Source organism: Nomascus leucogenys, chromosome 10, assembly GCF_006542625.1.
Source record: "Nomascus leucogenys isolate Asia chromosome 10, Asia_NLE_v1, whole genome shotgun sequence".
Taxonomy (NCBI): domain Eukaryota; kingdom Metazoa; phylum Chordata; class Mammalia; order Primates; family Hylobatidae; genus Nomascus; species Nomascus leucogenys.
This window is the reverse complement of record NC_044390.1, coordinates 94,262,327-94,406,505: the sequence shown is the minus strand read 5'-3', so window position 1 is coordinate 94,406,505 and position 144,179 is coordinate 94,262,327.

Below are 144,179 nucleotides of genomic sequence, written 5' to 3'. Positions count from 1 at the left end.
AGACCTTGTATACATTTAAAATAGTTTAAGAAATGCTAACAAATACTCCTGTGAGAAGCAAATTGACCAACAAGAATAGTGTTTGAGCACAGTTCTTTTGTTTGTGACCTTAAGACATCCAGTTGAAACGTGTTTTACAAAGTCATTTAGATCAGTTTTTTTCTTCTCCACCCCTTTCTGGAGGGTTAACTGAACTATTCATAATACAAAGATATAGTCTAGCATATCATCTTGCATTTTCCTACAGTTTGATTTTTTAAAATTTACGTACATGAAAATCTACTCTTTATGCTATACAGTCATGTGCATTTTGACAAATACATAGGGTCATCTATTCACCAACACTGTTCCTTAAATACAGCTCCGTCACCTCCAAAACTTTCTTATGATGCCACTTTATAGTCAGCCCATACACGCATCCCAAAACACTGTTTTCCACCTCTGTATCTATATCTTTTCCTTTTCTTTTTCTTTTTCCAGGAAGTCACAAAAATAGCCAAACCATATTATCCTTACAGAGTGGCTATACCATTTTGAATTTCCACCAGTAATGTGTAAATGAGAATCCCAGAAAATCTGCATCCCTGCCATTATCACGTTATATTGTTAAACTTTTTAGCCATTATAATAGCCGTGTAATAGTAGCTCATTGTGCTTGAATTCACATTTATTTAATGACTAATGATATGAAGCATCTTCTTAACCTGATTTATTTGGCATCCATTTCTTTTCTTTGGTGCAGTGTTTGTGCAGTTATTTACCATTTTTTATTTCATTCCTTCCTCTCTTATTTCGAGTCTTTATATATTTTTGATGTAAATATTTTAGCAGATGTCTGAGCTACACATATTTTCTCCCAAGTTTGTGGCCTGTCTCATCATTCTCTGTACAGAGTATTTCACAGAGCAGATAATTTCCATCTTGATGGAGTCTAATTAATCCATTTGTTGTCTTAGATCATGTTTTTGGTTTTGTATCTAAGCAATTATTGCCACCTGAAGTCACAAAGATTTTCTCCAATGTTTCATTCTATAAGTTTTATTGTTTTATGTTTTATAGTTAAGTCTGTGATCCATTTTAAGTTATTTTATCAAAGATATGCATCAGAGTTATTTTTTACATATGAATATCTAATGTTTATAGAACCATTTTTTGAAACTATCGTCTTTTATTCTCCACTAAATTGTTCATGCTACGTTGTTAGAAATCAGGCATCCATTTATCTGAATGTTTATTTCTGGAGTTTCTGTTGGGTTCCATTTATCTATTTGCCACTCTTAACAGTGACACTACACTGTTTTCATTGTTGTACCTTCGTGATAAGTGTTGAAATAAGTTTCTCTAAATGTGTTCTTTTTCAATGTTATTTTTACTGTTTTACATCCTTTCAATTCCTTTCTGAATTTTGAAGTCAGTTTATCAATTTTCTCTAAAACATCTACTTGATGTTTGAATTGGATTGCACTGAATCTATACATCAATTTAGGCATGATTGACATGTTAACAACATTGAATGCTTCTACCCCTGAGCATTACAAGCGTCTGTATGATTTTCATGACAGCTCCCTGCAGCTCATGGACCAGGGGTTATTTCCCACTTCAAGGAGAGGAGGAAATTGATTGGCCCCACCTGGGTCAAGTGTTCATTCCTGGTCCAATCAGCTGTGGCTGCATGGTGGGATCAAAGGCACATTTCATGCCCATGAGTGGCATGAAATTAAGGAATTTAGCTATTCCTTGATTCATCTGAGCAATGTGTCGTTGTAGTCAATGTGCAGGTTTTGCACATCTTTTGTTATATTTAGCCCTAAGTAGTTCATATTTTTGTTGTTGGTATGGTAAATGGTATTTTCAAAAATTGTCTATTTCATGATTATTCATTTTTGTTGATAGTAAATATAATTGGTTTCTGTATACTGACCATGTATCCTGCAGTATTATTTAACCTAATTATTAGTTCTAGTAATGTTTTTATAGATTTCATCACATTTTCTGTATATACCATTATGCCATCTGTGAATAAAAATAGTTTTATGTCTTTCTAAACTATATAACTATTTAAAATTCATGCACTTAATATATATATATTTACTTTTTTACTTACAAATTTAGGCAATATTGCACTGGCCAGAACAGTCAGTAAAATATTGAATAAAAGTAGTAATAATGAACATCATTTGTTGTTTCTGATCTTAGGGTAAAAACATTAATTCTTTCACCATTAAGTATGATGTTATGTGTATGTTTTCATAGATACCCCTTATCAAGTTAAGAAACTTTTCTTCTATTGCAGTTCTTGAGAGCTTTCTCTTAGGGTAGAGGACTGAATTTTCTCAAATGTTTTCTCTACACCTACTGAGAAGGTAATATGTCTTTTTACCCTAATAAGGTGATTTGTGGGTTTTTTGTTTGTTTGTTTGGTTTTTTTTTTTTTTTCTTTTAGATGGAGTCTCTCTCTTTTGCCCAGGCTGGAGTGCAGTGGTGCAATCTCTGCTCACTGCAACCTCTGCCTCCTGGGTTCAAGCGATTCTCCTGCCTCAGCCTCCTGAGTAGCTGGGATTACAGGCGCGTGCCACCATGCCCAGCTAATTTTTTTTGTATTTTTAGTAGAGACGGGGTTTCACCATGTTGACCAGTGGCTCACGCCTGTAATCCCAGCACTTTGGGAGGCGGGTATTATCAGATTCTCTTTTCATCATGTCAACATCTCTACATTTTGCTGCTGTCTAATCAGAAAAAGTCAATGTTGTGGGTCTCTGTGACAATAAACATTTTCATGCTCTTTCTCTCTCTTTAATCTACAAAACCAGAATTTTAGTGAAAGCTATGGTTTATATGGAGACAGAAAAAGAACCGGGGGTTGGTGGGGGGCGGTGGGAAAAAGAACAAATAAAATAAACTCCAAGTGCTTATTAATTTCTGCCTACACTTTCTAGGTGTGTGTTCCCTGTACTCTTTGGTCTGCTGAAGGAATAAGAAAATCCACCTCAGACAAGGCAGTCACCAGCCTTTGCTCCCTGGAGGCTAAACCGACAGATCAAAGAGTCACCACACATGCTAACTGTATTTTTCTATCCAAAGTCAAGTTTGCTGGGTGAGTTTCTGTGACAAATAATCATAATTAATCCCAAGGTAATGAGAGGTGAAGACAGCTGAGCTTCTGGGTTGGGCGGGGACTTGGAGAACTTTTGTGTCTAGCTAAAGGATTGTAAATGCACCAATCAGCACTCTGTGTCTAGCTAAAGGATTGTAAACACACCAATCAGCACTCTGTAAAATGGACCAGTCAGCACTCTGTAAAATGGACCATTCAGCACTCGGTAAAATGGACCAATCAACAGGATGTGGGTGGGGCCAAATCAGGGAATAAAAGCTGGCCACCCGAGCCAGCAGTGGCAACGTGGGTACCTTTTGATGCTGTGGAAGCTTTATTCTTTCCCTCTTCACAATAAATCTTGCTGCTGCTCACTCGCTGCTCACTCTTTGGGTCCACACTACCTTTAAGAGTTGTAACATTCGCTCCAAAGGTCTGCAGCTTCACTCCTGAAGTCATGGAGACCACGAACCCGCCAGAAGGAAGAAACTCTGGACACATCTGAGCATCTGAAGGAACAAACTCCGCACACACCATCTTTAAGAGCTGTAACACTCACCGCGAAAGTCTGCGGCTTCATTCTTGAAGTCAGACGAAGAACCCACCAGAAGGAATACATTCCGGACACATTAACTTGCTAACAGCACACAATGATTAATGACCCCATGTTAAATAACAAATATTTGCATTGTCTATAGAGAGTATAATATGATCACGTAACAGGTAGCTATGAAAGGTAATAGATATGTTTAATTATGTACCTGCAGTAATAATATCACTATGTATATGCACATGAAAACCTCTTGTTGTACATCATAAATAAGTAAATGAAAAAATAACTGTGTGGCTTGTCCAGAGAAGACACTTCATCTTCCCGTGAAAACTCAAATGACTATTTATCTTTGCATCTTTCCTTTTATTATTTTATTGCTGTATTTGTTGTCACTTAATTCATCAAAAATTATACCCTGCAAACGTGAAAAATACACTACTGCAAGATAGTTGATTTTGTAAGATTTACAGATTCGACACAAAATTATTTTAATGTAAAGATTATAGGCATTTCATTGACAAGATTAAAAGTAAAACGTTTTAGAAGACACATGTATTTCCCACTTCTTCCTCCCACTTCTCTCCCCTCTCCTTCTCTCCTTCTCTCCTTTTCTCTCTTCCCATACACTTTGGCATTCAGTTTCTTTTCTGGAGCAAGTAAAAGCATAGATACAGAAAAGACCCAAGGAACAACAATCACTATTATATACAGTTAATTGACCCTTGTGTATTATAAAGCTGCCACCATCTTTAACTTCTGTTTTAGTATTTGAATTTCCTAAAGTCACACATTGTTTCACATTGGAGTGAAACTTTATTTTTCTAAGAGCCACCCTTTTCCTCCCCTGGAAAGTCAAAACTTTCACTAATTCTTGCAGTGACTGCTATCTACTTTCCTAAAGGAAAAAAAAGACTTATGGGGAATGCTGGATCGTAAAGAGACGCTAATGAAATCTCTGAAAAAGAAGGCTACTTGCCACCAATCTGAGGGGTGGGTAAATATGAGACGAGCCATCCTCCAGAATGCGGTAAGGACCACAGTGAGCTGTGTGTCTGGGATGGCAAACATGAGGGTTTTTATACACCCTCATCCCAGGGTTGGTAAAATATAGACTAACCCTGCACATTGGGCTGAAATTTGTACATTTCATATGAATGCATAGAGTATTTCAGAGACAGGTTTTAGCCCTGCTCACATTTCTGCTTTAGACAAGTAGCAGTAAATGTTTCAGAAGTTGAAATGATGTTCTACATATTGTAATGGTGGGGCCCTGTCTGCCCTACAGCAATCTTACAATTTCAGAACTTTTTGTGGATAACAGAGTTAGTGTTTAGCTCACCTCAGGCTGTAGGTTTGTTCTGAAGATGCAATTCAGGGATTATTCTACTTTCAGAAATAAATCTAGTGAATTTGATGTCTGTATGGAATCTGCCTGCCACACTTGTTTAAGTTTCCAATTGTTTTCAGTTAGAAACCTATACCTGGGAAAGAATCCTCCCTTCCTAGAATTTGTTTTCCATTTATAAAGTTGCTCTGAAATGCTATTGGATCTTTAGTGCCATCTCCAACATTAGGGAAACAATGCGTGTCCATCTGGCCTCCATGTGGACAGTTCCACCTTTGCCTCCTTAGCCAGAACTCCAGGTCAACGGCTTTCAGATAATGGGACTCCTGGACGGCTCTGATTTTCCAGCCTTTGTCTCCTCCATCCTATTATCTTAACCTGGTGAGTCCATTTGGATTTTTTCTTCCCCCAAAGCCACTGACCTAGTCGTATAGGAAATCGAAAGAGTTCTAACGAAGTAGTCTTCGACACAGGATGCTGGAACACAGGTTTTCTTTTTAAAATTTCTTTCTAAATTTTTCTTTTTGTTACGAAAAAGAGAAAACGCTTGTGGGATGATGATTACAGGGAGACAGGAAGAGATTTGTTAAAGGATACAAAATTACAGATAGTTAGGAAGAGTAAGTTCTAGTGTTCTATTCCACTATAGGATGACTACAGTTAACAATCTTTTATATCGTTTCAAATAGGTAGAAGGAGGATGTTGAACGTTCCCAACACAAAGAAATGATAAATGGTGGATATGCTAATTACCCTGATCTGATCATTATACATATCAAAACATCACTCATCATATGTACCCATAAATATGTATAATTATTTGTCAATTAAACATACATTAAAATTTAAAAAGAAAACCTGGGTTCCAGCAATATTGAAATGGAATAATTCCATACTATAATAAAAATGTATACTTTCAAATACCAAAACTTCATCACAACCGTGTTTTAATGGAAAGTCTGCCTAAAAGCAGTCCTCTTTCTTGTAATCTTAATACAGAGAGACTACGGGCTAACTTTCAGGTGTGTGCCAGAGATCCACCCCATTTGCACTGACTATTTCTCTGTGACCAATGTGGACTGCAGTGACCATTACCAGAGTTATTGGTTTTAGCCAGCGCGTCTGCTTGTTAAATGACCCCAAAGGATAGATTCTTTAAAGTTTCCCTTTTGATTTTGTAGTGTTCCTCCCATCTACTGTGGGATGTTACTCCCTACTCTTTTTTTCCCCGTCTCAGGCTCCGTACCTTCTCTCTTGTTTCCTATGAACACCTTTTTGCCTGGGAGACCATACAACTTTTAGACTGTAGGCTTCCCGAAGGAAGAGACCTTGTCCATCTTGCTCACCTGGCACCTTGTTAGTACAGCATCAGGGCATTAATTGATTCATACATATTTGTTGAATGAATAACCAAACTTATTGCAATTGCGTTGTAAAATAAGTGTCAATTGGTTCAAGAATTCGAAGAGATTTCCTTTGTTGAAAGTGCAGGGATTTAAGGGATAAACTCAGTGGGTCTACATGGGACTTAAGAAGCTTTAAAATTATCTCTTCAATGTTGCTATTGTGTGGAGGGATGCACTATTGCGCCTCGTCAACACTACTACTTTGTCTCACAGATCTGTCTTCCTACTTCTCTTGGGAAATTTCGCTTTTTCTTCCTCCATCTGTGCAACTCTCTATAGGACTTTATGTCAATATTCAGAAGATCCCCAAACAACTTTTTTTTAATGTTTCATTTTGTAGTCAGACTTCGAGAAACCCTTACAGAAATATAATCACCAGAGGTTCATGATTTTTTGTCTTTTTTTGTTTGTTTTACAGAACTTGATGTTAGTAGCCATTCTCATATTTTAAAAAGTATTATATTGTCTTAGTGGAAACTAGTTACATCTATTAAAATTTCCCCATATAATAGAACTCACTTTTTTCTTACATTTAATTGAATGAAAAATGTTGAAATTGACAAAAACATAAGAACCTGAGTTAAGATTTCATTGTTCACTTTTTCAGAACGTCCATTTTCAGCACAAATATTTTTTGTTAAGAACAAGGCCCTAGAGACAATGGGAAAGTTTCAGGCTTGAAAATTGGCATTAAATTCAGCCAGTGTTACTTTGCCACATTTAGTTGAAAATCTGAGCTAAAATAAAAGAGACGTTATTTCATTCCATTCAATAGGTTTGGGTTTTGTAATAAAAGACACAGCCCTGGGAAATTTTCCTTATTTCTCCTTTTGGTTTAGAGTCATTTAACACTGAATCAGCAGTCTTTCCGGGATAATAAGCCAAGTTCCCAATTACTCACTTTAAAAAACTATCTACACAGCTTCGTTTTGTGTCAAGATCAACTGGTAATTTATTTTAGGCTGTTTATATCTCTCTGGGGAAACTCTTTGCATCTCCAGTAAATTCATTCTCAAAGAGTGTTTGCTTTTTCTGAAATAGCCCTCATTTTTCGGGTATATCCTGTGTTATTTAGACTCTTTGCTCTACCTGGAGTTCAGTCATTCAGCTTTCTACCTGCATGCCGAGGTTTAACGTATCAAGTGCAAACTTTTTTTTAAAAATGAAACATCTCCAGATTTTTCGTTCTAGTTTGCAGTCTATTTTTGGATTTATTTCTCCTTTCTTTTATAATTCAAGTACCATTTCATGGAAATTGAACTTTAATAATGGCTGCTCCTGCATCTATTTACCTTTAGCATGTTTTAGCTGCTCTTTTGCTATTGGAACTGCTTAATACCATAAAATATTTTGTAGACCAGTGAAAAACAAGGCTTGAGAGATTTTGTTTATGCTAAAACAAATTTGATAGGCTATTCAAAAAATTTCTTCTAAAACCCTATCAAATTAGAAGGATATCACAGTAGCACATGGACGTTTTTAGATGATAGCAATTTATAAGTATTCTTCACTCTGATTCTGATTTCTTCCCAGGCATCTGCAGGCTCTTGGTCTGCTTTAAGCTGGAGATTGCAGCAGACGAACGGCAGGAGTGCTGCATGTAAGGAAGATGTTGTGGCTCCTTAGTCAGCAAGCAAGGAGGAAGCTTCAAGCTGGCTTAGTTTGAGTTCCCTCAAAAGCAGAGCCTGAGACAATTACTTGGGGTTATACAGTTTAATTGGGAGCTGACCCCAGAGAATGGAATCAGGAGGAAGGTCAGGAAGGGGGAAGCCAAGAGGGATGTGCACTGTTTACCGCGGTGAGCAAATGCTGGTCTCCGTCTTGATGCGGTGCTTCGGAGCAGTTGCAGGGAGCACTCCTCAGACGTTCTCCCCTTAAAGATAGAAGTCTGGGACGTTGGTCCATGGAATTGCGTTTCCTCTTCGTTGAGAGTTACCTCAAAACTGTTGGCTGCTTGTCATAGTGTGTCCGGAATTGGTGGGTTCTTGGTCTCACTGACTTCAAGAATGAAGCCACGGACCCTCGCGGTGAGTGTTACAGCTCTTAAGGTGGCGCGTCTGGAGTTTGTTCCTTCTGATGTTCGGATGTGTTCGGAGTTTCTTCCTTCTGGTGGGTTCTGGTCTCGCTGGCTCAGGAGTGAAGCCGCAGACCTTCGCGGTGAGTGTTACAGCTCATAAAAGCAGCGTGGACCCAAAGAGTGAGCAGTAGCAAGATTTATTGCAAAGAGCGAAAGAACAAAGCTTCCACAGCGTGGAAGGGGACCCCAGCAGGTTGCCACTGCTGGCTCAGGCAGCCTGCTTTTATTCTCTTATCTGGCCCCACCCACGTCCTGCTGATTGGTAGAGCTGAGTGGTCTGTTTTGACAGGGCGCTGATTGGTGCGTTTACCATCCCTGAGCTAGACATAAAGGTTTTCCAAGGCCGCACCAGAGTAGCTAGATACAGAGTGTCAATTGGTGCATTCACAGACCCTGAGCTAGACACAGGGTGCTGATTGGTGTATTTACAATCCCTGAGCTAGACATAAAGGTTCTCCACATCTCCACCAGACTCAGGAGCCCAGCTGGCTTCACCCAGTGGATCCTGCACCAGGGCTGCAGGTGGAGCTGCCTGCTGGTCCCGCGCTGTGCACTCGCACTCCTCAGCCCTTGGGTGGTCCATGGGACGGGGCGCCCTGGAGCAGGAGGCGGCGCTCGTCGGGGAGGCTCGGGCTGCACAGGAGCCCATGGAGGGGGTGGGAGGCTCAGGCAAGGCAGGCTGCAGGTCCCGAGCCCTGCCCAGCAGGAAGGCAGCTAAGATCCAGTGAGAAATCTAGCCCAGCGCCGGTGAGCTGGCACTGTTGGGGGACCCAGTTCACCTTCCGCAGCCGCTGGCCCGGGTGCTAAGTCCCTCATTGCCCCGGGCTGGCAGGGCCGGCCGGCTGCTCTGAGTGCAGGGCCCACCAAGCCCACGCCCACCCGGAACTCCAGCTGGCCCTCAAGTGCCGCGCACAGCCGCGGTTCCCACTCGCACCTCTCCCTCCACACCTCCCTGCAAGCTGAGGGAGCCGGCTCCGGCCATGGCCAGCCCAGAAAGGGGCTCCCACAGTGCAGCGTTGGGCTGAAGGGCTCCTCAAGTGCCGCCAAAGTGGGAGCCCGGGCAGAGGAGGCGCCGAGAGCTAGCAAGGGCTGTGAGGACTGCCAGCAGGCTGTCACCTCTCAATAGGTAGAATGGTCCCGTCTCCTCCTCAAAGATGTCCACATCTTCATCTCTGGAACCTGTTGCACGTTACCTTACATGGTAAAAGGGATCTGTCTATGTGACTAAAGTTAAGAACGTTCCTCACATCTGTAATCCCAGCACTTTGAGAGGCCGAGGAGGGTGGATCATTTGAGGTCAGGAGTTTGAGACCACCCAGGCCAACATGGTGAAACCCTATCTCTACTAAAAAAAAAAAGTACCAAAAATTAGCCAGGCATAGGGGTGGGCACCGTAATCCCAGCTACTGTGGAGGCTGAGGGAGGAGAATTGCTTGAACCCCAGGAGGTGGAGGTTGCAGTGAGCCCGGATTTTGCCACTGCACGTCAGCCTGGGTGACAGTAAGACTCTGTCTCCAAAAACAAACAAACAAAAAACTTCAAATTGAGAGGTTATCCCTGATTATCTGGGTGGGACGAATCTAATCATATAAATCCCTAAAACTGGAGAAACTTTCTACAATGTAGACAAAGCCGTGACTATAGATGTAAGATACAAGGAGATGCAGCACTGTTCCCTTAGAAGAGAGAAGAGGGCAATGAGCCAGGGAATGCATGTACCTCTGGAAGCTGAAGAAGGAAAAGAAAATGCATCCACCCTGGAGCCTCCAAGAAAGAGTACAACCCTGACGACTCTTTGATTTCGGCCCTGTGAATAGATCCACAGTGGGCTTCTATTCTACAGAACTGCTTCCTTCTGTCTCCTGAGGTGGTGCTGACTTCAGGGGCCAGCTAAAATCCTGCAGATCCATCTCTCAAGACAGTTGATTGGGAAGGCAGGTGCCCTCTCTTTCTGCACAGATAAGCCCAAAGCAGCTTGACCACTCAAAAGCAGATTGGACAGAATTCTGCTTCTCAATCCCACAGCAATAAATGGAAGACACCCCATGATATGGTTTGGCCCTGTGTCCACACCCAAATCTCACCTTGAATTGTAATAATCTCCACTTGTCAAGGGGGAGACCAGATGGAGATAATTGAATCTTGGGGTGGTTTCCACCACGCTGTTCTCATGATAGTAAGTGAGTTCTCACCAGATCTGATGGTTTTATAAGGGACTTCCTCCTTCGCTGGGCACTCATTCTGCCTCCTGCCGCTCTGTAAAGAGGTGTCTTCTGCCATGAAATTGTAAGTTCCCTGAGGCACCCCCAATCATGCAGAACTGTGAGTCAATTAAACCTCTTTTCATTATAAATTACCCAGTCTTGGGTATTTCTTCACAGCAGCATGAGAATAGACTAATACACCCCACTCTAAGGGGGTAATTAAGCACAGCTGCAGAGTCCTTGGGATTGTTAAACTCAGAGATACCTGTGGACACTGGTCCAAAGACTCAGGCGGCCCTTCTCAGAGTCCACTGGTCCCCGTACCATATTTACTCATTGATCCCTGTAACAGTACTCACTCAGAAACTAATATATTTTATGAACTCAATTTTCATTAGGCACAAACCCTTGTCTGTCTTGGAAATGCTGCCCATTTCAAATGAATAGACTATTGAACACTACAGCTTTTGAAAGTAAACATTTAGCCTGGTTGAGAATGAGCAGTTTGGAAAATTGCCTGCTGAGCGATGGTAATACTGTTATGTTTGTTTTCAATAAGGATATTATTTCCAAGGCCTGAAGAATTAATTGGGAATTTATCCAGTGGCTTCTGAACACGAAAAAGGATCTTAAAAGTGCAGTGCTCTTTGATTCAGATATTGCCACTCTAAACTATTTTCTGCCTAGCACTACGGAGCTTTAAGTTACTGAATAACAATGTTTCTCCACAGAAAATATCCTAGCTGTCAACACTCCATCTTCTAAAGAGAAGTGTTGGTTTTAGTGTCACTCTTTTAACAAGGAAGAACTTATTGTCGTCTCTGAGGCTTAAATAATTTGTTTTCCTTTGAGTTCACAAGACTGTCAGATATTTTTGAAGATATTTTCTCATCTCTTGGAAGAAGTTAAAAGCTCCACCTGGGGTGGCATATATGGCCTTCCTCACCATTGAGCACATCCCCAAATTCTCTACATACCATGCAGTGCTCAATTAATAACCTCTTGTGTTGTAAAGAAAGGACTGATGTCTACATATCCCTATTTATTCTAAACCCGCACCAGAAATTTATGGTACCCAAAATTCCCAGAGCTTTCAATTTACCAAGCCAAACATCTGAAGTAAATTTTAATTTTTGACAAGAAAAGTTATTCTAGGTCACATACCACCAACAATCATAAAGTGTAAGCTAACATCTTTTTGCTGAAATAAGCAATGGGAATTCTCCTGTTACTCAAACCCATATTGTTGTTTCTGTAAACGTTGCTTTTCTTTTCCCTAAAATACCTTTAAGGAGTTTCTGGCAATGCTTGCCTTTGGAGAACACCTGTTTTTAGAGAAAAGTGTGTGTGTGTATGTGTGTGTGTGTGTATGTGTGTATGTTTGTGTGGTCAACAAACTGCCATTTTACAAAATCAAATACCTGTCACATTTGAAGGGGAGAGTAATTATGAATTATGGATGATTTGCAAGAAGAGATACAAAATTGACTCCTGGGCCTGTTTCCAAAGTCGGAGTGAATTTATAACTAAATATTGATCGATGATTTATGATGTCTTGAATTTGTCAGCACAGCCCATGAGTGAGGATTTGTTAGGTGAAATAAAGTAAGTTGTAATGAAATAGATTGTGTCTTTATGAAACATTAAAATGCATGAGATACGGTAATTGAAAGGCAAAATTTGAAATCTCCACTTTATGAATACTGTATTTCAAATTGTGCATGTAAACATGCCAAACCCCAAAGCTAAAAGGGCCACTAAACATGATCAGCACCAAACTCAGGATGGTGAGTATCTTAAAGCGAGAGGGAGACAAAAGTATCACAGAGGCTTCAACTGTATTTGTAAGATTTTATTCCTGAAGTCACTCTGGCATACACGGGTGTTGCTACATTATTCTTGCATTTATAATAAAATATAATAAGGGGCCAAGTTGATGGTTCAACAAAACAATATTGAGGTTAAGAACCCTCGTTTTTCAATGTGAAGTGCTAAACTAACATTGTAAAGATGGTGACTACATATATTGAGGCCGCAAGAAGAGTGAAGTTCCAAGAGGCTAAGCAGTGCGTGGGGATTTCTTTGGAGAAAGCTGTCGAAATGTTATAACCCCCATTCCTCCCTGAGCTAGCAAGGGGGGCACTTTACTTTTACCTTAAGCTTGGAGTGAGATGGGCTTTTCCTTAATTTCCATTCTTCAAAATAAAAATCTGAGACAAGAATTCAAATACAAGTTCTTTATGCAGAAAGTGTGTCCCAGAAATATTGGTGGAGACCAGTGAGACAGAAAAGAAAGAGAAGCCAATAAAGGGTGCTTTATTTTTTTTCTTTTTAAATTTGAGATAAAATCCACATATCGTGAAATTCGCTATTTAAAGCACACAATACACTTTTTAAAGTATAGTCACGGGTTTGTGTAACCATCACTGCTATTTAATTCCAGAACATTTCATCACCTTCAAAAGAAACCCTGTACCCATTAACAACCTCTCTCCCTTCTCCTCACCACTCCTGGTACCCACTAATCTGCTTTCTATACCTATGAATGTGCATATTCTGAAAATTTCATATAAATTGAATCACTTTTATTACCAGCATCTTTTGCTTAACATAAGGTTTTCAAGTTTCATCAATGTTATTAATTTTTATGGTTGAATCAGGTTCTACTGTATGGACATACGACCATTTTGTTCCCTGTAGGTTGATGGATATTTGGATTGTTTCCAATATTTGGACAATTTGAGTAATGCTACCATGGACATTGTGTAACAGTATTGTTTAGACATACATTTTCTATTATCTTGGGTAAATACCTAAAGATTTCTGAGTCACCTGGTAACTCCATGTTTAACTTGTTGAGAATCTTCCATTTTTTTCTGAAGTGGCTGTAGCATTTTGTATTTCCATCACCAGTTTTTCCACATTCTCACCAACACTTAATTTCCATCTTTTTAATTATAACCATCTTAATGAATGGGAAATTGTATCTTATTGTGGTTTTGATTTGCATTTCCCTAATGACTAATATTGTTGATCATCTTTCCGTGTGCTCATTGACTATTCGAATAGCTTCTTTAGACAAATGTCTATTCAAAAGATTTGCCTATTTTATAAATGGATCATTTTCTTTGTTTTCTTCAGTTGTCAGATTCCTTTATATATTCTGAATACTAGACTCTTACGAGCTAAATCATTTGCAAATATTTCTCCAATTCTATGAGTTTTCTTTATTTTCTGGATAGTGTCCTTTGATGCACTATTTAAAATTTTTTTGAGGTCTAATTTCTCTCTTTTTTTTCTTTTTTGCTTGTACTTTTGATAGCATAACTAAGAAATTATCAACTAATCCAACACCAGGAAGATTTATGACCATATTGCCTTGTAGAAATTTTATGTCTTGGCCGGGCGTGGTGGATCACGCTTGTATTCCCAGCACTTTGGGAAGCAGAAGCGGACAGATCACCTGAGGTCATGAGTTCGAGACCAGCCTGACCAATATGGAGAAACACTGTCTCCACTAGAAATGCAAAATTAGCCGGGTGTGGTGGTGCATTCCTGTAATCACAGCTACTCAGGAGGCTGAGACAGGAGAATCGCTTGAATCCGGGAGGCAGAGGTTAAGGTGAGCCAAGATTGTACCATTGCACTACAGCCTGGGCAACAAGAGTGGAACTCCATCTCAAAAAAAAAGAAAATTTATGCCTTACATTTAGGTCTTTCATCCATTTTGAGTTAATTTTTGCATGGGTTGTGATGTAAGGTCCAATTTCATTCTTTTGTATTTGGATATCTATGCAACACCACATTTTGAAAAATAAAATTATTTTCTCCACTGACTGGTCTTGATAAAAGGATAAATTCCACAAGAAAACATCACAATCCTGAGATGTATTCACTCACAATATAGCTGTAAAATATATAAAGCAAAAATTGTGAGCACAGGAAACAAAAATGGAGAAATTCATAAATGAACTTAGAAGCTTCAACACCTCACTAAATAATTGATAAGTAATTACTATATTAGACATGAAATCAGCAAGTATAAAGAAATCCAGAAAAACATAACCCAACCTGATCTATTTGAGATTTATAGAACATATCCCCTATTAGCAGAATATGCATTATTTCTAGGCACACATAGGACATTTATCAATGTAGACTATATTCTAGGATATAAAACAAACCTTAAAAAACTAAAATAATTTAGATGATATAAGGTATAATTTCTTATTATTAAATAAGCAAATTAAAATCAGTAACACAATTTTTGGAAAATCACCAAGTATTTGAAAATTAAACAACACACTTCCAAATAACCCATGGATTATAAAAGAAGTCTAATGACACATCCAAAAATATTTTTACTTAAATTAAAATTAAAAGACAACATATCAAAATTTGTAGGAAAGGGATAACACCTTGATAGAAGTTTATATCATTAAATGTACACATTAGAAAAGAAACATTCATGTTCAAATTAATAATCTAACTTTTTCGCAAAAGAAACCAGAAAAATAAGAACAACTTAAGCACATATCTAGGAGAAAAAAGACAATAATAAAGATAGAGACACAAATTAATGAAATTCAAAACAGAACTAAAGAACAAAGTGAACTAGGCAGTTTCCTTAATTGCAGAATGCTTGAACTGTTAGCTTATTAGATATTTTATATTTATTTTATTTGTAATTTATAGATTATCTAAGGCATTTTATTTGCCTTTTTCTTAATGTAAATCAATTTAGTCTCCAAATCCTAAAGTTAAAGTGTATTTAGTGCATATATGAGGGCATATGTGGGTATATAGATGTATATTGAGTCTATTTAACATTGCTGCAGACAGTACCAGTGGCTTTATGTTATCTGTTTGTCAGGTCTCTTCCAATAACACATCAGATCAGCTTAGGTGTAAAAGGTAATTCAGTGCCTCGTGTATTGGAAAGTTCCAGGCAGGCTGGCTCAAACATGGCTTCATCAAGTTTTTTAGCAGTTATCATGAAGCGAACTAGCAATTAACACTCCAAGGTGAACCACTTTAAAAACATCATCTTCATAACAAGCAATCTTACAAAAAAAGAAAGTAAAATTCTCTCTCCCAGGATTCAGATCAATAATTGCCATAAACTGAGTTCACCGTGTAAGAATCCGCATGACAACCCTGAACCACTCACTGATTCCAGAAAGTAGAGTCATCCGATGGGCGAGTCTGAGTGACATGTTCACCACACTATAGGATTTAAGACCAGAGACAGTCTAACAATCTGTATGTAAATTCCAACTCTGTCACTTACTAGCTGTATGATTTTCATTAAGACACTAAATTTACCCATGCCTCTATTTTCTCACCTGTTAAATGAGGTAAACAGTGGAATTCACCACATACGCTTGTTGTGTTAAATGAATTAATATTTTAAAAGAATTTAGAACAATCCCTGGAAGAAGTAAGAGCTATGTGGTTTTTACTAATTAAGGGAGCCACACATTTCACAACTTCACCAGAATCACATGGAGTTGGTAGAAGCAGCACCTAAAAGGAAAAGGTACAGAAAATAATAATTATCCCAACTCTCCTGTTTTATTACTTAAGCATCATAGAAGTTCGAAGATGTAAGGGCTTCATTTTAACAATCGAAGAATGTGAGGTTCAGTAAGTTTAAGCTATTTGCCCAAAACCACAAATTTAACAAGCAGCAGAGCTTGAATCCAAGTAATAAATAAACCAAAATCTGTGTTCCATCTACACTAGACATCCCTAATGACACCTGTGCCCCACAAGACTTTCAGCATAATGGGATTAAGACAAAAGCCCTAATTAAAGCAGCAGCTTGAAATGTGTCTCAGATGTCAACAGAAATGACTCCCTCCCTCCAGAGATACAAGTAAATCTTGTACTACCTGTGAGCACAGATGGATCTTTCCTGTTCACATTGTCCAGGTACAGCAAAAATCCAGTAAGTCTCTGCAGAAGTTTCAGCTTGGAGAAAGCCAGCCTTCCCTGAAGATAGAGATAAACCAATAGAGTCCCAAGGAGTCCATCTTCATTTTGTATGTGGTCCAACATTCCTCTCTAATCCTTTATAAAAACATGGTGGAGGGGAGAGTGAGGGTTAATTTTAATAGTTAACATGACTGGATTAAGGAATATAGAGAGAACTGGTAAAGTATCACTGATGAGTGTGTCTGTGAGGGTGTTTCCAGAGGAGACTGGTTTTTGAGTCAGTGGATCATGTGGGGAATACCCACCCTCAATGTGGGAGAGCATCATTCAAGCAGCTGTGGACTAGGATAAAACAAAAATAGAGAGAAAAGGGTTCCCTCTTGTTCTCTCCTGGAGCTGGGACACTCTTCATCTCCTGAACTTTGGACATTAGAATTCCAGTCTCCCTGGCCTTGAGACTCTGAGACTTACACAAGCAGCCCCCCCAGGTTCTCAGGCCTTTGGACTCAGATTGAGAATTACACCATCAGCTTCCCTGGTTCTGAGTCTTTAGAACTTGGACTGAGCCACGCTACTGTCATCCCAGGGTCTCCGGCTTACAAGTGTCCTGCCACGGGACTTCTCAGCTTCCATAGTCATGTAAGTCAATTTCCTTAATATGTCTCCTCATATATCTTTCTATATCTGTCTATGTATCTACCCTATTGGTTCTGTTTCTCCTTACTAATACAGACGGGCACACAAGAGACTAGAAGATTCTTAAAATATCCTCATCGCTATTTTCTGTACTTCCACACAGAGCGTTGTTTTATTATGGAACTATCATGCAAGTAAAATAAACAGTCAAGGGTCAAAATGCTCTCAATTTATTTAAAATGTATTTAGAAGTATGCCTTTATCATACTGCTCAAAATGGAATTTCTGTAACCAACTGGTAAAATTCTCTTAGAATGAAATTTGAAATTAGCCGCTTCGTATTCTAATTTTGAAAAATCTGAATCCCAGAGGATTCCATGCAAGGTACTAAACGTAGAAATATTTGAAAATTGTACTCAAAAAGAGGCGGGCGGATCACGAGGTCAGGAGTTTGAGACCAGCCTGGCCAACATGGTGAAACTCAGTCTCTACTAAAAATACAAAAATTAGCTGGGTGTGGCAGCAGGTGCCTATAATCTCAGCTACTCAGGAGGCTGTGGCAGGAGAATCATTTGAACCCGGGAGGCGGAGGCTGCAGTGAGCCGAGATCGTACCATTGCACTCCGGCCTGGGCTACAGGGTGAGACTCCATCTTAAAAAAAAAGAAAGAAAAAAAACAGTATTATTACTCATGGCTTAATTATCTCTAATTTGGGTTTGTATGGTCCCAGTTGTGCATATATATGTATGTATATATAATTTCAAGTTGATAATAGTTGGTTAAGGGTTATTATTGTTTAGGATAAAGCACAGCCTGAACCCAAGTCCATACATAAACCAAAACCTGTGTTCCATCTACCACTAAACATCCCTAATGATGCCTGTGCCCCACGAGGTTTTCAGCATAATGGGATTAAGACAAAAGCCCTAATTAAAGCAACAGCTTTAAATGTGACTTAAATGTCAATAAAAACACCTCCCTTCCTCTATAGCTACAAGTAAATCGTGTACTGCCTGTGAGCACAGGTGGAACTTGCCCGTTCACAAGGTATAAAGTCAGAACCTGGTCTTCAGAAAATTAGCAGTGTTCTGTGTCTTCAATCTTGTATTTATTAATTTAGTTCTTTAACTGGCCCAATAGCCAGACGTTGATTACTGAGCTATTGATGTTTGCTGGGTTCATTTTATCAAAGACCAATGGAACCATCTTCTTGAATAATCAAAAAAAAGTACAAAATTCTCAATTTTAATGACCAAACTTTATCAGAAATCCCGTCTGTATGCTGTCTCTTCCGCTTCCCAGAATGCCACGTTTTAACCTGCATCAACAGCTGCCAGGGAAGGTTTAGAGAGTTCCGTGCAGTCAACATGAGGGTTTTTCTCCTGTTCGGCTCACTGTGTGTATATTGAGAACCAACAGCATGAGCTTCTGCCAATCCTGCCATGCTAGAACTCTTCCTCGTTCACTTAAAAAAATTACAAAAGGTAACTCAACTCATGGCAGACATAAAATCTAACCAAGAGACCCGGCTTCCAAGGTGAGGCAGGGTCAGTGTTTTTCTCAGCTTCCCTATAGCCTGTTGAAGGGAAACGCATTTATTTTTTTTCTCAACTGTCACATTGAAGAAAAGTTGGGCTATGCCACAGCTGGATTGGGACCAAATGCATGTCGACAGAGATACAGTCCTTAACTATAAATAAAGCAAGTTCTTCACGATAAGGAAAGTTGAAGCCTTCCTATGTGGTTTCGGCATGTGTCCCTGACCAAATCTCGTGTCGAACTGTAGTCCCCAGTGATGGAGGAGGGGCCTGGTGGGAGGTGACGGCATCATGGGGGTAGATATTCCCCCTTGTTGCTGTTCTTGTGATAGATTTCTCACGAGATCTGGTTGTTTAAAAGTGTGTAGCACCTTCCCCCACCCTCTCTCTCTCTTCCTCCTGCTCCAGCCATGTAAGATGTGCCTGCTTCCCCTTCACCTTCTGCCATGATTGAAAGTTTCCTGAGGTTTCCCAGCCATGCTTTCTGTACAGCCCGTGGAATAATGAACCAACTAAGCCTCTTTCCTTTATAAATTACCCAGTCTCAGGTAGTTATTTATAGCAGTGCGAAAACAGGCTAATATATCATCTGTGTGGTATTTCTCCAGTTGCAAGGGGTAAGCAATAGCAGTGCCTGTCTGTGCAGGAGGGATTGTGGGGAAGAATGCTTTATGACCAGCAATATTGCTTGAATCTGAGATTTTTACTTGCTACTCAGGAGTTTAAAGCCCTCTTCAACACTGACGGATTATCTCACCATCTCCTACCATTAAATCCCCTGCCAGCTAGAATGAAATACGGGTTCTCACAGGAAATGTGCCTTTGTTTGCTTTTAACACTATGTTGTCTATCCCTGTCACCACCCTGTCAGGAATCTCCATTGGTAAATCCCACTTCCCATTCTGATGTCACCAGGAACTGTCTGTGTATTTCAGCTCCTTGACTGCCAGCCTCCATAGCTTTCATGAAGGGATAACGATGTTTGTTTTACCTGGTGTGTAAGTGATGGTTGTTTGTACTTATATCTGGAAACATGAGGCATTCAGGAAGAAATGGTCATAAGAGGGCATTTTCTGTTTTGTCATTTACCCATCCCTAGGATGTTTTTATTATCGAAATATTTCAAGATGATGCATCTCCACATCCTATAACAGTAAGTGAGAAGAGGGGCATGGAGAAGAGACTCTGTTCTTTAAAAAAAAAAATAGCTATGGCCCATAAGAGGCATACATTGTTTTTCCATATCCTACTTGCTAGAACTTAATCATGTGACTATATTTAGCTGCAAGAGAGGCAGGAAAACGCAGTGTTTGTTCTGCATAGCTAGCTCAGACTGAGGACTTTGTTAGTGGAAAAGAGAGAAAATGAAGTTGTATGTGCTGGAGTGGCAGTTGCAACTAGTGACTGTCACAGCTACAGACCATGGGGCGTAGGTGATTCCTCAATAAATATATGCTGAATGAGATTAATAATAATTATTATTATTATTAACATTAATATCTGACTCTGGTAGATATTCTCTGATCATAAATGAATAGAAAACATTTTTCAAACCACCCATTATGATTGCTCACATCTGCTGTACATACAAAAGTGAATTTCATTGCTTAAGAAGTTATTTTGTACATACTGAGAAAGCCAATTTCTGAAATATCTCTTTCAAACATAGCCAAAGGTTTCCAGAGATTAAAGATAGTTTTCCAGATCATAGTTAATAGAACTCAGAAAATTTAACTGTGAGCTTATATGATAGAAATTTCAAAACCATTTCCAATTGCCCTATTATTTTCATACACTATCAGCATGGGCACCACTGTGCCATTCAAGAAGAGATAGAATTTGGGGAACCAGGTGAATAACACTGAACCTCATGATTAGGGATGCTTTTATCAATGATAAAATTGCAAGAAAGCACGAAGCTAAACACGGGAGATTATGCGTAATGGAACAATTGGACCAAATGTGTGCTTTCTTAATGCATGTTTAGATACAAACTCTGTGTCAACTCTCCCATCTTAAAAAAGAACAGGCCAGGCGTGGTGGCTCACGCCTGTAATCCCTGCACTTTGGAAGGCCGAGGCAGGTGGATCACCTGAGGTCAGGAGTTCGAGACCAGCCTGACCAACATAGAGAAAACCCATCTCTACTAAAAATACAAAATTTAGCTGAGCGTGGTGGTGCATGCCCGTAGTCCCAGCTACTGGGAGGCTGAGTCAGGAGACTTGCTTGAACCAGGGAGGCAGAGGTTGAGGTGAGCTGATATCACGCCATTGCACTCCAGCCTGGGCAACAAGAGTGAAACTTCGTCTCAAAAAAAAAAAAAGAACAAAAATATAAAGCCTATGTTTAGCCAATATTTACATTCTCCTAGAGAGTCCTCCTTTTCTCCTTTGAGTATAAATGCCAGTTTTAATTTGCATGCCAAATTAAAATTTATTTCCATGCATTTAGAAAATATCATTAAAATTTTTAAAAGATAAGTGTAAAGAGGATTTTAACATCATTAAACTGTGGAAATAAATTACTACATAGGAATTACTTCTCTGATAAGCACATGATGATATTTAAAATATAAAAATACAAAGTAGCTACTTTGCTTAATCTAATTTACTTTGTAGTTGATCAGATTAATATTTTGATAGTCTGCTTGTTGCTTAAAAGCAAAGCAAACTAATTTGTGCAATCGTTGCCTTGGCGCTGGATTGACAAGTTTTTCCTATTAGTTATCTAGAAATGTGGCTTTCATATATGAACAACTGTGAATAACATTGGTAATCTTGTTAGCATTAAAAATTGGTATAGAATAAGAAATATTTCATTAACTTCTCAAAATATGCATCATTCGGGAAGTAACAGTGATAACGTCAATGCTATTAGTTCTAGAAATGCCATCATAGTATTCTAAACTTGAGTTAAAACTTAATAATACAGTGCTCCTGTTTATCCAGCTGATGGCCCTGACAGGCACTCTCAAGCAATCGTACCACTGTTTGAGGTCAAATGTGCTCTCAGAATCCCTCTCCTTCTCTTGCCCCAGGATGCCACAACAAGGAGATAAGACTATGCAGGGAGCTCACCTGATATGTGCTTCTGATCTCAGACAGTCCTGCACAGATGGCTTGCTCTGTGTTAGACAACTCGGTGTGAAAGCTATAAAATCTGGCCAGGCATAGTGCGGAGCTCACTTAGGCCTAGGAGGTCGAGGCTGCAGTGAGCCCTGACCACGCCACTGTATTCCAGCCTGGCTGACAGACCCCATCTCTAAAAGATAAAATAAAAATTAAAAAGATGTAAAATTTCCCAAATAGGAGGCTCAGAACACGTTAAGGTAAAACAGTTCCTTTAGTATAATTTCTCTTAAAAATGCAATAGTAATATATTTTTATTTAAAAATACCAACAAAAATTATTTGGTGCATTTAATCCCATCATAAACCTACTGTTGCCAGCTTAGAGTCCTTTCTCCCAGTTGGGGTATAGGGGCTAACAAGGTGCAAGCTGTCTGCTGCTATGTAGCTGGTCCTCCTGTGGGAGGGGTCAGCCATGGCCAAGTAAATAACTAAAAAGAATGGTACCAGAGAATATAAACACACACACACAAACACACATGCACACACATATGCCAATACATATGCCATGTGCATGTATATAAACTTTTATAAACTTGCTAATTTTCTGTGACGGTTGTAAACTTTTGGTATCTTATTACCTTCAGATACTTTCAGAAGTAAGGTTGAAGAGAACCTGGGTATCTTTCCAAGTCAAGGTTGATTTTAGAAAGTTGTGTGTAAATTTTTCAAGTGCTGGGCATTCGGCTGGCTAAAATTTTTCTTGCTGTTTTCTAACTTACATCCACGGATGAGGAAACTGAGTCTGTGGGATGATAGCAGCTAAGGACACATTGGAGAGGGTTCTAGTGATTCTCATTCCAACAACTTCTGTGGTTAATGATGGTTATCATACAATATAAACATACAAAAAGATGAAATAGTTTTATAATGTATTGTATGGGAGGTGTTCAACAGCAATCCAATGCTGTGGAAAAGAAACATAAATGCTCAGTTAGAGAAATGTATTTTGAGTATGGAGTGCAAGTGTGCTAAGTTATGCTATTCATTGACTGCATCAATCATCTAGGCACCTCATTTAATTTCTATCAGTCATTCTCACCAGTCTTAATTTCCTTGGAGGAAGAGGCTGTCTTGTTCTTTCTGTGTCAGTCACATCTAAGATAGTGTCTAGTAGGTGGATATGCTACATTAGTAAGGATGGGCTAGGTTATGCCCTTGTAACAAACAGCTCCACAATCTCAGCACCATAAAATATAAACAACATCACAAGAGATTATTTCGTGTTTCTGCCACATATCCAACCTGGGGTTTTTGTTATTTGGAGGGAGGCATCCTTACTGTAGGGACCCACATTGACCAGAGGCTCAATCTCACCATGAGATCCAATGTGTACAGAGTTAGGGAAGAGTAGGGTAGAGAGTCAAGCCCCAGAACTGGTTTGTATGTGTGTTAATTCTCACATTTCATTGGCCAGAGACAGTTTCATGGCCATGAGTAAATATAAAGTGTTTTTAGGCAGCCAGCATTTGCCTCCACAAATAAGTGTGATATCAGCCGCTGCCCTGTTCTAGGAACCATGCTGGGTTCTGGGGAGGAAAGAGGGTGACATGAGCCCCACATAAGAGAAATTTACAGTAATTTGAGTAGTTAACAATCATTATTGGCCAGGCACAGTGGCTCACACCTATAATCCCAGTGCTTTGGGAGGCCGAGGCGAAAGGAGCACTTGAGCCCAGGAGTTCAACACCAGCCTGGGCAATATGGTGTCTCTGTCTCTACAAAAAATACAAAAAGTAATGAAATGGTTTGGCTGTGCCACCCATATCTCATCTTGAATCCCATAATCTGCATGTGTTGTAGGAGGGACCTGGTGGGAGAAAATTGAATCCTGAGGGTGGGTTTTTTCTATGTCATTCTCATGATAGTGAATAAGTCTCATGAGATCTAATGGTTTGATAAAGGGCAGTTCCCCTACACACGGTCTCTTACTTGCCACCATGTAAGATGTAACTTTGATTCTCCTTCACCTTCCACCATGATAGTGAGGCCTCCCCTGCCATGTGGAACTGTGAGTCCATTAAACCTCTTTTTCTTTATAAATTACCCAGTCTTGAGTATGCCTTTATTAGCAGTATGAGAATGAACTAATACAATTATCCAGGTGTGGTGGGTACATTTGTACTCCCAGCTACTTGGGAGACTGAAGCAGGAGAATCACTGCCAGAATTTTGAGGCTACAGCGAGCCATGATTGCAACACTACACTCAAGCCTGGGTGACAGAGCGAGACCCTGTCTCTTGAAAAACATAAAAAATAAAACAGTAATTCTTGAGACAACTTATAGTTACTGCAAAACATTCATCATCCCACAAATATTTGTGAGGGTCACTTTCTACTAATTAGTCATTGGGAATACAGTTGTGTACGAGGGGCAAGATCTCTGCTGATATGGAGCTGATATTCTGTGGGAGTGCTCAACGGGGCATGGGTAAATGAAAAAATAAGATGGCTTCAGAGGGTTAAAAAAAAAAAAAAACCTAGGCAGGTGCAGTTGCTCACCCCTGTAATCCCAGCACCTTGGGAGGCCGAGGTGGGTGGATCACCTGAGGTCAGGTGTTCAAGACCAGCCTGGTCAATGTGGTGAAATCCTGTCTCTACTAAAAATATGAAAATCAGCCAGGTGTGGTGGCTGGCCCCTATAATCCCAGCTACTTGGGAGGCTGAAGCAGGAGAATCGCTTGAACTTGGGAGGCGGAGTTTGCAGTGAACCGAGATTGTGCCATTGCACTCCAGCCTGGGTGACAGAGTAAGAGTCCATCTCAAAAACAAGCAAGCAAACAAACAACAACAACAACAAAAAAACAGGAGACAATAATTGGAGAACTTTACTCCAATTATTTCCATCCCTTTACTCCAATTATGAAGTATGAAGTAAAAAAATCACTTTTTACTTCATAACATCACTTTTGACTTCATAAAGTGAAGTTATGGTGCTGCTTTAATAGAAAGTCTTCCAAGAAGGGCTCTCTGAAGAATGGACATGTAACAGAGACCAGGAGGAGGTAAAAGCCAGATGTGCTAACCTAAAGGAAAAATGATTCCAGAAACAGGGAACAGGAAATGCAAAGGCACTGCCTGGAGTGTTTGAGAAAGGTGAAGAAACCCATTTTTTGGAAGGTGAAAGAGATGAAGATGGATGGAGTAGATTGGAGAGACTGACTATAGTTGATGGTGTTATATGCATTGAGAAACTCATGGGTAGGTTTTTATGCAAGAGAGTGAGGTAATGTAGTTTAAAAAGTCGCCATAAATCCTGTGTGGATAATGGATTGCCAGGACAAGAGTAGACTTGTGGTAAACTTGAGAAGCTACTGTAATAGTCCCAGCATAAGAATAGGTGAGCAAGGAGTAGGGTGATGGAAATTAGGTGGAGAGAGGAGGGCATTTTAGTGGCTGGAATAATAAAACTTGTTCCAGCATTGGATATGAGGATAAGGAAATTGCAAGACTGAAGGATGACACACAGACAAACTAGCAAGTGGCAGAATAAAACTAAAGGGAACTTTAAGACGTGCTGTGGATGCACAGAGGAAGGAGTGTGGAGGAATTCCATGCCACAAAATTCTAAGGACTCCCAGACCTCAGGACTGTGACTGAAGTTGGAAGAATGGCCAGTAGAACGACTGACAAGCCCAGCACAACACAAATGATGTCCCCATTTTGCCCTCAGCAGGCACTAGTCAGAGAAGAGGACAAGGTAGGAAAATCCATGGAGAAAGGATAGAAAGACCCTTGTCCCCTTGGCCACATTGTCAGCTCCTCAGAGGTCTCCTGGCAGGCTGCCCTGTCCTCTCCTCTCTTCTTTGGGCCCCTGGCTCTTCTCGTTCTGCTTAGGATGGATGGCAGTTTGTTTGCAGGCACTAGCTGAGAATCTGCATTAAGAGTCTGGGAGAGATTGTGGGATGAGACTTTAGGAAGTAATGAAGCTCACAGGAGAGATATCAGGGCAGAAGAGTAGAACAAGTTCCAAATAAACACCAACAGCCACCAGAGAGGAGACTTAAATTACTTAGGTGAGACAGGTGGAATGACAGGAGTAGCGACTGTGGTGTCAGCAGAGCAGATCCTTTGGCTGGCTGGAGCAGCTGCACACACAGCTCAGACTGCGAACATGAGCCTGGAGTTACTACATGTTTCTTCTTTTTAAGAGAAACTGAAATATACTTTTTTTTTTTTTTTTTTTTTTTGAGACGGAGTCTCGCTCTGTCACCCAGGCTGGAGTGCAATGCTGCGATCTCGGCTCACTGCAACCTCTGCCTCTGGGGTTCAAGCTATTCTCCTGTCTCAGCCTTGTGGGTAGCTAGGACTACAGGCACGTGCCACCATGCCTGGCTAACGTTTTGTATTTTTAGTAGAGATGGGGTTTCACCGTGTTAGCCAGGATGGTCTCCATCTCCTGACTTCATGATCCACCCGCCTCGGCCTTCCAAAATGCTAGGATTACAGGCGTGAGCCACCACGCCCAGCCTGCAATATACATTTTTAAATGTTAAATACAGGGGTTTTTAAAAAACATTTCTATTTTTATTTTTTAAACTTTTAATTTAGATTCAGATAGTATATATGCAGGTTTGTTACCTGGGTATATTGTGTGATGTCGAGGTCTGGGGTACAAATCTCCTCACTTAGGTAGTGAGCATAGTACCCAATAATAAGTTTTTCAACCTCTACCCGTCTCCCTCCCTCCCCCCAATGTCTATTGTTGCCATCTTTATGTCTGTGTGTACCTAATGCTTAACTCCCACTTATCATTGAGAACATGTGGTATTTGGTTTTCTATTCTTGTGTTAATTTGCTTAGGATCATGGCTTCCAGCTACATCCATGTTGCCACAAGGGACATGATTTCATTCTTTTTTATGGCTGTTTAGTATTCCATGATGTATATGTACATTTTCTTTATCTAATCCACCAATTATGGGCACATAGGTTGATTCCATGTCTTTGCTATTGTGAATAGTGCTGAGATGAACCTACAAACGCATGTGTCTTTTGAGAAAATGATTTATATTATTTTGGGTATATACCCAGTAATGGAATTGCTGAGTTGAATGGTAGTTCTGTTTTTAGTTATGTGAGAAATATCCAAACTACTTTTCACAGTGGCTGAAGTCATTTACATTCCCACCAACAGTCTATAAGCATCCCCTTCCTTTTCTCTGGAGCCTTACCAGCATCAGTTGTTTTTTGACTTTTTAATAATCACCAATTTGACTGGTGTGAGATGGTATCTCATTGTGGTTTTGATTTGCATTTCTCTGATGATTAGTGATGTGGAGCATTTTTTCACATTTGTTATTCACTTGTATATCTTCTTTTGAGAAGTGTCTGTTCGTGTTCTTTGCCCATTTCTAAAAGGGGTTATTTGTTTTTGGCTGTTGATTTTTTAAGTGCCCTCCAAATTCTGGGTATTAGACTTTTGTTGGATGTATAGTTTCAAATATCTTCTCCCAGTCTGCAAGTTCCCTCTTTGCTCCCTTGATGGTTTCTTTTGCGGCACAGAAGCTCATTAGTTTAATTAGGTTCCAGCTGTCAATTTCTGTTTTTGTTTCAATTGCTTTTGAAAGAGTTAGTCATAAATTGTTTCTTAAGGCCAATGCCCAGAGTGTTGTTTCATATGTTTTCTTCTGGGATTCTTATAGCTTCAAGACTTACATCTAAATATTTAATCTATCTTGAGTTAATTTTTGTATATGATGAAGGGTAGGGGTCCAGATTCATTCTTCTGCATATGGCTGGTGAGCTATCCCAGAACTGTTTATTGATTAGGAGTCTTTTCCCCATTGCTTATTTTTGTTGGCTTTATCAAAGATCAGATGGCTACAGGTGTACAGATTTTTTTCTGGGTTCTCTGTTCTATTCCATTGCTCTATGTGTCTATTTTTGTATGAGTACCATGCTGTTTTGAATACTGTAAACTTATAGTATGGTCAGGTAATGTGATGCCTTCAGTTTTGTTCTTTTCTCTTAGAATTGCTTTGGCTCTTCAGGCTCTTGTTTGGTTCCATATGAACTTTAGAATACTTTTTTTTAGTTCTGTGAAAAATGATATTGGTAGTTTGATATGAATAGCATTGAATCTGTACATTGCTTTAAGCAGTATGGCCACTTTAAGGATACTAATTCTTCCCATCCCTGAGCATGGAGGTTTTTCCATTTGTTTGTGTCATCTATAATTTCTTTTAGCAGTGTTTTGTAGTTCTCCCTGTAAAGATTTTTTGTCTTCTTGGTTAGATGTATTCCTAGGGATTTTTTTTTTTGGTGGCTATTGTAAATGAAATTGTGTTGTTGATTTGCCTCTCAGCTTGAATATTATTGGTGTGTAGAAATGCTACTGGCTTTTGTACATTGATTTTATATCCTAAAACTTTACTGAAGTTGTTTATCAGATCCAGGAGGCTTTTGGCAGGATCTCTAGAGTTTCTAGGTGTAGAATCATATTGTCCACAAAAAGAGATAATTTGACTTCTTCTTTTCCTTTTTGGATGCCTTTTGTTTCATTTTCCTCCCTTGTTGCTTTGGCTAGAGCTTCCAGTACTATATTGAATTGGAATAGTGAATGTCAGCATCCTTATCTTGTTCCAGTTCTAAAGGGGAATGCTTCCAGTTTTTGCCCATTCAGTACAATGTTGGTTGTGGGTTTGTCATAGATGGCTCTTAATATTTTGAGGTGAATCTCTTTTAATGCCTAGTTTCTCAAGGGTTTTTATTATGAGACGATATTGGGTTATATCAAAAGTTTTTCTTCATTTATTGAGATGATCATATGGTTTTTGTTTTTAACTCTGTTTATGTGGTGAATCACATTTATTAATTTGCAAATATTGAACCAACCTTGCCTCCCGGGAATGGAGCCTACTTGATCATGGTGAATTAACTTTTTGATGTGCTGTTGGATTCAGTTTGCTAGTATTTTGTTGAGGATTTTTGCATCTAGGTTCATCAGGGATATTGACCTGAAGTTTTCTTTTCTCATTATGTCTTTACCACGATTTGGTATCAAGACGATGCCGGCTTCACAGAAAGTTCGGGAGGAGTCCCTCTCCTCTTTTTTGGAATAATTTCAGAAGATTGGTAGCAGCTCTTTTTCATATGTCCAGTAGAATTTGGCTGTGAATTCATCTATTGTGGGGCTTTCTTTTGGTTGATAGGGCTTTTTAAAAAATTACTGCTTCAATTTTGAAACTCGATATTGGTCTGTTCAGGGTTTCTATGTTTTCCTGATTCAATCTTGGGAGTCTGCATGTTTCCAGGAATTTACCCATTTCCTTTAAATTTTCTATTTTGTATGCATAGAGATGTTCATAATAGTCTCTGAGGCTCTTTTGTATTTCTGTGGGATTGGTTGTAATTTCACCATTTTCATTTCTGATTGTGCTTACTTGGACCTTCTCTCCATTTTTCTTTGTTAATTTAGTTACTGGTTTATCAATCTTGTTTATCCTCAAATTTTGGCTTTCTTGACTCTTTGTAAGGATTTTGGGGGAAATTGGTCCACCTCACTTTAGCACACACACTATTAATATCCGAGAATCCACAGAGTAGTCTCTTTTCTGCAGAAAATGTCATTGTCACCAGGGGATTCTATGGCCTGGCCAATTTGCAATCACTGTCTTGCTATAGTTATTAACTATAGTCCTTTCATTTTCAAAGGCATCCCAGTTTGAATGATAAAGTGTTTGGTCATCTTAATTTTAAAGTTCTTTTACAGTCCACCTTTCTCAATGGATTTAACCTATCACTTGACTAACAGGCTATTCAGACACAGGTAGTCTAATGAATAAGGCTGGGGCAGCTGCCCTTGACTCATGGCCCAGGCTTTGACCTTGAGTAGGGTGGGGTGTGCAAAAGGAAGAGGCATTAGGGCCAGAATGCCTGAAAGCCCTGGGCAGCAGGAGTTTGCTTCTGCAGTGCTCAGAGGGGCTGAACTGCAGGCTTCAGGCTGGACAGGCCACTGGGCTTTAGGTCCGGGAGAGCTGTACAATACAAGGGCCAATATTCACCAAGAGGGTAATGTTTTTAAAAAGAGAACAAAGATCCAGCTTTTCCTTAAAACCTAGCCTGGCCTTCTATTCTCTCGACAAGGTAATTAGCAGTTTCAGGCATCCAGTGTGTGGTTTCTCCTAAGTGCTTAGCCAAGGGTACCTTAGCTGAGCTGGAGACAGGGGGAAGGAGGGAATGTGGGGGGAGGGAGAGAGAGAACATGTACGCATGCCCCTAGAAGTGCAGGCATGCAAGTGCCCTGAGCTCTTTCCGTTACTTGGGGGGTAAGAGCAGCCAATCAAAGCCACAAGCCAGAAATGGAAGCATTAAGCCTTTAATCACTTACTGCCAGGGTATAAGCAAGAGTCTAAAACCAAAGAAAATGCCTGCTCCCTCTGTGTCATTTTCCCCCATGGAACTCCAGAGTAGAGTGCAGGAAGACTACATATCCCTGTTGACGGAGCCCCCCACGAAAGGCTCCTGAAGTGTTATGGACCCTGGGGCCTGGAGAGGAGGAGGAGGTATAGGAGTGGGAAACTGCTGGGCACTGAGTCAGAATGGAAGCATCTCACCATTTCCCTGTCTCTCTGACCCTCATAAGGAGGACCGGGAAGAGGCCTCTGAAGAAGACCTGGGCCCAATGCCTCAGATCGAGACCTAAACATGGAGTCACTCGGGCTGGGAATGGAACCATGAAAGGGCATGGCGAGCCAGGGAGGTCTGAGGACTTGAATGCAGCTCCCTTCAGAGTCTGCAATGCACTAGCTATGCCCTAAAGCTGGTTTGAGGAGAGCAGCTTCCCTCACCCCAGTGAGGCCTAGCAGGGGAAGCCTTTATAATTATCTTGTAATTGTCTGTGGTCAAGGCTTAACCTACTGTTCCAAGTTGTTGTAAGGTAAGGAATCACAACGCCCCCTGTTTAAAACTCTCACTTGATAATGTGGTTATCTACAGCAGCAAGTCTCAACCTGAGGCCATTTGCTCCCCAGGGAACATTTGGCAATACTTGGCAACATTTTTTATTGTCCAAGCTTAGGAGAAGGCATGACTGTCATCTAGTTAGCAGAGGTCAGGGATGCTGTATTCTACAATGCACAGCACAGCTTCCTGCTATAAAGAATTATCCAACCCTAAATAGCAACAGTGCCAAGGTTGAGAAACCCCACCTGTAAGGTATGACCTTATTGAAATGGTAAACAGGCATCTCCAGGTGGAAGGAACTGACAGATTAGCTACTCCAGAATCCTGAATACAGAGATGGAGGCACAAGGAGTGGGGTGACCTCCCTAATGCCCTGTAGACACTTGGTGGTAAGCAGGGTTCAGACCGAAAGGCAGGAGCAGAGAAGTCTTGCAGGCAGCAGTTGAGACTCTTCTCCAACAGTAGAAGAACAGTGTGGCTAGATACAGGTGAGGGGAAGCACACTTGGAGGACTATATTCATGCTGGGGTCAGTGTTACCTCTGCAGATGTGCTGGCTTAGGTGCGCAGCTGGGTGAAATCTGAGAAAGGAGTGATGGCTGTGCTGGGGTGCTGTAAATATTTTTTCAAGATTCTTCCTTGAAAATATAAGCTTCACAAAGATGTCCCACCTGCATGAGGGTAGGGGAGGTGTCCATTCCTGCTGTCCTGGGAAGTATAGGCAAAGCAACTAATTCTGTTCTCATCTTGCCATTACTTTTGCGAACACTAACTTAGGTTCTTCAATATCTCCTGAAGAGGAGAAGATGTGATAAAGTTACTGGGCGATGGGAGATCACATCCTCTTTTCTCATTATTCAGTGTGATCTACGGATCTAAGTTTCCATTAACTTTTTGCATTAGCTACTATCTGCCACCATCTTGCACTGTTTAGAAATTTCGAAATTTCATTTTGGTTTTTGAAAAAAAAAAAAAAGAATTTTGATTATAATGATAGCTCAGGGCCTGACAGGAAAACATTGCACAACTCCACAATGTGGAATCATAATCGGTCCTTACTCATAATTTTCCACAAGTGATCTATTTAGATATACATTTTAAAAAAGGAAATACATTGATTATTTTGCTCATTTGGTTTCTGGTAGATAGTGCTTACATTTTTGATTAAAACTTTCCATGATGAAGGCAGAGAAGGAAATGGACATAGAAGAAAAAAAAAAAAAACAAGAAGGATAAATACTTGTACATTAGCAGTTTTGTTAAAAAGCTGTCCGTAAGGATAAAAAAAAATAAAAGCAGCAGGGGAAAACTTAACAAATATAAATTGCAGCCACCTGCTTGCCTATTTCCAAAGGAAATGATTTTGTGAAGTATAAATCAATTTCTTCGAATAAGCATTGTTGCAGTCTTTGCTGCTCAAGTTTAGCTAGTGTTTCTTACCACTAACCTTGCCCAGCCATGTTCTGTGTGAACAGCAGGAGGTCACCTGCAAGTGGTCAGCTTTCAGGGTCAAAATGTGCCCAGGTGAGACCATTTAAAGTAACAACACCATTGGCCAGATTTAGAGAAAGCTGGAGAATCCATTGTGCTAACGGATTATTGATTTCAATCCAGCGGCACATTTATAAGTTGTTGATTTGGCCTGTGACTAATTACAGAATAGTGTGTAGTGCTGAATTAGAGAGGAACAGAGCTATAGTGAGTCCTAAGCTTTAAAGTTATATCTATAGGGTTGTGGTTGAGCTCACATCAAAGGCATCAGTCTGTAAAATATATGTTTATCACATCAACTCAGGAGTAGGACCAATCATCAGGAAAGCAGAGAAACCACATGTGATTATTTTGTATTTTTTATATATTTTGGAAATGCTATTTGTAAAGAATATTATTTCCCTGGATGGTAGAAATTTCATCACTTTCCATTTTTAATCTCATCTGTATTTTCTACTTTTTTATTTAAAAATATCTATGTATTAAAATATTTTCAAAGGAATAAAAATGTTTTGCAAAAGAATAGTGCTCACTAATTTGCAAAGGAGAAGCTGAAATTCCACCAGCAAGTAACATAATTGCTCGCATATCAAACCTCTGGCTTATTGGAACGGAAGCTGATGGAAAAGCCTGCTCTTCACTGCTGTAATTAGTTTGTGTCCATTTCTATCCATCCTTATTGGCTCATGCCTCACATGACATCATATTTTTTATTCTCCTAAAAGTTGCAAATGCATGAATCATTGCTGAGCAGCTTCACATATGCAGCAGAAAAGTCTGAATGAGTTTGATTATTATTTCCTGATGTCTCTCATCAGAGATTCAGCTATTAATGTAACCAAAATAAGCTCATCTAGGCTTGATTGCACATGAGCAAATTCCACATCATGTCTGAGTCATCCATGATAAATGAATGCAGTTTTTGCAAAGTTAGTACCACTACAATACATGGGTTTTGCATATCATTGTTAAGGATCTATTTGACTTGATTGTGAAATTTTTAATTGTGGCTGCACTTCAGTGAACCACCCCAATCAATTTAAATGACTACGAAAAATGATTTGTCACTAAATGATTGATTTAATCTGGAAAACTCAACAGAGATGGTAGTAAAATTACATTTGCTTTTGCTTTTTTTGTTTTCAATGTAAAAGAAAATCTCCTCCTTCTACCTAAAACTGCCTTCCAGGTTCTTGATTTGCTCAGGGGATCTTGAAAGAATTCTATTTGCCCATACTTTGAAATTAAAGTTTATTAAAAAATATTCTTATCATTTCACTTCTGAAAATCTCCCTTTGGCAGCTAACAGAGCAATGTGGCATTATGGTAGTCATGTTTAATACAAAGAGCCGATTTTTGGGTTAGAGGTGACCAGAAGGTGAATCTCTGGGAAATCTCAAGTTTAGATTAAGAAAGTAGCTAGTTTTCACCTGTATTGCTTTTCTCCGTAAGGGAAAAATGATAACCGCAGTAATTTTAAAAACAATTCATTGGTGCTCATTAATAGGACCTTTTCACAGTCAAAACTCCCAAACAGGGACTTTCTTCATTATCTCCCACCCAGCAGAAAACTAACTTTGTGCCCAAAGCTGTTATCCTCCTTTGGCCAACACCCAGCAGCCATTCTGTCTCCCAGTTTCCCAAACCTGATGTTATTGGGCCAGTCGTGTTCCCAACCCAGAGGATCTAACAAGACTGGTCTGATCGTTACTGCAGTGCTGTTCCCAGTGACTGTGGGGCCACATCTGACTTATTTCTGGACAATGGGACATAAGTCAGAACTGGGAGCTCTGGAGGAAAATCCTTCACTTCTTTTTTTTAATGCATAGGCTGTCTTTTTCTCCTGTCTCACATTCAGTACTGCATTGTATGCTGTCTGTGATGATGTGATGCCTGGAGCTGAGGCAACCCCTTTGGGACTGTGAGGCATTGAGCATTAGAGAGGAAATAACAAGGTGAGCATGTTAGAGTGAAACAGTGGAAGGAGCCTGCATTTCTAATAACATCTTTTAGTTATTACTAAGCCAACCATGAAGTAGCCACTACTGGACATTTCATTAAGTGAAGAACAGATGTCTTTTTGTTTTAAATCACTCTGACTTAGGTTTTCTGTTGTTTATAGTCAAACACAGCATAGAAGATATACCTCGTCTGTCATAGACGACATTCTACCAATTGCATTCCTCTTTTATCTGAATCCCCAGACAAAAGGGTGGCTGCTCCAGCCAGGAACTCATGAACCCAACTCAACCTGATGCTCACCCTTCACCACCCATTTTGTTCTTCCCCTAAATAAAGCAGGTCTGCTGTGGAATCTATGGGTCCATGGAACACAGTGTGACAACTACTTATCTACTTATCTATATTAAAATATAACAGAAGCATTGTGGTAAACTCTTCATACTGATGATTGCAGCCTGGGGCCTTATGAGGCTTCACATTTGAATAAAATCGATCCTAAAAACTATTTTTGCTATAATGTCATTGTCGTGCAGGCATAAAAAGTGTTAGAGCAGAAGTTCAAGCTGTGTCTGGTTCTATCAGTGTTACCAGTAATGTTTAATAGGATGGTGTGGCATTTTAAAATTCCACACCATTAATGGTTCATGATTAGTTTAGTGCACATAGTATTAAATTACGTTAAAATGTTGGTGGCCCAAATTAATAGGATAGTTCCCTTATTATCTCATTTAATCTTTATGAGAAAACTATATTTTTAGGTATTTTAGTTGCCATTTAATGTTAACACATAAGATGACTTATTTTTAATGATTATGTTTCCCAGATCTGGACATAAAAACTCATGCCATGGTGATGAATCCCCAGCTACCAGTAGCCCCTTATTAAATTTGACATGTATTTGGTATGAGCTAAGATTGTCTTTGTGTGAGATACATATTTAATAGACAATAAATATTGACTAGGACCACAACATTAAGTTAAAATGATGAGACAAGATAAAGAACAGAGATGGGTCATCTTCAAAAGAAGGCATATATTCAGTGGTTTTCATGGTCTTACAAAATGCTGTTGGCTATCTAGTTCAAATAACCCTTTCCTTGAGATAACTTATAAAAATGTCTTTTATCTTTTTCTTTCATATATACGTACATATACACATGAATGTATGAATGGTGTATATATACGTAAATATAATTAGAAAATACATGTTTAGGCCGGGCGCGGTGGCTCACGCTTGTAATCCCAGCACTTTGGGAGGCCGAGGCGGGCGGATCACAAGGTCAGGAGATCGAGACCACGGTGAAACCCCGTCTCTACCAAAAATACAAAAAATTAGCCGGGCGTGGTGGCGGGCGCCTGTAGTCCCAGCTACTCGGAGAGGCTGAGGCAGGAGAATGGCCTGAACCCAGGAGGTGGAGCTTGCAGTGCCCCGAGATCGCGCCACTGCACTCCAGCCTGGGCGACAGAGCGAGACTCCGTCTCAAAAAAAAAAAAAAAAGAAAAAAAAAAAAGAAAATACATGTTTATATATTTTATGTGATATATGTATAATTAGAAAAAAGGGTACATTTTTCATTATTCTTTTATGATATTTAGCAACATATTCTAGAGCATAGATGCATCTCCTTAGGCGTTGCATAAAATCAGGAATTATTTACTTTTTAAATTTGTTTCTAAAACTTTTTTAATGTAATCCACTAAAGGGTAATATTAAAGTAAAATATACTCACATGTGTTCTGGTGCTAATTAATTAACTAATGAAACTTTTTTTTTATATGTAATGGGCACAAGGGGGCACAGCGTGGAATAAGGAAGCTGGTCCCTGCCTCTGTGCGTGCACAGGCTAGGGGAGAGAGATAATCCCATAACCATAAGGAAAATTGCAGCATCTACAAGTCCGTGCAGAAGAGGAACATGAAATGGTGGAATTGACACACTCCAGGATGTTGGGATGGCTTCTGAGGACCTCACATTTGACTTGGAGCCTGAAGGATAAAGAAGCATTTACCAGGTGAAAGCAGGAGGCGAGGGTGCAGAGCAGAGGGAGCAGCTTATGCCAACGTCCTGGGAAAGGAGAGAGCATAGTGAGTATGAGAGACAAGGCAAGGCCAGCGATGCACAACGGTGAGTGTGAATGCGAACTTGGGGACCTTAACCAGAGAGAAAAGTGGGAATTGGGCTGTATGGATTTTTGTCAGCTATATCAAAGGGCTTTGTCTTTTTCCTAAGTCAGCGGGAAGCCATGGAACCATTGCCTGTTTTGTTCAATGTTGGCTTTTGAAATAATCTCTCTAGAATTTGTCTGTACATTTTCTGAACTTAATTTGCCAAACTCTTGCTAAAGCTGCCAAATACAAGGTTCCGGGTAGGCATGGGAGAGCGAGGTTTAGATCGTGTTTTCGAGAGCTTCCAGAATGCCCTCAGCGACAGATTCATAGACCAGTGACAATGAGGCTACAGGACAGTTGAACACACATTGCCATAGATGCCTTTTCAAATGATCAATAAATTAGAAAAGGCAGGTGATCACGGAAAGTAAAAGCTAGATATAAATCTGAACAGTGTCTTGATGGATAACAACTAGAATTCGTAACACTCATTGGGATAGGATTACAGGAATTGACCATGAAGTGACTTCATTACTTCATCACTATAACAATCCTAGAAGGATGAAACAGCATTCATACCCATTTCATAGATGTCGGGAAAGAGGGCCCAGAGAAGAATAATGATCTGTCTAGATTCACTAAACCTGTAAGAGGCAGAACAAAGATTCACTCAAACCCAGGCCACTGCTACCCCACACTGTCCACCCATGCCCAGTGGAAGTGGTCAAGGGAAACCCCACAATATAATTGGGGTATGAAAGGTGTCATGCCTTGGATTGTATCTGGAAAAAAAGCAACAACAACAACAAAAAACCAAACTGTTAAAGTCCTAGATCCAGTACCCCAGAATGTGACTTTATTTGGAAATAGAGTCCTTTCACATATAATTGGTTCTGATGTCACACTAGAGGAGGAGGAGCCCCTAATCCAATATGCCTGGTGTCCTTCATGAGAAGACAGTCGTGGGAAGACCCAGGGAGAAGGTCTGGTGAAGATGAAAGCAGAGATTGGAGTGACGCATCTCCAAGCCAAGGAAGGTCAAGGGTCTCCAGCACTCAGCGGAGGCTACAACAGACCTAGAGAAGGTTCCCAGCACAGCCTCAGCAGGAACAACACTGATTTCAGAGTTTTGGCCTCAAGAACTGTGAGAAAATGAAGATCTGTTCTTTTAAGCCACTTTATTTGTGGTATGTTGTTAAGGCAGCCCTTGGAGTCTAACGGAAGATGAAAGGGTATGGACCAGGAAGACCAGAGTGAGGCCTTCAGAGGCTCTTTGGGGCTCATTTCTGGAGAGCCTTGATTAATTCTCAGGTTCCCAAGAGCAGGCAAGATCTGGAATCAGAGGAGGCAAGTGACAAGCTGTGTTCACTCTGGCAGGCGCCACAGAGGAGGCTGGTTCTGTGTGTGTTTCACGTGCTGTACAGAATTTACGCATCTTTTGTCAGGTTTATTCCTCTCTTACACATATTTTTATGCCATTTTAAATGATATCCGTTTCTTAACTTTGAATTTGAATTGTCTATTGCTAATAGAAATACAATGGATCTTCAAAATATTGAATCCGGCAACATTTTAAAACTCACTGAGGAGTTCCAGGATATCTTTCGTGAAATAAAGCCATATTTTCAAGTCTTTTACTTCTGTTTTCTTGCCTTATTCGCTGAGTAGAATCTCCTGGACAATGTTGAATAAACTATTAGTCAGAGCTGGCATCACTGACTTGCTCACCACCTTGAGGGTCTTTTATCTCTGAGTAAAAACTACCGCTAAGTAAAACTGTCTTTTACCTCTAAGGATGATGTTAGCTGGAGTATTTCTGTAAATATTCTTTACCCACTTGGGAAATTATTTCCTATTACAAGTTTACTGAGTATTTCTTGTTTGTTCGTTTGTTTTTTAACAGAAATAGATGTTGGATTTTGCCAAATGCAATTCCTACTTTTTAAAAAAATACTTATATTTATTTCTCTTTTTCAGTCTGTTAATAAATTTATCCCTGATTGATATTCAGAAGTTAAAAAAAAACCTTGTATTACTGGAGTAAACCATACTAGGCCATGATAAATTATACATTGCTTGTATATATTATTGAATTACATTTTGTTCAGAACTTTTGCATCTATATTAAGGATATGAATCTACAGCTGTCATTCTTATTTTATCTATGGCAGATTTTGGTATAAAAATAATGCTGCTCTCATAGAATTTATTGGCCAGTAAATGTCCTCTCCTCTTCAGTTTTCTGGAAGACATTGAGTAGAATTGCTATTATTTATTTGTATATTTATTTATTCTTAACATTCTTAACATATGGTAGAATTCACCAGTGGAGCCATCTGGCTGTTTTGTGGGAAAGTTTATCTTAAATTTCTTTAATAAACTCAGATATTAATTTTATAGATTTATTTCTTATTATTATTATCTGAGACAAAGTCTCACTCTGTCGCCCAGGCTGGAGTACAGTGGCACAATCTTAGCTCACTGCAAACTTCACCTCCCGAGTTCAAGTGATTCTCCTGCCTCAGCCTCCCAAGTAACTGGGATTACAGGCATGCACCACCATGGCCTGCTGATTTTTGTATTTTTATAGAGATGGGGTTTCACCGTGTTGGCCAGGCTGGTCTTGAACTCCTGACCTCAGGTTATCCACCCTTCTCGGCCTCCCAAAGGGCTGGGATTACAGGCATGAGCCACCACACCTGGCTTTATACATTTATTTTTGAGTGTGCCTTGGTAGTTTGTCTTTCAAAGAATTTATGTATTACAACTAAGTGGGTGCATTTATAGGCTTAGGGTTCATCATGTTTTGTTTTTATTATTTTACCGTTCTGTAGAATCTGCACTGAGATGACCTCTCTAGTCCTGCACATTGCCAATTTCTGTCTTGTCTCTCTCTCTCTCTCTCTCTCTGTCTCCCTCTCTCTCTTTGCTTCTTGGTAAATCTGACTGAGGGCTTTCAATTTTTCTTAAAGAACCAGTTTTTTTTTTCATTAATTTTTCTCTGTTGCTTTTCTCTTCAATTTTATTGGTTTTCACTCTAATCTTTTTTCTTTCTTTTCTTCTGCTTACTTTGGGTTTTATTTGCCCTTCTTTCTCATTTCCCTTTCTCTGTTTGGGATTGTTTCTGAAGGCAAAAGTTTAGGTCATTAATTTGCGGCCGGCCCTACTTCTTTTCTAACACAGACTTTTTTTTTCCAGTAAACTTTGCCCAGGTACTGCAATAGCTCATGCCTATAATCCCAGCATTTTGGGAGACTGAGGCAGGAGAATTGCTTGAGGCCAAGAGTTGGAGATCAGCCTAGGCAACATATCAAGACCCTGTTCCTTCAGAAATAAAAATTTAAAAAATAGCTGTGCATGGTGGCACATGCTTGTGGTCCCAGCTACTCTGGAGGCTGAAGTGGGAGGATCACTTGAGCCCAGGAATTTGAGGCTGCAGTGAGCCGTGATCATGCCACTGCATTCCAGCCTGGGAAGCAGACCAAGATCCTATCTCGAAAAAAAAAAAAAAAAAAATCTTTTCTTAAGTATTATTTTAGCAGCGTCACATAAATTTTCATGAAAAAACTTTTCCCAAGTAATATTTTAGCCATGTCACACAAATAGTGATATGTTGCATTCATTTCCATTTAATTGCATTTAATTCAAAATGCTTTCCAGTTTCTGGTTTAAGTTTCTTAAAATTGTGCTGTTTGATTTCCAAATATCTGGAAGTTTTTCGTAGGTCATTCTGTTACTGATTTCTAATTTATGTCCATGTTGGTCAGATAATAAAATTTATATTATTCAAATCCTTTTAAATTTCTTGAAGCTTTATTACGGGCCAGAATATGTTCTATATTGGGAAATGATTCATGAGTACTTGAGAAGAATATGTACGCTGATCTTGTTAGGGGGAGGGTCCAATAAGGATCATTTGAGTCCAATTTAATTGAGTTGTTCAAGTTTTTTAGACTTTTGTTTATTTTCTGTCTATTTGTATCAATAATTGAGAGAGTGTCATTAAACTAACTCTTCCTCTCTCCCTTCTGATGCTAATTCACAGATAGATGATACTAAAGTGACCAATGAGTTTAAAACTCTTTTTGTGCAGTAGGAATGACGCCACAAAGATTTCTCATGATGGAGCCCAGACTAGATGGACCCAAATCTCCAGACTCCCAGCTCTTCTGTAAACCCCATCCTGATTCTCTGAGTCTCTGAATCTTTTCTCCTCATTTTCTTCCCAACTGTCCATAATGTAGAATTTAAATAAAAGATTAAATGTAATCTTTATAACTTATTATTATATTATTAAACAGTTTCAGGTTTCTTGTTCTTATTTACAAAAAACTAATAAGTAGAAATTTTATACTTCTCTGAGCATAAAAACTATACAAAATAAAAATTATATAAAATTAATTCAATTTTTACTTATGAGGTCTATAATTATTCCCTTCATGGTTAATTATCCTCAGTAGGAAACAAATGGTTTCCTACCTTCTAACTAAGTTGCAAAACTCTCATTTATTAATAATCATTTATATTAATAATAATTACTAAATTGAATATGCCAGCTCTTACCAGATTTATGCTAGACTTCAATAAGTCTATCTCTTCCCAGAAGCAGGAACAAAGTTGGGATGCATCAAATGAGACAAATGTAATCTAATTTTCCTTATTGAGACTGGTTCTTAGGACCCTTCTTGCATACTCTGGAAACTGGGACACACTTGTAAATATTAAGTGGTTGTAAAGAGATGGCCTGTGACACGCCTGCAATCCCAGCACTTTGGGAGGCCAAGGCGGGCAGATCACCTGAGGTCAGGAGTTAGAGACCAGCCTGGCCAACATGGTGAAATCATGTCTCTACTAAAAATACAAAAAGTAGCCGGGCGTGGTGGTGGGTACCTGTAATCCCAGCTACTCGGAGGCTGAGGCAGGAGAATCGCTTGAACCCAGGAGGAGGAGGTTGCAGTGAGCCGACATCACGCCACTGCACTCCAGCCTGATGACAGATCGCGACTCTGTCCCTCCCGCTTTCCCCAAAAAAAAGAGATGGCTGTGAGTGGTGGGTCCTTGCATTTGCTCTTGTCCTCACTTTGAAGTGCCTACCTACACTCTTGATGCTCAGCTGAAGCTTCCATTTGTAGCACCCTGTATCATACATATCATTGTTTAGCGTCAGGCTCACTTTCCTTGAATAGAAAGACTCATAGGTGAAGTCTCCTTAACGTACTGAAGCCACTTCTGCACTTAACAGATGGTGGGCTTGAGTTTGGTATATGTATCTCCTTCCCATGGGTGTGACATCTTTCACCAGATGTCAGCCTCCACATCAGAACTTAATTCAGCAGCCGAGTTCTGAAAAAGGCACAGTGCCTTCTCTGAACCATCAAAGAATTGAGTCTTCCCAATAGCTACAAATAACTACAAGTCACTGATAGCTTATATCTGTCTGCTCTTTCTTGAAGAATATTTATATTCAATTCTCAGATTAGAAATAAAAAATCGAATCAGATATTTCTGCCTCTATATACAATAGATACAATACAATAATCAGATATTAGCACCTCTGTATAGAGAGAGACAGAAAATATACAGTCCTCACAAAAGTTCCAGGCATTCCAAAAGCAAATGCCTACTGGTACCAAGCGTGTAACACAAGTGACTGCAAGTGCATGATGAGGTGGCAAGCTTTGCAGTGCCTGAAGAGCATGGGCTCTCTTCGTGAAGACATTAAACATGAATTGGGCCAGACAAAGCTCTCTCTGGTCACATTAGTCCAGGTTATGGTCCCTGTGCGCCATCGTAATGTGAAACTGTGATTAAGGCAAGAACACTTACCACAGTGTCTGATGGTGAATAGTGAGTGTGAACTTGATTGGATTGAAGGATGCAAAGTATTGTTCCTGGGTGTGTCTGTGAGGGTGTCACCAAAAGAGGCTGACATTTGAGTCAGTGGACTGGGAGAGGCAGACCCACCCTCAATCTGGATGGACACCATCCAATCAGCTGCCAGTGTGGCTAGAATACAGCAGGCGGAAAAAGTTGGAAGGACTTGACTTGCTGAGTCTTCCAGCCTCCATCTTTCTCCCATGCTGAATGCTTCCTGCCCTTGAACATCAGACTCCAAGTTCTTCAGCTTTCGGACTCTTGGACTTAACACCAGTGGTTTGCCAGGGGCTGTCAGGCCTTTGGCCACAGACTGAAGGCTGCACTGTCGGCTTCCCAGCTTTTGAGGTTTTGGGACTTGGACTGGCTTCCTGGCTTCTCAGCTTGCAGATGGCCTATGGTGGGACTTCACCTTGTGATCGTGTGAGTCAATACTCCTTAATAAACTCCCCTTCATATATACATCTATCCTATTAGGCAACCGTGATTAATACACAGTGTTTTCATGTGTGTTTGTTATCCTTCAATCAAGATTATTACCTTATCATGATACCTGATACTTTCCCTCATGAAGGATTGAGTTTAGGTTTAAAATTGGAAGGCAAAGCAGCATTTATGAGGATGCAGGTCTATAAGGCATTCTGAAATTCCAGAACTGCAAGCATCGCTATCTGCTTCTGTTTCCTTAGGGATGCTTGGTCTTGAGCAGTTAAAGAAAATTAAGTATATTACTTGCCCATTAAAAGGCAGAATTGTAGCACAGAATCTTTCCAGTAAATTGAGTAAAAGAAGGTACTTAATGGGCTGGGCATGGTGGCTCACGCCTGCAATCCCAGCGCTTTGGAAGGCCAAGGTGGATGGATCACCTGAGGTTGGGAGTCCGAGACCAGCCTGACCAACATGGAGAAACCCCGTCTCTACTAAAAATACAAAAACTAGCTGGGCGTGGTGGGGTGCTTGTAATCCCAGCTACTCTGGAGGCTGAGACAGGGGAATCGCTTGAACCCGGGAGGTGGAGGTTGCTGTGAGCTGAGATGGCACCATTGCACTCCAGCCTGGGCAACAAGAGGGAAACTCCGTCTCAAAAAAAAAAAAAAAAAAAAAAAAAAAAAAAAGAAGAAGAAGAAGAAGAAGAAGATACTTAACAAATAAGTGAAAAGAGCCAAGGATGTTCCTGAAAAGAGATGTTGGTATTGATTTAACCTATAGGCACCATAAATATAGCTGAGGAAGGCTCACTGCAAACCACTGGCTTCTCCTGTTTCTAAATTCTGGGACATGTTCATGGTTTTTGGAGCCTTATGTTGGATCAGGGAAAGTCTCAGCACTCCACAAGTTATCCTTTCACCCAAATGCTTCTTAAGGACATTTTTTTAGAATTCCCCACATCCTAGATTTAAACTCAAGCTCTGATATTCACTCCCTGTGTAGCCACTTGAGATGTCACTTCCCTTGGACTCAGTTTCCCCATAGAATAAGGATTCTAGTGGTAACTTCCTCCTGGGACTATGATGAGGTTGGATTAAGTGAAAAAGGAAGGAAAGCCCTTAGCTTAGGTCTTAACAGAAACACTCCTGATAATTATCTTCTCCAATTCTTCTGTTCAAATTAAACTCTATAGACAAAGCATGTTGTTTGGATATTATTTTTAAATCATCATAATCTTTTGAAACATGACATACATAACTAAATAAATGTATAAATATATATGAGGCAGTGTCTGTACAATGACTGATATGGATAGGTGCCATTCATGGTGAAGAGAATCTGGGATAAATTCCCCATGACTGGTGCACGGGGTAGTTTGGAAAACAGGGGCAGTGCGGGTTCCCTGAGGGCTGAACTGGCTAGAGTGGGCTGGGCCAAGTTTTAAGTGGGGGTTGAGCAGGAGCTGGATGTCGGGTAGGATGTCATGCAGACTGCTGTGAGCACAGGTGTGGGCTCGAGAGATTCAAAAATTGTGGGATTTCACTTTTAGGTCCCAGGATTTTCTCCAAAAGTGAGAAAATGTGGCTACATCTTATCCATCTTTGGATGCAGTAAAAACTAGAGAGATAAATGAATAGGCAGTGCACAGAGGATTTTTAGGACAGTGAAAGTAGTCTGTATGATACTACACTGGTGGATACACTATAAATTTCTCCAAACCCACAGACTGGACACCACCAGGAGTGAACCCTAATGGCAGTTATGGAGGTTGGGAAATAATGACTTATTAATATAAGCTTATCCATTGTAACAAGTAGACTACTCTGCTGAGGGATGCTGAGAATGAGGGAGGCTGTGCCTGTGCGGGGAGAGGAGGGATATGGGAAATCTCTGTACCTTCCACTCAATTTTGCTGTGAATAGTTGGCCACGCACGGTGGCTCATGCCTGTGATCCCAGAACTTTGAGAGGCCACTGGGGGAAGGATTGCTTGAGCCCAGGACTTTGAGACCAGCCTGGGCAACATGGTGAGACCACATCTCTACAAAAACTTTTTTAAAATTATCCAGGTATGGGCTGGGAGTGGTGGCTCACGCCTGTAATCCCAGCACTTTGGGAGGCTGAGGCATGTGGATCATGAGGTCAGGAGGGCAAGACTATCCTGGCCGACATGGCGAAACTCATCTCTACTAAAAAAAAAAAAAAAATTAGCTGGGGATGGTGGCACATACCTGTAATCCCAGCTACTTGGGAGGCTGAGGCAGGAGAATCGCTTGAACCAGGGAGTCGGAGGTTGCAGTGAGGCAAGACCATGCCACTGCACTCCAGCCTGGTGACAGAGCGAGACTCCGTCTCAAAAGAAAAAAAAAATTACCCAAGTATGGTGGCACATGCCTGTAGTCCCAGCTACTCGGGAGGCGGCGGTAGGAGGATCACTTGATCCCAAGACGTTGAGGCTGCATTGAGCAATAATTGTGCCACTGGACTCCAGTCTCAGTGACAGAGGGATACCTTGTCTCAAAAAAGTTTTATTAAAATGAAAATAAAATAATTAAATACATGCATAAATTCATAATTGGTGAGCAAAAATAAATAAAGTTTATTTTTAAAAACTGAGTGTAGGTGAGTAGCAATTTGTAAATTTAAGTTGTCTTCATGGCCTGGAAGCCAAACGGATTTGTAACTCTTTGGCAAGAGACTGTGGCATAGAGTGTGTCTATGTATGAGAGAGACTGGAAAGATGGGAGATGAGTAAAACGGCTTCAGGCTTGGGGATGAAGTCAATTCCCTAATGAAATGATCAGGCAGTGGAAACAGTTCATTTTCTGGTCTCACGTTGTCCGTGTTTGTCTGTTTAATTTCCTCCACCTCTGTGTCCTCTATTGTGTTTTGTCAAAGCAGGAGCCTGCACCAGATACTCTCATGAACTTTCTCCTAATAAAAGGAATCCCTTATCTTTGACAGGATATCATGGCAAACTTTTTTATTTTTATTTTTTTTTTGAGTCAGAGTTTTGCTCTTGTTGCCCAGGTTGGAGTGCAATGGCACAATCTCAGCTCACTGCAACCTCTGCCTCCCGGGTTGAAGTTATTCTCCTGCCTCAGCCTCCAGAGTAGCTGGGATTACTGGTGCGTGCCACCACACAAGGCTAATTTTGTGTTTTCAGTAGAGACAGGCTTTCTCCATGTTGGTCAGGCTGGTCTCGAACTCCTGACCTCAGTTGATCTGCCCTCATGGCAAACTTAACCAATCAAGTGAGGAGGGAAATAATCATTGTGAGACTACTGACTATTGTTACACTCCGTTAAATTTAGCAACACGGTCATTCCCATAAACGATTTAATACAAAGGGTCATGAAACATGTGGATGTTTAGATCTCAATCTCCTCATCCCATAAGCTTTTTGCAGCTTCATTGCCTTGGCTGCTGTACAGGTTCCATTTTAATGCCCTGATAGAGGATTATGGCACTTGACAGATAGACAATGTGTTTCCTGAAGTTAGCGCACATTAAATGTCTTGTCACTCTGCAAAAAAAAATGATAGTTGTGCAGGCTTCACTTTGGCAGGGGTAACAGAGGCTTGCCATAGGATCGGATGTATGTCTGTTTTCAGTTACATTAGCTATATGCTGCTTTGCATGTTCTGTTTAGTCATTCATTAAAATTAGTACCTGTTTTCTGTCAGATACCATAAGATTCTCAATAGATGCCACATGTATAGCATATACACAGGGCATGCTTTAGACTAAAAATATATTCATTGTTTGTGTGAAATTCAGATTTAGGTGTCTATGCGAATCTGGCAGCCCTAGCCCTCAGTCGGTATGTAGTCTGGCGGAAACACCACCACATTCACAGACAGTCACAATGCAGTGCACTCAGGGCTGTGAGGGAGAGACAGCAGTGAGTGCTTGAGACACTACAGCAGTGGCAGCTAAGCCAGGATGCTGGAGGCCAGAGAAGTCTGCCCTCAGGAGTTAATACACAAAATGAGGCACAAAAGACAATAAAAAACAGGCCAGGCAAAGGAGCTGAAGATGGGTCTTGAGAGAGAGGGGATGGAAGGTATATCAGATATTCCCAGTGGGCCACCCTATCTATAGCTTTTGAAACATTCCATGTGAATATTCCACTTTACCATGAACTTATAACTTCTCATACATGTGCTTCTGTGCCTTACGTCTCCCCCTCCTACCCACAACTGTGAAAAAGTCAACTATCTGACTGTTGGGTGGGTGGGACATCTGAAGAATAATAGGAACCCGTCCCTAGGAGCAGCCCCTCATGAATCACTCTTAGTGGGTGGAGTATAAGTACCCCAGGTCCCTCACACCTCAGATGGGAAAATTCTGAGACAAGTCTGCTGCAATTTTTCCCAACACTTCCTCACCCAAAGATCTGGTGATCCCTGTGGTTGCTGGCCAGAGAGAGCACCCTCTGGCATCTCTTTCTCTTATTCTGCCAGGTTCCCACTTCTTGTCCAGTCTTTCCTGAACTTCTCAAATAAACACTCTTCACTTGAACCTGTGCCTCAGGGTTTGTTTCTGGAAGAACCAAAGCTAAGAGGTGAACACTGAGATAAGTAGCAGACACTGCCTGTGTAAGAACAACAACATACCCGCTTACAGCTGGGATGTGGGGTGTGGACGGTGAGTGCCCAGAGGTCAGGCTGGGCTTCAGATACAGTAGGATATTTGGATTTATTCTTAAAATGGTGGGAAAATGTTTTATGGCAATAATCAGATGAGCAACATGATTAGATTAGTGTCTTACACGTGGTTTTCTGCTGGGGATTTGGAGGAGTTGAAAGGAGGTAAAATGGAAGTCCAGGAAAACAAGTAGGAGCTGCTTGCAGCAGCCATGCAAGGGGGCAGAGGAAGTTATGGGGTGCAGAAGTAGGCCCATGACACACCAACAGCACCATGTGGACTAGGAGGATATGGAGACGATGGAGAGAAACAATGGAAACACTGGTTCCTGCTTGCATGCTTGAGGAGACAGCATCTCTTAAGCTAAAGCAAAGGCCATGCAGGTCTCCATTTGATGGGAAAATGTTGGAATTAACTGCTTATTCTTTGGTGCCGCAAGGAAGAATCAGCATTCAGACAAAAGGTTTTCTCAGCAAGGCAATTTTACTTTCGACAGAAAGGGTGCTACCCGTCTGCAATCCTGCTTCCTAACCACAATGCAATTATCAAGATCAGGAAGCCAGACATTGATCAAATACTGTTAACAAATTATCAAGTGCTTTTTACACTAATGTAATGGTGTTATGGCGGAGAAGCATTTGTCATATACCTCACCTCACTTCTCTACCTGACCAACGGGGAGCCAGCTAGTGGGGGAGGGGTGGTTGACTCTCAGGGTTTCAGCTTCCACCTGCGTATACTCTGCAGCCTGTGTCTTGTGCTCTATCACAGGCGATTACCCTCAAAAATGCATCTTTGCCCCATGAATTATCTCCCATTCCTTCCTTGGACAAAGAAGGGACTCTGCAACCCAAAAGATAGAAGTATTTATTTATCTATTTATCTATTGAGACAATGCCTTACTCTGTCACCCAGGCTGGAGTGCAGTGGTATAATCACAGCTTACTGCAGCCTTGAACTTCTAGGCTCAAGCGATCTTCCCACCTCAGTCTGCAGAGTAACTGAGGCTATAGGCATGACCCACCTTGTCCAGCTAATTTTGCTATTTTTTTTTTTTTAGAGATGGGGTCTTATTATGTTGCCCATGCTGGTCTCAAATTCCTGGCCTCAAGTGATTCTCCTAACTTGGCCTCCCAAAATATTGGGAATACAGGTGTGAACTACTGCACTTGACCAGTAGAAACACTTACGTAAGTCTTGGGGTGGGTGCCACTTTGACCAAGAAATCTGTGATGATAGGTGCAATGTCCACTGACCTGAAGCAATGAGTTTTTACTCGTCCAATGAAATATACCCACTTAAATTCATATCTCTTCCTCTTTATGTTTTTTCTATAGTCTATTCTAAAGTGTTCAGATTAAAATATAAAAAATATGGCCAGGTGCAGTGGATCATGCCTGTAATCCCAGCACCTTGGGAGGCTGACGCAGGCAGATCACTTGAGCCTAGGACTTCAAGACCAGTCTGGGCAATATGGTGAAACCACATCTCTATTAAAAACACAAAAAAATTATCTGGGCATGGTGGTGCACAACTATAGTCCCAGCTACTCTGGAGGCTGAGGCACATGAATCACTTGAACTCTGGAGACAGAGAGTGCAGTCAGCCAAAATTGCACCACTGCACTCCAGCCTGGGTGACGAGCAAGACTCTGTTTCAAAATAATATATATATACTAATTCTCTTCATATGTTCCTCACAATAATTAAGCTCCATGAATGCAAGCACTACATTTGCTTTATTCTTAGTGTCTGTTAGCTAATCAATGCTTGTTAGATATTTGTCAATTGACAAAATCAATGAATAACTAATGCAAAACCAAGTACCTAAAGAGTTTCTTTAGATTCATGCCTTGGCAGAGGACAAAAGAGAAAAGGACGAGGTTGTTGCTGAACACTATTTGGTGCTTCTCATGTTAATAAACCCAGCAGATGGGAGGTGACAAGTGTTGGAAATTGTTCCTGGCCATGGTGTGAGTCACAGGGGGCCCTGTCTGTGATCCTTTACACGATTAAGAGTTTACTAAGCAGAGGATAAATTGGGTTTTATAGCATAGGAGGAATAGGTGAAGAGGAAAAAAAAGAGAATTGGCCCATAAAGTGAGTTTCTTCATCTGTTTGTAATTCATGTCTTGGCAGCAGATGCTCCCCTGCCCTGACGTTTGGAGAAAAGACAAACACAAAGACAAAGTGGCAAGAGTTTCTTTTATCCTTCCCCCGTGCCCGCTGCTTAATCAATATCAAAGTCTTGCTGCCAAGAGTGATGAATGTCTCAGCAGCGTCACAGCTTGGTGGCTCCTAGTGCCATGTGAGCTGGCAGCTGCCACCACCGTCCCACCTGTGACCCACGTGTGTCTTTCTGAGATGGCCAAAAACAAACTTTCTCTTCAAATGTTGCTTTTTACCCAATGTTGATCAACAAAGTTAATCAGCCATTAACCTCTGGGTATTCAGTTAGGTTTTTAGGCTTTATTAGATGGAGGTACCCTAAAACTAAATTCCCTTTTTTGAAAGATAAAAGTTGCTTTATAGCCAGTGATGGACACCAGGGTGGCTGGCGCACAGGGAGGAAGAGAAAGGACCATGAGAGGAAGGTGCATGAGCTGGGGTCATACCACGCAGACCGTCTTCAACCATTCTTGAGAGAGATGAGAGAGAGAGAGAGAGATTTAAATTCTAAGTGTAATGAGATGGAACTGAAAGCTCCAAAGAGACAGAGTGTCATGATACAGTTTAATCTTTAAAAGGATCTTTCTGGCCTAGGGCAGAAAGAACATCCTAGAGACATACTAGGAAATTGTGATAAACATCCAAAAAAGGGTAGATCATGGTATGTGATATGGTTTGGATCTGTGTCCCTGCCCAAATCTCACGTTAAGTTGTAATCCCCAGTGTTGGAGGAGGGGCCTGGTGGGAGGTGATTGGGTCATGAGGGTGGATTTCCTTCTTGCTGTTCTCATGATAGTGAGTAAGTTCTCAGGAGATCTGGTTGTTTAAAAGTATGTAGCACATCCCCCTTCACTCTCTTCCTCCTTCTCTGACCATGTAAGACGTGCCTGCTTCCCCTTCACCTTCCATCATGATTGTAAGTTTCCTGAGGTCTCCCCAGTCATGCTTTCTGTACAGCCTGCAGAACTGCGAGTCAATTAAACTCCTTTAATTTATAAATTACCCAGTCTCAGGTAGTTCTTTTTTTTTTTTTTTTTTTTGAGACGGAGTCTCGCTCTGTCACCCAGGCTGGAGTGCAGTGGCGCAATCTCGGCTCACTGCAAGCTCCGCCTCCCAGGTTCACGCCATTCTCCTGCCTCAGCCTCTCCGAGTAGCTGGGACTACAGGCGCCCGCCACCACACCCGGCTAATTTTTTGTATTTTTAGTAGAGACGGGGTTTCACCGTGGTCTCGATCTCCTGACCTCGTGATCCGCCCGCCTCGGCCTCCCAAAGTGCTGGGATTACAAGCGTGAGCCACCGTGCCCGGCCTCAGGTAGTTCTTTATAGCAATATGAGAATGGACTAATTCAGTGAGGAATAGGAAGCCAGCAGTGGAAATAGAGATGTGTGGACTAATTTGCAATCTATCTTTGATGATTTTAATATCTTATTATATGTAAGGGAAGATTTAAAGCCTATTTAAAGTTTACAAATTTAGATACAATTAATAACTTACTGCTTTGATATCACATGACGTTACTGGGCTTTGGAACGTGAGCAGAGGCTGCCTGGTGACCTGCCTGCTGGGTAACCCATTGGTTTTGGTGGCACACAGCTGCAGAATGAAACCTGAACATCTACAACCCTTAACAACCTCCATACTACCATCTCAGGTCCTGCAAAGTCTGTTCCTGGAGAGATTGCTGGGAGGAGCCCCAGCACAAACCCTCCTGAAGGTGTCAGCCACTTAAACACTAATGGTCATGCCAAAGATGTTTTCTTATGATGTTCCTCAGCCGTGGACCACTGGGGTGCCAGAGTAGAACTGGGGATCCCTGCAGAGACAGAGTTAGAAGCACTGGCCCCTCCCCACTCTAACCACAGTCACATCTGGGGTCCCTGGCAGCCAGTTCATCTCAGTTGATGGCATTTCTGTCCTTCCAGGCCAAGCCTCTAACTCACTTTTGCCTCATTCATTTCTATCCAATCTGCCTATCCAATCTGTCAGGAAATCCTCTTGCCACCTCCTCCAAATATACACAGATTCTATCCACTTCTCACCACTGCCCTGCTACTCCCAGTTCTCATCCACCATGGCCTTTCCCCTGGATTCTGCAGTGCACCCATGATGGTCTCCCTGCTTCAACCCTTGACTTCTTGATGAGTCAGGGTACTCCAGAGAAGCAGCACATATAGGACAGGCCTAGATGCATCAGAGGAGATTTATTATGGGGATTAGCTCACAGTATTATGGAGGCTGAGAAGTCCCATGATCTGTGAGCTGAAGAATGAAGAAAGCAGATGCTGTGATTTAGTCTGAGTCTGAAAGTCTGAGAACCAGGAGAGCTCTGTTGTATTCCAGAGTCCAGAAGTCTGAAGGCCCAAAAACCAGGAACTCTGACATCCCAGCACAGGAGAAGATGGATATCCCAGCTCAAAAAGAGAGAGAAGAGAACTCACTCTTCCTCTGCTATTTTGGTTTTCTTTAGGCTTTCAAAAGATTAGATGATGTTCACCCACATTGCTGAGGGTAAATCCTCTTAACTCAGCCTACCAACTCAAATACTAATGTCTTCCAGAAACATCCTCCAGACACACCCAGAAATAATGTTTACCAGCTATCTGGGCACCCCTGAGCCCAGTCAAGTCGACAGATATAATTAACATATCATCCCCCATCCCGCCATGCACACTCAAGGGTGTGGCAGCAGCCAGGGGGCCCCTCCTAGAACATGAGGCAGTGCCATCCCATTACACTCAGAGCAAAACTCAGTGTCATTTTACAGTGAGCCCTCCATACCCACAGGTTTTGCATCTCAGATTCAGAAACGGTATTTGCTGGATGCAAAGATTGTAAATTTGGAGAGTGGATGTGAGCATCCCCAGATGTCAGTATCTGCTGGAGTTCCTGGAAGCAAGCTCTAGTAGATCCCAAGAGACTGTATCAATCTTTTTTTTTTTTTTTGAGACGGAGTCTCGCTCTGTCGCTGAGGCTGGAGTGCAGTGGCACGATCTCGGCGCCGTATCTCTTTTAATATATTTCAAAGCTACACATGATCTCCTCCCAGGTCTTTTTGAGCATCTCTCCTCCTACTCTCTTCCTGTGTTCTGCCCACACTGAATTCCTGGCCTGGTCTTTCTGGGAACATACTGGGCCTGCTCCCCATTCAGGGCCTGGGCGGTGCCCATTCCCTCTGCCAGGCACATGGTCTAGCTCAACAAGTCATTGCTCAAAAGTCACATCTGGCTGGGCGCCATGGCTCACGCCTGTGATCCCAGCTCTTTGGGTGGCCAAGGTGGGTGGATCACCTGAGGTCAGGTGTCCAAGACCAGCCTGGCCAACATAGCAAAACCCCATCTCTACTAAAAATACAAACATTAGCCAGGCATGGTGGCGGGCACCTGTAATCCTAGCTACTCAGGAGGCTGAGGCAGGAGAATCACTTGAATGCAGGAGGTGGAGGTTCAGTGAGCTGAGATCGCAACACTGCACTCCACTCTGGGTGACAAGAGTGAAACTCCGTCAAAAAAAAAAAAGTCACATGTCCCGTGGTTTACCCCCACAGCATGGTTTAAAATTGAAGCCACAGCCCTGCCCAGCCTGCATGCATTCTCAGTCGCCTTATTCTACTCTTTCCTTTGCTCCACAGTACGCATCTCCTTGTAACAAGCCATATGATTATCTTCTTTGTTTCTGTTCTCCTTTTCTCCAGTCCTCAGAATCGAAACCCTACAAGTAGAGGAACTTTTACGTGTTTGGTCCCTGACCTCTCGGAACTAACATTGCTGGAGAGAGAGAGATCTCACACACACACACACACACACACCTGTCACACGTGTATCACTTACAAGATGAGTAGAAAGGATGGGATGTTTTTCTGGGGTTTAAGGCATATTATTTTCAATAGGATGGTTAGAGAAGATGTCACTGGGAGGGGACATTTGAGCAGACACCTGCAGTTAAAGGGGAGGCTCTTTCAGATGTGAGGGAAGAACATTTCTGGCAGAGACAATGGCAGGTGTGAGACGGGAACTTGTGCTGTCACAGTTATGGCTAGTGCCCTGCCCCACAGCTGCTGAGCCCACTTTCAAATCCATCCAGAGCTGTGGAGATTTGAATCCATCCAGAGCCATGGAGGGCAGTTTCTTTGCACTCTGGAAGCTTCCTGGACCCTTGTAAACCTTTGCCTGGGAGCTTTCTCCAGCCTTGCAGAAGATGCTCAGCCTGGTGTGAGATAGCCTGGAAATGCTGCCAAAAGCAACTCTCAGCCAAAGGGAGGGACGAGTCCTGGACAGACAGCCCAGTGTCCCTGTCCCATAGAGGGTCTTTTCTGAGGCACACCATGCATCATTCCTTAGAAGGTTCCCAGTGGAATGTGGGCCCCAGTGACATAGGAGCAAACACCCTTTGACACATGTCTATTGACTTTCTCTCTCCCCATCTCACTTCCCCCATTCTCTCACTTGTGATTTCTTGGATCCACTTTCACCTCAACCTAAGTCCCTGTGTCAGTGTCTGCTTTGGGGATAATTCCAACTAGGACATATGCTAAGAATGAAGTAGCAACAACTGACTGCTCACCACAGATTGGAAAACAAAATAGAGTTGCCTAATCTCTTTTCTGCTTGTCTTGGCTGGTGGTGGGGGGAGCTGCATTTGGGCAAAAAGGACCCAGAGACCAGAGACCTGGGGACAGGACAGGAACCAAGGGAGTCCCAGCAGGAGGAGTTGAGGGGCAGTGCCAGCCAGTGGGTGTCTGTGTGGTCCCTGCGTGGCATCACAGCCTTGATGTTCAGACTGAGGTTCAGACCTGGGAGGAGAGAATGAGGGGCTGAGAAGAAGCCTAGACCTAGGGAAGCTGAAAGAGCAGGCAAGGAGCCCCTGCTCAAAGATGGTCAGAGGACCAGAGGACGGGGCTTGGCTGCAGGAAACAAGGCAGACATTCATTACAGGAACCACGGGGCAAAGTCAGAGATTCCCTCATTAACCTATTGATCTGATGCAAATGCATCCAACTCATCTAAAGCATGGGGCTAACAGTGTACTTTGCAAACTCTGGATACATGTTTGCTAGGTGAATACATAACTATAGAGCAACCAGGACAAGCCACATTCAATGCTTTGCATTTGTTGAAAGCACAATTTATCATCTCATCACTCCACTCTTGTTATCTTTTTTTTTTTTCCAGAACTAGCAATAGCCAAGGCTCTGGTAATGCAAATTGGTATTAACTTTTTATTTCCTCAATATGTCAGACATTTAAGTAACTGCCATTCTTGTGTACTTATACAGGGGCTTAGGTGCATGTATTATTCATCTGGAGAAGATTTCTCTCTGTGTTCATGTGTCTACAGCTCCACATTCCTAAATGGAATTCAGTGGGAGACAACTTAAGATCCATGCCTGCCCACGGGAATTTCAATGTATTCCGCTAGAGTGTCAGTTTTTTTTTTTTTTTTTTTTTTTTTTTTTTTTGAGACGGAGTTTTGCTCTTGTTGCCCAGGCTGCAGTGTAATGGCACAATCTCAGCTCACCGCAACATCCACCTCCCGGGTTCAAGCAATTCTCCTGCCTCAGCCTCCCAAGTAGCTGGGATTACAGGCATGCACCACCACGCCCTGCTAATTTCGTATTTTTGGTACAGACGGGGTTTCTCCATGTTGGTCAGGCTAGTCTTGAACTCCCAACCTCAGGTGATCCGCCTGCCTCTGCCTCCCAAAGTTTTGGGGAGATTCAGCATTTTAAACATCCTCATTGGCTGATGTTTGGCTCTATGTGGAATAGTGTGCAAGTGTTTGTGCAGATGTGGGTGGAGTCTGAGTGTTACTCTGGCCTTCTCAGGCAGATATGCCTTTGTTCTCGGAGCAGGAAACGCCCATGGAAATTGAAGAAGCATTATCATCTCATGTGCTTTCCTCTCTCCCGCTCCCACTACTCACCAACTGAACATAGGATGAGGAAGGCGTGAAAGTGTTAGAAAAACATTGTTTGGTTAAAAAGATCTCGACGTCTGAAGGGGCATATCAACTTCAACTTCCATCTCCTGAGATGGTACCAAAAAAAAGATGAAACACAACTATTAAAACAAAGAACTTCAGATGGTCGCTTTTTACCGAAGTTGTCAGGAAATATAGCACTATCCGGACCATATTTCTCATTACCATATTTGTGACTGTTCCTAAAATTTCCACCAACACAGTCTCCCTTATGTTCCCAAAAAGCTCCCATTAAAATGGAAACTGACATCTGAATTTGGTAAATCTGCTAACAATTATTGAACATATTATTTCAAATCAGTTTTTCCATTATGGAGCTTTTATCTTGGAAATGGCAGACAGGGGTATTGAGGAAGTGACACACTGAATGGATATGTTTTGAGGTGGAAACGGGTAAAAAAAAAAAAAAAAGAAATCCAAAGTATCTTAACTCGTTTCTTTTGAAGTTTTCATTATTTTGACTTTCTAGTAAAATTTTCCTTGGTTAATATTAAAGTATGCATGTTCATACACAGCATTTTAGAAATAAAGGGAGGCGGACTGGTACTGGAAGGACATTGCCTGAGATTTCTTCTGTTTAAAGCGATGAATCCTAACATATGACTGAAACTCGGAGTGTCTGCCATTGTGGTGGGCAGAACCTACCACTTCTGTTTCCACATTAGACTAAATATTGCACAGAACACAGTGGCAATGAGAGTGCTATCTTGCAAACATAGCTAAGATTGGAATTTTGGCTTTCCCTGTGGAAGAACTCTGTGTGTGACTGTGTTTTTATATTTGAAAACGAGGAAATAAATCTCTTTCATTTGATGATGAATTTTGTTTCTTACATGGGCCTTCAGCAAAGTTCAAAAATTACAAGATGTCTTTCATGGAGCAACTGCTGGAATGCACTTCATAGCAGCTGTTGATAATTCACTGATAATAGGTTCCAGGAGCATTCCTGAAACTGCCCACCAAGTTGGATAACGATATAATGGTGCAAAGCAAAGAGATAATATGATTATTTATTCCCATTAACCCTTGCTGGTTATAATAAAAAAGAGACTCAGGATCTATTTCCTAATCTTTTGTGTGTGTGTGTGTTTTCTGTTTGTTTGTTTTTGTTTTTTTTTTTAGATGGAGTCTCACTCTGTCACTCTGGCTACAGTTCAGTGGCATGATCTCGGCTCAGTGCAACCTCTGCCTCCCAGGGTCAAGTGATTCTCATGCCTCAGCCTCCTGAGTAGCTGGGATTACAGGCACCTGCCACCACACCCAGCTAATTTTTTATTTTTAGTAGAGACAGGTTTTCACCATATTGGCCAGGCTGGTCTTGAACTCCTGACCTCATGTGATCTGCCTGGGATTACAGACATGAGTCACCTCACCTGGTTCTATTTCCTAATCTATAAGTCAACCATGAACAACTGTACAGAGGAACAATGTATCTTTGTAGCTTTAATTCTTTGGTAGAAGTTAGTACCATTTTGGTTTTACAAGAAATTTATCCTTCTGTACTCAAGGTTCATTTCATTTTTTAAAATTGGCATCTTTACTGTAGAAATCACCTAATCTGAGGCTCAGTCATGCCACTTAAGATCCACAGCCAATTATGGAGTGGAGCAGAGAGAAAGCAGGAAGAAGACACATTAGATGCAGGTTTCTAACTGACCCACAGCCACAGATAAACGTATTTGGTAATATTTTGAAAGACAGTTATACTTGCATGCACCTATCAGAAATAAGAATCTTTTTAACGGAAGCATTTAAAGTATAACACATTGTATATTTTTTTTCCATTTTTCAATAAATTAAGATGGCTGAGCATGTGGGCTTGGACTGGGTCTCTCCCAGCCTCTGAGAGATGATGCCAAACTCCATCTCTGGATGTCTCTCCCCTTCTTTCTTCCACCCTATCCCACATTGGGCTGCATAATTCTACAGGGGCCTCCACTGACATTATCTCACAACAGAGTTATTGCAAGACCACTCATTTATTATAGGGTAACTCTTTTCTGCCTGTCACTTCCCTTAGGTTTCAACGTCAGTCAATGCAGGCACCATATCTGCTTTCCTGAGTGCCCTCCTGCTATGTAGCAAGTGTCTAACACTCACCATATATTTGCAAGTAAATTTGTGAGGTCAAACATAGTATATTTGCCTGGCATCGTGGCTCACACCTGTAATCCCAGCCCTTTGGGAGGCCAAGCCAGGCAGATCACTTGAGGTCAGAAGTTCAAGACCAGCCTGGCCAACATGGTGAAACCCCATCTCTACTAAAAATACAAAAAATTAGTCAGGCATGGTGGCAGGTGCCTGTAATCCCAGCTACTTGGGAGGCTGAGGCAGGAGAATCGCTTGAATCCAGGAGGCAGAGGTTGCAGTGAGCCAAGACTGCGCCACTGCACTTCTGCCTAGATAACAGAGTGAGATCCTGTCTCAAACCAAACAAATAACAGACAAAATTCTCCAGGTGTGGTGGTGGGTGCCTGTAGTCCCAGCTCTTCAGGAGGCTGAGGTGAGTGGATTGCTTAAGCTGGGGAGAAGGAGGTTACAGTGAGCCTAGATCACACCGCTGCACTCCAGCCTGGGTGACAGAGGGAGACTCCGTCTCAAAAAACAAAACCAAACAAAAAAAGATAATTGCAAGCTTTGACATAGTTGTATCTTAGAATATGTGCAAATAAAAATGCAAATAAAAAATGTGTACCAACTCACTGAGGCATTTTGTTGAGGTGATTTATCATTTTCCTCATTGCCAGCAGGTGACACAAGAAGAGTTTAAAACAACAGCGGCCTTTAATTGCTTACAGAGCTTTCTCAATTAAAAGTCTAGTGTTGTGACTGCTTAAAAAATCAGATCCCCATGGCTGACAGATGCTTTAAGGTATTGACCCCATCCCTCCAGGCTCAGCTGCTTCCTCCACTTACTCCTCCTCCAGGAAGCCTTCCCTGACCATGGCAGACCGTGATGGTCCTTCCTTTCTCTCACTTCCACGTTCTGACCCCACAGTTGGGGTAAGCACTAGCTTATCCCAAAGCTAAGGAGCTCCGGGGCCTCTACAGAAAATAGAAAAGTTTCTTAACGTTATCCTAATAAGTTGTAACAAATGTAGTGGCTAAAAACAATATAAATTTATTATATTACAGTTCTTTTTTTTTTTTTTTCTTGATATAGAGTCTCACTCTGTTACCCAGACTGGAGTGTAATGGCACGATCTCGGTTCACTGAAACCTCCGCCTCCCAGGTTCAGGCAATTCTCCCACCTCAGCCGCCCGAGTAGCTGGGATTACAGGCACCTGCCATCATACCTGGCTAATTTTTGTATTTTTGTAGAAACGGGGTTTCATCATGTTGGCCAGGCTGGTCTTGAACTCCTGACCTCAAGTGATCCGTCCGCCTTGGCTTCTCAAAGTGCTGAGATTACAGGTGTGAGCCATCACGCCTGGCCAATATTACAGTTCTGAAAGCCGGAATGGTAACATGGTAATCTAGTAAGCTCAAAACGTTACTCGTTTTGGCTATTTTGTGTGTTACAAAGCATTGCCAATATCTTTTTTTTTTTTTTTAATCCTCAGATTGTCACTTCTTTATCCAGAGGGATGGCCTTTGGTCAGATCCCTGTATCTTTTCTGACTAAATTGCATTAACAGTTGACAGTGTCCTTGCTTTCAATTATAACAAGATATACAGGTTCATTTTGTACATTTTCAGACCAATATTTGGAATCGGCCATTTCCTTTTGGGGCGCTGGTTCTCTTTACTGGTCAATAGCATTTAGAGATCACAGTCTGGGTCCTGGGATTAGCCATCTCTTCCTTAGTGCAGCAATGTCTTGATTACTATCAATTAATAGTAAGTCTTAAAATTGAGTACTGCTTCTTCCAACCATGTTTTTGATTTTTGACATTGTTTTGTTCTTCTAATTCATTTTCTTTTCCATAAATATTATAGAATTAGCATATCTATAACTATAAAAATCCTGGTGGGATTTTAACTAGTATTGCATTAAATTTAAAGATCCGTTTGGGGAAAAGTAACATCTTTACTATGTTGACATGAATTAGTTCTCATTTTATGTAGGTATTCACTGATTCTGTTATCAGCATTTGTAATTTCCAACATACCAACCTTTACATGTCTTGTTAAATCTATATCAATGTATTTCACTTTAGGGGAGCTATTCTACATAGCAATGGGGTGTGTGTGTGTTTTAATTTGGGTTTCTAATTGTACACTGGTAAGATATAGAAATATGATAGATTTGGGGGTGTTAACCTTGTATTCTGAGACCTTGCTAAATTCACCCATTAATTCTAGAAGGTTCTTGGAGATTACTTAGGATTTTCAGGCTACTCATTCACCTCAGAAGGCTGCTCCACAATCACATTGCTTGTCCTGACCTCTGAGCCAGACTTACTAGGCATTGCCTTTCTGGAAGAATGTCAGCTGTCGTGGCAAAGAGAGACAAACAAGTAAGATGAAGCATGCAAGCCTCTTATATCTTATACCTGGAAGTGACCCACATGATTTCTGCTCACATTTAATTGGCCAAAAGAAGACACGTGGCCACTTCTCAGTCAATAATTTTGTGAAGTGCTTTCTTAGTGTATGCCTGAAGAGAGACAGAAAACAACATATTTTCCAAGCACCCTACTATGGTACAACAGAAGATGTTCAAATCTGTTAGGATTCCTTTCGGTACATGGGCCAATCCTGGGAAATTGAAGGCCTTTGTGCTCTGGCTTTCTGTGAGGTGCAGAGAATATGTTAATATTGCATCTTTAATTGACTGAAATGGTAGTGTGTGTTTTAAGGTAGTGGTTGTCAAACTTGCAGAGCTTTGTAAAAAAAAAAAAAAAAAAATGAATTCCCCAGGTGACTACTGCTAGATCTTCAGACCTCTAAATCTGGGATAGGACTTAGGAATCTTTGTTTTGGAAAGTTCCTTAAGTGTTTTCATTATTAGAGCTGGGAACCACTCTATGAGGGATAGAAAGAGACCTGGGCCCCAGGTGGTAATGAAGTGAGCTGACCTGCTTGCCAGACCCCAGTGACTTCCTCTTCAGGAGAAGCCCTGTCTCTTCCTGTAGGTGACTCCCAGGCTGTCTCACGGTCTCTCCCTGTTCCCCTCACTAACAGCAGCATTGGGGTAAACACAGAAGAGGTGGATGTGTGCAGGATTTCAATGCCAGGAAACATTTTCTGCTGGATGTCTGTATCTCAATATTTCCTTCAGACACAAGCACACTGAAGTAAAGGGCATACAAAAGCTCTTCAAAATTATGGTATGTTAAGGCAGAAAGAGACTGAAAGGTAGATTCATAACTATCTGCCTTCTTTTTTTGCAGCTACCTGGATGCTGAACATTCCCTGAAGCAACAGGACTGCATGAGCTTGGTGTGGCTGAGCCCATCTCCTAATGAAGATCCAGAAAAGAAAGACACTCAGAAAGCCAGGGAAGTGGAAGAATATTTGTTTTTTCAGCCAGCCAGGCACCTGACAGTAATCAAAATCTGTAAAGAACAGGATGTGGAGCCTCCTCTGCTTGTTCAGCATGAACATTCTGTGGTTGGTGCTGCAAACAAAGATCTCAGACACAGTCTCCACCCCAGGTCACTCGTAGTCCAGTGCAGTAGACCAAAGCTGTGAACGCTAAAGGGCAGATCATTGGCCCATCCAGGGAGAGTGGTAGAAGAGGGAGCATTTATTTGAAGAGCTGTGATGCTACCAGTCTGAAAAAAGGGGAAGGTATCTTGAGAATAAGAAACAATGTTTTCGAAACACAGAGGCAGAATGGATAGAATGGGGTGAACACAGTAAGGTGGAGAGTGTGTGATGAGCGTACTTGACAGATCTCAGATGAAAGTGACCAAGACCTAGCTCCACTGTGATTAAGCCTGTAAAGAAAGACATACATGAACACACAAATAAGGCAATGCATTTTCTTATGCAGCTGAAAGGTACAAGAGAGGACCAGGTTATCAAAAATGTCTTCAGGTAATGGGATTTTCATATTTGGCTCTATTTTATTCTGTAATTTTCAGGTAGATGCTTCCCAAATAACACAAGATAAACACCTGCAGCTCCAAGCTATTCATCTATCAGCAGAGAAAACTGATGGAAGAAAGGGCAACTTCCCTCAGTATTCTCAGCAAAGCCCCAGGAAGAGATCTCATTGGCCATCAAGCCTGCCCTTTAAATACTCTCTAAGAGGTGTGACGCCCTGATGGGTCAGGCCTGGGTTAGGTGACTTCCCTGCATCCTGAGGTTGAAGTCAGCCCCATATGAAGGAGATGCATGGAGCTGCAGGGATGGAGGGTGAGAAGGGAGAAGGCGAATCTACAAAAAAAAAAAAAAAAAAAATCAAGTGCTAATTTCAAAAGGGGGATTAATTGTGGTAAGAGAGAAAATAGAAACAAAACAAAAACAAGCAAGTCACAGTTGCCTACAGCAAGCAGGCGGTCACTAAGTAATTTTTTGCTATCTTGTGTTTATATGCAATGAAATTTTTCCCAATGTGAGGCATTGAGTCAGATAGAAATCTGCAGTAATGCACGTTCTAGAGGGAAAATGTAGGATGAATGCAGGGCAGGTAAATAGTTCTGCACAGGGCATGTGTGTTTGTTTTCATTTTGTTTTATTTTACTCTGATTTGTTTTCTCTGTAATGCAAATAAAACATTGAAGCATTCACAGAAACGATGCCTTCTTGGAGGAGAACACTAGCTGGCTCAGAAAACTGTTTCATTGCCCACCCATTGTTTACAACATTGTAAGTGTAGAAGGGGTTCAGAAAATATAGGGGTGCTCTTAAAATAACATTTGAAATATTTTGTAATGTTTATAAATGGTATACAAATTTTTCACTGCTGAGGACTCAACTCCACATTTTAAGAGAAAAAAAAATGATAAATACTGGATGTCTTGGCCTGTTGGTTTGTTTATCTGTTTGTGGAAAGGCTGATATAACCACCCAACCTGTTCTTTCTGCCTGCTGCACAAACAAAATCAATTCACAGAGAGCACGGCATTGCAGCAAAGAAAATGTAATTGACATGAGGCCAGCCACACCACATGGGAGAGAGTTATTACTTAAATCAATCTCATCAAAGGCTGGTAGACTGGGGGTTTTTCAAAGCTCATTTTGAGGCAGGAAAATAGGGTCTGGAGGCAGAGAACATAAGGCTGATTCACACTTCAGCTATAACAGGAAATATCCTCTCCATAGGGTGTATGCGGTAAATGACTTTGTAACTTTACTTCATCCTCCCCATTTATATAGGGCGTACCCAAAGCAACCAATGGAACAAAGATTTGGACAAAACGCACAAACAAAGCAAGGAAGAAATGAAGGGTTTTATTGAAAATGAAAGTACACTCCACAGTATGGGAGTGGGCCTGAGCAGAGGGGCTCAAAGGCCCCATTATAGAATTTTTGGGAGTTTAAATACCCCCAAGAACCTGGACACCCTCCACTGTTAACATGTTTTGGTGACCCGGGAAGGAGGAAGAGGTAAGCCCAAAATTTGGGATTTATTCTTCTCCTTTCTCCTTTTCTTTTCTGCTCCATATAGGGCAATCTCTTTCTCTCTCCTTTCCTTTCCAACCCAGGACCCTTGGTGGGCAGCATCTAAACATGGAAGCAACTTCACGTTTCTGGCCATGGTCAGTGAAACTAAGGGGTTTCCATGTGGAGAAGCCTGACCCCCACCACCCGGTTCACTTAAGGAATGTGGATGTCTTTCATTTTCTTTCCTCTTTCATTTTCAGTCTTTCAATGGCTGTCTCCTAGTAGCTCCTTGGAAATTGAGGGCAATTGGCTGGGGTCACTCCCTCGTATTGCCTGAAGACCTAAGAATGAATGGGAATAATCGGCCTGCCCTGAAGGGGGAAGGATCTTTTTAATGTATTTTTGGTGTGTGGTCCCTGATCCCTATATGTGACACAGCTCAGAGCAAACTCGCACGTTTCAGGTGACTTAAACCTTCTTTTCCTATGCTAAATTCTTCCCTTCCCCTATTCAACTGGCTAAAGGTGAAGGAAACCCACCCAGCCTCCAGTTCCTATCACTAAAGTTCATGGAATGAGAAGCATGGAAAAGCATGGCCTTATCAAATTATAAGGATGCTGAAAGTTGGGGATTACACCCAGGTACCAAACGAAAGCTCATAGTAGGCTCTGGAGGGAACGCATGCAAAGCGGCACCAGTGCCCACCTAAGGCCAGAGACGTCTGGAGCTCTAAGATTAGACCCCACAAGTGGACACTTCTGGGGATCCTCCAGACCTCAAACTCTCCCAAGAGGATGCTCCTGGCACAGGTTCTGAGGTCTAGTAATAAGCCCTCTTTGGAATTTTCTCTCACATTGCAATGCTCTTTGGCCCCCAAATTGCTTAGAATCTGAAGTTTACTGTTGAATTGGAAAGTGGGATGGCATTGCATGTATTCAGGCTTTTGTGCTGCTGTTCTAAGCAGGGAGCCTGGTTAACGTGTGACGCCCTCCTTTGGTACTGTTTGGCCCCAGTGCTCCTTGGAGTCTGGGGAGGTTTAGCCTTTAAAAATCAAACTGCCATAGAGACTGATTTACCAAAATTTTGGTTCACAGCCTTCCTTGGATTATCTATTGGGGCAAAGTAAAACTGGTAAGCTTGTATTGCTATCTCACGGCCAAGGTTCCAAGCTATTGGATCTTCGTTTATGTGTGTGTATACATATCTAGATGTGGTTATTTGTATATACACTTATTGTTATATATTGTGTCTTCCAAATTGGTTATAAGTAAAAGAATGCTCATAAATTAAGTAAATAAGTCTGAGCAATTTTCAAGTTCACGACTTAAGTATAACTTTATTAAACAAGCTGGCTTTACAATTATTGGTGGAATAAAAAGAGAAATGCCATCAGGATTGTCAGCATACATTTTGTCTGAATTTTATGTTTGCCTTTGCTAGATATTTAAAAGTGTTAGTCCAAGCTGGGAGCTGCTAGGGGCGAGCCTGCCTCCCATTCTATTCAAAGTCTCACTGAGATAAATGCATATATGATGGCCTCCTTTGAAAAGGCTAATCAGAAAGTCAAAGGAATACAACCACTTGTCTCCCACCCATGATCTGAAAGCCCCAAGCCCCTCCTCTCCTTGAGTTGTCCCACCTTTCCGGACCAAACCAATGTTCATTTGACATATGTTGATTGATGTCTCCCTTGTTAAAAGTAAAAAATTGAGTATGGTGAAGAGGATAATTATTTTAAGTAAACTTTTTGTGTAAATTAAAATCTTAAAGTTATTTTTAATGCTCATTTGATATCTGGGTCATTTCCAATTAAAAACGGGTTGTAATATGGAGAAGCATGTTGCTAAAATTGTGAAATTATTCCTGTCTATAAATGCCCATATCTAATAGTTCAGGGTTTGCTTTTTAGGGTTTCACTAAAGTTTTAGGTTACTAAAAATAAAATTCTAGTTAGTACATAATTCTGTATACAAAATGTGCCAGAAAGGCTTATTGGTGGAAAAAAGAATAATTTTATCTAATTCAGAAGTTGTATAAAAGTTAGTTCAAATTACAGATTTGAAAAGGTTATTTATGAATCAGTGTAGTAAAGAATCATTAAGTAGGGGAGAAAGGAGTGGAAAAAGTTTAAATAATAAAATATTCCTCAAAACCTGATAAACAATTGGAAACATTTGGCAATTAACATTTTCATAGTTAAAACTCTTAGTGTTGATTAAGTTAAGAAGTATTGTAAAAATACATCGGCAGTTTCGCAATTCTCGTTTTACTATAGTTAAGCATGCAGCTGAATTTAGCGTAAAACCAATGCTCAAAAACATGCTTGCATCGCTTCACTCTGTTTACCATTTTCCGTGAATAGTGCTGGAGTACTTATTGGTCATGTGTCTAAAGTGGATTTCTTGATTGCACAGAACGTCTAATGATATTGGTGAACTTAAGGATATTGAATTGTATATCAGGAATAAAATGTTCATTATGTGGGTTTTGGGGGGCGCTAGGTAACACTGTAGTTTCCAGGGTAAGTTGAGTATGAAAATTTAGGTTTGTTTTTTGGTTTATTTGTTTTTGCTTCTAGTTTTCATTGGTTTGCTGTTATTCTCCTTCGGTTTGCTTGCGTGTCTCTCTATATAATATAAACCCATGTTACTGGAAGGCTTTCATTTGGTTCTGTGAATAGTTAGTTTCCTATGCATTTCTAGCAAGTCGTCATTCATTCCATTTATCTGGAATTCCTAAAGCTACCTTTGTTGGGCTACCGGAATTAATGGAGCACACCAGCTTTTTATCTTTAAACAAACTTTGGATTTTAGGCTTCCTGATACTTTAAGTGTGTTGAGTGTACTCTCACAAATAGAATTTGAGTCATATTTATCTCTCTCTCTGCCTAATTTCTTCAAAATTTGTAAAGTGTTTGTGAATATTCTTGATTCATGGCAATGTGTTTGTTTGCATACGGTCAGGCGGGGTCACCAGGGCTTCTCGGAGAGAGAGAACCCAGAAACCTGGCATGCAGGCAGAAGGGTAAGAATTTCTTACATCAGTCTCTGGCCTCTTTCTCCCTGTGCATACTGGTTAATCTCTGCTGTTAAGTTTTAAATTAATTGTGTCATGCGAGTCAGTGTGAAGAGAGTCCACACCAACAGGCTTTGTGTGAGCAACAAGGCTGTTTATTTCACTTGGGTGCAAGTGGGCTGAGTCTGAAAAGAGAGTCAGCAAAGGGAGATAGGAGAGGGGCCGCTTTATAGGACTGGGGCAAGCAGTGGAAAATTACAGTTAGAGGTGGTTATCTGTTGTCAGCAGAGGAGGGGGTCACAAGGTGCATGGTGGGGAGACCATGAGACTCATTGTCCAGAAGAAGAATGTCATGAGGTCGATCAATCAGTTGGGGCAGGGCAGGAACAAGTTATAATGGAATGTCATAAGGTTGGTCAATCAGTTAAGACAGGAGCTGGCTGTTTCACTTTTTTTTGTAGTTTTGGGTTGCCCCAGACTTCTTGGCTCCTGCAGGCCATCTGGACGTCTATGTGCAGGTCACGGGGGTTACAACGGCTGAGCTTCAGCTCAGAGGCCTGAGATTCCTGTCTTTTTACTTATAAAATATAAAGTTATAAGAAAAGATAAAGCAAATATAAGTTTTACTGGGGATTATTAGGGTAGGGGTGATGTTTCTTGGGACTGCTTCAAGCGTGACCAGGGACTGCATGGACACCTTAAAGAAAATTTTATAATGAGTTACAAGGAACAAGAATTTAGGTTGTGGGGAGATCTTGGGACAGAGGATGGTGCTGTGGGTTGTTAAAATTAGCATTTGTCGTATAGAATGATCGGTGATGGTCTGAATGCGGTTTTGTATAAATTGAGAAACCAGACGGAAGACACGAGGCCCCAGTAAGAGAAGGAAAGAAACCAGGTATTAAAGGACTAAGAATTAGGAGGACCCAGGACATCCAATTAAAGAGTGCCCGGAGGGGTTCAGCGTAATTATTTACTAGGTTGGCGAGTTTTTGGGCTCTATCCTTGAATTTTTTTATGTTATCATATACCAGGCCAGATTGATTTAGGTAAAAACAACACTCTTCATTTAAAAATATACAGAGTCCTCCTTTTTCAGCAGTGAGTAAGTCGAGGCCTATTCCTGTCTTCTTATATTAATAGTAAGAAAAACAAAACAAAATAGTAGTGAAGTGTTGGTGTCATGAAGGGAACAGGAAGCTGTTCGGTACTATATGCAAATTGATTTTTGGGGGTAAGGAAAACTAGTGCACATGTGCCTGTGCAATTGATAGGTAGACACATGTAGGTAGAGGAGCCACAGAGGAAGAAGAGACTTTTGTAAGGCAAAACTGGAAATGTAAAGTGAAAAGATGAGAGGGAGCAGCAAAAGAGGTGTCTTGCACCCAGACTCTTAGGGATTTAGCAAGGGCAGCAGCCATTAGAGGTTGTAACGGGGATTGATGGGGCAACTGGATAGAGGGGGACATTTGATTTTTATGGTGTATGAGAAAGCACATAGTGTCTACAAGCAACCTTTCATTGCTATTTATGGGGTTGGGTATAAGTAAACAAGAAAGGGGGCTGGGAGGACAGTCCGAAGAACAAGGGGAAGGTAGCCAAGGACGGAGTGAAATGCAGGGCAGATGTCTTAAAGGAAATGAGAGGTTCTAAGTGGTGGACTAGTGGCTTGTAACCCACATGGAAGAGGTTATGAAAGGAAGATAGAATGGAATGAGGCTGTCAGGCTGGAAGGAGGAATTTTCAGTTAGAGAGTAAGTAGGAGTGACTGATGAGAAGGTGAAAAACTGGCCATGAGGGACAGAAGTAGGAATACTGGCTGCTTCTTTAGCTGTCCTATCAGCATAATTGTTACCTTGAGCAATGGGGTCTGAGGCCCTTTGATTGCCTTTGCAGTGAAGGACTACAGCTTCCTTTGGAAGTAAAGCAGCCTTGAGAAGAGTTTTCATTAAAGAGGCATTAATGTTGGAGGACCCTTGTGTAGTGAGGAAACCTCTTTCTGCCCACATAATAGCATGGTGGTGCAGGATATGGAAGGCATATTGAGAGTCAGTATAAATATTGACATGCAGTCCTTTTGCAAGAATGAGGGCTTGAGTTAAGGCAACGAGTTCGGCTTGCTGAGAGGTAGTGGAGGGGGATAAACTGGTAGCCTCAATGGTAGATGTGGAAGATACTATAGCATAGCCTGCCTTTGCTGGTGAGTGACAATTAGGCCTGGTGGAACTGCCATCAATAAACCAAGTGTGATCAGGGTGAGGAACAGGAAAGAAGGAAATATGGGGAAATGGAGTGAATGTCAGGTGGATCAGAGACATACAGTCATGGGGGTCAGGTGTGGTATCAGGAATAATGTGGGGGCCAGCCTAAAACAGTAAGGTCAAGTTGTTTGGATAGAAAGGCTACAGGGCGTGGTCCCAGCTCTTGTGTAAGAATTCTGACCACACAGCCCTGCACTTTGGCTGCGTGTAATAAAAACTGTTGGGATGAGTTAGAGAGAGCTAATGTGGGAGTAGCTTCTAGTGCTGTTTTTAAGAAATAGACAGAGGAGTGGGGAAAGGATTTAGGATCTATGGGGTCAGCTGGGTTTTCTTTTGTGAGTTTATATACTGGTTTAGTCAGGATGGCAAAACCAGATATCCAAAGGCAAAAGTACCTAAATGTGCCTAGGAAGGAAAGGAGTTGTTGCTTTGTAGAAGGGGTTGTGGTTTGGGAGATTAGCCAGACACAGTCAGCAGGGAGATCACGTGTGTTTTTATGAAGAATTATGCTGAGATACGTAATAGATGAGAAAGAAATTTGGGCTTTGGAGGGGGATACATGATATCCCTTTGTGAATAGATGTTGGAGGAGCAGGAGAGTGTCTTGTTGGGAAGATATGTAGGAGGGGCTATAAAGTAGAAGGTCGTGAAAATATCGAATAAGATGAGAAGCAGATGGGCGGAAAGAAAGTAAATCATGAGAAAGGGTTTGACTGAAGTAATGGGGGCTGCCCCTGAAGCCTTGCGGCAGTACAGCCCAGGTAAGTTGCTGAGACTGATGGGTGTCAGAGTCAGTCCAAGTGAAAGCAAAGAGAGCCTGGAATGAAGGGTGCAAAGGAATAGTAAAGGAAGTATGTTTGAGATCCGTAACAGAATAATGGGTTGTGGAGGGAGGCATTGAGAATAGGAGAGTATATGGGTTTGGCACCACTGGGTGGATGGGCAAGACAATTTGGTTGATCAGGCACAGATCCTGGACCAGCCGGTAAGACTTGTCCAGTTTTTGGACAAGTAGGATAAGACAGTTGTAAGGAGAGTTTGTAGGCTTTAAGAGGCCATGTTGTAACAGATGGGTGATAACAGGCTTTAACCTTTTTAAAGCCTGCTGTGGGATGGCATATTGGCACTGAGCGGGGTAAGGGTGATTAGGTTTTAGTGGGATGATAAGGGGTGCATGATCGGTTGCCAAGGAAGGAGTAGAGGTATCCCATACTTGTGGATTAAGGTAGGGAGGCACAAGGGGAGGATGTGAAGGAGGCTTTGAACTGGGGAAAAGGGCAGCAGAGAGGTTTGGCTGTAGCCCAGGAATAGTCGGGGAAGCGGATAATTTAGTTAAAATGTCTCGACCCAATAAGGGAACTGGACAGGTGGGCATAACTAAAAAGGAGTGCATAAAAGAATGTTGTCCAAGTTGGCACAAAAGTTGGGGAGTTTTAAGCGGTTTTGAAGCTTCACTGTCAATACCACAACAGTTATGGGGACAAGGGAAACAGGCCCTTGAAAAGAAGGTAATGTGGAGTGGGTAGCATCCATATCGATTAAACAGGGGATGGACTTACTCTCCACTGTGAGAGTTACCTGAATTTGGCACCTGTGATGGTCCAGGGGGCTTCCAAGGTGATTGGGCAGTGTCAGTCTTCAGCCGCTAAGCCAAGCAGATCTGGGAAGGAGTCGGTCAGAGAGCCTCGGGCCAGAGGCTTAGGGGCTCTAGGAGTGGCTGCCAGGCGAGCTGGGCAGTCGGATTTCCAGTGGGTCCCTGCACAGATGGGACATGGCTTGGGAGGAATCATGGGCGGCAGGCATTCCTTGGCCCAGTGGCCAGATTTCTGGCACTTGAAGCAAAATCCTGATGGAGGAGGTCCTGTAGGAATGCCTGACCATGCAGATTAGGTGTTTTGAAGTTCTCAGGTGCTGGAGGTCTGGCTGGGTTTTGTCTCAGAGCAGAGGCAAGTAACCGTAACTCAGAACTATGTGTTGTCGCTTGGCTGCCTCCTCTCTATTATTGTACATCTTGAAGGTGAGGTTGATTAATTCCTGTTGTGGGGTTTGAGGGCCAGATTCCAATTTTTGAAGCTTTTTTCTAATGTCAAGAGCTGACTGGGTGATAAAATGCATACTGAGAATAAGATGGCCTTCTGGCCCCTCAGGGTGTAGGGCTGTAAAGTGCCCCAAGGTTGCTGCCAAATGAGCCATGAACTGAGCTGGGTTTTTGCCTTTACCGTGGGTAGTTTATTTAAGTTTGTCATAATTAACAGCTCTGTAAGTTGCCTTTTTAAGACCTTCAACTAGGCAAGAGACCATGTAATCTCACCTAGCTATACCTAGGGAGCCTGTCTGGTATTCCCATCGGGGATCTTCTTGGAGAACTGCCCTGATGCCTTCTTGAAGGTCTGGCTCATGATGCCAGTGGGTGTCAGCGTGAGATTGGGCTAGGATATAAACTCTTTCCCGCTCATCTGGGGAAAGGGTAGAAGTTAGGATGACATTTAAATCACTCCAGGTAAAATTGTAGGACTGGGTTAAATACTGGAATTCCTGTATATATTTAATGGGGTCTGATGAGAAGGAGCCTAAGCATTGATTAATTTGGGAAAGGTCTGATAGAGAAAATAGTACATGCACTCTGATGATGCCCTCACCTCCAGCCACCTCACAAAGAGGAAATTGTTGGGCAGGTGGGGGAGTATTTGCCACAGAACAAAATTGTAACCCAGACCGAGTGTCAGAGGGGAGGTGACAGAAGGGTTGTAAGGGGGAGGAGCGGGGGCTGAGGAAGAATTGGGACTTGATTCAGCCTGCTGAGGAGTGGCCTGGGGAGGGGGAGAGAGGTCAGAGGGGTCTTCAAAAAAGGAGGATTCAGAAGACTCAGCAGAACTTGGAGTTGGGACCAAAGGGACAGGTGGGAGGGAAAGAAGGAAGATTTGGGACAAGTCACATTGGAAACAAAGATTAGGGAGGGAATGAAGTGTAAAAAATGCCTGAACATAGGGCACCTCAGACCGTTTGCCCATTTTATGACAAAAATTATTTAGATCTTGTAGGATGGGGAAATCAAAAGTGCCAATCTCTGGCCATTTAGAGCCATTATCAAGTTTGTATTGGGGCCAAGTGGTGTTGCAGAAGAAAATATGACACTTAGGTTTTAGATCAGGTGAGAGTTGAAGAGGTTTCAAATTTTTAAGAACACAGGCTAAAGGGGAAGAAGGAGGAATGTTGAGTGGAAGGTGGTTGCCCATAGTAAAAAGGTAAGTTTAGAGAAAAGAGGGGTAGAGACACGGAGGGGGTGGGGGTGATACTTGCCACCCAGAGGAGGCGGTACTTGCCACCAAGGTGGAGGACCAAGGCAGGCATCCCTGCGGTGATCGAACACCACTGGAATGTGGGTGAATAATCAGGCAGGCATCCCTGCAGTGATTAGACACCAAGGGAAGACTGTCTTCCCGAGTCAGTGACTGGCGCTGGAGTTTTGGGTTCACGGATAAAACACGTCTCCTCTGTCTCTACCAGAAAAGGAAAGGATCTGAAATTAAGGGAAGGGAGAGATTGAAGGGTGGCACCGAAATTGAAAGGAGAAAGAGGTTGAGGGATACTGAGAGAGGTTGGAGAAGAGAGTAAAAAGAGGCCGCTCACCCAATTTAAAATTAGTGAGGTGTTTCTTGGGCTGGTCTGAGGACCCGAGGTCATAGGTGGATCTTCTCATGGAGGAAAGAGCAGGGGGACAGGTGATTGATCTCCCAAGGGAGGTCCCCAGGTCTGAGTCACAGCACCAAATGTCACATGCATCTGTGTGAAGAGAGTCCACCAACAGGCTTTGTGTGAGCAACAAGGCTGTTTATTTCACTTGGGTGCAAGTGGGCTGAGTCCAAAAAGAGAGTCAGCAAAGGGAGATGGGGTGGGGCAGTTTTATAGGACTGGGGTAAGCAGTGGAAAGTTACAGTTAAAGGTGGTTATCTATTGTCAGCAGAGGAGGGGGTCACAAGATACATGGTGGGGACATCATAAGACTCATTGTCCAGAAGAAGAATGTCATGAGGTCGATCGATCAGTTGGGGCAGGGCAGGAACAAGTTATAACGGAATGTCATAAGGTTGGTAATCAGTTTCACTTTTTTTTTTGTAGTTTTAGGTTGCCCCAGACTTACTGGCTCCTGCAGGCCATCTGGACATATATGTGCAGGTCACAGGGGTTACAATGGCTGAGCTTCAGCTCAGAGGCCTGACAAATTAGATTAATAATAAGAACTTAAACATTTTGTCAGAAAAGTAGAAAGTGTAATGCCTTTTAGTTCACATGACTTTAGCGATCTTTGGGAAATAAAGACAGTTTTAAAGATTATTGATAAAATACAATTGTCTTCAAAATGTAAACATGTTCTAAATTATGTTCAAATATTAGATTTTCTAAATGCTTTATGGTCATAAATTGCTTCTTTGGCTTTTGAAAACTGTTTAACTTGCCTGCCTTCTAGCCAGGTAAGTCCTGAGGATATGTGGAGTTGGCCATGACCTAGCTATGCTGGAAACAGTCAAACTTTATCAGAACATAACTTACCAGGCATTACATTAAAGTTAAAATTGCTAAGAGTTGCCATTGTAACATGCAATTAAGACTATTAGAAACAGTTTTACATGCAAGGTGTGTACAAATAATATAATGTGTTTTTAATTTTTTTAAGGTTATAAAAAATTTTTGCTTCTTTAAAATTTCTGAGTCATCATTTTGTCAAAATAAATAATTTATGATAATCTGGAATTCCAAAACCAAACTTCAGTTTCAAAATTGTCTTTCCTAATGCCTGGCTTTCTGGATGGATCACAGGGCCCATGAAAACATCGAGAAAAGAGGTAAACAGGATTATTCGATGTATTTAGGTACATGGGATTGCCAAAATGATGTTCAATATTCTTTAGGTTATATTGTTGTGAATAGTACTTACATATATTTTGAAATTATATGGGATTCCTAAAATTCTAATGTCTAATATATGCTACCAATCACAATTATAGTTATTATATTAAGTTATTGTAAACCACAGAAACAACCAAATTTCCTTGTATAACACTACTAACCCAAGTAAAAACAAAAATTAATTAAATATCAAGAAAATACTGTTAAACCAGCTAATACCAAAATTGTTTAAAATGGTTTATAACCAATGCTTGACCCCATATTCCTGGGAAAACAATTAAAGCTTCAGGTGCATTTGGTCACCGGGTGGCCATTAAACATTTTATAAAGATATTTCATTCAATTGTAATTTTCAGTGCATGTTTTCTGGTTGTATAATAGATTTCTCGTGCAAGAGGGCTGGTGTTATAATGGTAGATTATTATGCTACAGTGTATTTTCACCAGGTAAAGAAAGCTTTCTATGGTTTGAATCTTCTGGAAACATCAGAGAAAGACGGTCCTTGCCATCCATACTATAACAAAACTTCAGGACTTTGGGCTTCGGGTTCATGGTTTCACAACTGAGAAGGGTTCGTCCACCGTTTTGGAACTGTGCACCCACTGGAACCCTCGAGGTAAAGCTGACCAGGGAAATTTCTCCCAAGAAGAAGATGGCATCCTTGATGTGAACAGCTTTTCCCAAGTTCACAGATGAAGACTTCTACTGTCACAAAACTCTGATCTTTGAATGTTTTTTCTTCCTTATGCCTCTATGAACAATACAAGTGGAAAGGGGGTCTGTTACGTTCACTAATGTGGTGTACTTTTGTGAAGGAGTTTGCAGCCATCCTTATACATGGATAAGCTTATACTTTGATAGCTAAATGATGAAGGCACAATGTAGATAAGAAACTTTAATGTTGCCTCGTATGTACATATGTTGCCTCATAATCAGTCAAAACCAAAACATTGATTCGCTCCTCTTAACCCACATCATGGGTTAAAAAGAACATTAACAGAAGGCCTTCACTCTTCTAAAAGGGCATCATTTTTTAGGTCCTTTTTCCATGGTTCAAAGTAAAAGAAGCAATGATTAGAAATGTATCCGTCACGGTAGGCTGTATAGAAAATTCTACCGTAAAGGCTACAGTTACACAACAAACTCTAAATTCTCCTGTGAAAGTTGTGATAGAATTGGCTGAACAAAGAGTACGTGTGCAGCTGCTGGCACTTGTGGCCTATGGAGAAATACATTAAATGAAGATTATAGAAATTCAGTGGTAGGGGATTAACAAAGGGACTGCTTAGTTAAGTGAGTAAACTATCTAGTTCATTCTTTGATCCATTTGATTTTAGGAGATTCAATTTATGGGTGTGGGATATGATGAGGTTTCTCTTCAAATAACCCGATCAATCTTTTATTCTTTAATTCATAGTTACCCCCCCCTTTACTTTTCTGTCCTTTTTTTGTTCCTTTTTGCCTTTGTTAGATGCCCAGGCACACCACAGTAACAGGCATTATCAGTACCAGCTCACATTCCTTTCCTTATTTGGAAAGAGGACTAACTTCCTAGCTCATTACAGACACCCCTTCCCCTTTCCTCTCTGCTTTCTTTTACGTGCCCACCTTATCTAAAAAAAAAATCAAATATTTACCCAACCGGGATTAGTTTAGATTATACAAACCAACCCTAGCCAATGGGGAAAGGGTACAGGGGCAGGAATTGTGTTAGGAATAAAGGCTCTCGTGCCCCTTTGTTCAGGTGTGTTCTCATGGCGACTGACCAAGGGGGCACCCCTCTGCGCAGAAGTAAAATTGCTTTGCTAAGAATCCTTTGTGTGAGTGTTCAATTTCCTTAGGGTTTTGAGGGTTATTTCTGAAATGGAGACCTTGGATAAGGAGCATACTCCAAACTCTTGCTATTATCCTCCTAGTATTCATAACAATAGTCTCCAAGGTGCATTATATTCTCTGAAAGGTTTTAAATGTTTGCATGCAGCCATCTCTAGAATGTCATATGGTTTCTCTTCACCTGGAATAACAAGAGCTGAAAGAAATGTGCAACCATGAGGACACCATAACCTATAAATGACGTGCTGAGACTGGAAACCCAAAATGATGGTAATTGAGAGTGGCGCTAAGGCCCTAAGTATTGGTTACACTCTCACCTAAGTGAGAGCCTGACCAAAAAGAAGAGATTTTTTTTTAAACGAAATTATGGGAGGCCATTGTTTTGGACTGAGCTCATGAACTAGGCCCCCAACAAACCAAGCCAAACAAAATGGAGTCACTCGTGCTAAGATTTTAAGGAAGCACATAGATTCTAGAACAGACCAGATTTTGTTTTTTCTCCTGCAAATCTCTATAACAAACATTTCTGACAGTATAGGTATCCATCCCCTGAAGTTCCCATTAAATATTTTAACCAAATTCATTCCCTCTTGCCTAGAGACCATCAAGCTTCAGGTGATCATGAAACAAAGGCTCTAAGCAGTTCCAGTTGAAGACATCACCCCTGGCCATCAAGAAGCTACCCTGCCTCCACTAGACAGAGCACAGCAAGTGTTCCATGGTCCCCAATAGGTAGGGACTACACCCCAAGTCAGCATGAAGCAGTTACAAAAAAGACCATAGGTCCCTCTGCCTCCTGTAAAGATTTGTGGAGATCACATCTCTCAGGGGGAAATGAGGCAGGAAAATAGGGTCTAGAGGCAGGGAACATAAGGCTGATTCACACTTCAGCTGTAACAGGAAATGCCCTCTCCGTAGCATATACACAGTAAATGTCTTTGTTGCTTTACTTCATCCTCTCCATTTACATAGGGAGTACCCAAAGTAACCAGTGGAATCCTCTAGGGGGTAGTTAAACTCCCAGAAATTCTGTAACGGGGCCTTTGAGCCCCTATTCTCAGGCTGCTCCCACACTGTGTAGTGTACTTTCATTTTCAAGAAAACCCTTCATTCCTTCCTTGCTTTGTTTTGGTGTTTTGTCCAACTCTTTGTTCAAGATGCCAAGAACCTCACAGCCTCCACCACTAACAGTTTGGGGAAGGGGTAGGAGTGGCTAGGCAGTGGGTGCTTACTGCTGATTGACTGTGGTGCAATCACCCTATAATTGCACCCCCAAGCAATCAGCAGCAGGGACTCATTGATCCCCCTGTGGCTGAATCACTTCTAGGTGGGGCTACAGGAGTGGTTGGTGGGTCCAGGTGGAGCCATCATCAGTGTCAGAAATGCAAAAAAATCTGCAAAGATATGTCAAAAGGCCAATCTTAGCTTCTGTGGTAGGGATGTTATCTGTAGGAGTAATTGGAGAGGTTGCATATCTTGTGCCCTCTGGAATAACGTCTGGCAATCATTTATGTCTACACTTAGCAGAATTCAGTCCCCTCTATTCTCCTAGACTGGTGGTTTCTCATTAGCTTTCCAAAGGCCGTTAAGTTTTAGGGAAAGGCTATTATCATTTAAACTATAAACTAAATGTCTACCAAAGCTAGCCCAGCCTAAACCCAGGAATAATTAAGGCAGCTTGAAGGCCAAAAGCAAGAGGGAGTTTGGTTGATCAGATCTGCCCCACTGTTAAAATTTTCTCTCTGTTATAATTATTGCAAAGGCAGTTTCACTGATTTTTAGAGCATTGATGGTAAAATTATCATCAATCAGAGGATCAACTCTCAATGAGTCGGCCCTGGACCTGGTGCTTTTGTCAAACTCCAGGAACTGATTTCAGGTTTATTTAGTGGAGTAAAGGTCCAAAGTTTAAGCTGGTAAGTCATTATTTTAAGATATATTAGAAGGTTCTTTGGCTGCATCTCCCCCTTCTTTCCCTGGATAGGAAGGGGATACAGAAGATCTGGCTCCTATTTAGTTGTGTCTTTGGTATTAGAAACCTCAGAGAAAACAGACTGACTGCCTGCTGATGTGAGCTGTCTGATGCCACATTTTACATAAGGCTAGTTAATACATTCATTATGGTGAAATGGGATACTGACAGGTCACTTTTTCATTAAACAACCTTGCAGTCACTTTATTCTGGTTAATATTGTTTTTAAAAGTCTACATATTAGTTTTATCAGAAGTTCAACTCCTCCATCCTGGCCAGTCTTCAATAGCCTACTACGTCTCTGTTTAGGCCAAGTGAATACGGTTTCCACTGCCCAGTTGTTTCCCCTGAACAAATAAAAATACCTAGCACAGTGGAAAACTCAGTTGCATTAAAAACATCTTCTGGAGAGCTTTATCCATCACTATCTGCTATTATTTGATAAATTATCTTTGGGGATAAATGGCTCTATTAAATATATCATCTATTGGTAACACTGAAGACTATTAAATGTAAAAACTACTCACACTTTATTGTAGGTTTCTCAATCAACAGTTACTTAAATTATGTAATCAATTTGATGACATAAAACATTACATAAAAAACAAAAACAATATATTCATTATAGCCATATTGATAGAAACAAGAGGGAGCCAAATGCCTACACAGATGGGGTGGATCCCTGGTGAAACCCCACCCTCAGGCCAACAACAGCAAGAAGGCTAAAGGACCAGATTTGGATGAAACCTGTAACCCAGAGTGAGAACTTCTGTTCCTATCTGCCTGCCCTTGCCCAGTTGATTCTTTCTGATTAATGCCTTTTAACCCAGTGAATATTGCCTCTTCCAATACTACCTATGGCCTGCCCCTTCCCCTTTCTGAGTCCATAAAAAGCCCTGGATTCAGCCATATTGGGTAGACTTTCCCGCCTTCGGGTAGGGGGACCACCCCTGCATTCCCTCTCCACTGAAAGCTGTTTTATCACTCAATAAAACTCCCTGCCTTGTTCACTCTTTGATTGTCAGTGCATCCTCATTTGTTTTGCGCATGGGACAAGAACTCAGTTACTGTTGCACAAGCCACACTCAGCAGGGCAGGCTGAGTGGGCGGGCTGTCTCCCACAGCAGGTAGCTTGATCAAGTGAGGCCTGGGGCAGAGCATAGCCAGCCAGAGGTCCTTGGCTTGCTAAATGACTGAGAAGAAAATCCTGTATCAATATGTATATGTCCACCCTCATCAAATTGTACACTTTATTTTAAGTATTTGCATTTTTAATGTCAATTGTACTTCAACAAAAGCTTTAAATAATTAAAGATTAAAAAACTTGAAGGATACTAGGAGCATAGTGTAGTAAATGTGAATACATTTCTCCTTAATCGTGCCTGTCCTCGCTCCAGATTGCCAGGAGCATGTTGGGGTCTGAGTGGATTGCTGAAGATGACCCACATGGCTTATATAACTCCCAAGACAATGGCAGCCAGGGATATTTCTGTGGTGACCTCCAGACCACAGAGGGCTTGTAGATTGCCTTGGAGTTGTGTTTCAGGCTTCTGTTAGAGAAGCTATATGAGAAATTGTAGCAGCTGAAACCATAAGACAAGGTTTTCATTATTACAGATTTTCTTTGGAGATAATGATGTGGGCAATAATTATTGTATTTGAATAGATCCCTTTTTGAGGCAAATTTTTTCACTCATTAAAAAAAGGTACAATCTTAAAAGACAGTACAAAAATCTACACCTGTGACAAAATCTTACAGAATTACACATAGACACACATGTGAAAGTAAACCTGATGAAATCTGCATAATTTTGAGAAATAGTATCAATGACAATTTCTGGTTGTGTTACTAATTGTAGTATAGTTAGGAAAGATATTATCACTGGAGAAAGTTGGGTGAAAAGGTAGATGGGATCTTTCTGTATTATTTCTCACAACTGCACATTAACTTACAATTGTATCCAAAAGTTTATTTTTCTGTTGTTTTTTTTTTTTTCTTTAGACGGAGTCTTGCTCTGTCACCCAGGCTGGAGTGTAGTGGTACGATCTCGGCTCACTGCAACCTCTGCCTCATGGGTTCAAGTGATTCTCCTGCCTCAGCCTCCTGAGTAGCTGGGATTACAGGTGCATGCCACCACGCCTGGCTAATTTTTGTGTTTTTAGAGAGACAGGGTTTCACCATGTTGGTCAGGCTGGTCTAGAACTCCTGACCTCGTGATCTGCCCACCTCAACCTCCCAAAGTGCTGGGATTAAAGGCGTGAGCTACCACGCCCGGCCTTTGGTTTGTTTTTTAAAGAATATACAATGACCTTGAGTCATCCCTAAAAGATGCCAGCCTTAATCAGAAGCCATTAGGAACAGCAAGAGAAGAGACCTGAGAAAAATGAAAAGAAATCACCTCTACACATTACGGTCAAATTTATTTTGTAGCAAAGAACTCAATGAAAAGAAATCTAAGCACTCAGACCTAGATAAATTGATGGCTGTATTATGGACAAGATGAAATCACTAGACCCAAAAATCAAAGTCTGTCTAGTCATTGGTAGCTTTTCCAATTAGAACAGGCAGCAAAGGGCACTCCTCCCATGGCCCCTTCATCAGAGGAGCTTGCCTTCACTTCTTACCTGGACATCAAGGCTCTGTTTCTCCACCTCTAACTTCAGTTCAGCTGCCTGGGTTGCTGGCGGATCAATCGTGTTCCAGCCTGAACATCCCTGCTGTCAGGGGTGTTTCTGATCTATGACATCTTTCAGTCAAAACAAGCAATTTGTATCCACCAAATGGGCAGTCTTTGGAGGATTCACTATGTTCCAGGCATTCTAAGAAGCACTTTACACTCACTTCCCAATTTAACCATTGCACCAATCTTATGAGGTACTTACAAGTTACAGCTCAGGAAGGTGAGGCCCAGACTGGTTACATAGCACACTGGATGACACAGGTCACAGGGCAGTGCTGGCGCCAGAGCCCAGGCCTGTCTGTCTTTGGAGCAGGGGCTCATCACCACTGCACCCTGCTGCCTTGTCCTGATGCCAGCCAGTTAGTACCAAACCCTGATTCAGTTTTACTGAGTCCTCAGCAAAGACAATCCACAAAGCTCACGACAGCTCCATCCCAGGGGCACATGAAATCCATTGGTTTAAAAAGCTATGGTGAGCTTTTTTTTCCTGTAACACCGCTGCCCCCACCCCACCTCAACCAGAACACTGCAGAATATGTATTTCCCCAGGCCAGCCTCTGTCTAGAACGCCTGCTGTCCTCCACGAGGCGGTGCTGACTTCAGAGAATTTTCCTATTCCTCTCACCTGGGCTCATCCCTGTGTGCCCTGATCTGCCTGTCCATGTGCAGCTGCAGCACATGCTTGATGCCTGTCTAACCAGAGCATTCTCAGCCATTACAGTGACTCAGTGTCACTGTGGGTGGAATGAGATGACAGACATCCTGCAGGTCACAGAAGCACCATTGGGTAAAATGAAAGCAGCTTCTGCTCTTCCTCTTCCAGTAGCTCACATTTGACTCCCAAATCCTTTTCAAATTGAGAAATATATGAGTGTTTTATTTCATATTTCACATTTTTCTTGTGATTTGAAATCTCCTACCTAATAGTTACTCAATTTTAAGAAAAGCAAAATACAAAACTGCCCCCAAATCTCTGTGCTGCTGTTAATGATCTTCCCTTAGGGTATGGTGCTCAGAAAAGCAATGGCTAATAATCAGACCAGTTCCTATCCTATCTTCAGGAACCATCTACATAGTTTCCATTTCGTGAGAAGCACCAAAAACCCATCTGTAATTCTGCTATGGGCTGCCTGGCGCTGATTCTTAATTTTGCAACCCCTCAGCTCGCCACAAGAGACAGTGTCCTAGAGTTCACTGCTGCCACTTGGGTAGGGAATAAAAATAATAACAGGTCTTTCAGACTCCAGTGTCCAACCCGACACATTTTTAACACCCCTTGCAGGGAATCCATCTCTCTCTCTCTCCTCTCTTTCTGTCCCTCCATCAGGTCAAACTTTTGCACATGTGTTGGCATATTTCATGCTTCTGTTAAATCAGAGCATTGTCTTTCTTATCCAGAGGTTTAGAAACAAAGCAATTTGAGCTGCTAGAAGATAAGGTTGTGACTTCCTGTTAGAGTTTATCCATTCTGAGGTTCATTTTTACAATTCTGTGAAAGTGCTTAGATTGATTGCCAGAGCAAAGACACAGCAGTTCCTAATCTGAATGTTTCAGAACCGATTGAGAGCCCTGATTCAGCCACTGGGATAAAGGCCAAGCTGTCAGAACTTGTTTTGCTTTATTACAGGAGAAGGCTAACGTAGGTGGGTGTGGAGGCTGCAAGGCAGGGATTACACTTTCTGAAACTGCAGCCTTCCGGGAGGGGGTGTGAAAGCAATCACAACAATGAACATGAAAAGTTTAATGGTGTTGTTTGATTGAGACTTCGAAAGGTGAGACTGAAACACAGCATAATGAGTTCATAGGTTGCCTTTTTTTTTCATTATTTCTTTTTTCCTTCAACAGGTTTTCTTTTCTGTAGCAAAGTGACTGAAGTAAAGTGGATGTTAGGAGTTGTCAAAATATTAGAAGAGCTGGAAGTAAAGTAATAAAGAGGAACAGTCGTTCAAATATTATAAGCAGGATTTTCCATGAAAGAAATGAAAGAGGATAAATTGATTTGTATTTTCATTGATTATTATAGTACAGTAGGTATCCATGGGTTTCTCTGATGGCCAAGAATATAAAACTAGGCCAAATAGCATGGTTTCTTCCACTTAAAGCCAGAAAACACCTTTGGCAGAAACAAAATTCGAAGGTGGAAAGTCACTGTTGAATTGAGATATAATTAGCTTGGATGTCCAACAACTTGTGGCAATATCATCTAGTAAATCTAAGTCAACACCAATCTATTGACTCAGAAGTCTCCCTTCTAGGTATACCCCCAAGATAAATTTGTTCTTCAAAAAAAATGTGATTTCTTCATAAGAGCCACATCTGAAAACAACAAAAATGCCCACAAATAAGAAAACAAATTAACACATCACAGAGTGTTCATACTCTTGAATATTGCAATATAGCAAAAACTGAATATAGCAATAGAAATGAAGTATTTCTACAAAGGGCAATACGCATAAATCTCCCAAACATTAAAAAAAAGAGCAGGAGAAGCCAAACACAAAATAATGTATAGTGAATTATTCCCTCCATATGAATTCCAAAAATGCCTAAAATTATTGGAGATTAATTATCCTCACCCCTTCTCTGAAGGGAGAGGTAGAAGTTGGGAATTCATGGGGAAGGCATGGGGAAACATTCTGATATTCTGTTCATATTCTATATTCTGAATAATTAAGTATTCTGGAAGGGGTTACATAGGTGCACAGCATTATGCAAATCTTCGTCTAGGTATAGTCTCAAGATTTGGGCATGTTAATATATGAATGTTACACTTCAGTTAAAACAGTTCAGTTTCTTTTGAATTCCCCTCAAATAACAATATAAATGATAATAGTTAGCAATTACTGAAACTTTATTATGATGAGTTTTGCATAAATCTCATCACTTTCTCCCTAGAATGAAGTCTATTGCATAGAAATTTTTAATTCCCAATTCACAGATTTAAAATCTAAGGTTTAGAGAGGCTGACCATTTACCCAAGGTTCCACAGCAGGTTAAGTAGCAAAGCCAGGACTGGAACCTAGTTTGCAGTGAGCTGATCTAAAGGGAAGCAACTGGAAGCAAAGAAGATGCAACTGGTTGGTGTTACTCTACCTTCCTCCAGAAATGATGCAAATGTGTTTTCAGGAAGGCAGTATGTTTTATATGTGTGTGTGTGTGTGTGTGTGTGTGTGTGTGTGTGTACGCCTGCCTGTGTGTAAGCCTTCTATTGCCAACACTTTCTGCCTTGACTGTAGTCAAAAAAATGAAAACACATGTTCAACTCGACAAAGTCTATTTTGTGATACATCTCCTCTTTCTTGGAGCTGAGGACACAGGTAAGCCATGTGACCAATACGTTCCCAGCAAGTTTTCCATGCAGAGATGAGTGATGGCCAGGAGCAGGAGACACACACACTGACCATGACCTTGACTGACTACCAGACCTCAGTCTAAGCAGGGTTAAGTCTTGATCACCCAAGAGTTTGACAAATGTAGCTCTTTAAGCACATCTGCCCCATAGGTTAGGTAAATAGGGATTATGTGGAGATGAATTACAGCAAGATGATTTTCAAATACTCAGATAAACATAAAGTTAGATAAACATACGTTTCACTCCAAAAGTCAGTTATATATTGGATTCTTAGGACATGTTTAATGTAAATTATTAAATTGCCTTTATTGGTTCTCATCCCCATGGTAGTATTTCAACTCCCAGAAAGTTTTGGAAGTCCTTGGGGAAATTTGTGATTTTTACACTAACCCAAGAGCACTTTTGGCACTTCATGAATGGGGATAGGGGATTTTGAATACACTAAAGTGAATGAACAGTCCCAGACAGTAGAGTCATGTCAGCCCATATATCTATAATGCCTCCTCGGAGGATCTCTGCAACAGAGATCAACAGAGGCAATGAGGCACTCTGTTCTAGTTGGAAATTCCTTACTCCTACAGGTGAAACCACTTAACCATCTTGTTACAATGGTGCAATTGCATCCATCTATACACGGATCATATATATATATATTTTTTTACTATATGAGTGTTTCCAGTCTTCCTCCTACCCCTAACTCAACATTCCCACATGGCTTGCCAAGTTTCCAATGTTTCTAACATTCCTGAGTGTTCCTGCCTCAACAGATGTTCTTCATTGTACTTTCTCAGAAGAGAATCAGGAGGACAGAAGCTAAAATGGTAATGAAAAGAGGCATATATGCAGAAGATAATTTTTCAAAAAGTTGGGAGCAGAAGTGGAACAGCTGTGGAAGAAGGGTCAAAGTTAATCCCCTCTTCCAAAGAGCCAGCATATCAAGTCTTTTTCAGGAACCATGAGTATTAGCAGATGCATGAAGAGAACTGATTCCGAGCTATGCATGTAGCCAATCCAACCAACTTTTTCACACCTTTTGTTAGGGTAGATTCCTTAACATGCTGATCAGAGAGGGCACCCATCCTATCCAGGGAGACATGGTACAAAGAAGCTTCTTGAAGCACATAGTCATCAATCAGTCTTACACATATTTGCAGGAGAACACAGGTGCTATCTCACATTTTTAGCTCTATGAATGAGTAAAGCAACAAGTGATTTATGTGTCCTGTCAAACAAGAACCTCCCCCCCAAAATGCATAATCTTCTGGTATCTCCTATACTTCTAGGCATATATTTTATGTATGATACTGGTGATATTCCTTCTTTTGATTCTTTTATCTCTTTATAGCACTGGTTACCATAGAGACAAAGATAACACTGCCCTGGACAATGCTTATGGAAATTTATCAGTAAAAGTGAACATCAGTTTATTAGGTAGTGACTTTTCCTGTTCACACAATTAACTCTCAGAAGGTAGCCTGTTTATGAAACATAGATAAATAAGCTACATGGGTGAAGTCACTGTTCACGTGCTCAAGCATTCAGATGGCTGGACAATTAAAAGTAAACGACCTATGCTATTATTCAATATTGACTCTTCTAAAAATTCAGTATCTAGTTTGATGTATTTCTAGATCCCAATTACTCAGCAGCTAAATGTTTAAATTGCTTCACACCTTAGCTTTCAATAACTGTGAAATATTTTCAGCCTCTAGTGTTTGAAACAGGCTATGAATTCTTGTTTTTGTTGCTACGGTGATCTATAGTGTCACCATTGTAATAACCACATCAAATGCAGGCATTAAGTAGCAATGTAATACCCCTATATAATTTAACACCAACTATTTATAACAATCTGTGATATAATTGAAAATATTTCATAAGGAAATTTAAAGTAAATAAATTACCCCAAGACTGAAACATATAAATATCTGAGGGATGAGCATGAACACAGCAAGAAAAAAAATGATGATAAAAAAATCCATTTCTAATAGTTGGTGCAAATCTATGGTTAGTTGTAACCACACCAGTTTTTGTTTTCTATCTTGCAAATAGAAAAAATTAAACACATACAAATTATTAGGGCAGGAGGCATCAGGGCCTTTTTCTACAGGCTTCAGTGATGCATTGATAGTCATTAACTCTTGGAGCATGGGTTACTAGTCTTTGGCAATACTGAAGACTGAAGTTGTATGGTAGATTCCTTAATGTGCTGATGAGAGGGAGACTCTTCTCATCCAAGGAGACGTGGTACAAAGGAGATCCAAAGGGTTAAACTAGAAATGAGGTCGTTTCATATTTCCTTCCCGCTGTATGTTTTCATCCTGCTCGATGAAGAGACTTGCCTGTCTCTTCACAGCCAACTCCCAAGTGAAGATGAGTTGGAAACTGGTCAGATGCGGGGCCCTGAAACATGGACCACAGAGTGGGAGAGCCAGGGTAGGAGAGACAGAAGGTGAAGCAAGATGCTGAGAAGAAAAAGAATAAAATAATGTCCTGGAAAACAAACATACAAATCCCTTTCTCATTCCCAAGAGAACATTAATTTGATTTAAGAATTCTTCTCTTCTTCCTTGTACTTCAGAAAAGCTGACCTAATTGCCAGCTCCAAGATGCATAAACCCAGGATCCTGTTGATGACAATGTTTGATCCAAGGGTAAACACATGTCCTGAATTGCCTCAATCAGACTAAAGGAAGGGACCTTATAGTTTTTGATTAGGGAAATGATTATTTCTCTCTCTTTTTGACTCTCTGTGATCAAGTGAGCACATAGATCAAATGAAACTTCTAGTGCAGGGCTCCCCAACCCTGGTCTGTGGCCTATTAGGAACCGGGCCACACACAGCAGGAGGTAAGCAGCAGGTGAGCCAGTGAAGCTTTATCTGTATTTACAGCCACTCCCCATCACTTGCATTACCATCTGAGCTCCACCTCCTGTCAGAGCAGTGTAGGCAGGAACCTGAATGTTAACTGCATATGTGAGGGATCTAGGTTGCATGCTCGTTATGAGAATTTAACGCATGATGACCTACCATGGTATCCCATCTCTCCCAAATGGGACCATCTAGGTGCAGGAAAACAAGCTCAGGGCTCCCACTGATTCTATATTATGGTGGGTGGTATACTTATTTCATTATATATTACAATATAATAATAATAGAAATAAAGTGTGCAATAAATGTAATTTACTTGAATCATCCTGAACCCATCCCCACAACCTGCCCCAGTCTGTGGAAAAATTATCTTCCATGAAACCAGTCCCTGGTGCCAAATGGTTGGGGACTGCTGTTCTAGTGGACAGTTGAACAGAGAGATGAAAAGAGCCCTATGTATTAAGGATTTGGTTGAACAGCTGAAGTGACTGAAGTTGGAGGATTTCCTTCTTTGGGCTTTGCAATGTAAGCTACTGATTTTCGTGTTATTTTAAATAGCTGCGAGGCAGCCTTCTCAAGATCTATAGCTGGAAGCAGCATCTTGTCTGCTACAAGGCTAGAGCAGTTGAGTAAAATATCCATGTTCCCTTGATTCAAGGACCTTTCAGTTCTAGGGAAAATATGACATCTTTATGGTCTGGCCTTGAGCCTGAGGAGTACTGAGAAGTCACTCTAAGGAAGATGCTGTTCTGGAAGGGAAGCAGGACCCTAAAACACTTCAGTGCGCTCCATAAAATGCTTGGGGCAAGTCAGATATGCGGAGTTGACTTGGAGGTCCTCTCTGGAGGACAACAAATGTGTTTCCTACTTTATTATGCCCTTAAAAGAAAGGCACGTAGTGGCGATGTCAGTCAGTGTGCTTTTTATGGTTTCCAGTAAACAGCTGGAATAATTTGCGAAATCTTAAGGCTAGTTCTAATACAGAACATTATTGCCACCCACAGCCCTGAAAGATAAGACAAAGTGGTTCCTACAACCTGGAGACTGAGAAGGCTGCCAGGCAGGAGCTGTGATTGCAGCTGAAGGATGCAGCCGGTCTTTAGCAACTCCACATGGAGGAAGCCAGGAAAATAAATACTCCAATCAATCACAATTTCTTTCTCTGCTATTTCTTGCCCATGCTCTGAATTTTTCAAAATCAACTGGAAGCTAGAAAGCAAGGGAGACCTTTGGTGAGTCTACTCTGAATATGGGGCACAGAGCAATGGGGAGAAAAGTTATCAGGAGACACACAGTTCAGGCACCTGCCTCTTCCACAACAACTTCCGTTTTACTCAGCGTTACTTTGTGCCCAGCTGAAAAACTGCATTCTCCATTCTCTTACATTTGCATGACTGTGATGTGGAACTGGAACTAACAAAAAGGAAGAACAACAGAGGAGGTGCAAGAAGCAAGAGAGCGAAAGCACCCTGGTGGAACCGTGGCTGATAGTTTTCTGGTAGAGTGCGAGAAAAACATTTAATAATGAGCATGTTCCGTATCCAGTGATTTTACTTATTTTTTTATTTTGATAGTTAAGTATTTAAGTGTTCCCTTTGTGCCAGGGAATGTATTATGGACCAGAGAGTAATGAAATAAAGATGCCATTTCACTTCCTGCACTCATGGAATATGTTAATGTGGAGAAAGGGAAGACAAACGATATCCATATATCTATATTTATATATCCTTCTGATAAAGATGATGCCAGTATGAAGTAAAGCAAAGCAGAATGAAATGCATGAAAATTGCCAATCTGTAAGTGACAGATCTGTAAATAGTCAGAAAGAGCCTCTTTTGAGGACAAATTGTTGGCAGGTAGCTGGAGAAGAGCAGAAATAGCAGCTTTCCTGAGGCTAGAGTTCCTTTTTGGAATGCTATCCACACATAAAAACTTTTTTCCCCTTCTTTACGTGGATCAAATACAAATACAAAAAAATGCAATACATCTTTAGGCTTGAGAAATACAAGTTCTCTTAAAGAAGTTTAGGTCCACACTCACAACATACATAGAAATAAAATTCACATGTTTTAGTGCAAAGGGCTGGCTACTGGGAAAAGACTTGGCTGCCCTATCAGGAGAGCCTGTGGAATTTATCAAAGAGCCCTGTTGCTTATCCTGTGGTTTCTTGTATTCACCAAAGCAATGTATTACCAGATGACAGAAGTAAAACTCTTCTTTTTTCTCTGTGGTTCACTTAATGGAGATAAAGCCTACCAGTAGAGCAGCCAGTGAAGTGTACTCTTTCCTAATAACCTGATGAAAGACGCGTGGAAAGATGGAACAGAATTGGACCAATCCCTCATCCTGGAGCAAAGTCTAGCTGATTTCAGCAGGATTCACAGATTATGGACAAGAAAAATAAGTACTTGAATTATAAGCAACTAAGATTCTGGTAGTGTTATGCAGCATTATGACAACAATGGCTGCCTTATAGAATACATCACCATTGCAAGCCAGTTGATTGCTGCATTAATTCACAAAACAGAAGCAATATTAAATACACTTAATATTAAATACAAATAATATTAAATACATATTTATTAGAATTTTTTCAGGATTAAAAAAGGTACAAAGGTGTGTTTATCATAGTGCCTGGCATAGCAAGAGTTTTCTAATTGTGGTAATGTTCTTGTTGTTAACATAACTTATTTAACCAACACACTTTTTTTTTTCCTGCCAAATGTAAGATCTTGGCAATTTTTTCATCAGAAGAGGTGAATTTTCAGAATATCAAACTTGTTCAGGCCTTTGTAAATCAGTCTCTGCTTAAGGATTATTTACATTATCATAGTCAATATTTGGGTATCTGAATCCAAATTGTGCTACTAATGTTTTACATACAGTTTAATACAAAACTTTAGAGAAGTTAAATTTAACCAACTTTGTGTGACCAAAGAACAATTCATATATAAGGCAGCACTCCAAACCAGAAGAGGTTTAGACAGCTCTGCTCAGCAGTCGTAAGCAGCAAATTTGTACAGGCTGAACAATTAAGCAAGGTAGAAAAGTTACCTGATTGGCCTCGCCTAGGTGGCTGCCTTATTTGAGCATCATGTGATGAGGCATTTGCCTTATTTGGGCACAGTCTCGTTAGCTGGAAGCCTGTGATTGGCTGAAATCTGGCTATCTGCTACAAAAAATTTACTCCTAAATTAGGTTTGGGTTTATGTACTAAATTAGGCTGCAATTTATTATGTAGGAACTCAAAGTAAAGAAACAAACTCAGGTTGTCTTCCTGCTTACTTAACAGTGCTGATGGGTATGAAAGAAAATAGAATCTCAAGACCTCAAACTCACCATACCAAAGGGAAAGTAAAGCTGGGAAACTAAGTCATGCAATACTGCCTTCCTTTTGTTCCCAAAAAGCTGTAATTTCATAATCCTGTGTCGTAGATTCATCCATAAGCCAGGTTCCCACAACAAAAGAAAGCTACATATCTCCTCAGATGGCCTCCCTCACACATTGTTCCCAAGGAAATTCCTTGCCAGTTGTTGAATCTTCAGGAGACACATCTCCTCTGTAAGTTAGTCCTAAAACTGAGTTCTGCTGAATCTCACCCTGACAATGTCAGTTACCAGCTTATCTTCACAGGACAAGGACAAGATTAAAAATCCACGTGGGCCTATCCTGAGAGGAATGCATTATTGACTATTTCCTTTACTCCCTCTTTTCACATGTAAAATGCAGATTTACTAGGGTAAACAGAGCTTCACAATAATATAAGCATCTGTCACTGCCCACCCTCCCTGGCTTTTTTTCCTCTCCTGCTTGCTGTTTCCCCTTTAAATACTGAAGTTCCAAAAACCCTCTTTGGAAAAAGTACAGGGCTCAGATGCTCCTGTGATCCTGTATTTTTTCCTAGATGTGTCCTTGGACCTTGGCTAAGTAAATCTCTATGGATTGAGGTCTGTCTCAGTCATGTTTTGAACATAGGCTTGGTCCAACACTAACTGAGAAGTTGGTGACTGAGGATACAGAAGACAGGACTAGTCATTCCCTTGAATAGGCAGGAGATGATGGCCTGCCCCGTGCACAAATGACTGGGGAACAGAAGGGCTTACATAGGAACATGACCCTTTACCTATGGTAACGGGAGAAAAGCAGAGTTCAGCACACAGAGCAGTAGGATTGACCTTGGCCACCTCTGCTGTCTCATAAAGCAAGCAAGGTCATAGGGTAAAGTTCACACAACTGAAGTCAGTGAATCTCCAGGTGTCTTCCTCCCCTAATGTGGGTGTTGCTTCTGTTGGCTTTTCTCTGCATGAGCCCTGATCTGGGTAACTTCAAGTCTTCTTTTTTTAATTCATTTTTTTTTTATTTTTTCCTCCTGTAAGACAGGGTCTTGCTCTGTTGCCCAGGCTGGCATGCAGTGGTGCAAACTTGGCTCACTGTAGCCTCCACTTCTTAGGCTCAATCAATCCTCCCACCTCAACCTCCCCAGTAACTGGTACTACAGGCCTGCACCCCCATGCCCAGCTATTTTTTGTGTGCGTGCGTGTGTGTGTGTGTGTTATATATAATCTTTTTTTTTTGTAGGGAGTCTTGCTATGCTGCCCACGTTGGTCTTGAATTCTTGAGCTCAAGCAATCCACCTGCCTTGGCCTCCCAAAGTGCTGGGATTACAGGCATGAGCCACCGTCCCAGCCACCCAAGTCATTTTAAAAGACCCCCTACTTGGGGGACTTGACCACCGTAGCCTGGCCTTTGGCTTGAGGTTCAGGGAGCTCCTAGGGACACCTCAGAAGGAACGGATCCTGCCCTCTGGGACTCGCAGGCTCTGGAGCTCTCACTGCGTTCAAGCCCGGGTGCTGGGGCAGGCGTGCTCCTAGACAGCGAGAGGGGTGGCTGTGGTCTCCGAAGCCCATTTCTCCTAGCCATGCCTGGAGGCGTGGTTTCTGGGTCTGAATCATGGTGCCCGCAGCCTCTTCTTCCCGCTAACTCCCAGCCCTCGAGGAGGGGAGGCTTCCAGGGGCGCGCCCAACTCCCACCAGGGGCCAGTTCTCCCTCAGGACGCCCCGTGACTCTAGGCGGCGGGTTTCTGGAATCCACGATGGACACGGTCCGCAGCTAGACTCCCTCCCGGGCTGAGTCCACCGTGTCGTGCTGCGGGTCTACACGGCCGCCAGCGTACTCCCCGCCCTGTCTCCACACCACGCCTGATTGGCGAGCCGCGGGGCGACGACCTCGTCCGCACATCTGCTGGAGGTGCTGGGCACATCCTCCGGGTCCTGAGGCTGCGACCTGGGGCTCCAGGTCCTGGAGTGCTGGGGATCGCCCAGCAGCCCCGTCCTCTTCGTCATCGTCCTGTGCTCGCCTGCAGCGCCGCGGACCGCGCAGACAGCGAGGCCGGCGACGATCCCGCGCGCAGGCGCACACGGCTGCGACCAGGGCTGGGAGGGCGGGGGCGGGCCCTCGTGCCACGGTAGTTCCGGCGAGGCGGGTGGGCTCCCTTGCGCAGGCGCAGACGCCGAAGCTCACGTTCTCACGAAAGGGTGGTGGGGGCCCCGGGTGCGTGAGAGGCGCCTGGGCGCAGGCGCAGACGGCAGGGGTCGAGTTGGGCGGGCGGTAGGGGCGACCTGTAAGAAGGTCCCTGCTGCAGGTGCGTGGTCATAGGAGCATCTGGGCCGTCCCTGAGGGGTTGCCGTTGATAATCTTATTATTTCTACAGTCTCTAAAAGTGTTTTTGTGTTTTTCTTTGTTTTGTTACAGATGTGGAAATGCATCTTGTTCCAGTACATCACATTCCAGGGAACAAAGAATTCTTTTACAAAGCCGGGTGTCATCATTTTCTTAGAAGAAGAACCAATGCAACAGGGCCCAAAGTTGACTCTGCTGGAAAGGCAAGGGTGAGGGAAATGATGATAACATAAGCAGCCGGCTGTGTCATTCCTTCCATGTGTATCTTTTTTTCCCAGTAAATTGGGCCCATGGCTTTGTTTAGAGTCACCTGCTTGTTTACCTACTCGCCATATATATATATATATATATATTAAAAGATATATATAACATATATATATATATGATATATATAACATATATATTATATATAAGATATATATAACATATATATTATATATAAGATATATATAACATATATATAAGATATATATAACATATATAATATATATAAGATATATATAATATATAACATATATAAGATATATAATATATAACATATAATATACATATAATATATAATTTTATATATATATGTATAGTAAACCCTATTGATAAATCAGCGTTCCCATCTCCGATTGCCTTTCATTTCTAATTAATGGAGAATTCTAAAGAGGGAAAGCTGTGAGCTGGAAGCATTCCCTGAATAGCAAGTGCATAAGAAATGTTTTTATTGCATGTAACTTGTATGAAGGTGCCTAAAGTATGGCTTCATCAAGTTTTAGTTGAAAGTTTTAGTTTATTTGTGAAAACTGATTTCCAATTTAAGCCATTTATTAATTCCGTTTTTCAGAGAAACTTGACCGAGCACTTGCCATGCTTCAGGCATCGTTCAAGGCAACAGGGTTATGGTCTTGAATAAGAGAGAGAGTTCTCATCTCTAGACAGACTGGCAGTAAGCCTGAAAATAGATCAATACACAATATAATTTCCGATAGCGACTTTTTGCTACAAAGCCAAAAGTAAATTAAGGTAAGCAGATAGCATATTTTTAGAGGGGGTGCTACTTGAGATACAGACGTGAGGCTTATATCTTACTCATGCAACCTGCCTTTCGAATGGAGCTGGAGTGCTGTACTTTGCATTGTTCTCATCTCATAACTGTCAGACATTATAGAACAAAGGAGAGAATTGGCAGTACTTGCACTGTCTCTTAAAGCTTCAGTCCAGAAATGATACTCACCACTCTTGCACATATTTCACTGGTCAAAACACGTTACAAATCTAAACTGAACTTCAAATGGGAGAGAATGTAGAATCCCCACCATGTGCCCCCAATAAGAGAAAGCCAGAATATGTATGAGCAGTCCTAATGATTATAACACATGAAAACATCTCCCCAAAATCGCTGCCTGGAGAGGACAATATACTCTTCTCATTTCCCCTAAATTGAAAGGCGAACTGGTTATAAATACAGAATATTTTAGGATGGTGCAGCCACAGTGAAAAATGTAACTCGAAGGAGAGGGGTTGGAATAGCGATGGTGGTGGTGATTCTGCACATTGAGTATTTATTTTCAAACTGCCAAGACCTTTCTACCCCATGCTACTATAATTTGCATGTATAGTTATTCATGATCCTGTATGCTGTGGAGGGCACCAAGATAGCATCCTAAGCAGTGGTTTACAGAGGTAGCAACTGTGAATTCCAGATGCAAAGTTTGGCATGAAGCTGGGGTTGGGAAATATAATCAAAGCTCTCACAGTGATAAATGAGGCACATAATTTTATGTCTGTCACTGGGTAGCTTTGAAATATTAACCATCAAAAACCTCTCTGAACTGTAAACTTTTGCAAGCAGATATCGCTTCTGTGTAATGAAGGTGGCAATTAAACAGTTACATCTAGAACAAAAGCATTGCTCATGAAGTGGAAGTGTAATTTTGTCTTGTGACAGTAATGCAATAGTGTCAAAAACTCAGATCTACATAAGGAAGAAAAGATCATCAGAAAAAGATAAAACTATTGTTCTTTCTTGTAATTGGACTAAATGGTAACTGTTAAAGTAACGATATTAACAATACATTGGGTGATTATAGTTTTTGGATAAGTGAAGTCAGTAATAGCAATGTTATATCAATCAGTCATTGTATTGAAAGATTTCTGTACTACATGTGAAATAGTATAATGCTATTTGAAGGTGGACTTCAATTATTTGTGAATGTATATTGCAAACTCTAGGGCAAGCACACACAAAAATTAAAAGTTACTATAATTCACGTACTAAGACCAAATAAAATATGGAATCAAATAAAATGCCCAATTAACACCAGAAAAGGGGAGGGGTGGGGCCAAGATGGCCGGCTAGAAGCAGATCCACTCAGAGCCTCCAAAAAAAAAAAAAAGAGAGAAACATAATAAGCGTGTGAATCCTTCACTGGCAACCAAGGTATCCAGATTCTCTCATCAAAATTGACTAGAAGGGTGGCGTGATTCACGGAGAGAAGGAAGATCAGTGTGGTGTGGCAGCCCACCTGAGAGCCACCGCAACCCCCTACCCCCAGCCAAGGGAGGCAGTGAATGAGCACACCACCCAGCCTTGGAAACTGTGCTTATCCCATAGAAGTGTGCAACCTACGGATCGGAGGATCCCAGTCGCGAACCCACCCCACCAGGGTCTAGCCTCCCAACCCTGGAACACGCAGATTCTTACATCCTCTCAGCTGGAATCTGCTTAAGCTTGAGGAACTCCTAAGGGGAGGGGCGACCAGCACCTGCTTCAGCTGCCTGATCTCTAAGCCTTTTAGCTTCTTGGGGGAGGGGCAGCAGCCAGCACTGGGACTTGCAACTGCCTAACAAGCTAAGCTCCATGGGCAGGGGAAGGGCGGCACCCATTTCTATAGCTCCAGGCTGCGTTTTTCTCCTGGTGGAGCAAAGGAGGCTGGACAGCTTGGTCCCAAGACTTGTCCCACAGCTGAACACATGGGCTGTGCCAGTCTGTGGCCAGAGTGCCTCTTCAGGTCTAACCCTGACCCATCCTTCTTCAGTGGGTGAGGCTTCCCTGCAGGATCTCCAACAAGTCCAGCCAGAGGATCTCCCTGGGCCTAAGCCCCTAGGGGGAGGGGTGGCCACAGTCTCTGCAGATCAGCAGACTTAGCCTCTCCTCTTGGTAGTTCTGAGGAATCTGGGCAGCCCAGACAAGTGGGCTTCCCCCAGTGAAACACACCCTCTCCATCAAGGGACAAAGTGCTTTGTTAAATGGGTCTTGCTCCCTGTGTCACCCAACTGGGTGAGACCCTCCAGCAGGGGTTATTAGACACCCCATACAGGAGCAATCCTACTGGCATCAGGTTGGTGCCCCTTGAGGTCAGAGGTCCCAGAAGAAGGATGAGGAAAACATCTTGGCTGCTCTCCAGCCTTGTTGAGTGGTATCTCCAGGCACAGGACCGAATCAGATGAATAAGACCTGAAATGAACCCCCAGCAAATTGCAGCCACCCTACAGAAGAGGGACCTGACTATTGAAAGAAAGTAAACAAGCAGAAAGGAACAACAACAGCATCAACAACAACAACAACAAAAAGGCCCCCATAAAAACCCTATCCAAGGGTCAGCAGCCTCAAAAACCAAAACTAGACAAACTCATGAAGATGAGAAAGAATCAATGAAAAAATGCTGAAAACCCAAAAGGCCAGAGTGCCTCCTCTTCTCCAAATGATCCCAACATCTCTCCATCAAGGGCACAGAACTGGACAGGGAATCAGATGGACGAATTGACAGAAGTAGGATTCAGAAGATGGGTAATAAAAAACTATGATGAGCTTTTTTTTTTTTATGAGCTAAACAAGCATGTTCTAACCCAATGCAAAGAAGCTAAGAACCTTGATAAAAACGTTAGAGGAATTGCTAACTAGAATAACCAGTTTAGAAAGGAACATAAATGACCTAATGAAGCTGAAAAACACAGCACAAGAACTTTGTGAAGCATACACAAGTATCAACAGCTGAATTGGCCAAGTGGATAAAAGAATATCAGAGTTTGAAGACCACGTTTACTGAAATAAGACATGCAGACAAGAATAGAGAAAAAAAGAATGAAAAGGAATGAACAAAGCCTCCAAGAAATATGGGACTTCATAAAAAGACCAAACCTACAATTGATTAGAGTACCAGAAGGAGACAGGGAGAATGGAAACAAGCTGGAAAACACACTTCAGGATATTATCCAGGAGAACTTCCCCAGCCTAGCAGGACAGGCCAATATGCAAATTCAGGAAATACAGAGAACACCATTAAGACTCTCCATGAGAAGATCAACCCCAAGACATATTATCATCAGATTTTTTCAAGGTCAAAATGAAGGAAAAACTCTTAAAGGCAGCCAGAGAGAAAGGTCAGGTCACCCACAAAGGGAAGCCCATCAGACTAACAATGGACCTCTCTGCAGAAACTCTACAAGCCAGAAGAGATTGGGGGCCAATATTCAACATTCTTAAAGGAAAGAGTTTTCAACCCAGAATTTCATATCTAGGTAAAGTCAGCTTCATAAGTGAAGGAGAAATAAAATCCTTTCCAGACAAGAAAATCCTGAAGGATTTTGTTACCACCAGGCCTGCCCTGCAAGAGCTCCTGAAAGAAGCACTAAACCTGGAAAGGAAAAACCGATACCAGCCACTGCAAAAACACACAAAAATATAAAGACCAATGACACTGAAGAAACTACATCAGCTAGTGTGCAAAATAACCAGCTAGCATCATGATGACAGGATCAGATTCACACATTACAATGCTAACCTTAAATGTAAATGGGCTAAATGCCCCAATTAAGACACAGACTGGCATATTGGATAAGGAGTCAAGACCCATTGGTGTGCTGCATTCAGAAGACCCATCTTACATGCAAAGACACACACAGGCTCAAAATAAAGGGATGGAAGGAAAATTTAACAAGCAAATAGAAAACAAAAAAAAGCAGGGGTTGCAATCCTAGTCTCTGACAAAACAGACTTTAAACCAATAAAGATCAAAAAAGACAAAGAAGGGCATTACATAATAGTAAAGGGAACAATTCAATAAGAAGAGCTAACTATTCTGAATATATATGCATCCAATACCAGAGCACCCAGATCCATAAAACAAGTTCTTAGAGACCTACAGAGACTTAGACTCCCACACAATAATGGGAGATCTTAACACCCCACTGTCAATATTAGATAGATCAATGAGGCAGAAAATTAACAAGGATATTCAGGACTTGAACTCAGCTCTGGATCAAGTGGACCTAGTAGATGTCTACAGAACTATGTACCCCAAATCAACAGAATATATGTTCTTCTCAGTACCACATGGAACTTATTCTAAAATTGACCACATAACTGGAAGTAAAACACTCCTCAGCAAATGCAAAAGACCTGAAATCATAACAAACAGTCTCTCAGATCACAGTGCAATCAAATTAGAACTCAGGATTAAGAAACTCACTCAAAACAACACAATTTCAGGGAAGTTGAACAACCCGCTCCTGAATGACTCCTGGGTAAATAATGAAATTAAGGCAAAAATCAACAAGTTCTTTGAAACCAATGAGAACAAAGAGACAATGTACCAGAATCTCTGGGACACAGCTAAAGCAGTGTTAAGAAGGAAATTTATAGCACTAAATGCCCACATTAGAAAGCTAGAAACTTCTCAAATCGACACCCTAACATCACAATTAAAAGAGCTAGAGAGCCAAGAACAAACGAATCCAAAAACTAGCAGAAGACAAGAAATACCTAAGATCAGAGAAGAATTGAAGGAGATAGAGACATGAAAAACCCTCCAAAAATTAACGAATCCAGGAGCTGGGTTTTTGAAAAAGTTAGCATAATAGATAGACTACTAGCTAGACTAATAAAGAAGAAGAGAGAAAAGAATCAAATAGACACAATAAAAAATGATAAAGGGGATATCACCACTGGCCCCACAGAAACACAAACTACTATCAGAGAATAATACAAACACCTCTATGCAAATAAACTAGAAAATCTAGAAGAAATGGATAAATTCCTGGACACATACATCCTACCAAGACTAAACCAGGAAGAAATGGAGTCCCTGAAGAGGCCAATAACAAGGTCTGAAATTGAGGCAGTAATTAATAGCCTACCAACCAGAAAAAGCTCAGGACCAGACGGATTCACAGCCGAATTTTACCAGAAATACAAAAAGGAGCTGGTACCATTTCTTCTGAAACTATTTCAAACAATTGAAAAGGAGGGACTCCTCCCAACTCATTTTATGAAGCAAGCAACATCCTGATACCAAAACCTGGCAGAAACACAACAGAAAAAGAAAACTTCAGGCCAATATCCCTGATGAACATCCATGCGAAAGTCCTCAATAAAATCCTGGCAAACTGAATCCAGCAGCACATCAAAAAACTTGTCCCCCATGATCAAGTCAGCTTCATCCCTGGGATACAAGGCTGTTCAACATAAACAAATCAATAAACATAACATAAACAAATCAATAAACGTAATCTATCATATAAGCAGAACCAAAGACAAAAATCACAAGATTATCCCAATAGATGCAGACAAGGCCTTTGATAAAATTCAACATCCCTTCATGTTTAATACTCTCAATAAACTAGGTAGTGATGGAACATATTTCCAAATAATAAGAGCTATTTATGACAAACCCACAGCAAATATCAAATGGAATGGGCAAAAGCTGGAAGCATTCTCTTTGAAAACCAGTACAAGACAAGGATGCCCTCTCTCGCCACTCCTATTCAACATAGTATTGGAAGTTCTGGCCAGGGCAATCAGGTAAGAGACAGAAATAAAGGGTATTCAAACAGAAAGAGAGAAAGTCAATTTGTCTTTTGTGCAGATGACGTGATTTTATATTTAGAAAACTCCATCATCTCAGCCCAAAAACTTCTTGAACTGATAAACAACTTCAGCAAAATCTCAGGATACAAAATCAATGTGTAAAAATCACAAGCATTCCTTTACACCAACAATAGGCAAGGAGAGAGCCAAGTCATGAATGAACTCCCATTCACAATTGCTAAAAATAGAATAAAACACCTAGGAATACAGCTAACAGGGGATGCGAAAGACCTCTTCAAAGAGAACTACAAACCACTGCTCAAGGAAATAAGAGAGGACACAAATAAATGGAAAACCATTCCATCCTCAAGGATGGGAAGAATCAATATTGTGAAAATGGCCATACTGGCCAAAATAATTTATAGATTCAAAGCTATTCTTATCAAACTACCATTGACATTCTTCAGAGAATTAGAAACAAACTATTTTAAAATTCACATGGAATCAAAGAAGACCTCGTACAGCCAAGACAATCTGAAGCAAAAAAAACAAAGGTGGAGGCATCATGCTACCTGACTTCAAACTATACTACAAGGCTACAGTAAGCAAAACAGCATGATACTGGTACCAAAATAGACACGTAGAGCAATGGAGCAGAACAGAGACTTCAGAAATAACACCACACATCTAAAATCATCTGATCTTTAACAAACTGGGCAAAAACAAGCAATGGGGAAAGGCTCTCCTATTCAGTAAATGGTGCTGGGAAAACAGGCTAGTCATATGCAGAAAACAGAAACTGGAACCCTTCCTTACACCTTATACAAAAATTTACTCAAGATGGATTAGAGACTTAAACCCCAAACTATAAAAACCCTAGAAGAAAACCTAGGCAATATCATTCAGGACATAGGCATGGGCAAAGGCTTCATGACAAAAATGCCAAAAGCATTTGCAACAAAAGTCAAAATTGACAAATGGAATATAATTAAACTAAAGAGCTTCTTCACAGCAAGAGAAATTATCATCAGAGTGAACAAGCAACCTACAGATTGGGAGAAAATTTTTGCAATCTAACCATCTGACCAAAATCTAATATCCAGAATTTACAAGGAACTTAAACATATTTACAGGAAAAAAACAACCCCATCAAAGTATATGAACAGACACTTCTCAAAAGAAGACATTTATGCAGCCAAAAAACTTATTAAAAAAGTTAAACATTGCTGATCATCAGGGAAATTCAAATCAAAACCTCAATGAGATACCATCTCATGCCAGTCAGAATGGCGATTATTAAGAAGTCAGGAAAAAATAGAAGCTGGTGAGGCTGTGGAGAAATAGGAATGCTTTTATACTTTTGGTGGGAACGTAAATTAGTTCAACCATTGTGGAAGACAGGATGGCGATTCCTCAAAGATCTAGAACCAGAAATATCATTTGACCCAGCAATCCCATTACTGGGTATATGCCCAATGGAATATAAATCATTCTGCTATAAAGACACATGCACACGTATGTTTACTGCAGCACTATTTACAATAGCAAAGACATGGAACCAACCCAAATGCCCATCAATGATAGACTGGATAAAGAAAATGTGGTAAATATACACCATGAAATAGTATGCAGTCATAAAAAGGAATGAGATCGTGTCCTTTGAAGGGACATGGATGAAGCTGGAACCCATCATCCTCAGCAAACTAACACAGGAACAGAAAACCAAATACCGCATGTTCTTATTCATAAGTGGGAGTTGAACATTGAGAACACATGGACACAGAGAGGGGAATAACACACATCAGGGCCTGTTGGGGGGATGAGGGGTGAGGGGAGGGAACTTAGAGGACAGGTCAATAGGTGCAGCAAACCACCATGGCACACCTATACCTATGTAACAAACCTCCATGATCTGTACATGTATCCCATTTTTTTAGAAGAAACAAAGAAAAAGAATATTAATTAGCATATAGAATTAAAAAATAAAAATAAAAACAAAACCAGAAAAGGCAGAAGGAAACGGAAAAGAAAAAAAGAACAGAGGAATAGTAAACAGTAACAAACATGAAATATTTATATATATATGAGTGTGAATGGTCAAAATATACCAATTAAAAGACAGAGACTGTTATAAACAGTCTATAAACAAACAAGATTTGACTATATATTACCTATAAGAAATCTACTTTAAATATAGAGAATCAGAAAAGTAAAGAGATGGAGAAAGGCATACCATGATAACAACAATCAAAAGAAAGCTGTAGTATCTATATTAATTTCAGGAAAAGCAGACTTCAGAACAAGAAATATTGTCATTGCTAAAGAGCAACATTACATACTGGTAAAAGCACAAGGAGTGAATGTATACAAATCAGAAGATATTAGGAGTGCAGGAAATCACAGGATGAAATGTAGAACGTGCCAAAAAATTGAACCATATTACAAATATATGAAACAACCTCTCTGAAGCTTCTGGGATGGGGATTACTGACCTAAATTACTTTGGAATTTAGTGGAGTCTGTAGAACTCAACAACAGGTACTGCACAGAAACATTGTACTTTATTTGATAGAACTGTTTTTCACATGGGTTTATGTTGACAATTGTAAAACCACTCTAACATGTATTCTGGAAATAAATATGTAAATGGACTGTATACAGTGGGGTCCAGGTTTTTCACATTAAGAACTTACAGCTAAACAAGGAAGGAGGCTGTAATGATCTATATGATAATAGATTAGAGCTGAGAGCATCCATATGAAATAATATTTACTTTAACATAGATATATCTGTGTAAGGCAGCATGTGGATATATTTATAGATGCATGCATATGGGTTAGTATATGCATATGTATTTCTTTGCTCTGTCAGCTCAGAGGAAATAGAAACAACACCTCAATATGAATGAGCACACTACAGCCCCAATGTTGGTTTCTTACATCATATAAATAACGGAACCTAGTATCTTTGGAGAAATGTCTGACTTTATGACCAGAGTAGGAAATACATAAGATGATTCTGGAGCATCTCATAGTACAAGTAAGTAACGAAGAGCTTAAAAAAAATAATTGTGATGTCAACATGCTGGAGAGCCAGCTGAGAGCTCCCAAGGGCCAAGCCTGGGATAATGTGAGCAAAGAAATAAATGAAATAGTATTATAACCCAAATGTGAAATTAACATCCAGGAGTGAACACTGATAGAAGTGACTGAATACATAACTGGGAGAGAATGGACAAATCTGTGCAGAGGCATTCCATGTCATTTATGTAGATAGCCAATCATCAAGAAGTGAGTATAACTTACTGCTCCTTAAGCTTTGGACTGTGCATAGTAACCTCCTTCCAAAGAGAAAAATATGGAAATCAGAGAGAAAGTAATTGTATGGTGGAGAATCACAACAAGCACTACTTTAGCCAAAGGATCAAGTTTAATAACATCAGTAGTGATAAAGTCACATTGATGATATATACCCTTGATATGATATGACAAGAATGGCACTTTACTGTGTGGTCTTTCTCCCCCAAACACATCACTGTCTAATCACAAGAAAAACACCAGGTGTATCTCAATGGAGGGACATTTCACAGACTACCTGACCATTTAAGGAATACCAGAATTTCTTTTTTGTTGGTTAACTTGTATTTTAAGTTCAGGGGTACATTGTGCAGGTTTGATACGTAGGTAAACATGTGTCCTGGGGGTTTGTTTTACAGATTATATTATCACCCAGGTATTAAGCCTAGTACCCATTAGTTATTTTTCCTTATCCTCCTCGTCCTCCCACCTTCCACCCTCTGATAGGCCCCAGCATGTGTTGTTTCCCTCTATATGTCTATGTGTTCTAATCATTTAGCTCTCACTTATAAGTGAGAGCATGCAGGATTTGGTGTTCTGTTCCTGTGTTAGTCTGCTAAGGATAATGGCCTCCATCTCCATCCATGTCCCTGCAAAGGACATGATCTCGTTCTTGTTTATGGCTGCATAGTATTCCATGGTGTATATGTACCACATTTTCTTTATCCAGCCTGTCATCGATGGGCATTTAGGTTGATTCCATGTCTTTGTTATTGTGAATAGTGCTGCAATGAACATAATGTGCAGTTGTCTTTATAATATAATGACTTAGAACTAGAGAAAAGTATTTTAAAATTCACGATGAACTATAAAAGAGCCCAAATAGCCAATGCAATCCTAAGCAAAAAGAACAAAGCTGGAGGCATCATGCTAACCAACTTCAAACTATACTACAGGGCTACAGTAACCAAAAGAGCATGCTACTGGTATCAGAATTTCTTAAAAGTGTAAAGGTTATCAAATAAAAAAGAAAAGAAAAGTCTGAGAAATTGTTATAGGCAAGAGAAGCCTAAGGAGACATAACTAATATGATATTCTGGATAGAATAATGGAACATGAAAAGGATATTAGGGAAAAACTGAGGAAATCTGAAGAGAGAATGGACTTTATTTAATGACAATGTACTTGTATTTTGTCATTCATTGTGGTAAGCATATCATGATAATGGAAGATGTAGTAGAGTAAGAGTGTTCGGGAAAACTGTATCATCCAATCAATTTTCTGTAAATCTAAAACAGTTTGAAATTAAAAGGTTTACAGAAAGAACAATAAACTTTAAACTATCAAAAAAAGAAAAGAAAATCAGAATCATAATTCGAAAATAGGTTCAGGAAATGAAAGCCACTTGCTGTATCTGACTCTATTTTCTCACAAAGCTTTTTGTTTGTTCATTTGTTTTTCTTAACTTACCATGTTTAAAATAATTATAGTGATATAATGTGAAGGTCAGGAGTTTCTGTGCTGCAGCCTGAATATGCTATAGAAGTAAGAAAATTGCAAGGTATCAGACCCTTTTCAGCCAGAAATTTGTTTCTATCTAGGTGTTAAAATGAGTTTTGATAATAGTAGAAAGTTTGATGCTGTGTAACAAAGACTGGACATGTCCTACATATACCCAGGCATTCCCCTACACTTCCTGGGGTCCTCTGATGGTAAGTTGGGGCCATCGGGCTATTCCTCACCTGTGGACTCAGCATGATTGATTTGCAGCAATCCTGGCTGAGGCAGGTAAGGGCGGGTGTACCTCCTGTGGATCACTGTTTCACTTGCTGCAATGAAGAGTGGCCTGGCCATGCTGGACTTACAGGAGAAGTAAAATTTCACTGCCTTAAGGCAATACAGTGTCAGGAGTTCCCTGTTGCAGCAACTGGCATTAATTACTCTAATGAAGAATGCCTCATAATGACTTTTCCCAAGTCATTGAGCGCATTCTATCCAATACAGGCATGAAAAGTGTGCAGGCAGTGGGAGCCAAAAATAGGATTTCTGAGCCAGAGCCTGTGACTGAGGTGAGAAAAGTAAAGGTCCCAGTCTTAAAATAGCCTGCACATTTCAGAATGGCATTACTCCCAGCCCCAAGGAGGAACACAGCTCCCTCCGTGAGGAGTGATGAATTATGACCACGTGGGAGATGCATATTTCATAAATCCTTCTACTTTTATGAATGGTGGCTGAACTGTAAATATAGCTGGAGCCAGAGTCTGACATTTCACAAGTCTTAAATTAAAAAAAAAATGACTCCGTCTTTAGCCTTTTACTTCTAAGTAAAATAAAATATCCTGTAATCTCAGCACTTTGGGAGGCCGAGGCCAGCCGATCACCTGAAGTCAGGAGTTTGAGACCAGCCTGACCAACATGGTGAAACCCCGTCTCTAGTAAAATACAAAATTAGCTGGGCGTGATGGTGCATGCCTGTAATCCCGGCTGCTTGGGAAGCTGAGGCTGGAGAATAGCTTGAACTCAGCCTCAGCTTCCCAAGCAGCTGGGATTGGGAAGGCTGCAGTGAGCTGAGATCGCGCCAATGCACTGCAGCCTGGGCGAAGACTGAGCGAAACTCCGCCTCAAAAAATAAAATGAAATAAAATATCAGGGATTTTAGAACAGTTGTTTTCTTATTCTTTCAGGTAAGGCACATATTTAGTTGCTACTGTGTGACAGAGACTGTGTAAAACACTGAAAATTCAGGTTTAAGTAAGAGACATTCCCCTTCCTCAAGGAGTTCATATTTTAAGAGACTGAGTAATACATAAGTAATTTAGATATACGATGTCCAGTGCTACAATAGAGGTCTGCATAGGGTACTAGGAAACACAGAAGAGGTGGACTTAGCCAGCAAAGAGGTTCAGAAAAAGTTTTCAGAAGAGATAATGACACTGGCAAAAAGAATGGAAGAGGAATTTCAGGTTGAAGATGTGTGAGCAAGAACAAACGTTGGAAAAATTATAGTATGTAGGGACATGATTATCACATAAGTCACTTATGTAAGTGTTACTGTATGTGATAGACTATTTTAACTTTTCTTCCACGTGTTAAGTTGTTTAATTACATTTCGTTTGGTATCATGAGACTACAAAGTACAAGGATAGGAACAGCATGAGGTCAGATTTAGTGGTACTAATCACAGGTAAAATTACACTTTATTGATGGGAAATATATGTGAAGTTAAACTTAGAAAACAATAAGCATTTGATTAAAGGGCTTCTAAGACCACACTTTTGTGGTATGTATATTGGGAAACAGGCTGTTATTTAAGTAGGATGTATTATACCTGGAATTTTAATAACATACCTCTTATCAAAGAGCGTACTTTCATTTTAGACTGGGATGACATAAATTTTAAAGCTCAGAATCATTTTAAGAAATATTATGGCTCATGTGATTAAAAGCTAAACTTGTATTAAAATATTTTTTAGATTTCTAAAAAATAAGGTGTAGAATTAGAACCTTTGATAATACCTTTGACATATAAAGAATCCAAACAAATGAAAAAGAGACAAATGAACAAGTAACAAGAATGGATAATTGTCTAAAGAAGAAACATAAACAAGCACTACAGAAATGAAAGCTGTTCAAGCTTACCAAAAATCAAATATGTGCGAATTTTAATGACAAAATTACTATATATTAGTTACATGTATTTCTAATACACATGTAGAAATAAAATCATAGTCAAAAGTGTGAAATATATCAAGAGACCAACACCCATATATGCTGCTAGTGAGCTCCTGAGTTATTTCAAATGTTTTCTAAGACATTTTTACAACACATATCAAAAACTTTGGAAAATAGATTACCTTTAACAGAAGTCTCTGTTATTGACATTTGCCCCAAGGAATTAATCACATATTGTTTTCAAGAACTTAAGTTCAAATATTTTCACATCCACATTGTTTATAATAGTGTAAAATTGGGGATAACCTAAAGATCTAACAATAAATGGTATTTTAGTCACATGCTGCAAATTAGAAGGCCAAAAGATAATTATAGCCTGCAGACACTGTTTGTTTATACGATTCAGTGATTTAAATTAAATTCGACTAGTTGCAAATACGTATATTTGCAAACACCCAACCCTCTACATTTTGTGTGTGTGGTAAGAGGCACCCGATTTTATGGTGTGAAGACTTCTCCCCTATTCTCAGTCCATGTGATTCAGGTGGTCTCTACGTCCAGACTCAGGGATGGATCATGGAACCCAGATATGACTAGTCAGATGGTTCCCACGGTCACAGATATTATCGCTGGATGGGCCCAGACTGGTCTAAGCAGAGTGAATCTGGGGTTTTTTTTCTGGAGCCACGAGAGAGAGAGATGATTTCTTTTCTGTTTAAAATGTTAAAAGTGGATGGTATGTCCTGAATCTGTAAGGCTACATCACATGGACTCATCCAGCCCAGCAGAAGATGGAATGAAGAGAGGGAGTAAAACTGAGTCACGAAGCCCAGGTTCTAGGCAAGCCTGAGGTCAGCCAGTTCAGACCCTAGTCTTTTCAGTGATGAGTCAACAAACAACAACCTCTAGCAGGTGTTTTTCCTTTTTCAGTTAAAACATGTGGAACTGGAATTTATGTTACTTGTGTCTGTAGAATGTTCGAACTGAGAAAGAAAAAACAAAACAAAACAAAAACATCCACCAGGGATGTCCCCCTCCCTCTATCCCCCACCCTCTATCCCCCTCCCTCTATCCCCCACCCTCTATCCCCCTCCCTCTATCCCCCACCCTCTATCCCCTCCCTCTATCCCCCTCCCTCTATCCCTCTCCTCTATCCCCCTCCCTCTATCCCCCACCCTCTATCCCCCTCCCTCTATCCCCCCCTCTATCCCTCTCCCTCTATCCCCCTCCCTCTATCCCCTCCCTCTATCCCTCTCCCTCTATCCCCCCCCTCTATCCCCTTCCTTCTATCCCCCTCCCTCTATCCCTCTCCCTCTATCCCCCACCCTCTAGCCCCCTCCCTCTGCTCCACTCAAGCCATGGGCTCCATTGGTACCAGGAACAATCCTGCTATCCCCAAAAAGTCCCAGTTGTGACTAATAAACCGTTACATACATTTTAGGTGCATTTTTGGATCAACAATCTCAACACTGGTCTCAGCATCCTAATCAATGTGTGGAGGGATTGGGGACAGGTAGGTCTTCCCTCCACCAGAAAACCACAAATCAACTACTTAATATCTGAGTTACCTTGCAACGAGTGTCTCTAACCACACCTTACTTTCCTGGATTGTAAAATGGTGAGAATGAAATTCCCTAAAACAGAAGCTCCCAGGGAAAAACGCTCTTTGAAGCATTGCATATAGGGTATGTACTAGTGATGCTAATAGTGATGGCAGAGAAGAAACATATTTACAATTTTATTTTTTTACTCCATAAAGCCATGGGAAACAGATAAGAACAATTTGGGCTCTTGCAAATGAGGCTGAAAAATAACTAACTGTCCTGACATGTCACCATGGCTATGGTTATTTAGTTCCAGTCCTCACTGAAGGACTGATGAGTTATGCTGAACCTCTTTGAGGGCAGAAAATCTACATCTAATTACTTGGAATTATTCTGCATAAGAGTCTTGTTTCTTCTCTTCTATTGATTGAGTTAAGCATTTATGTCAAGATGTCTCATGAACATTTTCTTTGTACTTTGGGTTACCCAAAAGTATTTTATTTATTTTGTTGCATGAATTTGTCAAGCATTGGCCACTGAAAACGCTTTCAGTTTGTACCTTTGCATACCCCCAACAATGATTTTTTTTTCTTTTGAGCACTTTCTTACTTTCTGGCACAACAAGACGCTCCAGCCTCATTTTATGTATTCTCTGTCTCAGTCCTAGAATCAGTCATTTTCCCAGGAAACTGTGGTTCTTTTCATAGGAGAATGGTATTAAAAATCAACATCTGGTTTCTGGGTGGGCTTGCTTCTAAATAGGTAGACCTTCTTTTTCTATAATGGAGTTACATCACACACGCATTGCATCAATTATGTGTGTGTGTGTTTCAAAAAGAGAAAGAGAGAGAGAGATCAGACAGTGCTGTGTATTGCTCTACTAAAGTAGCTCATGTGAGATGTACAGCAAATGCTTCCTCAACTTGTCAAGCCATTATGAAATAACTTACATATTAGTTTTCTGTACTGCCTAAAATCTTACCATAAATTTAGAGGCCTACAATTTATGAGCTCATGGTTCTGGGGGCCAGAATTCCAGGCAGACATGACCAGGTTCTCTGTTCAGTCTCACAAGGCTGACATCTAGGTGTTGACCTGATGGGGCTCTTTTAATCTTTTTTTTTTATTGTAAGTTTTCTCAGTCATCTCTGTGTCTCTCTCTGGTAATGATCCAGGACTTATGTCTATATATTATGTGACAGCTTAGACAGTGGTGAGGATTCAGTCTTTGCCTTGATGAGAAAGCATCTACCTCCTGGGCTTTCTTGCAGTCATTTCTTGCCCATTTTTCTTATGAAAAATATTTGGCTGCTCCAGTCACTGCACTTGATGCGATTAAAGTCTGTAGCTGTCTCCGGTGCAACTAGCTAAAAACACATCATGACATCTTTCTCCAAAGCCATTTTTAGAACAAATTATTGAAGGCTTGGAACCCCTCCATGACATTCCCTGGGAAAGACAGCAAGACTCTGTTTCTGTCCTGGGACATACCAGGTAAAGGCTGAGGATTGTTGAGGGAAGATAGAAGGCTGAAAGCGGGACCCTTCTCAGCGACACACGCTCCCTTATTTCCTTGTCTTACTTCCCTTTTAACTGCCCTTCCTTTGTGAAGCAATAAATACCCCCTGGTCTTATTGGAATGGAGAAGGATAACCCTATGGGCTTTAGTGCCACAAAATGCATTAGTTGTCATGTCAAAATGAAATCCCCTGTAATGAGCAGAGAAAAACAGGGAAGTGAATATTGATATGATGTATAGGCAAGGAAGGCTTTTGTATCATACAAGCTAAAGAATAAACCATAAAAAATAACTTAGCTACAAAACAGTTTAAAATACCTGTTTATCACATTAGACCAAAATCAAAACTAAAATTTAAATGACATGTTGGGAAAACTATTTTCAAACTTTTTAACAAAGAATGAGTATGCTTAAGGCAGGGAATTTATAAATTAATCAAGGTAAAAGCAAATGCATCAAATAAATAGATAAAGGACATTAACAGGCAAGTCAAAATGAAAAAGTAAGGCAGTAAACATTTGAGAAAAAATACTCAGTTTCATGAGTTCTATAATGAATATAAAATAGGAAGGAAGAATAGTTATTGTTCTGTTGATCAAACTGGAAAGTGGCTTTTAATACAACTCTCCTTGCTTCAGGTTGTGTTGAATTGGACACTTTATGAGTAGTACTGTATATGAATATCACCTTTCTTAAGGACACATCGGGAATTAGAATTGAAAGTCTTGTAAGTGAATATGCCATCTGACTCAGCAACTTCGGTGTTGGACACTTACTTGAAGCAAATTATCAGAGCCCCACAACAAGGATAGTGGCTACCAGGGAGATAGTGAGTTCCCATTTCAGAAAATGTGCAAGCATGAGGGGAGATTGATGAGGTTACTGATGATACCGGGAGAGGGTTGGGTTAGATTAATCAATAGTAAGGTCATTCCAAGTTTTAAATTTTATGACTCAACCAGTCTGTTGTCAGAACAAAGTGTTTGGAGGACCATAAAGATATTGAAAGCTTTAAATTATTGTTATAGTCAAAATAGCAGCACAATTGCTATGTGCCAGGCACTGTTTGAAGCACTTCACAGGTATTTGCTTATGTAAGTTTTACGGCACTATGAGAGGCGGGTATTATCATCCTTATTTTATAGATAAGCAAGGTACAGAAAAATAAAGTCACATTCTTCAGGCCACGCAGGAAATAAATAGAAGAGCCAAGGTGTCAGCCCAGACAGTTGCTCTGTGCCACACACAATCTTAGGTCTTATGCCAGCCTACCTCCTATTTGTTAGTTCTGCTGTAATTCAAGGTCTGAATAATCGTTTTTTCTTCAAAATAGGATCTAGAAAGTCAGCAGGTCTGTACCACACTTTACAGTGTATAAAACACTTTTACCCACAGTTATCTTATTTGATGCTTTCAATAAGACAGTGGAGTTGTCCCAGGATAAGAGTGTCTCCATACTAGGGGAAAATGAAGTTCCAAGGAGTTGTGGTTTGTCTTTCTTTAGTTCACAGTGAGGTAGAGGAGATGGTCACTTGTTAAAACCTTCCGTGTCACTCAGTGGCATACAGGGTGATCAATACATTTGCTTTATTCGCTTTGAGGCTGGTGCTTCCAACAAGGGAAACGTAATGCATTCAAAGCCTGGACTTGGACCTACATGAGCTGTTTATCCATGGGGCTTTTTAAATTGCACCTGCAATACTTTTCAGCCACAAAGGTGACAGAAATACTTGTGCTTGCTTCTCATCCACACAAACCCTCCACTGTCCTTCTCCATTTCTGGAAAGTAAGGTTCTGCATGCTTGCTTCAGTTGTCTATTGTAATGGAACAAACCACCTCTAAACATAGTAACATGAGAGAACCATCATTTTAGTTCCTCATGATTCTTTGGGTGAGAATTTGCTCAGGGGAGAGGAGATATGGATCATCTCTGAGCCATAACAATGGGAGCTGTGGCTGCAATCATACAAAGGACTGGGATGACTCACCTGGATTCATGTCTGGGGTCTCAATTTGCCCACTGGGTTCCTCAGTTGTCCACCATGTGGCCTCCCCACTGGGCTGGCTTAGGCTTCCTCCCTGCATGGCGGCCTCAGTGTGAGTTGACTTCTTACCTAGTGGCTGACTTCTCCTCCCGAGGAACCAGAAGCTGCAGGTATCAGAAAAGCTGGCTTGGAGCTGGTACAGTCTCCCTCCTATCGTATTCTACAGTCATGGCACGTTCCAGGCCAGCCAGACTCTAGGAAAGAGAAAGACACTGTCTGTTTATAAGTGGAAGAAATGTCATGAATATCAAAGCCCTGAGAAATAGATTTTTCATTAAAACTTTCATATGTGTATGTAACAAACATTTAAAAAAAATTGTAAAATGTAAACAGCTAAAATTATTTTTTTCTCTCTTATTCCATTCCTTTTTTTTTTTTTTTGAGACGGAGTTTCGCTCTGTCACCCAGGCTGGAGTGCAGTGGCACAATCTCGGCTCACTGCAAGCTCTGCCTCCCGGGTTCACGCCATTCTCCTGCCTCAGCCTCTCTGAGTAGCTGGGACTACAGGTGCCCGCCACCATGCCCGACTAATTTTTTGTATTTTTAGTAGAGACGGGGTTTCACCGTGGTCTCGATCTCCTGACCTCGTGATCCGCCCACCTCGGCCTCCCAAAGTGCTGGGATTACAAGCGTGAGCCACTGCGCCCGGACTATTCCATTCCTTTATGTCCTTCTAAATAGGAAGTATATCTACAAACCCACATATATTTAGATTTTTCCTCTTTCACACAAATTGGAACCTATCGTATCTGTTCTTCCACACTTTCCTTTTCTTCTATTACCATAGTGTTTCAGAATGCACACACTTGCAACTACTCATACTGATACAGGTGACCCTTGACCAATGCAGGGGTCAGATGTACGAACTCCCCACATGGAAGTAAATCTGCACATAATTTTCAACTCTTTCAAAACCTAACTACCAACAGCCTCCTGTTGACCGAAAGCCTTACTGATAACATCAACAGTTGATTAACACATAGACCAATATCTATGTATATTTTATGCATTCATGACGTACCTAACTTTTTCTTATTTTGTTTTGCTATTTATTGGTGACGTGGTTTGTGAGTTTTTCCAGATTGCTGAAAATCTCCAGATCATTTTGTAATATATTTATTGAAAAACACTCACTTGTAAGTGGACCTGCACAGTGCATAGCCATGTGTTGTTTTAAGGTCACCTGTCTACGTAAATATAATTTTATAACATACAAATACACATATATAAATGTATGTACCCATAAACACACACATATATAAATCTATCTGCTTATGTAAACACATTGTTAGGACACACAAAAAAAGGAAACAATTGTTTGGGCAAGGAACTAAGGAGCCGAATGACAGGAATGGTAGAACAATATTCATTGTAAATCCTTTTCAACATTTTAACTTTGAGCCTTGTGATGGATTATTACATATATTTTCATATTTATCAGCATTTTAAGTATAAAATATAGCTCAGAAACATTTTCTGGTAAGCTTTGGGAAGTGGCTTTTTAACTGCTGAATAATATGTCATTTAATGGGCACACCATTGTTGACCTAACCACGTCCTCACATCCTTAGCAGCAACATTACAATTTTTTTATGACCGAATGTGTCTTATGAACCAACTACTAAGTCACTAAATATAATTTAAAGGAAGAAATCTATTTGTATACATTATTGATATAAGTATATATTTGTTTGTGTATGAATAATGTAGCTCCTGGCCAACATTATCAAACATTTTTAACGTCAAATCAATGTTTATGGACCTGTCTGGTGATACAGCGTAATGGCAATGACAGAAGAGCAGGATCATTTTTTAATATAATCCCAGGTCTCTTTGAAAATTGAAAACACTTTTTCAATTAAAGAGTTGTCAGCAGGCCTTGTGGCTTGGTTGGAATGAAAGTGCTTGGTTGTAAATTTATTTTAAACTCCTGCCGAAAGCATATGAACGGAGATAATTAAATAGGCTAACAGGAAACTGTAATCCCAAACAAGGCAGTGGGATGCAGGCACAAGACCACCTGATGTGCCTGAGGCTCCCCTCTCTATTTAGGCACAGACAGGTGGAAAAGAATTAGAATTCAGCACCCAGAAAAGAATGCTTGGGAAGGGCTTTATCTTGTTTTGTTTCTTCTGTTGTCCAGTAAGTAGATATCTGCTGTTTATGGCTTCCTTTCCTTTCCTCTTCTGATGACTCCACCATAATGTTCTACTAAGCATGTCTTTCCTCCTCTAAGTTGTATCTGTAAATAGTGGGTGATTCTTCCCCACCTCCCTGCCTCAGGAGTGAGCTTGTGACAGACCTGACCAGTCAGTAAATTCTCTCCTGCTGATAAGACTGATTAGGTCAGAGATGGGCACGTGTCCTAAGTTTACCCAATGAGGCTCAGCAGGAGCCTTCTATTGGGATTGTTGGGAAGAATGTGGCACCTCTCTATTGGGGGGGTGGAGCTCTGTCATTGTAGATATGGAGCTCCTAAACATCACCAATGGAGAGGGTTTGCTTGAGAATGAAGCCCATACAAGGAAAGACACACTGAGACAGGAGACAAGCTCACTGATAATCTAATCGAGGAACCAAGGTATGTGCTAACCCTGGTCTTCCCAGTGACAACTGATTCATTCTGATTAATTCATTAATCAACAGTGAGCTGATTAATAGTGGATTAATTACCACTTTTTGCTGAAGGCATCGAGTGGTGTTCCTGCTATTTTTAACAAGAGTCCTGTTGGATACAGTACACACAACTGTGAGCCCTCATCTCCTCTGTCTACCCCTAGGTACAGAACAGAGGGAAAGGAGGCAGTGAGGCTGAGCCCCATCCCTGTGTGTACTGTTTTTGCCTTGCTGCAGATAGCACTGCCTCCTTCTGGTCTGTGGCTTTTGTCTCTGGTAGACGGAATCCTTGGCTCCCAATAGTATCTACATCCTAATACATGGGACCTGTCTCCTGGAACAAGAGACTTTGCAGGTGTGCTGAAGGTAAGGATTTCGAGATGGGGAAATTATTATGGATTATCCAAGCAAGTACTAAATATAACCAAAAGAAGGAGACAGGAGTATGAGAAACAAGACAAATATGTGACAGTGGATGCAGAGGTGAAAGGAAGGGAGAGGGAGACATTTGACTCTTCTGGCCTTGAAGATGGAGGACTCTACTCCGAGCCAAGGAGTGGAGGCAGCCTCTAGAAGTTGGAAGAGGTAGGAAAAGGATTTCTCTCCTAGAGCCCTGGTGGGGATGCTGCCCTGCTGACACCTTCATTTTGAGAATTCTGACCTCCAGCATGATAGAGCAATAAATGTGTTTTAAGCCACTGTGGTTGTGGTCATTTGTATAGCAGTGATAAGAAACTAATATCATCTCCTAATCATTCTTTCTGGGCCCTCTGTGTCTCCCTTTAAATTTCTCTCCTCTCTACCACAAAATCCTTTCTAAGACAGAGCTCAGATCATGTCACACCCAGCTCAAGGTTCCCCCAGTGCATATGGAATAAGATTGGACCTACTGGCATGGCATTTCACAATCTTCACCATCAGTTCCAACTCAGCTTCCCCCTCTTGCCTTCCTTCAATCTCTCCCATATACTGTGTCTCTGAAAGCTGCAGCATCTCAGTATCTCCTGAGCAACCCTCGTCATTGTTTCCATGATTGCTTCCTCCAGTCTGTGCATCTATTCTCTCTCCTTGCATCTCCAAATTTGTGTCTCTTTCAGAGCCTGACTGCATGGCACTGCGTGCATGGATCTTTTCCCAATATTCCTCTCTAGTGAAAAAAATGTTTTCCGATAATTTTGTGTCTCTCTTGCCATTCTTTTTGACTTTTATCTTCTATTGCTGTAATTTATATATGTCACCTTTCTTTCCTGTTACATAGGAGCAGGGTCTTTTTTATTATTTCTCAGAATGCCTAGCAAATACTATGTGCTAAATACGTGTTTCTGGAATCTGTTTGTTCATCAGTTTTGTAAGGCATTGAAATATAGGTCAAATGCCCCCATGAGCCAGGAAGGTGACATGCAACAATGAGTGAAGTGAGCTTGTGTGAGACAACACTGAGTGGTCACTACTGGTCAACTGGAAAACCAGGGTCCCTTTCCAAGAGAAGCAGCTGCTCCTCTGCTCTATTAGAGATACACGACACCATTGGTACATTTTCTAACTGTTCAGTGCAAGCCTAGCATCCAGAATTCTAAGTAAAACGTGCTCGTGGCTGAGCAGCCTAGCCTGTGGAATGCTCTGAGTCACTTATTCCCCTGTGGAGATCCATGGATGCGTGGATTCACAGCTTGGCTGACCTTTTAAAACCACATCTCTCAGTCTGGACAGCACAGCCCTTCCAGGTGGCACCTTGAGATTTGTATTTGCAGGCAACTTGGGATGACTCATCTTGAAATGACCTCAGATGTCATTTATCACAGCCAGAAGCTTAAATATATACCTAATTGCACTGATGGTGATTATGATTCCTGGATAAAATATTTGGATGTCCTTACAAACAAAAAACAAAAAACAAACACTTTTTTTTTTTTTTGCTGTTCTTTATTTGGGACACAATTTTGGAAAAAGCATGGAAGGTTCCTGAAGATGAGAGGGGCGATGTAGGTGGGTGAATTTGCAGGCTCAAAACCCATTCTTCTGTCCTCAGAATATTATCAGAACTTGACCATCATCCAAGTAGAGAAACTACCAGGAGAAGATCATAGGGATCAACTCACAATTATCCAGCACCTATAAAATTCAAGACACTCTGTTTTCATATATTTGCTCTTATTCAATGGGTGTGCAAAGGAGCCCATTATTTTCAGTCAGTTTGAAATTGTGCTTGTGCAAACCTTCAGTTCTGATTTTATCAGTGTGATCTTTGTGGAAGAAAGGAGTCTAAATGGCCAGGTGCAGTGACTCACGCCTGTAATCTCAGCACTTTGGGAGGCTGAGGCAGGCAGATCACGAGGTCAGAAGATCCAGACCATCCTGGCTAACATGGTGAAACCCCGTCTCTAATAAAAGTACAAAAAATTAGCTGGGCGTGGTGGCGGGCGCCTGTAATCCCAGCTACTTGGGAGGCTGAGGCAGGAGAATGGCATCAACCCGGAAGGCGGAGCTTGCGTGAGCCGAGATCGCGTCACTGCACTCCAGTCTGGGCCACTGAGCGAGACTCCGCCTCAAAAAAAAAAAGACAGTTCTAAATGACATTGAGCCAAGCCATGGGTCAATTGTGTGTGTGTGTGTGTGTGTGTGTGTGTGTGTGTGTGTGTCCACACATCCACGCATTGGCAGAAAGAAGTAGAAAATAGAAGTCTACAATAATAAACATTGTTTTCTCCATTGGTGAAACTCTATATCCACTTTAATCTCACTCTGTTTAACTAAACAATATTAATATTTTAAAATTTTATATGGGAGCAATTCTGTGAACCAAAATCTAGATAAAAATGCAGAATGTCGCAAATCAAAAGAACTAGAATGTTTCATAGAAGTGGAAACTGGTTTGAGTTAGTGAGACATTGCTCTTTTCTTTTAACTAAAGTGGTTGGAAGGGAAAATGGTGCAGTAGATGAAGGTATAGTCTTCCAAATGAGGCACTCCTTGTTTTGCTTTTGACCTTGAACAAGTAGTTGGTATATTTTAGCTTCCGTTTCTTTATCTATAAAATGGGATAACAATACTAATATGTAACGTATAGGGTGATTCTGAAGATTAAGTGACATAAAGTCTTCAAAGTAGGTACTCAAAATGTATGTATTAAGACAGATTGCAATATTACTATAATGCATTGTGGAACAAAGTGAAAACAAGACATATTTTGGAAAAGCATTGCTTTGTTTCTTTCCATATGCAAAAAAATCATAAATCACTCACTGATTTATTTTGAGTTAAAGTAACTTTGATTTGGACATGTGAATGATGTAATCTATGCAGAGAAATGGAACAAAAGCTCAAGAAAGTATCTGGATTGTTTTTTCTTGCTTTCTTTTTATTTTCTTTGTTTCTTAATCTTTGCCTCACTTGTTCTTAGAGTGAGAGCTGAGTTGTCGAAAGACAACAAAATTTCTAGAAGTCTAAATGTCTCCAGGCATTTTTCTGTAATAACAGTCATTGCTAAAAGTGGAGGTCTCCTGCAGTAGCAATGTGGGCGGGTCTCATCAGATAAGCCTGGCTAGGATTTCAAACACAAAAGCAGCCCTGCTGCCAGGCGAAACCCCAGGCTGAGAGCAAGAGCAGAAGCCAGGTCTCTCGGCAGCATTGTTTTGTTTTAGTTGTTAGTCTTTTAAATTTTTTTTCTTTTTTACCTTTCTAATTGGGAAAATACTTTGGATTAATAAAAACATTCAAAAAGAAATGATATACAAAAATCCTAACTGTACACTTTTGCCCAGATTCACCTATCATTAATATTTTGCTTAATTTGATTCCTATGTCTCCTTCCTCTCCTCTTCCTTCCCTCCCTTTCCCCCAGTTTCCCTGTAATGACAGTATTCTTTTGAAGTGTAATTAGGTTCATTTGTTTTAGCCTGCTTGAAATGTTGTTTTTCCCTTTATCATTCCTATAGATTTAATTTTACTTTTGAATACATATAACATTAATTTTTGAATATGTATGATGTTACTTCTACCTCATTCTCCCCAGTTCTCTTAGGTAATCAGCTCGTTTTCTGGTTTATTCTTTCTCATGATGGTTAATTTTATGTGTCAACTTGACTGTGCTAAGGGATCCCAGATAGCTGGTAAAACATTATGCTGGGTACATGTGTGAAGATATTTCCAGAAGAAATTTGCATTTGAATCAGCAGACTAAGAAAAGTTGCCCTCATCAGTGGGGGTGATACTACACAATCCACTGAGGGCCTAGATAGAACAAAAAGGTGGAGGAAGCATGAATTCAGTCTTCTTGAGTTGTAAGATCTTTATTCTATTCTTGGACATTGGAACTCCTAGTATTGGCCCTTCAGACTCAGACCAGTCTCTCATCAGCAGATATGTGTCGCACCTGCACCCCAACCTCCTTCTGCCTCCCAGCCCTTTGGCCTCGATTGAAAGTTACACTATCTTCTCCCCTAGTTCCCAGGCCTTCAGCCCCACTCAGACTTAACTACACCTCTGCCTTTCCTGATTCTCCAGCTTTCAGACACATATTATGGGACTTAACTTCAAAACTGCATGAGCCAATTCCCATAATAAATCTCCTCTTAAATATCCAGATATAGGCTGGGCACGGTGGCTCACACCTGTAATCCCAGCATTTTGGGAGACCCAGGTGGGTGGATCACCTGAGGCCTGGAGTTTGAGACCAGCCTGACCAAAATGGAGAAACCCCCTCTCTACTAAAATACAAAGTTAGCCTGGTGTAGTGGTGCATACCTGTAATCCCAGCTACTCGGGAGGCTGAGGCAGGAGAATTGCTTGAACCCAGGAGGTGGAGGTGGAGATGGAGGTGAGCCGAGATCATGCCATTGCACTCCAGCTTGGACAACAAGAGTGTAACTCTGTCTCAAAAAAAAAAATATATATATATATATATATATATTTCCAGATATATTCTGTTGATTCTGCTTCTCTGGAGAGCCGTAATACATTTCTGTAATTATTTCTGTAAATATGTGCAGATATATGCGTATTCTCCTATTTTTTTCTTTTATCTTACATAAAATGTAGCATGCTATATATGTTCTTTTTATTATTTTTTAAATGTGGTACAATGCATAACAAAGTTATCATTTTAATTATTTTTAAGTGTACAGTTCTGTGGCATTAACTACATTCACATTGTTTGCAACCATCGCCACCATCCATTTTCAGAGCCTTTTCATCATTCCAGATTGAAACGCTGTACTCATTAAACAATAGCGCCCCATTCCTCCCTTCTCCCCAGCCCCTGACAAACGCCATTCTATGTTCTGTCTCCAAGAATTTGCTTATTCTAGGTACCTCATATGCGCATAATCATACAATATGTGTCCTTTTGTGTCTGGCTTATGTCAATTAGCATAATGTCCTTAAGCTACCGCCATGTTGCGGCATTTCTCATAATGCTGTTTCCTTTTAAAGCTGAATAATTTATAACCTCTTTTGCACTTACCTTTTAAATTTTTTTTAAATAACATCTCCTGGAGAGCATTCTATATCAGTTCATTAAAAAATAAAAAGTCTGCATGTTTTTTACAGCTGCAGAATGCCCAACTGCAGTAGATAGCCCAGTTTATTCAACTGCTCTCCCATACTTGAATATTTAAGCAGTTTCTAATATCTTGCAATCACAAATCATGCTGCAATGCATAATCTGTGCAGATGTATTTTTTGTATGATTAGATGCATGTATTTAGGATGAATTCCTAGAAGTGGCATTTCTAGGCCAAAATATAAATTTATACATAGCGCTATTAGAAATTGCCAATTACTCTTTCTCTGCAGTTAAGTAATTTGCATTCTTGATACCAGTGTTGGAGAGTTTTTTTTCCCTTGACAGCCTTGTCAAAAGAGTCTGTTGTCAAGCTTTTGGCTTTTTGTCAATATGATGGGTAGAATATATCTCAGAATAATTTTTTTTTAACTTTTCCTAGTATGTGTGAAGTTAAACACTTTACATACATTTAAGAGGTATGTTTATAACTTTTTGAGTTGTCCAGTCATCATTTTTGCAAAACTTTCTGCAGTATTTTACATTTTTTTCTCATTATTTAAAATGTCTTTATGATTTTGGAGTTTGTAATATATATCATCAATATTTTTTCCTGTTTATTATTTGTCTTTTTATGTTCCTTATAATGGATTATTTTTGCCATGAAAGTAAAATAGATATATTTATATATGTATATATGTGTGTATATATATATGTAGTCAAGTTTTTAATTTTTCAGTTACATATGGAACTTTGTCATAGTTGAAAAGATTTTACCTAGACTCAGATGATATAGGAATTCACCCTTTTTTTCTTTCCATTTCAGTCTAATCCATTTGGAGGATCATCTAGTGCATGGTGTAAGGAATGGATATAATTATAACTCTTTGAACAAATAACTATAATTTATTCCAACACCACTTATTAAAAAGTCTCTATTTTGCCCCCATGAATTGAATACTGTGATAAGCATATACTAGATATTTATATGCAGTTGTGGCTATTTTGAGACTCCCTGTCCTGTCCCATTGATCAGACTGTTCCTGCGCCAGTTCCTCACTGCCCCCTTTGATTTAGTACCTGGCATGACTGGTTCCCTTCCAGACTTGCATTTCAGGACTTTTCTGGTTATTCTGGTTTATTTCTTTTGCTATATAAATTTTAATATCAGCTTGTATAGCTCCAAGAAAATGTTCATTACAATTTTTATTGGGGTTGCGTAAAAGTTATACATTAAGTCAGAGAGAATTGAAATATCAATGATGTAAAGATGCCCTACCTAGAACAAGGAAGAACATAGCTATTCAAACTCCCTCTTATCTTCAGGAGAGTTTTATAATTTTCTGCTTGTTGGCTTCAAACATTTCTGGTGTATTTATCTTTAAATGTATTGTTTGTTTCTTGTTGCTGTAATAAATGAGATCCATGGATTCATTTTATCTTCTAACTGGTGAATATTTGTGTCTACAAATGCTATTGATTTTTGTATGTTAATGTACATTGCTCTCTTGCTGAAATCCTTTAGTGTTTTTGTTAGTTTTATCACTGATCCTCTAGATGTATGATCAGGTTCTCTGCTTATGGAGTTTTATATCTTCATCTCAGTCTTTATGTCCAAATAGTTTCCTTTTGTCTAATTGCCCTAACTAGTTCCTCAAGAATATTGTGAAATAATAGTGAAATTTGTTAATATTCTTGCTTTGTTAACGATCTTGGTGGAGGTCCTTCTAGGGTCCCCTCATTACGTAAACTATTGGCTTTTAATATTAAAGTCTATGGCTGGGCGCGGTGGCTCACATCTGTAATCACAGCACTTCGGTAGGCCAAGGCGGGTGGATCACGAGGTCAGGAGTTCAAGACCAGCGAGGCCAACATGGTGAAACCCTGTCTCTACTAAAAATACAAAAGTTAGCCAGGTGTGGTGGCGTGTGCCTGTAGTCCCAGCTACTCGGGAGGCTGAGGCAGGAGAATTGCTTGAACCTGGGAGACAGAGATTGCAGTGAGCCAAGATCACACCACTGCACTCCAGCCTGCATGACAGAGCGAGACTCCATCTCAAAAAAAAAAAAAAAAAAAAAAATAAAGTCTGTACCCACCGTTTTTATTTTCTCAACTTTTTTTTGGACAATGATGTGTGTTTTTCAGCATGTATTAAGATAACCATTCTCTCTTTCTTCTACTCTTCCCACACCCACCCTTCCATCAGGGTGGGTGAAACTGTCCGTCAGTTTCATACTTTCCAGGGGTTGAATAAGACAGAAAAGGGGGAGAGGACAGTAAAGATCCTAGAGGTATCACTAACTTCCCAAGCAGGCTTTAGTCTCTGGCCTTAGTAGAGGTTGCCGCTTTCTCTTATGGGTACTTTCACATATTTCTCAATGGTTCCCTGCTGGACCCCAGTGATAATTCCTCTGGTTCAGGAATACTTTGCTTTTACTGCCCCCTAATTCTTTGCCTGCTTCCATTCATCCTGCCAACCACCCCACATAGATGCTCGCTCACAAAGTCTCCAGGTTGGTTTTCCATGCTGCATGCGTAGGGTGACATCCATTCCAGTTTTCCCAAAACTGTCTCAGGCAATTTCTGGTGTCTTGGCATAATTATTAATATTCTCCTGTTCACTTTCAAAAGTCTCCCTATTTGGGCAATAAGAGACTTGGCTTCCTTAGACCTGGGCACACCTGGAGCGCAGGTACACACGGCCTTCTTAGTTTTGGGGCACTCTGAGCACCCAGGTCTCTCCTCACAGGGCAGCCCCCAGACAGCTCTGCCACCAGACGGGTAACGAGGCCTCCTTAGACCTGCATATTTCTGGGGCAGGGCTCATATCACAATCCATGGTGTCTTCCTGTTTCGAGCTCTTCAAGGGTCCACCAAGCAGTAAATAAAGCAAGTAGCTTCTCCCCTTTCTCCCCACCTTAGGAACTACAGATCTCATCGAAGAGTTGTTTGTTTTTTTCTTTACAATCTCCTCCATTTTTTTTACAATGGTCTCTGGATATTGGCCCCTAGGTTGTGCCCATCTTCACAGCAGTCTGGGACACATTAGCATTTAAAAGCATACCAGAGCCAGATTCAAATTTTTACACACCAACTGTTTCCAACATAGCTAGTATTTAACCATTTAGAGCTGTCCTGCTTTGTATACTTTGCAAACTGCATCCAATATCTGCTAGCCATAGTAAGACAAACTTAGGAGCGCTAAAGGCCCCCAGATGGCTCTTGCCCTTTGGAGGTCTCTGACCCAGAGACTCCCTACTGGGCTGCAGGACAACATCACCTGGACAGATGAGTCTCACCTAACCCAGGAGTTCCCTTCTCCTCGTTTTTATCTGGGTGATGGGCCACACACCACAGCCTCTGGACCAGCTGGTGCTGTGAGGGACTTCCTCTGTCTGTAGCTATGCTAGAGAGTTCAGCAGATAACAACGGGTGTGCTCCTGCCACCTGGTGGTAATATCTCCTCTCTTTTGAAACCCATAATTTCCCCATCTGCTCCCTCCTCCTGACTCTTTTTATGTTTTTAAAAAGGTTGAAGGGCATTAGGCATTACTGAACAAATTTTCAGACATTGCTTTGAAAATTTGCATTTTGGTCTGTTACTTTATTTTGAAAATCCTGATGTTTGGCCAAAACTTCCTGCTCCACCTGTGTTGAGCATCTTCTATAGAGCGTATTGCAACGTCACAAGTGCATTTATTAGCTGGAATGAATACTTAATCCGTGGGTGAGGTGTTACCTTGGGATCTCATTTAATACTAACAACAAGGAAATCTATGAACATGTACTTAGGCTCTAAAAGTGTTAAAGGAAAAGAAGTAAATCCTGAAAGCAGGCTGGACCCCTGGGGATTTTTACCATCACTCATTGACAGCTAAAGATTTGATAGTGATGTGAAAGGAAGAATGGTTTGATTTTACAAATGTCTGCTTATAGCTTTTCTGTTTTCTTTGTTGTATCTTGGTAACTTTCATCCCTTATGAGGCATAGTTATTACAGGGAACATCTTATGTATGCAACAAAACCCTGTGGACCATATACTTTAGAGGTATTCTAAGAGGTTTTCAAGGGCAATTTTGCTACATGCTGTATTCCACTTGTATTCTGAATTTTAAAAACTTGTGTAAGGTGCAAGACTAGGAAACATGCCAGAAAAGAGAAAAAAGAAAGTAAAATTTTACACCTGTGTCCAGAGGACTTCTGTGCTGAGAGGGGAGCTGGGCCGTCATTGCAGTTTTATTCTGATCCCAGTCTAAAATGACTCATTGTGTTTGGACACATGAAGCTGCCAGTGTGCTGAGAGGTAAGGAGCAAAGGGGAAGACGGTGATACAAGATGAAAGAACAAGTCAGCTCATGCCCCGAGGCCTGGGAGGTTGTGGCTGGTGTTTGAATTTTGTTCTAATCAAAAGGAGAAGGCTCTGGAGGGTTTTAAGTGGAGGAGAGATGATGCTTGATTTATTTTTCTAAGTGATCCCTCCAGCAACTCCACAGAGAATGTATTGTGGGACTTAAATATCAGTGAACAGATGGATGTACTGAAAACCATGGAAAGGCCAGGTGCGGTGGCTCATGCCTGTAATCCCAGCACTTTGGGAGGCCGAGGCAGGCGGATCACGGGGTCAGAAGATCGAGACCATCCTGGCTAACATGGTGAAACCCCGTCTCTACTAAAAATACAAAAACTAGCCTGGTGTCGGGGCAGGCGCCTGTAGTCCCAGTTACTTGGGAGGCTGAGGCAGGAGAATGGCCACTGCACTCCAGCCTGGGCGACAGAGCGAGACTCCGTCTCAAAAAAAAAAACACATGGAAGACAGTTGAGAGATGTGGATTCAAGTAAAGTCAAGATAAGTGTTTCCAAGTTTTTTTTTTTTTTGAGACGGAGTCTTGCTCTGTCCCCCAGGCTGGAGTGCAGTGGCGCGATCTCGGCTCACTGCAAGCTCTGCCTCCCAGGTTCACGCCATTCTCCTGCCTCAGCCTCTCCGAGTAGCTGGGACTATAGGCGCCCGCCACCACGCCGGCTAATTTTTTGTATTTTTAGTAGAGACGGGGTTTCACCGTGTTAGCCAGGATGGTCTCGATCTCCTGACCTCGTGATCCGCCCGCCTCGGCCTCCCAAAGTGCTGGGATTACAGGCTTGAGCCACCGCGCCCAGCCTCTAAGCTTTGCCTTGTGTTCCCCTTCTTAACCTGTGGACAGCCGGGCACTGCTGTGATGAATGTGAATTTTAAGCACTAATGTTCTAATAAGATACATACACTTATCAGCACTGTAGAATTGAAGATCAGGTCTTCAGGCAGAAGTAATTGAAGGCTGCATTCAACCCCCAAGCTATCGATCTGACTGCCAGGCAAACTACACTGTCAGATTGAAAGAAATATCCAGAAGCTAATTGCTGGAGTCGTGAATCTCTACACAGTTATTAGACTCACAATGAAACCTCATGAGAAAAAATATATTAATGTGGCTCCAAAAAAGTTGCCTGGTTTCTATTTACTTTTCATTGTTCAAATAAAAGACTGTTTCTGAAATGGATGAAGAAACTGAAATAAATATGTTGGTTTAGCCCTGGCTGCCCATCTACCACACTATCACACACACAAATGCAACATGCGCATAAAAGGATTCTGGAAACAGCATAGACAAAACTCAGCAATGCCAAAGTCTCAGTAACATACCCCAATCCCCAGAGATACCTCAGCATGGGAAAAGGCACAGAAAAGAAGGCAACGTTTATTGTTAAGCAAGTGCTGCAAATGAGTCCCCAAAATTCAGACATTTCTCCAAACTTCCTGGAAATTCCTGCTATAAACAGTTCTTTTAGGAAAGCAAGCCTGCAACCTCAGTCAGTTTCCTACTCTCAGAACTTTTCCTTCCGGTATGTTCTTGTTTCCTTTATTCATGCAGCAGCATAGAGAGAATTTTTCCCCCTTAGAACTTGAGCCCCTTGGACCATGCCTTTCAGAGAGCGAAGCCTGTATCTCCCATTCACAGCATGCTATTTTAATGTGTCTGGCATTTCACATTACAGCGTCTTGTTAATGTTCTTCTGGATGTGTTCTTCTAGGTGTGGCTGTCACCTGCTAAATAGTTTGAAAGCTATTAGCAGAAATAATATGCAATTCTAACAGGTGCACAAGTGGTGAGCCTGGGGGTTAAATGTGTTAGAGTTAGAATCTCATGCTGTTCATGAAGCACATTTGTGCTTTCTCAGGCAATGTATATTGGTGGCTGGCTGGCAAATTGGAAGTTGGATAAGGGTATTTTGAACAAAACATGTGATAGTTAAGCTGTCTCTGAAATTCAACCTGTGAAAATAGCCACTGGGGGCCATTAGAATTTCTAAATTGGGAACTGTGGCAATGTAATTGCATGGAAGCTTTGAATTAGGCGAATTCTGAGACGATCCCAAAGGTAAAAGTGCTGCTATAGTGATGATCAGGAGACTCACAAAAGTGTTTTCTCCCTAAGCAAAAATCGTGTTATTGGGACTGAGGGGTATATCAAAACATTAAAAAATTCATTTAGATATGTTAACATAGATATTAAAAAAATCATTTAGACATGTTAATATAGATATGAGTTGTATTTGCTTACTATCTAGATAGATAAGATTATTTCCATAGGTTTGCTAAGATCACTCAGTAATAATTATCTGGTTTTATAAAATTTATAGTTTTCATACAATATTATCTCATATTCTGCTCTAATTTAGTAGCATTTCAATTTCTTCAAAGGCCTGAAATGCTAAGATTCTCCAACTCAGATTAAGAATATCTTGTTTCAGCCTGGTGTGGTGTCTCATGCTTGCAATCCCAGCACCCTGGGAGACTCAGGCGGGTGGATCTCTTGAGCTCAGGAGTTCAAGACTAGCCTGGATAACATGGCAAAACCTTGTCTCTACAAATAATACAAAAATTAGCTGGGCATGATGGTATGTGCCTGTAGTCTCTGCCACTCAGGAAGCTGAGGTGGGAGGATTGCTTGAGCCTGGGAAATCAAGGCTGCAGTGAGGCATGATCACAGCTCCTGCACTCCAGCCTGGGAGACCCTGTCTCAAATAAATAAATAAATAATCCCCATTTCATTGTGGATTTTCAGTAGAACCTTAAGAGTGAAATGGGCTAGGCATGGTGGCTCACGCCTGTAATCCCAGCATTTTGGGAGGCCAAGGCAGGCAGATCACCTGAGGTTGGGAGTTCGAGACCAGCCTGACCAACATGGAGAAATTCCATCTCTACTAAAAATACAAAATTAGCCGGGTGTGGTGGCCCGTGCCTGTAATCCCAGCTACTCGGGAGGCTGAGGCAGGAGAATCACTTGAACCCAGGAGGTGGAGGTTGCAGTGAGCCAAGATCATGCCATTGCACTCCAGCCTGGGCAAAAAGAGTGAAACTCCGTCTCAAAACAAATCAAAACAAAAATAGTGAAATGGTTTTCCTCACTCCCATTCCATCATCATCCTCCACTTTCCCTCCCGGCACTACAATTTTTTCCACCTTAAATAAGGAAAAAGACTTTTTAATATTAAGCTCCTTTCTCTGCAAAGAACCAACACTTCAGAGTGATGCACTATACACCCCCATCTCATTTTCTTGTCAAAATAATTCAGTCACTGCTGCTGATTTTTTTTTTCTATTTCGTTGATGATCCAAGGCCTAGAGGAATCAGGACCTGGCTCGAGGTCATTTTTATGGGTTGAATTGTCTCCCCAAAAAGACATGTTGAGGTCCTAACCTCTAGTATCTGTGACTATCACCTTATTTAGAAATAGGATGTTTACAGATGTCAAGTTAGGATGAGGTCATGAGGATGAGCCTTAATCCAATATGACAGGTGTCCTTATAAAAAGGGGGAATTTGGATACAGAGACAGAAATAACACAGAGGGAAGACAATGTAAGGACACTGAGAGAAAACGGCCATATGCCGATGATGAAGGCAGGATGACAGCGATGCAGCCACAAGTGAAGGCTCCTTGAGCTACCCTAAAGTGGGAGAAGTGAAGAGGAACCCTCCCTAGAGGCTTTGATGGAAGCATGACAACTGCCTACACTTCAATTTTGCATTTCCAGACTCTAGAACTTCTGTAGTTTAAGCCACCCAGTTTGTGACTCTTGGTTATGGCAGGTCTAGGGAACTAGTACAGGCATAAAACCAGTAAGTAGTCGAGAAGTAAATAACACGTGGATTCATATAACCCCAAAGCCTGAGTCTCATCTGCTGAACAACTCTGCCTTTTTGTTGAACGTGATCCCATCAAGACTTGCTATATGCATTCACTGTGATGGTTAGATGTGGGGCCTTTAAAACAAGCCAAAATGTGATGTCTGTACTCCAGTGTCTTATAGGCAGGTTAGAAAATGAATAGTAAATCCAGAATACTATAAAAGTTGAATACTATAAAATACTATTTCTGAATACTATAAAAGTTATGTCAATGCCTATATAGAATTTTTGCAAGTATATTTTAAAATTCCTTTGAAATTTTCAGCAGCTGGAGTTCCTAAGTACATGCAAAGGGAAATCTGTTTGTTTGTTTGTTTGTTTTTTGTGGGGCGGTAGGGAGCGGGGGACAGGGTCTCACTCTGTCGCCTAGGCTGGAGCGCTCACTGCAACCTCTGCCTCCCAGGTTCAAAGGATTCTTATGCCTCAGCCTCTAGAGTAGCTGGGATTATCGGCATGTGCCACCACGCCTGGCTAATTTTTGTTTTCTTAGTAGAGACGGGGTTTTGCCATGTTGGCCAAGCTGGTCTCAAACTCCTGACCTTAAGTGATCCACCCACCTTGGCCTCCCAAAGTGCTAGGATCACAGGAGTGAGCCACCACAGTTGGCCTGGAAATCATTCTAAATATAGCTTTTCCTTAAACCAAGAACAATTTTAAAAGTCCTAAGTTCATCAGTACATATTAATTCTTATATCTTAGTAGATTGGGAAGTCACTGAAGCATTCAGTTTGCTGTAATACACAGTGATTATAAATTAGTACTGGTTAATAACTTGAAATTTGGTTGTTTATAATTGTATTTCCAATAAAACAAGTTGTAAAGAACATACATTGCATATTATTTTAGAATACAGCGTTTACATAGTAACTTCAAGGTATTTTCACACAGCTATTTGATGTAGTATCCCAATAGCCACCTTAAGTGCCGTGATCTAATAGGTGCTTAAGAAGTATTTGCTCCATGAATTAATTCTGGTTCATCATCTTTTAGGGTGATTGAAATAATAAGGTAATACTCACAGATTTACCAAAGTGATTACCATTTCAAGTCCTCTTTATTTTTTTGATTAGGTCCATGTTTTCATCTTGTATTATTTTTTCTTCTATTGAATTATCATTTATTGTAGTGAAGTCTTCCAGTAATAAATTCCTCCAGCTTTTGGCTTTTGTAAATCTGAAAACATCCTTTTGTATTAAAAAATAAGTATATATGAGTGCACACAGAATTCTAGCTTGGCTATTTTTTTTTCTTTCATGTGAAAATGGTGTCTTTCTATCTTCTTATTTGCATTGCTTTTGACAAGAAATATATTGCAACTCTTAGAATTCTTCCTCTCTATATAACATTTATTTTTACTTTGTTTTTCAGATTTTTTTCTTTGTAAACTGTTTTGGACAATTTGGTTATAATATTTCTTTGTGTATTTGTTATGGTTCTTGGGCTTGGGTTTTATTAAGCTTCTTAGATCTGTGTGTTTATCATTTCATTACATTATTCATTCAAATGTTTTTTGTATCTCCTTATTTGGGGAACTACAGTTACACAATTATTAGGCTACTTCTAAGCACAGTAAATCTCTCTTCTTTTTTGTTTTTGTTTTCATCTCTCTCCCTCTTTCTCTCTGGTTCAGCATGGCTAGTTTTTTATTAATTTGTCACATTCACTAATATCTTCTTCTGCATTGTCTAATCTGTTGCTTACCATACCCAACAAAATTGTTCATTTCACACAATCTATACAATTTTTTTTTTTTTTCTTGAGATGTAGTCTCACTCTGTCACCAGGTCTCAGCTTACTGCAACCTCCGCCTCCCGGGTTCAAGCGATTCTCCTGCCTCAGCCTCTTGAGTAGCTGGGACTACAGGTGCCTGGCTAATTTTTGTATTTTTAGTAGAGACGGGGTTTCACCATATTGGCTAGGATGGTCTCGATCTCTTGACCTCGTGATCCTCCTGCCTCGGCCTCCCAAAGTGCTGGGATTACAGGTGTGAGCCACTGCATCCAGCGTCATCCATACAATTTTAACTTGTATCCTTTTTTTTTTTCTTTCTTTTTTTTTTTTTTGAGATGGAGTCTTCCTCTGTCTCCAGGCTGGAGTGCAGTGGCATAATCTCAGCTCACTGCAAGCTCCAGCTCCCAGGTTCAAGCGATTCCCCTGCCTCAGCCTCCCAAGTAGCTGGGACCACAGGCACGTGCCACCACGTCTGGCTAATTTTTTGTGTTTTAGTAGTGAAGGGGTTTTGCCAAGATGGTCTCGATCTCCTGACCTCGTGATCCTCCCACCTCGACCTCCCAAAGTGCTGGAATTACAGGCGTGGGCCACCAGGCCCGGCCAACTTGTGTCCTTTTTATGTTTTGTCTCCATGCCACATTTTAACACTTCTCTCCACTTTCTGCACACACTGAATGACTGTTACAATGTCCCTTTCTTCTAATCATAACATATGTGTCAGTTTAAGATGTTTTGATTGAAGTTTATTCTCATTATAGGCATGCCTGGTAATTTTTGATTGGATGCAAGATATTTTGGAATGTATCCTTTTGGGGGATATATACATATATATGCTATATAAAATTACGTAATTTATATAGATATTGAGTTTTGTTGTGGAACACAAGTTATTTGAAATAATTTAATCCGTTTGTGTAAGGCTTTTAAGATTTATTAGACAGAAATAGAGCAGGATTAATTTAAAGCTAAGAGTTCATCGTAATTCAGTAGGGAGTGAAGACCTTTTCGGAGAATCCTACCGTATTTCTCATTGAATTATGAGGTCTCTGTGTTTAGGTGACGGGCCAACCATGCTAAGCTTGCATGTGGTATCATGGTGCTGTCCCCTCGAATTCTTCCACATAATGTTTCCCCGGGCCACAGTCAGTTTCTGCATCACTGTGCTGATTAACAGCTGGCTGAACAGCTGGAGGGGCCTCCGGAGATTTCTCTCTGGATCTCTCTCCTCTCCAGCTCTCTGCAGTCAGATGGCTCCTCTCTGAGTTACCCCCCACCCCCACCCCTTTCTGTAGCCTGAAAACTTTCTCAAGGAGTTTACTTCATTATTTTCCCTTCTCTCATAAATCACTACTTTTTGCCTATATCTATGTATTTAAAACTGTTTTATATATTTGTGCAGTTTTTTTTTTTTTCCTGAAGGAGGGTGAACCATTTCCTACTATTTCCTCAAGAGAAACTCCTGCCTATATTTTACTTGGAAAAAAAAATTACGTTGCATCTCACTATAGCACACACACATAGACACACACACACACTCACATACACATACACACATACATACTTTTTTTTTCTCATTTAGTTTCCTAGTTAATAACTCCAGATGCATTCTTTCGGTTTGGTCTTTCAACATGTTATTATGACCATTAATTTTGCTTCGTATGTTACATAGCACCAGTTTGGAAAGATGAAAATTACATATTTTATCTGCCCTTTGAAAATTCTTTAACTAGTTGTAAAAGTCTTTTTTATATGTTTAATACCTAAGATTAAAAGGACTACATATGCAAAACAAGTAAGGTGAAATAAAATATTTAAATGCATTCTTAAAATACCAGGGTGAAAATGCAGGCTATAAAATAGACAGTTTTTCAAATAAAATTCTGACACTATAAAGAGGGCATCTGGCATACATTTTGATGTGAGCTAGGATAACCCCTTAATTCTTCTTTGTATCAACTGCAACAGTTGTAATAAATTGATGATCTTACATTCCTATTCATTTCTTTTTATTTTTTAATGCTTTTCCTTTTATTAATAATTGAAAAAATTGCATCACTGGATAGATTACATGGAACATTCCCATTTATTTCTAAGTTTTTTAAAAGGAGGAACTGGTTTTTCTAATTTATCTCTTTAACCTTATTGCCTAGGTCAGGATGTAGACCATAAAAGTCATCAATAATATTTGTTGACTGGATATATCCATGAGTAAATTCAGGGGCAGCCTATTCAAATATGTTGTTTAAAGCATCCCCTCCAAAACACTAACCACTAGTTAACAGAGAAATCTGTCATTAACACCACCAGTTGAAGGCAGCTTCTTCAACTAATTTGAGCAGGAAGACACTCCTTTTTCCTATATTACCTCTTAATTGATTCAAAAGCAGCATCCCAGGAAACAATTATTTATAAATCAATATTAGTATGTGACACACAAATATAAGGAGGAATTATAATATAGCATTACTTAAAAAAGAGTACCAAGTTGGAAACAAACAATTCCAAGTATTCTTTTTTTTTTTTTTTTTTTTGAGAGGAGTCTTGCTCTGTCGCCCAGGCTGGAGTGCAGTGGTGCAATCTCAGCTCACTGCAAGCTCTGCCTCCCAGGTTCATGCCATTCTCCTGCCTCAGCCTCCTGAGTAGCTGGGACTACAGGTGCCCGCCACCACGCCCGGCTAATTTTTTTTGTGTTTTTAGTAGAGACGAGGTTTCGCCGTGTTAGCCAGGATGGTCTCGATCTCCTGACCTTGTGATCCGCCTGCCTAGGCCTCCCAAAGTGCTGGGATTACAGGCGTGAGCCACCGCGCCCAGCCCCAAGTATTCTAATAAGAAATTCACAGATAGCAGAAGAGGATGTTCAGAGTTAGATAAGAAACACTACCTGTAAGACAATTCTTGGAGTTTGGTTACAAGAAAAAAATGTATTCACTCTGTCTCTAGGCAAGTAATTGATTTTTTGGCAAATCTATTGTAGAACTAATTTTTAAAGACATAGCTTGACAAGAATGACTTCTATTTGAAACAAATCCCTTATGAATCTTTTTTTCTCCCTCACCCCCAAAAAACAAAAGGCAATTCAGAAGTCTGATCTAATCTCCAATAAATGCATTTTGTGTTTAGTAAAGTTGTAAGTATAGTAACAATGAGCTCGACTTTAGACTCGTGTAACACGCTCTGAGTGACAAGAAGTGGCCAATTTGGGGAATAAATGCTATGGGCAGAGACAGGAGTCTGTACACTTTCCAGCACTTCCAGAGAAATTTAATCAGTGTTCAGTGTCCTTGCTAAGGTAGAAATGAGAATTCTTGAAAGGAGCTTATTCTAAATTCCCATTCCCATTATCCAATAAAATATACTTATTCTCTTAATATTCCTAGTTTGTCATTTATTGATAGCCAGTGGTTAAGATGGCAGAGAGTACAGAAAATGAATTAAATTCCCTAGTACATAAGATTAAGTCACTCCCCTGCTCAAAAGCAACCCAATGGCCTCCTACTGACCTTATCATAGAAGCCCCACTTTTCACCATGACCATCAGGAATCTTCCTCATTTAGCCCAAATTAAATCACCTCGTTCCCCATTCTCTCCCCATTCTCATTTTGTTCCAGTCACACTGGCCTTTGCTCTGTTCCTCACGCAGGCTGGGTTTCTTCTTAACTAAGGCCCTTTGGGGTGATCATTCATTTTCTTGGCATGATCTTCCATTCCACCTTTGCTTGCCTCTTGGTCTTCATCTGGGTGTCAGCTCGAATACTCCCTCTCTGGAAAAATTTACCATGACCACTCATATTCCCTACCCACCATGTTGCATTCCTCCATACCCAGCTGCACTATTGTCACACAGTATTTGTCTTTTTCCAAAATTATTATAACACTTGTGTCTGTCTCTTTCAGCAAAACTGAGTTTAATCTGTCCTGGTCAGCACAGAAGTTTCAGAACCTAGAATACTGCTGGCCCATAGTAGACCCTCCAGTAGCATTTGTGAGAATGATATGAAGGAAAGGAAAATAACCACTAAGAGCAGAATGGATGGATACATTGTAGTATAATCATACACAAAAACACTCTACAAAAACAAGAATAAATTATCCATAACTACATGTACCACAATACTATGCAAAGGAAGTCAGGCACAAAGCAATATATGCTGCAAGTCTTTTGCATGTCACAAAATGGTGAAGAAATAAATATATAGTATATACTGTATGACTCCACTTACATAAAATGCAAACACAGGCAAAATTAATTCGTGTTGTTTGCAGTCAGGATGGTGAGTCCCTTTGAGAGGATAAGAACAGGAAGGAGCATGGGTCAGCCTGGTCCTCAGTTGCCTCCTGAACTGGAGCTGGCGGACCAGGCGTGATCGCTTTGTGAGTAAGCATCAAGCTTTCTACACCTGTTATACTTTCATTAATTTGGCCTGAATTCAATATTGCATTTGCTACTTAAGCTTTAGATATTTTTTTCCATTTGGCACATCTGTGATGTCCAAGTTTTTCATATATATATATAATTGTATATACACACACATTTTATATGTGTATATATAAATATAAAATATATAAAAATTTATGTAAGTATATAATTTTATATGTAATGTATGAAATGTTTATATGAATGCATATATGCATACAAATAACATATAAGTAAAATCCATAGTAAATGTATATTTATTTAATAATGACATTAATTCATTTATATGTAAAACAAAAATATATAGGCTGGGTGTGGTGGTGGCTCATGCTTATAATCCCAGCACTTTGGGAGGCTGCGGTGGGAGGATCACTTGAGGCCAGGAGTTTGAGACTAGCCTCGGCAATAGTAAGATCTCATCTCTACAAAAAAATTTAAAAATTAGCTCGGTGTGGTGGCGAATGCCTATAGTCTCAGCTACCAGGGAGGCTGAGGTGGGAGGATGGCTAGAGCTCAGGGGATGGAGGCTGCAGAGAGCCGTGATTGCAACACTGCAGTCCTGCCTGGGCGACAGAACAATGCTCTGTTTCAAAATAGAAACAGATGATAGATGGAAGGATAGATAGATAGATAGATAGACAGACAGACAGACAGACACAGACAAACAATAGATGGCTGGCTAGCTAGCTAGATACAGACAGATGAGAATTCTATCTCCTCAGGAAAACATGTTTTTTGTTTTTATTTCATGATGATAGAGTAATTATTCTCTTCGAATTATGTTTGTGCTTTTATTGAGGTAAACTCAGGTGTGTCGGGTGCTGGGCTGGAAGAAATTGGAATGGTTTCTCCTTCTCTCCAGGCCTCGGGAGGATAGGCCATCCTAGTGGTGCTGCTCCATTCTGTTAGGAGCCCTCAGTGTCCTGCAGAGACTGACTCTGAGCCAATCTTCAGAAGAGGGTGGGAGGCCCCTCCCCATGGAGCCATCAGCCATAAAGCCACAGGCTGCAAAAAGCCTGTGGTGTTAATCTGGAACCAAGTGAACAATTAGAGAAGGAAATTTCTGCCCAGGGCAATATGGGTGGGTGTGGAGAAATGGACCACTCTTAATATACAATTATATGAGCAAATGTGTGAAACCCCAGCAATGCTATTTCTCCAAATCATCCTAGGGTATATGTGGATTTAAATATTCAAAAAATATTCAAAGACTACAAACAATGCAATTATCAAATACATATATACAATAGCAAGAATAGTAATTAGTCTAAATGTATGCAATAGGAAACTAGATACACAAAATAGAATCGATTCATATGATGAAATTCAATAAATGCATTAAAACAGATGTGTAGAAAAGTATTTAATACACAGGAGGGTTCATGAGTTATTGTTGAATGGAAACAGGCTACAGCGCACCCTGTCCAGCCTGATAATTACAGGTACATATTTATAAGAAGTAACATAAGCATAAAGGAATATATAGTAAAAAATGGTTCTTCTTGATGAGTGTATAATTGATATTGAAATATTTACTTCCCTTTTTATTTTGTAAATTTTTGACAATGATGGTATCTTTTATATTCACAAAAGAGTATATGAAAGTTATTATTTTTGTAATAAAGTATTTGCAACTATTGATCTGAGACCACAATTGTTTTGGGGGTGGTAATTTAAAAAACATTTTAGGTTGAAATGTCTTTTTTTTTAAATTTATTCTTTTTGCATTTATGCAAGCACGCTTCCCTTTATGATCTATTTGAAAAACAGAATCTTGACTCTACGCCATGTTAGTTATATTTCTATTTTATTAGTTTGTGTGTGTGTGTGTGTGTTGTTTTTTTTGAGACGGAGTTTCACTTTTGTTGTCCAGGATGGAGTGCAATGGCATGATCTCGGCCCACTGCAACCTCCACCTCTCGGGTTCAAGCGATTCTCCTGCCTCAGCCTCCCAAGCAGCTCAGATTACAGGTGCATGCCACCAGGTCCCGCTAATTTTTTATATTTTTAGTAGAGGCAGGGTTTCACCATGTTGGCCAGGCTGGTCTTGAACTCCTGACCTCAGGTGATCCAGCCGCCTCAGCCTCCCAAAGTGCTGGGATTACGGACGTAAGCCACCATGCCCGGCCTTCTATTTTGTTATTGCTATGTATAAATAACTTACACATTTGACAGTAAAATATACCAGTGGTTGACTTACCATGGCACTGATCAATCATTTAAAACAATAATAAAAACTAAAATTTCCTGGTCCCAGTGAAGGGAAAGTCACTAGCTGCTGGAGAACTGGATAAAAGCCTACTGAAGCATGTAATTAAGGGATATTCCAAAATTCAGAAACACATCTAGATTTATCAGCCCATCCAGAAACCAATTTGGTCCCAGTGAGTCTGTCTTAATTTTGGTCTTGCAACCAAACCCAAAGGTTACAGGTAGGTAGGCCTGAGCTGGGCAGGAGAAGGCTCTCCCCCGACCCACTAGAAATGTCAGGGGATGGTTGGGCAGTTTTCGAATTGGCTCTCTAAAAATGGTAATTCCGGCAGGTCGCGGTGGCTCACAACTGTAATCCCAGCACTTTGGAAGGCTGAGGCGGGCAGATCGCCTGAGGTCAGAAGTTCAAGACCAGCCTGGCCAACATGATGAAACCCCGTCTCTACTAAAAATACAAAAATTAGCTGGGCGTGGTGGTGCATGCCTGTAATTCCAGTTACTTGGGAGGCTGAGGCAGGAGAATCGCTTGAACGTGGGAGGCGGAGGTTGCAGTGAGCCGAGATCGTACCATTGCACTCCAGCCTGGGCGACAAGAGTAAAACTCTGTCTCAAAATAAATAAATAAAATAAATAAATAAATAAAGATAATCCAGGAGCCAGGGAGAGATAATGTCCTGATGGTCCACACCTGTTAACATTTAAAGTGTTAATTGAATGCACGCCCCAGGGAGAAACAGCTTCCTGGGCATGCATATTAGAGACAAAAATGGCGGAGTATGCTCTCCCGGGTACAATCCACTGGAAAAAAGAAAACCTCCTATGGGCACGAATGTAACTCCCTACACACACTGCGCATGCTCAGTTCCAAAGGGTCAGGAGGGCTCTGCGCATGCGGGCAGCCCACCGTATGGGAGGAATCATGGGAAAGAGGCCCACTTATGAAAGTCCTAGGATCCCAATTAAATGGGGCACTTGACCTTCTCTTTTAAACCTTCCCGTGCCCATTTGGGTCTCTTCCAAGGGCACTGTCCTTTCTTCCTTTTCCAAAGCCTTTAAAATAAACTTCCATTCCTGCTCTGGAACTTGCCTCGGTCTCTTTCCCAGCTTTATGCCCCTCAGTCAAATTCTTTCTTCTGAGGAGGCAAGGACCGAAGTTGCCGTGGACCCGTAAGGATAGGCTGCCAGTAACTTGGGGTGACTCGGATCTTTGCCACTAGTAACACTATTGCAATTTATTTCCTCCCTGAAGAAAAGATATAAATCCACTGTTCATGATGTTGCATTCTCCCTAATGGAAATTATTTGAAACCTAAGTACGTATTTTTCATTGCTAGAAAGAGGTTAATTAATACAGTGGCTGGATCACAGTTATCAATATCACGTTTCAAGAATCCTGGGAAGTCTGTTGTAGTTGAGTGTACTTTTATAAAATCCCAAGTCAAGCTTTGAAACTGAGTCCCACTATCTGGTCAGTGGAAAATAAATTCTCATTTGTGGCTTTTGGCTTTTCTTCCTGTTATCTGTGGTCCCTGAAACCAGTCTAGCAAAAGGCACCTGAGGGGAGGAGGCTCATGGGTTAGCAGCATTGATAAGGATGGAGCAAAACGGATTGACATGCATCACCCAAAATTCTTACCTTCAGCTGTCAGATGACAGAGAAAGAACCCTGAACACAATAATTGCCTTTTTCCGCTCAGAGCTTCAGTAACATTTTTTCTAAGGTAGAAAGTAGAAATCGGCATGCTAGTTTGAGATTTTTACATAAAAGGTCATCTGTCCACAGCAAAGCAAACCTGGGTGCCTGGAGGTGATAATTACCTTCTGGCACCGCGGCCACCCGAGAGTGGCTCAGGCAGCCTTTTATTTTTCACTTCCTTGAAATTCAAGGCACAGTGACACGTGGGGCCTCGGAACTTAAACACCTGGTTTCCTAATCTATGTTATAACCCAGGCAGGGGAAATGGTTACTTACTGTTAAATGTGGAATTTTTATCTCAGACACGGAGCCGGCAAAATGTTATTTATATTTTTCAACTTGGGATGCTCCATGATTGAGTCAGGAAAATGCCTTATTATAGAAGAGGGAATAAAGTACACAAGTCATTATGTCTCCTATTGATAAAAGGACTTCAGATGACTTTCCTTCAGCAAAGTCGTTTAAATCTAAACATGGACAAGATTTCACAAAAAAGTGACATTTTCTTCCTCCTTGCTCCTGACCTTAATAAAAATAATTTCTTATGCGCATTTATTTCTGCAAATAAGTAACGAGTTATGGAGAAGTCCCTAGGCACAAGGTATCTGTAGGATCCTGTCTATAGGAAGCATCTTACAAGGAAGCCTGAGACACAAGCATTGCCCTGAATAGACAACCTGTCTGAGCCTCCTTTTCATCATCTCTAAAGAGGATAATGATGGAATCCCCTGACTCTGGCATGTGTGAGGATGCACACAAAGTGCAAGGCAGGTATAAAGACACAATAGAGCAGGCTTAGTTTTGTTTTTTCACTGATTGTGGCTCTTGTCCCAACCGCCTTCCCCACCCAGCACTAATTGTAATGAATGAGAAACATCTTGCATTTGTTGAAAAGATTGCAACCCTTACATGGTGCCTTTAAATTTTGCAGGTGTGAATTATTCTTTCACAGAAGAAAGTCTAAGGGCAATCTGGACAGCATCTGTGTTTTGATGCAGGTTTGTACGCGTATGGTGTAATACAGAGTTGCAGAGAAGACGCCCGTGGAACTACGGTGGCAGTTTCACCTGGGTCAGGAGTTGCTGTGTTAAATTCTCTCCTAGGGAGAGTCTAAAATGAAGCTATTGGGTTGTCCAGCATCTGGCACCAGGCCCAGCCCAGTCGATGGAGTATTAATTAAGCATTCATAGAAGAAACAAACACACTGCCCATGATTTTCCAGGATTTTGAAAATGTTAAAAGTCTGATGAACAGTGAAAATAATATGGAAAATAATAATAAGATAGGTGGTAGACTTTCAGTAAATATGAGCAATAGACTTTTGACAATTAAGGATACCTAAAACTTCTCTAATCTTCTATAAAAATTATTTTTAAATCTTTCGAGCTGTGTGTGTGTTAGTGGAGAGTTTGTGGCAGGGATTGACGATAACTCATCAGTACCCTTAGTGAATCATGACTCTGACTTTGATCATCCTAGTTTAGAGTGTAGAGGAGATAAACCCAAGGTCGTGCTGCTTGTTTCAGAAGCTGAACTATGAGGAAAATAGAATTTATCTGTCTTGGTCTTTACTATGTGCCCATGATAGTGCCTTTCATGTAATATGTGCTTAATAAACATTCAGTGACTTAAATAACTGAAAGTTTTTTAAACCCATTATTATGAGTACATCTATTGATTGGGTTGTTTCCGTGGCATTTCCATCTTTGTCTTCTGGGCACCCTCACATCAATTTCATATGGGCCTGAGTCTCATTTCTTTTTTGTGACAAAAGTTGCTTTAAAAAATAATTGAATATGCCAGAGAAAGATGAGTGTTTAGGAAGTGGAGGAGGTTGTGTGACTGGATGTCAGTGGCCATCCAGGGGAAGGGCATGTCTCACCAAGTTGGCGAGCTCTGTGGGAATTACCTGTGGACCAGAAGTGAGTGTGGATGGATCTGTTACATTTTATCCCATGGAATGGGGAGGACTGTAAAATAATTCATAGGTTGCCTTCTGCTGAGGGAACACAGACATCTGCCTCTGTCTAGATTGAGAAGGGTGTGAATAACCAGATCTTGGTGGAAAGCTCCTATTTTCTTTAGAATCTAAACTTGAGATAAAATGGATCTGTTCTCAATAATAATTATTACTTAGACTGTGTCTGGAGTTTTCCACCCTGCCTTCTACTGGATGGAATCCATTTTCATGTATTCTTCAAACTGTGACCCAGGATTCTCACTACCTCTTTCCTTCCTTTCCTTGTTTCCTCTTCTTTCTTCTTTTCCATCTTTCTCTAATCCTTCTCCTCCTATTCTTTACCCAATTATGTTATGTGATGTCTAAGCATCCCAAACTGCATTGATTTAGGTCATTGCAGGTTTAATGTGTCTTCTTCAAACAATATTTTTTTTTTCATTGTCACTCAAAGCAAGTCTCTGTGAGCTCAGTAACACAAAAGACTTTGTAAGAACTCTCATGTAAAATACCTCCCTTTTATCAGACAGAAATATGGTGTTGGTGAAAATCTCTCAGCATATATGTTGGCTTATATTATAGCTACCACATGCCAACAAGGTTGGACCAATAAAGTTACAGGGCTTATTGAGAGCTCACATATCCATCCAGTGGCTCCCAAACCTTCGTGATTTGAGTTACCTGGGAAGTGTGTGCAGCACACAGATTTATACCTACTGCGTCAGAATCCCCCAGAAGTTGATAACTGCAAAAAGTTCTCCACAGATGATGCCAATGCTTAGCCAGAGTTAGGGATCACTGTCTGTGCTACAAGGGACTGAATTTTCCCAGAAGAGGATGTTATTTTCCCTCATTCATAGATATTGCTACTTCCGACCTTGCAGCTCACCACAAGGTTTTCCTGCTGGTGGTCAGGTCAGCTCTCTGCTTCAAATAAATTATACTTCCCTGGAAATAGATGCTAGAACAATCACTTCAAGCATGCTACTCATCATGTGAAAAATGGTGGAGCTCTACTGTAAGAATGAACCAATGGAGGCAAGGTATTTATATCAAAAAGAAGCAATTAATTGCTCAGGGTAATCCCAGCAATCAAAACTAGGTTCCAATAAAGCTGCAGATAATTGAGGATGCCTGTGAAAATCATTTTATTCCATCTCTTCCATCTCAAGTGGTCTCCTGATATATCTTGATTGACATCCCAGGAGTGTTTAATACATGCAGATGTGCTCTTTTACCTAAAATACCAGGATGTGTTTCATTGTTTGCCTAGCTAATGCTGTTGTAAAAAAAAAAATAGAAAAAAAAAAACCACTTTGAGTGGCATAATACAAACCTAACAGATAAATCCAGAGGAATTTTATAAAATGCCAAGCTTGAAAAGATTTAATTATATCGTTATGACTAATTGCATAGTGCAATACTGTGAGTATAGTACTTATTGTTTTGGGGAGCTTTTTTCTTCCTTTCTAAACATACTATTTTAAGAGCAGTTATAGGTTTATAGAAAAGTTGAGTAGAATATAAAGAAAGTTTCCATAGACTCCCTCACCCCTCCCAGATCCCCCTGTTATAAATGTCTTGCATTGATGTGGTACATTTGTTAACAATGGGTGAGCCAATAATCATACATTATTATTAATTAAAGTCCGTCATTACGGTAGGGTTCCCACTTTGTGTTGTACATTCTACAGGTTTTGACAACTACATAATGTCATGTATCCACCACTATAGCATGATACAGAATAGTTTCACTGCCCTAAAAATTCCCTGTGTTCCATTTGTTTATCCCTCCCACCCCCAACCCTGGGAACCACTAGTCATTTTGCCTTCAGTTTTGTCTTTTGAAGAATGCCATATAGTTGGAATCGGACAGTATACAGCCTTTCAGATTGACTCATTTTACTTAACAACATGCATCTAAGTTTCCTCTGTATCTTTTTTGTGGCCTGAAAACTCATTCTTCTTGCTAAATAATATTCAATTGTGTGGATGCGACATAGTTTGTTTCTGTGGAATGGCGTAGGTCTTTGAACTTAGTATGGAATAATGCAGAGCATATGAGTAAGCTTTCTTTCCCAAAATAGAATTGAAAAATGCTTTTTGGTGTCCTTTGTACTCTCGCTTTATCCTCTCATCTGTGAGCTGTCCCTTACGCCCAAATAAGTTCAGATTAATTTTAATTAAACTCATTGGAGGTTTCTAGCTCCATAATTGAACACAAAGAAGACAAAATAATGCAGAGAAGCATTCAAATAAGGGAATTTTTATTTGTGGAGATTTAGAAAATTACAGTTCTCAGAAAACATAAGTTTTGCTATGATGGGTCAGTTTATAGTAGATCAACCCTCCCATTTAGAACAACTAAATTAATTAACTGATAAAATACCAAAGGAAATAACATTTGTTTAAAGCGTTGCAAAGCTATCTGTTTCATCAGGTTTTGAGAAACATTGTCCCTAGGAGAGAAAGGAGGCACTTCAAGGTGAGCCCAGCCTTTAATTCTGCCTTATCATTGAGATATTTGCTGACTCATAAGCAGTGAAGAGTAGAAACCTGAGATGCTAAATAGAAAGTGATACTAAAATGCAGCAAATGCCAGGCAGAGCTTTTACTGATCTTACAGTTCGGGAAAGGCTGAATGTACAGTTAAGGGGAGCCAACCTATCAGTTAGGAAGGAAAAGTGAATCTGGAAATCTCTAAACTCCTTTGGCTCTCAAGATACTTCCTTATATATAATAAATAAATAAAATATAAAATTTATATAAATAAATAAAGACCAAGAGGCAAAAGAATCAAGTAGGAAGCAGCAGTTAGGAGGCTGAGGAGTCAGCGGAGCCCCTGTAATCCCTAAATGTGGAAGGAAAAACAGCTGGGTTCAGAACTCAGCAAGAAACATAGCCCCGGTAAATGACTCAAGCTTTATACTAAAAGATTGCATCCTATAAGCAAAAAAAAATAATCCCTCAAGACTTACAAAAACTGAACACAAGCCTCAAGTCTTCTTAATCAGATAACAGAAAACAAATACAGCCTGCATACATACATACACACTGCTTCCCAGAAGCTAAGCTCATGCAAAGCCGTTTCAAAAAAAAAATGTCTTATTAAAGATTTGTTTTAAAAACTATGAGGTTTACCAAAGGAAATTACCAAACACAAGAAAAATAAAATATTATTTAAAAACCCTCATAAACATATTCAGTAAAATATATAAGATGAAAAATTTTAACAGAAAAGAGCACTCTGTACAACTATTCAAATGAAATTCTATCACTAAAATCTACAAGATTTGAATTAATAAACAAATATGTGGGCTTAACAGCGTATTTGGCAAAACCGAGATGATGATTCATGATTAGAAATACAGGCCAGTAGAAAATGGTCAGATGGAAATATAAACAGAGAGGAATCAAACATAAAAACATAGGTTAAATGGACATTAAACATATAAAAACATTTTTGGAATGGAGAAATGGCCTGACAAATGTGTGTAATCAGTGTCAAAATTAGAAAAGAGAACAGAGAAGAATATTAGAGATCTTGAGAGTCTCCCCAAACTTATTACATAAATTTTGCTTCAATTTTAATAAATCCTACAATGGCAAGGAAAATAAATACAAATAACTTGGCAGCTAGGCTAATCAGAATAAAAATGTGGAAAGAAAAAAACAGAAGAAAGAAAAATAAACATTATATTAAAAAATGAGAGTGTCTTATGACACTCTTCCACAAATATACCCAGGCTTAGAAAGCTTCCAGATAGTAGAAAAAGAAAATACATCAATGTCACATCAACTCTTCCACAGTAAAAGAGGAAAAACGTACACAGTTTCTCTATTGTCCAGCATAATCTTGGTCCCAAAACATGGCAAAAACACTATAAAAAGAGTTACAGGGCCAGGTGCAGTGGCTCACGCCTGTAATCCCTGCACTTTGGGAGGCTGAGGCGGCAAATCACTTGAGCTCAGGAGTTCGAGACCAGCCTGGCCAACATGGTAAAACCCCATCTCTACTAAAGGCACAAATAAAAAATTGGCCAGGCATGGTGGCACACACCTGTAATCCCAGCTCCTCAGGAGGGGAGGCTGAGGCATGAGAACCGCTTGGGCCTGGGAGAGGGAGGTCGCAGTAAGCTGAGATTGTGCCATTGCACTTTAGCCTGGGCAACAGAATAGGTTGGCTTTATTATGTAAATGGTAGGTTAGTTTATGTTAAATAAGCCTGTCAATATATTCACTACAGTAACAGAATTAAGCAAACAAATAGAACATGATTCTTTCACTGAAGGAGAAAAAAAATTTAATAAAATTTAACCCAGTATGATCAGTTACTCAGAGCTATCTGGGAACAGAAGGAAATTTCCTTAAATGTATAAAAAACTTGTTCAAAACGTATGAAACAGAATCTTACTCAATTGAGGAAATACTGACATTGTTCTGCATGTTATGAGGAATGAGAGAAGGATGCCTGATATCACGACTTTACTCAGTATTTTCCCAGAGTTATAAGAACTAACAGATACAACAGTTGGAAAGAAAGAGATAACTCTGCCACTGTTTGCAGATTGCAGGAGAGACTATATCCAAAATGTCAATAATGTTTGATAAAAACCTCAGTGAGGGGGTGGTGCCAATGTGCATCCCACCAGAGTTGCTAAAACGAAGAGATTACAAATGCCAAATGGTGATGACATAGAGCCACTGGAACTCTCATAGACGGCTGGTGTGTTTTGGAAAGCTCTCTGTCAGCATCTACTATGGCCAAAAATGAGCATGCACCATGACTCAGAAAGTCAACTCTTTAGTGGAATTTGACTCCACTTTACAAAAATGCTTACACATGTGAATCAAAAGACAGGTGCCATTCATAAGTGAATGCTTTGACTACATGCACAAAACCATGTACAAAAGACATGTACAAAAACATTCATAGTGAATATTGTGACTACATGTACAAAACCATTCCTTTGCAACATTCACTAGAGCCCCAAACAAGAAACAACCCAATGTCCAATGATGATAGGGCACATTCATAATATGAGATGTGGTTCTATCACGAGAATTACTGAACTACTGTCACCTGCAATACTTAGAAGAATTTTGAAAAATTAACGTTGAACAAAAGAGGCCTGGTAACAATGAGTGCACACTGTGTGTTACTGTTTGCATAAAGCTAATGGCAAGCCAAGTCACTTGGTGCTAGAAGTCAGAATAGTCGTTACTCTTTTGGAGATACTCACTGGGGGACTTGGTTAGTTCTTAAGATGTTTCCTGGTCTTGGTGGTGGATATACGGTTGGGTTTGCTTGTATAAATTTATCATAGTATGTATATAATTTGATTTATGTACCTGTCTGAAAAACGTATCTTGTTTCAATAAAAAAGATGATACTTA